The sequence below is a fragment of the Sciurus carolinensis genome, chromosome 1 (assembly GCF_902686445.1).
Source record: "Sciurus carolinensis chromosome 1, mSciCar1.2, whole genome shotgun sequence".
NCBI lineage: Eukaryota > Metazoa > Chordata > Mammalia > Rodentia > Sciuridae > Sciurus > Sciurus carolinensis.
The window spans coordinates 112,564,789-112,708,967 of record NC_062213.1 but is presented as its reverse complement, the minus strand read 5'-3'; the positions used below and the strand labels follow the sequence as shown (position 1 = coordinate 112,708,967).

The following is a 144,179-nucleotide window of genomic DNA, read 5'->3' as shown; positions in this document are numbered from 1 at the left end:
CATTGCTGATGGGGTTGCCAATTAGTGCAGCCACTCTGGAAAGCAGTATGGAGATTCCTCATAAAGCTTGGAATGGAACCACCATTTGACCCAGCTATCCCACTCCTTGGCCTATACCCAAAGGACTTAAAATCAGCATACTACAGAGATACAGCCACATCAATGTTCATTCCTGCTCAATTCACCATCACCAGATTGTGGAACCAACCTAGATGTCCTTCAATTGATGAATGGATAAAGAAACTGTGGCATATATATACAATGGAATATTACTCTGCAATGAAGAATGATAAAATTATGGCATTTGCAGGCAAATGGATGAAATTGGAGAATATCATGCTAAGTGAGATAAGCCAACCTCAAAAAACTAAAGGACGAATGATCTCACTGATAAGTGGATGAGGACATATAATGGGGGGTGGAGGGGTTAGCGTTAGGGTTAGGTTTAGGTTTAGGGATAAGGAGGGTGGTATGAATGGAGGAAAGAAAGACTGTATAGAGGGAAAAGAGGGGTGGGAGGGGTGGGAGAAGGGAAAAAAATAATGAATCAAACATCATTGCCCTATGTAAATTTATGATTACACAAATGGTATGCCTTGACTCCATGTACAAATAGAGAAACAACATGTATCCCATTTGTATACAATAAAAAAAAAAGATAGACCTATGACAAAGTTAGTGATAGAAGGCAAATGTTTTGAGGGCTTATTAGATACTGGGGCTGACAAAAGTATTATCAAAATTACAGAATGGGGGGGGCAAGATGGCGGACTAGAGGGCAGCTGCATTTCACATTGCTCCAGGACGCAAGATTCAAAAGAGGAGATAGTGAGAGACTTGGAACCAACTCAAAGCCGCCAGGTGAGTCTCTCCCATTGGGGAGGCGTCCCGGATGGGGCAGTAGCCCCGGAACGCAGGGAACTTTGTGAAGTGGAGTTGCTCGGCGAGACGCCCCTCCCCCCCGCTGGAGCGGTAAACACGGACAACTGGGATCATCATAGAGGAGGCGGCTCAGCACAGCACTTGGACTCGGAGCAACCACTGGGGCTCCAGGCAGCTGCGTGAGGAGGAGCAGCGTGGCGAGCTGTGTGGACGCAGAACAACCGCTTCTGAACACCGGGGGGTTGCCTGGAGGAAGAGGAGAAGCCCGGCGGGTCACTTGGTCTAGGAGTGACTGCATCAGAGCCACAGGCGGTTGCCAGAGGAGGAGCTGCGTGGCGAGCTGTTTGAACTCAGAGTGAGCGCTCCTGAACACCGGGGGACTGCCCGGAGGAAGAGGAGGAGTGCAGCGGGACGCTTGGTCTAGGAGTGACTGCATCAGAGCCACAGGCAGTTGCCAGAGGAGGAGCTGCGTGGCGAGCTATCTGAACTCAGAGCGAGCGCTCCTGAACACCGGTGGCCTGCCTGGAGGAGGAGAGCGGTGGGACACTTGGTCTAGGAGTGACTGCATCAGAGCCACAAGTGGTTGCCAGAGGAGGAGGCGAGTGGTGAGTTGATTGGACTAAAAGTGACCGCTCCTGAACACTGGTGGCCTGCCTGGAGGAGGAGCGCAGTGGGTCACTTGGTCTCGGAGCCACAGCTCCTGAACACCCGGGGGGCTACCCCAAGGAGGAGGAGGAGGAACAGGGCGGGTCACTTGGACTTGGAGTGACTGCCTAGGGCTACGGGTGGTTGGCGGGAGGAGGAGACCCGAAGTGAGTTGCTTGGACTCCTAGTGACTGTGTCGGAAACCGGGCGGCTGTCCAGAGGAGGAGGTGTGTGGTGGGTCTCTGGGTCTCGGAGCTATTGTACGGGGCTCCAGGTGGTGGCTCAGGGGAGGGGCTGCATAGCCAGGCGATTGGTGCAGAGCAGGGTCCCAGACTAGGTGGCTTCTTGCTGGAAGAGCCGCACAGAGACACGCCTAGGGGCGAAGCGAAGTTTCCAGGACTGCGGGCAGATTCTCTGGGAGAGGCAGCCTAAGGAGACTCACCTGCGAAGGGTGAGGCTCCCAGGCCCAGGACGTAGGTCCGGGCTCCTGGGATCGTTGCAGAGGAAGACAGCCCAGCCCAGGCGGTAGTTGTAGATTGAGGGGAACCTCTAGGAGGGCAACTGACCAGCGAGGCATTCCCACCAAGTGAGTCTTCCCGGCCGGGGGAGGTTTTCCCACAGGGACGGTAAAACCAGAGACACAGGCACAAACAGGCCTTGCCTCAGCCCGCAGTCTAGTTCCCCTTTGGATGACCATTGGTCAACAAGTGGAGGCACCTCTGCCCACTAGCAGGGAATATACGCCACCTGAGGGTCACCACCCCAAGAGAGGCAGCTTCTTCGTGGAGCTCTGCATTATCAACCTCCTCCAAGACTTCAGGCTACTGAAGGATAAGAGGGGATATACTAGCAATCTTCAGGGACATTATAAGTCGATAGAGGAAATCTGCAATATCTTAAGGACCCACTGATTCCTGAACAATATGAGAAAACAAGGGAAGAAAATGCCCCAAACAAATCTAGATGTTACATCAATAAAATCCAATGACAGCATGGCAGAAGAAATGACAGAAAGGGAGTTCAGAATGTACATAATTAAAATGATTAGGGAAGCAAACGATGAGATGAAAGAGCAAATGCAGGCATTGAACGATCGCACCAATCGACAGTTCACAGAGCAAATTCAGGAAGCAAAAGACCATTTCAATAGAGTTAGAGATATTGAAAAAAAACCAAACAGAAATCCTTGAAATGAAGGAAACAATAAACCAAATTAAGAACTCCATAGAAAGCAAAACCAATAGGATAGAACAGCTGGAAGACAGAACTTCAGATATTGAAGACAAAATATTTAACCTCGAAAACAAAGTTGAACAAACAGAGAAGATGGTGAGAAATCATGAACAGAATCTCCAAGAACTATGGGATATCATGAAAAGGCCAAATTTGACAATTATTGGGATTGAGGAAGGCTTAGAGAAACAAACCAAAGGAATGAACAATCTATTTGAAGAAATAATATCAGAAAATTTCCCAAATCTGAAGAATGAAATGGAAAATCAAGTCCAAGAGGCTTATAGGACTCCAAATACACAAAATTACAACAGACCCACACCAAGGCACATTATAATGAAAATACCTAACATACAAAATAAAGACAGAATTTTAAAGGCTGTGAGAGAAAAGAACCAAATTACATTCAGGGGGAAGCCAATATGGATATCAGCAGATTTTTCAATCCATACCCTAAAAGCTAGAAGGGCCTGGAACAACATTTTTCAAGGTCTGAAAGAAAATGGATGCCAACCAAGAATCTTATACCCAGCAAAACTTTCCTTCCAATTTGACGATGAAATAAAATCATTCCATGATAAACAAAAGCTAAAAGAATTTACAAAAAGAAAGCCAGCATTACAGAACATTCTCAGCAAAATATTTCATGAGGAAGAAATAAAAAACAAAGAAGCAAATCAGCAAAGGGAGGAATTATCCTAAAGGAACTGTCAAATAAAGGAGGAACCAAGATGTGTCAAAAATTTTAAATATGAACCAAATGACCGGGAATACAAATCATATCTCAATAATAACCCTGAATGTTAATGGCCTGAACTCATCAATCAAAATTCATAGACTGGCAGATTGGATTAAAAAGAAAGATCCAACAATATGCTGCCTGCAAGAGACTCACCTCATAGAAAGAGATACCCATAGACTAAAGGTGAAAGGATGGGGAAAAACATACCATGCACATGGACTCAGCACAAAAGCTGGAGTATCCATCCTCATTTCAGATAATGTGGACTTCAAGCCAATGTTAGTCAGAAGGGATAAAGAAGGACATTTCATACTGCTTAAGGGAAGTATAAATCAGCAAGATATAACAATCATAAACATCTATGCCCCAAAAAGTGGTTCATCCATGTATGTTAAACAAATCCTTCTCAATTTTAGAAACCAAATAGACCATAACACAATAATACTAGGTGATTTTAACACGCCTCTTTCACCACTAGACAGATCTTCCAAACAAAAATTGAACAAAGAAACCAGAGATCTCAATAACACAATCAATAATTTAGATGTAACAGACATTTATAGAATATACCATCCAACCAAGAGCAAATACACTTTCTTCTCAGCAGCACATGGATCCTTCTCTAAAATAGACCATATATTATGCCACAAAGCTAATGTCAGCAAATACAAGAAGATAGAGACACTACCTTGTATTCTATCAGATCATAATGGATTGAAGTTACAAATTAATGAAAGAGTAAAAAACAGAAACTACTCCAACACCTGGAGATTAAACAATATGCTACTATATGATGAATGGATAACAGAAGATATTAGGAAGGAAATTAAAAAATTCTTAGAGGTAAACGAGAACAAAGAAACATCATATCAAAATCTCTGGGACACTATGAAAGCAGTACTTAGAGGAAGATTTATTTCATGGAGCGCATTTAATAAAAGAAGTAAAACTCAAAAAATAAATGACCTAACACTACAGCTCAAAGCCCTAGAAAAAGAAGAACAGACCAACACCAAAGGTAGTAGAAGACAGGAAATTGTTAAACTGAGAGCTGAAATCAACGAAATTGAAATGAAAGAAACAATACAAAAAATTGACAAAATAAATAGTTGGTTCTTCGAAAAAATGAACAAAATGGATAAACCTTTAGCCACACTAACAAAGAGAAGATGAGAGAAAACCCAAATCACTAAAATTCGGAATGAACAAGGAAATATCACAACAGACACGACTGAAATACAAAACATAATTAGAAGCTATTTTGAAAATCTATACTCCAACAAAATAGAAAATTTCGAAGACATCAACAGGTTTCTAGAGACATATGAATTGCCTAAACTGAACGAGGAGGACATACACAATTTAAATAGACCAATTTCAAGTAATGAAATAGAAGTAGTCATCAAAAGCCTACCAACAAAGAAAAGTCCAGGACCAGATGGGTTCTCAGCTGAGTTCTACAAAACTTTTAAAGAAGAGCTCATTCCAATACTTCTCAAAGTATTCCAGAAAATAGAAGAGGAGGGAACTCTCCCAAACTCATTCTATGAAGCCAATATTACCCTGATTCCTAAACCAGACAGAGACACATCGAGGAAAGAAAATTTCAGACCAATATCCTTAATGAACATCGACGCAAAAATTTTCAACAAAATTTTAGCAAATCGCATACAAAAACATATTAAAAAGATAGTGCACCATGATCAAGTGGGTTTCATCCCAGGGATGCAAGGTTGGTTCAACATCAGGAAATCAATAAATGTCATTCACCATATCAATAGACTTAAAGTCAAGAATCACATGATTATTTCGATAGATGCAGAAAAAGCATTTGATAAAATACAGTACCCCTTCATGCTCAAAACACTAGAAAAAATAGGGATAGTGGGAACATTCCTTAACATTGTAAAGGCCATCTACGCTAAACCCATGACTAATATCATTCTAAATGGTGAAAAACTGAAAGCATTCCCTCTAAAAACTGGAACAAGGCAGGGATGCCCTCTTTCACCACTTCTATTCAATATCGTCCTTGAAACTCTAGCCAGAGCAATTAGACAGACCAAAGAAATTAAAGGGATATGAATAGGAAAAGAAGAACTCAAACTATCCCTATTTGCTGATGATATGATTGTATACTTAGAGGAACCAGGAAATTCCACCAGAAAACTTTTAGATCTCATAAGTGAATTCAGTAAAGTAGCGGGATATAAGATCAATGCACATAAATCTAAAGCCTTTTTATAATAAGCGATGAATCTTCAGAAAGAGAAATTAGGAATACTACCCCATTCACAATAGCTTCGAAAAAAATAAAATATTTGGGAATCAATCTCACAAAAGAGGTGAAAGACCTCTACAATGAGAACTACAGAACACTAAAGAAAGAAATTCAAGAAAACCTTAGAAGATGGAAAGATCTCCCATGTTCTTGGATAGGAAGAATTAATATTGTCAAAATGGCCATACTACCTAAAGTGCTATACAGATTCAATGCAATTCCAATTAAAATCCCAATGATGTACCTTACAGAAATAGAGCAAGCAATTATGAAATTCATCTGGAAGAATAAAAAACCCAGAATAGCTAGAGCAATCCTTGGCAGAAAGAGTGAAGCAGGGGGTATTGCAATACCAGATCTTCAACTCTACTACAAAGCAATAGTAACAAAAATGGCATGGTATTGGTACCAAAATAGAAAGGTGGATCAATGGTACAGAATAGAGGACACGGACACAAACCCAAATAAATACAATTTTCTCATACTAGATAAAGGGGCCAAAAATATGCAATGGAGAAAAGATAGCCTCTTCAACAAATGGTGCTGGGAGAATTGGAAATTCATATGCAACAGAATGAAACTAAACCCATATCTCTCACCATGCACGAAACTAAACTCAAAATGGATTAAGGATCTCGGAATCAGACCAGAGACCTTGCATCTTATAGAAGAAAAAGTAGGTCCAGAGCTTCAACATGTCAGATTAGGACCAGACTTCCTCAACAGGACTCCCATAGCACAAGAAATAAAAGCAAGAATTAATAACTGGGATAGAATCAAACTAAAAAGTTTTCTCTCAGCAAAGGAAACTATCAGCAATGCGAAGAAAGAGCCTACAGAGTGGGAGAAAATCTTTGTCAATCATACTTCAGATAGAGCACTAATCTCCAGAATCTATAAAGAACTCAGAGAACTCTACACCAAGAATGCAAATAATCCAATCGACAAATGGGCTAAGGAAACGAATAGACACTTCACAGAAGAAGATCTACAAGCAATCAACAAACATATGGAAAAATGTTCAACATCTCTAGTAATAAGAGAAATGCAAATCAAAACTGTCCTAAGATTCCATCTCACCCCAATTAGAATGGGGATTATCAAGAATACAAGCAACAACAGGTGTTGGTGAGGATGTGGGGAGAAAGGTACACTCATACATTGCTGGTGGGGCTGCAAATTAGTGCAGCCACTCTGGAAAGCAGTATGGAGACTCCTTAGAAAACTTGGAATGGAACCACCATTTGACCCAGCTTTCCCACTCCTTGGCCTATACCCAAAGGACTTAAAATCAGCATACTACAGAGATACAGCCGCATCAATGTTCATAGCTGCTCAGTTCACAATAGCCAGACTGTGGAACCAACCTAGATGTCCTTCAATTGATGAATGGATAAAGAAACTGTGGTATATATATATACAATGGAATATTACTCAGCCATAAAGAATGATAAAATTATGGCATTTGCAGGCAAATGGATGAAACTGGAGAATATCATGCTAAGTGAGATAAGCCAATCTCAAAAAGCCAAAGGAAGAATGATATTGCTAATAAGTGGATGATGACACATAATGGGGGGTGGGAGGGGTTAGTGTTGGGGTTGGAGTTGGGTTTAGGGAGGGGGGCAGGAATGGAGGAAGGAAGGACTGTATAGAGGGAGGGGAGGGTTAGGAAGGGTGGGAGGAAAGGAAAAAATGGCAGAATGAATCAAACAACATTGCCCTATGTAAATTTATGATTACACAAATGGTATGCCTTTACGCCATGTACAAACAGAGAAACAACATGTATCCCATTTGTTTACAATAAAAAAAAAAAAATTACAGAATGGCCCAAAGCCTGGCCACTTCAACAGGCAGATCAGACTTTAAGGGAATTGGGTATAGCTTCCAATCCTAACAAAAGCACAGCCATATTAAAATGGAAGAATGAAGAAGGTCATAGTGGTACCGTCCAACCTTACATCCTTGAACATCTCCCAGTAAACTTCTGGGGGAGAGATATCATGGAACAGATGGATTTACATCTCACGTCCAAGATCCCATACAGTAATCTAAAAGCTAATCAAATGATGTTAGCCCAAGGACACACATGGGGAAAGGTCTTGGGAAAAATAGTCAAGGACCTACTTCACCCATTTTAGTTACTCCAAAACAAGATAGAAAGGGATTGGATTTTCATTAGGGGCCACTGAAGCAATTAAAATAACATGGAAATCTGATAAACCTGTCTGGGTCCCTCAGTGGCCCCTCTCAAAAGACAAATTAGAAGCAGCCCAACAATTGGTTAAAGAGCAACTAGAGGCCGGACACATCAAACCATCCACCTCTCCTTTCAACACACCAATATTCATAACAAAAAAGAAATCAGGAAAATGGAGGTTATTACATGACCTAAGAGCAGTAATTCTATAATGGAGCCCATGGGACCTATTCAACTAGGATTACCTACTTTATCGACTATTCCAGTTAATTGGCCCTCCATTGTAATTGACATAAAAGATTGCTTCTTTTCCATTCCGTTACATCCCTCAGACACCAAAAGTTTCGCATTTACTGTGCCCTCACTTAACATCAGTTCTCCTAATGAAAGATATGAATGAATAGTTCTCCCACAAGGCATGGCCAATAGCCCTACTATGTGTCAAATATATGTAAACAAGGCCATTGAACCCATATGCCTAGCAAACCCTCAACTTTTAATCTATCATTATATGTATGATATTTTGTTATAAAGAAAAAACTGTCTTGGAAAATTGTTATAGTTCCTTAATAAAGTCATTAAAAAGGTAGGGCTTACATATTGCACAAATGACAGACGCCAAAAACTTCCTGGGATCTATCATAAATGCAACTATGGTTAAACCCACAAAAATTAGTATTCAAGTAGAACAACTTAAGACTTTGAATGACTTTCAAAAGCTATTAGGTGACATTAACTGGATTAGACCTTACCTTCTCTTACCCACCTCAACTTTGGGCCCCCTGTTTGACACTCTTAAAGATGATTCTGATCCCCTTTCTAAGCAGATGCTTACCCCTAAGGCTCGAACAGCTCTCAAGCTTGTTGAAACAGCTATGGAAAAGGTTCATCTTGATCGTATAGACCTGCTAAGCCTTTATCATTCATTGTCTTGGCCACGAACAAGTTACCCACAGGAGTGTTTTGGCAAAAGGGTCCTATTCTATGGGTTCACATGAATTATGCCCCTAACAAGGTCTTATCCTTGTTTACTGAATCTGTAGCAGAATTAATTCTTAGGGCATTAAAAGTATGCCTTTCCAGCTTTGGGTCACATCCCTCCACAATAACTACTCCTTATACTACTGATCAGATACAATATCTTATTAATAATTCAAATTCATGGGCTATAGTCTTTACTAGTACTTCTGCTGTGTTTGACAATCGTTTGCCATCTGATCCTCTTCTCCAATTTTGGAGTCAACATCCTATAATTTTCCCCAAACTCACCCGAGAAGAACCTATTATAGGAGCTACCCTTACATTTACTGATGGATCAAAAAATGGTACAGGTGCTATTACTGTAAATAATTTTACAGAAACATTGCTGTTTAATACTCTATCTGCAGAGCTGGGGAGATAGCTCAGTGGGTAAAGTGCTTGCCTTGCAAGCACAAGGCCGTGGGTTCGATTCCCAACACCACAAAAAAAAAAAAAAAATACTCTATCTGCACAACAAACAGAACTATTAGTAGCTATAGAAGTATTTAAAACCCATCATGAACCTTTTAACCTATTCTCTGATAGCAAATACGTTGTTAATGCTATTCAAAATTTAGAATTAACTGGTCTGCTCTCCCTCACTTCCACCATCACTAAGTATTTACAATCTTTACAAAAACTTATTTGGGAAAGAAAAAGCCCTTTTTTTATTGGGTATGTTTGGGCTCATACTGGCCTTCCAGGTCCTCTAAGTTTACACCATGATTTAACAGACATGGCCACCAGAGACCCACATATCTTTGATGCACTTGAAAATGCAAAAAAATTTCATTCCAAATTTCACATAAATGTTTCTACTCTATGTTTATGCTATCAGATTACTAAGGCAACAACTCGGGACATAGTCAAGTCTTGTGCTAAATGTGCTACACTTATTCCTAACCCCTCATTAGGAGTAAATCCAAAAGGGCTTCAGCCCAATCATATTTGGCAAATTGATGTAACTCATTATTCAGAATTTGGAAAACCACAATTCATCCATGTATCAATAGATACTTTTTCAGGATTTATTATGACCTCTGCTCTCGCTGGAGAAAAAGACAAAGATGTAATAACACACTGTTTACATTCTTTCTCCATCCTAGGGGTCCCCAAACAAATTAAAACAGATAATGGTCCTGGATATATGTCCCAGGCCTTTAAACAATTTTGTTCCACCTTTGGTATTCAACATGTCACAGGAATTCCCTATAATCCTACTGGACAAAGCATTGTTGAACGTGCCCATTTAACACTTAAAAACATGCTTTATAAGCAAAAAGGTGGAATAGGGGCATCATACAGATCCCCAAAAGACAAATTATCTGTTTCCTTGTTCATTTTAAATTTTTTAAATCTCAATTCTGAGGGCCAATCGGCTGCTGACCATCATTCAAAGCCTAATAAAAAACATCTACCTCAAGTGCTCTGGAAGGACATTCTATCCGGACAATGGAAAGGCCTGGATCCGGTATTAATCTGGACCCGAGGATCTGTTTGTGTTTTCCCACATGACACACAATCGCCAATTAGGGTGCCTGAAAGATTGGTCAAGGCTTCCTCAATAGAAAACCAAGAACAAGAAGAAGATGTGGAAGTTCCTCCAACTGCTGTTGTTGATGATCCCTCACCATGTTAATGGAGGAGCTGTGCGTTACCTATGGGGGATAGTAAAGGCGTGGCCTTGCCCTTTGCCCCTTACTAACTCTTCCAATCTATATCCTCCTATTCTTACCACTAATTCCGCATTAGGGTTACCCACTGTACCCTTTTCTCCTGACTTACCACCCTTCCCAAATGGCTCCTACAACTTAGCAGGTTATGTGGGAACCTCCCCCCAAGTTTGGCTATGCTAGACCGGTAGTCAGAGACGGGTAAGATTGGTGAAGAGCTCATACCAACCTAAGACAGGGAATGAAGATATAAGCTTCATTTTCCGATGATGGGTAAGGATGTTGCTCTGTCATGGACAACCTAAGACAGGCATGGTCTTTTTATAAACAAACAGGGGGAGATGTGGGCTGGCAGGGAGCCAAAGGGTATGCTTGGTATGCCTGGAGAAAAATAGGAAGCTGCTACAATTGGCTACATGTATGCTTGAACTCGTGATTGCTTGACCTTTAACAGGATTGGGTGGACATATCTGATCAAAATTGTTTATGCATGAGACTGCTTATATAGAGAGGGTGTTATCCGAATAAAAGAAAAGCTCCTTCATGACAATCTGAGGTGCACATGTTTTATGTCCCACTGGTCAGCAACAAGCCCAGTCATTTGAACAAAGCTGCTCACACGGAAAGAATGTCTGAGCCCCAGAGAAGAGCTGGGGAAGGACTGAGGGACCTCAAGCTGCATACCCCAGCCAGCGCAGCCCACCTCGCTGTCCTGGATCAGAGAGATTCCCATGACTTCCAGGCCTTTCCACAGTTCCACAATGTCCACCCTCTGGTACAAATAACAGTCCAGCTTCAGGAAGAGCTCTTCGAAAATGGAGTCGGTTTCATCGTAGTCATGCCTGGACACAGTGGGCAGCAGAAAGCCCCATACCCAGTGCAGTATGGTGACAGCGCACCAAAGAGCCTGAAAAAGTAGGAAAGCCCCAGGCGCAAAACTGGGTAGCTGGGGCCAGAGGGTCTCTGCAGCTCAGCACCAACCTGCAGAGCTTGCAGGGCAAGAGCCTGCGGCCCCCGTCCATCCCGCATCCTCCAGCGATCCAATCTGCTTCTGCAGGTCTCAGCTGGAGATCACTTTTTCCCCCTGGTTATGTTTAGCTGGAGAGTCCCAGACAATTTCCATTCGCCACTAAATTGGCTGAGGGTAATCCTGTGGTTGTGAGTATTTATGAGGTGGTTGTTTGTTTCAGTTGTGCTTAAAATCAAGGTTATTTGATCAGCTTCCAGGAGATCCTCACCAGCCAAGGAAGAAATACATATATGCACATGTATATCAAATGAAGTCCTAATGTTGTTTTCTCCCTTGGACATATATATGTTACATATTACATACATATGCATATATATGTATATAAAATAAAGTCCTAATGTGGTGTGTGTGTGTGTGTGTGTGTGTGTGTGTGTGTGTGTGTGAGAAAATTAATTTCCTGCTATTTAACATGAATTGGCAATTGTGGAGAATGGTGACAGAGGATAGGAGAGCAGTAACTGAGATTGGGGGTCTCTGATGACCTCATGGTTACTGTAAGGAAAAATGCAGCTCAGCTCGGGACCCGCGGCAGTTCCAGCCCTTCCTGCGGAACTGGAGCTCCGTATGCCCGTCTCAGTTGCAGCTCAACAATAGCTCCCAGAAATCCACGACAGACACAGGGCCTCACGCAAGAGACTTTATTACGTGGACAACTAGCGCTTCCGCTCCGGGGTTGAAAAGAAGGGAAAAGAGAAAGATGGCGTGGACGCTTCTCCCAGATATTGGAATCTCCCGGGCTGGAAGGAACCAATAGCGGAGGAGAATACTTGCAAGCTGTCTGATGAACCAATAGCTAGTTAGCATGTTCAGACTGACAAGCTAGGACATAACATGGGAAGCAGGAAATGGCTGTAGCATAGGCCGGAAATTCCTGTAATGTAAGAGGCGGGCGGAGCACAGATTGACAAGTGGTTGGGAGGCAGGGAAAATTGCTGCACCTGAAAGGGCGGGGTATCAGCTTTGTATTATAGCTGTGGCATGCCTGGTGCCTGGGAATGTTTCTGTGCAAGAACACAGGATGCTTAGCCGCTGTGGCAGTGCCCTGCATGAGGAGGCTCTGTGCAAGAATCCTGTTAGCTCTGACTTTGATCTCAGGCATATAAGCTTCTGGGAAGGAATTCTTATGCTAGACAACTACACTGTTTTACCAGTTCAGCTTCTGCAGTTCCTGCCCACTTTACACTAACTTTTAATAATAGACTTTCTTGAGAGCTACACAAAGCTCCTAACATTGCACTTTGCAACTGCGGAAAAGCTACATAGATGTTACTAGTTTCTGTAACTTTCCCGAATACAAAGAATAATGGTTGCATATCTTTAAACTGATAATGAGACATATATAAATAAAGATTGCTGGCATAACTCGTTAGCTCTGCATCACAATCAGAGAGCAAAGCTCCACCTGATCCCAGCTTAATCTTCAAAATCTGTGTTTGTGGATCTTTATTTTCAAATCCCCCTTTACCCCCTCGCCAGAACCAAGAGCTTGGCTGGCGATGGATGTGGCATTCAGATATTTTGATCACAATAATGAAAAGCTGACTAACACAGAGAGAAATTTAGAAATCTATAATCACAGCAACCACAGGGAGCCAACAAAAGCTCCGTGTGAGCCAAAGAACAACTCAGCTACACATCCACACAAAGTAGACCAGCACCAAATACCAGGAACCTGCTGGTCCAACCAGCATCCTCTAAGGATGTGCACAGGTCATTTGCCCCAATGCAACAGAAGTCACATCAGTTCTGGATGCTCTCTTAGGAACAGCATTAGCAAGCAATCATTTTCTAAGAGGAAGTAAATACTTCTCAAAGGGGCTAATTGGGTTGCTTAACTAAGTTTTCAAATTATTAATTTTCTTTTTTCTTTTCTTCCTTTTTGCCATTATTCAAAAGTTGGGACTTAGGAGAAAGGCCAGTTTATACAAAACAAGTACATTTTCTGTACATGTCAAAATTTTAGTTTCTGCTAAAATTTAGGAGCATTTGTCCTATGACTATTATTCTGGGCCCATGTTTTAAATCCTCTCCCTGTGAACTGATATTGCTGAATATTTCCTTGTGATCTTTAGGGATATTTGGTCAACAAGACTGAAGGTTGTAGCCAACCTTTTAATAGCAGAGCAGATGTATAAAAAAGAACCCCAGTTTGGAAGCTGGGTGCAGTGGCACACCTGTATACAATTTACTCAGGAGTCTGAGGCAGGAGGATCCCAAGTGAAGTCCAGTCTATGCCACCTAATGACACACTGTCTCAAAAAATAAAAAGGGCCCACCCAACCACCACACCGAGGTCGGTCACCATCGTGGAGCAAGCCAGCAGATGAACCAGCCTGTCTGCATCATGGAGCTAGCCAGAGGGTGAGCCAGCCCACCTGACCCCCACACCAAGGTAGGGCACCATTGCTGAGCCTACCTCCCTGCCCCCCCTACTGCTGAGGAACACTGCAATTGCCTCTGTGCTGACTCAGCGCACCTTGCTGGGGCTCCCCGGCTTCTTTATAGGCTGGTGCAGGCATTTTGAGTTATTCCTGAGGGCGTGGCCATCATCATTGGAAGGGCAGCTCCCTTCCTCAGACACCTACAGGAGACTAAAGGACCTTTGACAGGACCCAGGAGTCAAGAAGGGGAGGTATTCAGAGACTCAGAAACAACTCAGAGCCACCGGGTGAGTCTCTCCCACTGGGCAGGCTCCCCGGATGGGGCAGTAGTCCTGAAACGCAGGGAACTTCATAGAGTAGAGTGATCCAGTGAGACTCCCCCGCTGGAGCCATGAACCCAATCAACCGGGAGCATTGCAGAGGAGGGCCACACAGCGAGAGGCTTAAACACAGATTGAGGGTCCAAGGCCCAGGCGGTAGCTCCAGTCCCCAGGGAACATAGCAGAGGAGGGCCGTCAGCGAGGGAGTCCCTCGCAGGATCAGGCTCCCCAGCCCAGGTGGTAGGTCAGGACACCTGGGAATGTCACATAGGAGGGCTTCCCAGTCAGGTGGTAGTTCTGGACCGAAAGGAACTTCTCGGAGGAGAGCTGCCCAGCAAAACATCCCCTCCAGGTAAGTCTTCCCCACTGGGCAAGGCTTTCCCACCAGAGACACAGGCCCAGATCAGATGTGCCCCAGTCTGCAGTCTAGTACCCCTTTGGCTGACCATCAGTCAACAAGTGAAGGCACCTCTGCCCACTGACAGGGAATATACCCCACCTGAAGGTCACCACCCCTAGAGAGGCAACTTCCTTGTGGAGCACCACATTATCAAGTTCCTCCAAGACTTCGGGCTACTGGAAGGTTAAGAGGTGAGTTATTGGAAATCTACAGAGACAGTATTAGTCAATACAGGAAACCTGCAATATCTCAGAGTTTCACTACTAGAGAGGTAGATACCTGAGCAATATGAGAAAACAAGGGAAGAAAATGTCCCAAACAAACCTAGATGCTACATCAGTAAAATCCAATATCAGCATGAAAGAAGAAATGTCAGAAAGGGAATTCAGAATGTACATAATTAAAATGATCAGAGAAGCAAACAATAGGATGAAAGAACAAATGCAGGCTTTGAATGATTGCACCACTCAACAGTTAAAAGAGCAAATGCGGGAAGCAAAAGATCATTTCAATAAAGAGTTAGAGATACTGAAAAAAAAAACAGATAGTAATCCTTGAAATGGAGGAAACAATAAACCAAATTAAGAACTCCATAGAAAGCATAACCAATAGGATAGAACACCTGGAATACAGAACCTCAGATATTGAAGACAAAATATTTAACCTTGAAAACAAAGTTGAACAAACAGAGAAGATGGTAAGAAATCATGAACAGAATCTCCAAGAACTATGGGATATCATGAAAAGACCAAATTTAAAAATTATTGGGATTGAGGAAGACTTAGAGAAACAAACCAAAGGAATGAACAATCTATTCAATGAAATAATATCAGAAAATTTCCCAAATCTGAAGAATGAAATGGAAAATCAAGTTCAAGAGGCTTATAGGACTCCAAATACACAAAATTACAATAGACCCACACCAAGGCACAGTATAATGAAAATACCTAACATACAAAATAAAGACAGATTTTAAAGGCTGAGAGAGAAAAAAATCAAATTACATTCAGGGGGAAACCAATACAGATATCAGCAGATTTTTCAATCCAGACCCTAAAAGTTAGAAGGGCCTGGAACAACATTTTTCAAGTCCTGAAAGAAAACGGATGCCAACCAAGAATCTTAAACTCAGCAAACTTACCTTCAGATTTGATGACGAAATAAAATCCTTCCATGATAAACAAAAGCTAAAAGAATTTACAAAAAGAAAGCCGGCGCTACAGAATATTCTCAGCAAAATACTCCATGAGGAAGAGATGAAAAACAACGATGTAAATCAGAAAAGGGAGGAACTACTCTAAAGGGACAGCCAAATAAGGAGAAACCAAGTCATGTCAAAAAAAAAAAAAAAAAGTGAGCTAAATGACCAGGAATACAAATCACATCTCAATAATAACCCTGAATGTTAATAGCCTGAACTCATAATCAAAAGACATAGACTGGCAGATTGGATTAAAAAGAAAGATCCAACAATTTGCTGCCTGCAAGAGGCTCATCTCATAGAAAGAGATACCCAAAGACTAAAGGTGAAAGGATGGGAAAAAAACATACCATGAACATGGACACAGCAAAAAAGCCGGAGTATCTATCCTCATATCAGATAATGTGGACTTCAAGCCAAAGGTAGTCAGAAGGGATAAAGAAAGACATTTCATACTGCTTAAGGGAAGCATAAATCAGCAAGACATAACAATCATAAATATCTATGCCCCGAACATTGGCTCATTCATATATGTCAAACAAATCCTTCTCAATTTCAGAAATCAAATAGACCACAACACAATAAAAATAGGTGATTTTAACACACCTCTCTCACCACTGGACAGATCCTCCAAACAAAAACTGAACAAAGAAACCATAGATCTCAATAACACAATCAATAATTTAGACTTAACAGACATTTATAGAATAAACCAAGAGTGAATACACTTTCTTCTCATTAGTACATGGATCCTTCTCTAAAATAGACCATATTTGATGCCACAAAGCTAATGTTAGCAAATACAAGAAAATAGAAATATTGCTTTTTATCCTATCAGATCATGATGGATTGAAATTAGAAATAAATGACAGAGTCAAAAAAAGAAACTACTCCAACACCTGGAGATTAATAATAAGCTATTGTATGATGAATGAATAACAGAAGATATCAGGAGGGAAATTAAAAAATATTTAGAGGTAAATGAGAACAAAGATACATCATATCAAAATCTCTGGGACACTATGAAAGCAGTACTTAGAGGAAAATTTATTTCATGGAGTGCATTCAATAAAAGAAGAAAAAATCAACAAATAAACAACCTAACACTACAGCCCAAAGCCCTAGAAAAAGAAGAACAGAGCAACACCAAAAGTAGTAGAAGACAGGAAATAGTTAAAATCAGAGCTGAAATCAACAAAATTGAAACAGAAGAAACAATCAAAAATATTGACAAAATAAATAGTTGGTTCTTTGAAAAAATAAACAAAATTGATAAACCCTTAGCCACACCAACAAAGAGGAGAGAGAAAACTCAAATTACTAAAATTTGGAATGAACAAGGAAATATCACAACAGACACAAGTGAAATACAAAACATAATTAGAAGCTATTTTGAAAATCTATACTCCAACAAAATAGAAAATCTTACAGACATCAACAGGTTTCTAGAGACATATGAATTACCTAAACTGAACCAGGAGGACATACACAATTTAAATAGATCATCAAAAGCCTACCAACAAAGAAAAGTCCAGGACCAGATGGGTTCTCAGCTGAGTTCTACAAAACCTTTAAAGAAGAGCTCATTCCAATACTTCTCAAAGTATCTCATGAAACAGAAGAGGAGAGAACCCTCCCAAACTCATTCTATGAAGCCAATATCACCCTGATACCTAAACCAGACAGAGACACATCAAGGAAAGAAAATTTCAGACCAATACCCCTAATGAACATTGATGCAAAATTTTTCAACAAAATCTTAGCAAATCTCATACAAAAATATATTAAAAAGATAGTACACCACAATCAAGTGGGTTTTATCCCAAGGATGCAAGGTTGGTTCAACATCTGGAAATCAATAAATGTAATTTACCAAATCAACAGACTTAAAGTCAAGAATCACATGATTATTTCGATAGATGCAGAAAAAGTATTTGATAAAATATGGCATCCCTTCATGCTCAAAACACTAGAAAAAATAGGGATAGTGGGAATATTCCTTAACATTGTAAAGGCCATCTATGCTCAGCCCATGGCCAATATCATTCTAAATGGTGAAAAACTGAAAGCATTCCCCCTAAAAACTGGAACAAGGCAGGGATGCCCTCTTTCGCCACTTCTATTCAACATTGTCCTCAAAACTCTAGCCAGAGCATTTGACAGACCAAGGAAATTAAAGGGATATGAATAGGAAAAGAAGAACTCAAACTATCCCTATTTGCTGATGACATGATTATATATTTAGAGGAACTGGAAATTCCACCAGAAAACTTTTAGAACTCATAAGTAAATTCAGTAAAGTAGCAGGATATAAGATCAATGCTCATAAATCTAATGCATTTTTATACATAAGTGATGAATCCTCAGAAAGAGAAATTAGGAAAACTACCCCATTCACATTAGCTTCGAAAAAAATAAAATACTTGGGAATCAATCTCACAAAAGAGGTGAAAGACCTCTACAATGAGAACTACAGAACACTAAAGAAAGAAATTCAAGAAAACCTTAAAAGATGGAAAGATCTCCCATGTTCTTGGATAGGCAGAATTAATATTGTCAAAATGGCCATACTACCTAAAGTGCTATACAGATTCAATGCAATTCCAATTAAAATTCCAATGATGTACCCTACAGAAATAGAGCAAGCAATTATGAAATTCATCTGGAAGAATAAAAAATCCAGAATAACTAAAGCAATCCTCAGTAGAAAGAGCGAAGCAGGGGGTATTGCAATACCAGAACGTCAAGTCTACTACAAAGCAATAGTAACAAAAACGGCATGGTATTGGTACCAAAATAGACAGGTAGATCAATGGTACAGAATAGAGGACATGGACACAAACCCAAATAAATACAATTTTCTCATACTAGACAAAGGGGCCAAAAATATGCAATGGAGAAAAGATAGCCTCTTTAACAAATGGTGCTGGGAAAACTGGAAATCCATATACAACAGAATGAAACTAAACCCCATCTCACCCTGCACAAAACTCAACTCAAAATGGATCAAGGACCTTGAGATCAGACCAGAGACCCTGCATCTTATAGAAGAAAACGTAGGTCCAAGTCTTCAACATGTCAGCTTAGGATCAGACTTCCTTAACAGGACTCCCATAGCACAAGAAATAAAAGCAAGAATCAACAACTGGGATAGATTCAAACTAAAAAGCTTTCTCTAAGCAAAGGAAACTCAGTAATGTGAAGATAGAGCCTACAGAGTGGGAGAATATCTTTGCCACTCATACTTCAGATAGAGCGCTAATTTCCAGAATATATAAAGAACTCAAAAAACTCTACACTAAGAATACAAATCCTCCAGACCTGCTTCCTCCCCCCTGTGGCTGGGCGCCTGCCTGGGTTTCCCCGTTGCCTCTGCCTGTCTCCTCCGGACCCCCAAACCCAGCATCTGCCCGAGGCATCTGGGCCGCTGGCTCACCTCAGGGGTAACTGGCATTTAGGGTGTGGATGGCTTAATTGTTCTTCTGTTCCTTAGTCTTGGGCTGCCACTTAGAAGTGGCAGGCCTGGAGAGAGGATCCAAGATGGCGGACTAGAGAGAGGCTGCGTTCCTTGTCGCTCTGTAACTCCAGTTTCAAGCAGAGGATATCTGTTTCTTGGTGAGACAGTTTTTGCTGCTTATCGATTCCATGGTGTTTACCCCATTTGTCTGCTGTGATGACCTGCAGTCTGCCAGCATATCAATGCCTTTTTTGAGTGCAGATTGCTCACTGTCAGGCACCTATCATCCGCCATTTGCCTGCCTCTGGCCGGTCCATCACCTGCCTTACACCTTTCCATCACCCAACGCACGAGGTTCACCTCCCAATCGTCCAACAACAGTCAGCAAACTGATCGCTGACCGCCAGTGGAGCACCAGCTGCCTGCTGTTGCCTGGAAGTTCTCTGTCACAGTACCTGCAGGTTTGATTACACGTGGCTGCCGCCATTTTGAGATAACTGCCAGGCCCTGTAGGACCCCTGGCTGGACTGACTGAGCCCCATCTCCAGGATCCCTCAGCCCGACCTATCACTCCCTGCCTCTGGGCCCTCACATTGACTGACTGCTCCCTGCCACCAGGACCCCCAGACCAACTGACTGCACCGTATCACCGGGACCCCAGACCGACTGATTGCAACTGGCCTCCAGGATCCCCCAACTACACCAAACACACCCGACCTCCAGGACCCATGCCTGACCAACCGCATCCCGCCTCCAGGGCCTCCAGCTGACCACGTCCACACCCTGAGCTGCAGGTCCCCATTTGCCAACACATTTCGAAGCCAGAGCAGCCATCTTGGATAATCCTGGAAACCTAGCTCCAATCTTTAGGTGGGGCAAATCCCATCCTGAGACGCCTGCTGGAGGCTTGAAGCTCATTGTCAGGTACCTCTCATGCATCAGGCTACTGAAGACTGGGAGGTTTCATTACTATGTGACTGTTATACTGTAGTTTTTCTTTTTTTTCCTTATAGAAGAATACAAATAACCCAATCAACAAAAGGGCTAAGGAAATGAACAGACACTTCACAGAAGAAGATCTACAAGCAACCAACAGATATATGAAAAAATGTTCAACATCTCTAGTAATAAGAGAAATGCAAATCAAAACTACCCATCTCACCCCAATCAGAATGGTGATTATCAAGAATACAAGCAACAATAGGTGTTGGTGAGGATGTGGGGGAAAAGGTACACTCATATATTGCTGGTTGGGATGCAAATTAGTGCAGCCACTCTGGAAAGCAGTGTGGAGATTCCTTAGAAAACTTGGAATGGACCCACCATTTGACCCAGCTATCCCACTACTTGGCCTATACCCAAAGGACTTAAAATCAGCATACTACAGAGATATAGCCACATCAATGTTCATAGCTGCTCAATTCATAATAGCCAGATTGTGGAACCAACCTAGATGTCCTTCAATTGATGAATGGATAAAGAAACTGTGGTATATATATATATATATATATATACAATGGAATATTACTCAGCCATAAAAAAAATAAAATTATGCCATTTGCAGGCAAATGGATGAAATTGGAGAATATCATGCTAAGTGAGATAAGCCAATCTCAAAAAACCAAAGGGTGAATGATCTCGCTGAAAAGCGGATGATGACACATATTGGGGGGGTGGGAGGGGGCAAGAATGGGAGAAGGAGGGAATGTATAGAGAGAAAAGAGGGGTGGGGGTGGGGTGATGGAAAAAATAACAATTAATCAAAACTATTAACCTAGGTAAATGTATGATTACACAAATGGTATGCCCCTACTTGGTGTACAAACAGAGAAACCACATGTATCCCATTTGTTTACAATAAAAATAAATTTTAAAAGATAAAAAATAAAAAGGACTGGGGATGTAGTACACCAGTAAAGCACTTACCTAGCATGAATAAGACCTGGGTTCATTTCCAGCACCACAAAAGGAGAAAGAAGAGGAAGAAGAAACCCCAGTCCTTGATAGCATCACTGCGTCAGTAAACCAATTCTGAAATCAGCTTTCACTGGGCTTCTTCAGATAGGATATAAATTCAACCTCTGTTATTTAAACCACTTTTTATTGGGAAATCTGTCACTCACAGCTGGCAACATAGAGAAAAAGCATACCTCTTAGAATAATTATAAACTGAGTTGAGTGCAATTTCCCTTCAACGCACTCATCTCTCTTTGCAAGTATTCTATAAGAACCTAACAGAAAACCTAATATATAATGAGGAGTGAGGGAAAAACTTTTTGAAATAGCTGATATGTAAGCTAAGCCCAGAAAAATAAAGTATTGACTAGTGAAAAGTGGTTAAAATAGTATTCCTTGCACTTCTAACATTCCTGAGAAGAAAAAGAAATGTGGGAAGGTCAAAGACTAAAGGAAATCTTCATGACTGGAGAATAATGAATAGTAGGAAGAATGGCACAAGTTGAGGTTAGAAATGCAAGCAGGGACCAGATCATGCAGAGCATGTTAAAAATCCCAAGAGAATCATAGAGCTTTATCATCCAGATAAACTAGGTTTTGCTGTAATAACAACCCTAGAATGTCAGTGACTTACAAAGATGAATATCTCATTCATACATGTGTCCATCATAATTTAGCAGTGAGCTCTGCTCTTGGGATGTCACTGTCCTTATTCTGGGATAAATGCATCCACTATGTGGAACACTGTTACTAGCAACAGTAAAAGGAACAAGAAAATGGAGAAGCAAGTTCAGTTCTTAAAGCTTCTGTCTGCGGGTTGCATGTACAATTTCTGTGCACACTGTATTAGCTAAAGTAAGTGACAGGCCTAACTTCAAGTTCTCCTGTAGGAAAGGAAATTGTAGTGAACAATAGACAATATGCCATTTTTTCCAGCAACCATTTGAGAGTTTTTAGCAGCAAGCCAAGTGTGGTGGCACATACTGTAATCCCAGCTACACAAAAGGCTGAGGCAGGACATCTCAAGTTCAAGGCCAGCCTAGGCAACTTAGCAAGACCCTGTCTAAAAATTAAAAACTGAAAAAAATTAAAAATTGAGGACATAGTTCATTGGTAGAGTGATTTCCTAGCATGTGCCAGTCTCTGGGTTCAATCGCCAGTGCCTCAAAAAGAGAAAGACAGAGACAGAGACGGAGACAGAGAGAGAGAGAGACAGAGAATATGATTCAATCCACAGTGTAAAATATCCCACTAACTGCTGAATGGAAAATAGAAAAAATGCAAGAGCCAGAGAAGTGAGATTAGTTAGGAGAATTTAAGAGTGGTCAACTTGAACTAAGATAGTGGCAGATAGGAGAGGATAGGAGAGGGAGAACCAGACAGATCATGATATATTTTAAAGGTAGTATTAAAAATTACTGTGAGGGATTGAATGAAGGGAGAAAATGGTACCAAAAATAACTGTCAGGTTTCTGGCATGAGACACCATATAGGTGGAATTGCCAGTCTCTGAGATTGGGGATAATAAGATCAAGAGTCCAATTTTAGACATGTTGAGTTTGAGGTGCCTATGAGTCATACAAGTGGCAAAATGACATGCACACCTCAGGAAATAGGTCTGGGATGAAAATATAAATGTGCAAGTCATTGGTGAAATTTTTAAAGTTGTAAAAAAGAGGACCCTAGACCAAGCTATGACCAATCCAAAATGTAGGTATTAGATTGGAGCAATAGTACTAGCACTGTAAAGCAGTTAAGAATTCAACCTCAAATTCAATCTGAATGGACTTGAAACTGGGGCAAGTTACATAAATTCTCTTAGCCTTAGTCTCCTCATCAGAACCACTTCTGATGGAGCAATCTGTTGTGAGGATTAAGTTGAAAAAATGTTTAAACATAGAGCCCAGCACATAGAAAAGTGCTTCATAAATCATAGCTAGCGTAACTTCTATTAAAGGAGAAAGAGCCTTCAAAGAAGTGAGAGAAAATAAAGAAGTGTATTATTAATGAGACCATATGGAAGATTGTTTTTAGGATGAGAGAGATGCCAAAAATGCCAAATGCTACTGAAAGATCAAATAAAATGAAAATCTAGACTTTTGAATTTGCCAAAAAAATGTATCAGCATTTTTTAAGCATCTTTGATGAATTGATGGGGCAGAAATCAGTTAATGAGCATTAAGGACTGGATAGATATCTACTTCATACTGTACATAAAAATAAATTTCAGGTGAAGCCCTAAATGTAAAAGGTGAAACTTTAAAATCTAGGAGAATCTTAATCTCCTAGATTTAAATTAAACCTTTTTAACCTCAGTATAGAAAATGAGTTCCAAATTCAAACATAAAAAACATAAACCATAAAATATAAATTTGGTAAAGTTGAAAACATCCAGGCATCAAAATATATCATAAAAAGTGGGGGGAAAGCCCCAAATAGGATGAAAATACAAACCTTACAACCAATAAAAAAATGTTGCTTAGAACATATAAGGAATTCTATAAATCAATAAGACAAGTAAACTAGTAAATAGGTAAAGAATAAGGACCTCAGGACCTACAATTTATTGTTTCCATATTGTCACAGTTCTCACTTCATTATGTCCTCATTTCTCTCTCTCTTTTTTAAATACTTTTTAGTTGTTGATAGACCTTTATTTTATTTATTTATTTTTATGTGGTGCTGAGAATCAAACCCATTCTAGGCCAGTGTTCTACCACTGAGCTACAACACCAGCCCATCATTTCTCTTTACTCCCACTTAGATTTCACGATCCATCATCTTAATCAGTACCTTACACATCACTTTATTCCCTGCTCCATCTTCCATTTCTCTTACTCATTTGACAAAACCATATCCTTGAGAAAATCCAATTCATTGTATTCTCTGCAACTTCACACCTGTAACTGACTTTGGCTCTAGATACTCTTACTTCAATGCAAAAAAAACAGGTGCAAATTCTATTGAGAGTATATAGATATACGGTGGAAAAAAAGATAATGACCTTGGGGAGAAAGGGCCCATTCAGTAGCTTCATTTCTTAAATGAAAAATGAACAACTGTGGTGAAAATGAGGATGTAAGAATGTGAAGCAGAAAGCATCAGAAGGACAGGATGTGAGGACTAGAGGTTCGAGGAAATAAGAGGTTAAAGATCATTACTGTGAAGAATGAGAAGACTATGTTACCAAAAAAGCAAGATGTTTGGGCACTATGAGTACTAATTTGGGATTATGAATTTATAGGATATCAATTTCTGAAACTTACAGGGCATCGTGTAGCTCCAAATTAAGCACACCAGCTCTGGCACATGACTGTAATCCCAGCAGCTTGGGAGACTGAGGCAGGAGGATCACAAGTTCAAAGCCAGCCTCAGCAATTTAGCGAGGTCATAAAGCAACTTAGGGAGACCTGGTCTCTAAATAAAAAATAAAAAAAGGGATAGGGATGTTGCTCAGTGATTAAGTGCCCCTGGATTCAATCCCTTGTACCAAAAAAAAAAAAAAAAATAGAAAGAAGAGAAAGAATTGAACCCACCAATCTTACACAGTTGTAATGGATCATTACATCAGCACCTTCTGTCAGAATATCCATATGCCAACCTCCACTTTGTTGTGGCATATAGTCATCCTAATGCACTCTCACAGAGGTTCTGCACCTCCTGGTGCCACATAGTACACATGGCTGACGCATGATGGGGCTATAAGACACAGAGTCAGGATCCTGATGACTATAGAAGCTTTGGTATACATTGATTCATATGTGACAGAAATAAACTCAGACCTTAAGTCACCAGTATTTCAGGTTTTCTGCCTCCCACAGTTGATCTTAATTCTAACCAGCAAAAATATCCAATTAACTATTCAGAATAACAGATAACCACAAAAGTACCCATGTTAAACTACAGTCAAAATGTCTACAAATAAAGGGTTTGAAATGGTGAGTTAGATCAAAGTTAAAATAACTTTAGTATTTTTATGGAATCAATATATTTGAAATATGTTTTACTAATTTTATAAATACATATGGTAATGATATTTATAATGAGTTTTATAAATATGACAAATGAAGACATGTGTAATTGCACAGATTGCCTTAGCATTTCGTTTACCCAACATTCATTGAGTACTATACCATGCTAAGCAGTATGTTGGCTGCTCTGGATATGAAGATAAAACAAAGGGTCCCTAATCATTCAAGAGTTCACAGAGACATAAACAGATGATTTTATGTCTGCTAACTTCCAGTATTATTTATTTTATTTCTGAATATACATAGTAGATTAAGCAAATGGAAAAAATATTTTTAACCTGTAGGAAAGAAATCGACATTGGTGGGGAAAAGGGCTCACTGTAATGTCTCTCTCTGAGCAGTAGAGAGCGGTAGAACATCAGAATGACAGCTTGAGCCTGCTTCTGTGGACCATGTTGTAGGCCTTTTTCTATAAAAGTAATTTATTCAACCAAATGCTTTTCCCCAGGCTCAATGACATATTTAGCTATGAATATACAAATTGCATAAATTCAGTCTGAATAAAAATATATTCATGATTTTACAAGAAGTCGAATTTTTTAAAAATAACAATTTTAATTTATTCCTGTGGCATTTACCATTTTTTTATATTTTTTCTGCATGTTATAATATCATGAAAATTCATTAATCAAGCAAATACACTGCATCAGTTTTTTTTTTTTTTTCTCATAAGTATTGCAAATCACTTCTCTCTTATTGGTGTTTTCCCAAGTTAAGTTAAAAAAACCCAATGTGGGCACCAGCCGTGGGTTTTGACAGAAGAATAAAATACTTCTTCATGTTACTACATGCATCTCTTTGCAGCACAAAATTTGATAACCCTCATTTATGTCATCTCCTTTGGCTATAATTCATATAAAATATTCATATGATCAAAGCTTTTCAAATTGCACCAAAGCATTTTATATTAAACCACAATGTGTTTTCTACCAAAAAGAAAAAAAGAGGAGAAAATGGCTTTTCTTCATCATAATGTTTTGTTTAAAATTACTGTGGAAATGCTCCTCTAGGTTACTAGTGAATTAGTTACTCTCATTTGGAAAGTTATCAGTTGGCAGTTATTTGTGGAACTTCCACAAGATGCTCAATTTATATATATTCACAGAAGGAGATTTTTTTGAAATTTGAGTTAGGTAGTCTCCTAGAATTTCTGTAACAAATTACCAGAAACCCCATGGCTTAAAACAACAGAAAATTACTCTCTCCTAGTTCAGGAGGCAGATCAAAATTAAGGTGTTGGCAGAGTGACTTCCTCCTAGAGGCTGGGAGATTCTGTTCCTAGACCTTTTTCTAACTTCTGGTATTTGCCAGAAATCCTTGGTTCTCCTTGACTTGTAGCTGCATCACTTTAATCCTTGCCTTTATTGTAAGAGGTATTCACCTTATATGTGTCTCTGAGTCTTCACTTGACCTTTTTATGAGTCACCAATCATTGAATTTGGGGGCCCATCCTAATCAGTATAGCCTCATCTTAACTAATTACATTTGCAGAGACCTTATTTCTAAACAAGATCACGTTCTGAGGTTCCAGTGGACGTGAATTTTGCAGACTCTTTTTTCAATCCATTACAAACAGTAAGGCTATTTTGTATGCCTTCAAAGAAATCTTTAAAAAGAAGAAAAATATTTTCTCTTATATAAATGAGTACCAACCAAATATATTATATTTAATATAATCCCAAAGAATACTCAACTGAGTCTTTTTATTTATTTTTATATTCATGTTATTTATATGTTATCTTATACAGGGCTTTTGAAGTGTATTATAAAATAACACATTCAATATACAATATGTATAACAAAATATATGCTGCTCATTGTCAACAAATAGTGTGCACATTTTATTAACCCTGTAGAACTGATAAAAAGTAGAATCCAAAAAGTTCTATCATGTAGAAATCATGACCACATTATTGCAAGGTTGAAAAAAAAACTTCTCAATTAGCCTTCCACTTAATGCATATTTTAATTTATGTTTACATTTATAAGCTGTGTAAGAAATAGACCAATTATTATAAAATTGTACCATATATTAAATCAAGAAAACCCCAAATAATCACAAAGCACTCATTTCCTGACTCTTTACCCTGCACATGGTAATACCTTTAGCCAGTCCCAATTTGAGAATTGCAGCCAGTTGATATATGGAGCCAAATCCCAATCCATTTCTATCTGAATTCACATTATCTTTTTTTAAGTTGTAGATGGACACAATATCTTTATTTGATTTATTTATTTTTATGCGGTGCTGAGGATCAAACCTAGTACCTCACATGTACTAGGCAAGTGCTCTACCCCTGAGTTACAACCCCAGTCCTGAATTCACATTATCTTAGAGACACTTTCAGAATTCTAAGATAGAATAAAGTCAAGACTAAATAACATTAAAAAGATGATAAAGGGAAATACCATCACGTTGCTTACTGACAGGGATGTGCTCTGAGAAATGCATCCATAGACAATGTTGTTGCATGAACATCAGAGTGCACGTACACAAACCTAGGTGGCATAGCCCACTACACACTAGTCTGTATCTTACAACTACACATATGAGGTTTGTCTTGTTGACCAAAGCATCTGTATGCAGAACATGACTCTATAATTAATTGCACAATTCTCATTATCAGAAAAGAGGGAATGCATCCGGGTCTTGGAAAAAGTCAAGTTTTGCAGCATGAGTTATTTGAAAAATGTCTCTCTCAGAGACAAAGATAGCAGATAACGTCTCTTTAAAATTCCTAGAATAATTGCAATAACAGGCTTAATAAGGGTACAATGTTGTTTTGTTAAAATGAAGGCCATAATGCTTAACTACAACTCAGCCAAGGCAGTTATGGCTAAGGCTAAGCCAATGATTGTTCCAACTTATTTCAAGAATAGAAGTTAAAGAATTGAAAAGAGTATTCTTCAAACACATTTCAAATATCACCCTCCTACCTAGCCTTTTGGTAGGTACAGGATGACAGACTCTACCAGTCATGCACCCTGATGGAAAAAAAAAAAAAAAGTTGAGAGTCTGAGCTGCTAGTTCTGAGCATGCTTTAAAACAATTGGGCAGTCAGAGAAGTTACATTTTAAAAATAATGTAACCAAATCCAACACTGGGTGAATACATGAAAGCTTCCTGCAAGGAAACTTCTGGGGGCTTCAAGACCCAGCACAAGGCTTCTTCTTCCTTACCTTCTGAGGCCTAATGATAACATGGGAATAAATTCAGAACACTAAGAAAAGCAGGAGGAGAGTTACCAGTAGAGAATTTAAAGCAAGTTCATGGAAGATGACAACAGACCATAAGCCATCGTTTTAAGTCAGAGAGACCCAGCAGCACAAAATATGCAGGAAGTCATTTTAGTGTAGGAGAGAGTCAGTCTCCATGGCAGAAACCCATGGAAACTTCAGGCTCAGTTTGCAGGTACCTCAAAGGGCAGGGAGCAGAGAGGCTAAAATGGAAGGATTGATTGAAAGTGTGCCTAGCACATGATGGCACCAGATATCTGCTTACAATTCTTGCCTTCCTCTGCCACTTTTAAATACATGGAATACCAGCTAGCATTTGATCCCTGGCAAAAATAAAATAAGGTTTCTTCTTCCAAAAAAATAGAATAAACTGAGGAGAATTAGGAATGCTCAGGATGGATGTCAGTGTCCCAAGTGAAGCCCTCTCCCTTCTTTGGAGTTCCAAACCTCTCCCTGAAAAACTAAAAGACATCAACAGTCTAACCCCTAAATTAAGGCAATCTGTTTATTAAAGCTGTGGTTAGCTATGTACCAAGAACTTGGGTTTCTCATTCCTTAATCTGATGCTTTTACTGGGAAGTGACTACCAGACCAGGCACTTCATCTTCCAGCCTCCCTCATATCCAAATGTAGTCATCTAACTACATGGAATGTGAGTAGAAGTGGTGTGTGTCACTTGCAGACCAGGGCTTTTAAGAAGGCAACTGTAGGGCTGGGGGTATAGCGCAGTGGTAGAGCACATGCTAAACATTTGTGAGGCCCTGGGTATGAGAGAGAGAGGAAAGGAAGAGGGAAGGAATAAAGAAAGAAAAAGTGCCTTTTCACCTTTTCATTTACCCTCTGCCAGCCAGAAGCAGAAGGCATGAAGGTCAAAGAAGATACCTGTAGCATCAGTTGAAGGAGGCTGGGTCTCTGAATCACTACATGCAGGAAAGCCACCTGCCATCAGGAACATTTGAACTATGCTGCAATTGAGAAATAAGCATCTCTCATACAAAACCAATGAAGTTTTGAGGCTTATTTAGGTAACTAGCATTGCCATAATCAATTATCCTCCCCATGTACAATAGTAAAAAACTCCAATAGCTATCTAGAACAGTCCCATTCTTAAATATGTTGGACAACTAAAGATCACAAAAGAGAAAACAAGCAAAAAAACAAACAAATCCAAGATTTGTTTGAAAGAAGAACAGACATTATCTGCTTCTGGAATAGAAAAAAAAAAAACTAAAATTATTAAATTAGTATTCTTAGAGAAATTTGAAAAGGTATTGATTGCTTCCACAAAACTAGCACTGGATACTTCTACCCCTCACCCTGCCCCTGCACATACACCAAAACAAAGATACAAAAGAAGAGTCTTGTAAATTAAGCATATGATTGCTGAAATTTTTTAAATCAACTGAAAGAGCCAGGCTTTGTGGGACACACCTGTAATCCCAGGGACTCAGGAGGCTGAGACAGGAGGATCACAAGTTCCAGGCCATCTCCAGCATCTTAGCAAGACCATGTCTTAAAATAAAATCATAAAGAGGACTGGGTATGTTACTTAGTGGTAAAGCACCCCTGGGTTCTATCCCTAGTACCCATCCCCCAACTGAAGGGTTGAAAGACAAAGTCTAGGACTCCTTCTAGAAGGTAAATCAAAAGATTAGAAAAAGAGAGTTTCAGAGAAGGTGAAACAAAAAGAATAAATCTAGAAGTTCCAACATCTAACAAATACAATAGAGTAAAAAAAGTAAAAATAAGGAAGAATGGTAAAAATTATAGAGAGATCTCCTCCAAAGTTAAAGACATAACTATTCCTACTAAAGAGGATAAAAGTGTACCAAAAAAAAAAAAAAAAAAAAAAAAAAAAAAAAAAAAAAAAAAAGACCAGGCCACATCACCATGAAATTTTGGAACACCAAATGTAAAGAGAAGTTTTGTTTTGTTTTGTTTTGTTTTGTTTTGTTTTACTGTGGTAAGGACACGTAATTTGAGATCTACCTTCTTGACAACCTTTTAAGTTTATGGTACAGTGTGTTAACTGCAAGCACAATGTTGTACATCAGATCTCTAGAACTTTTTTTTTTTTTTCTAGAACTTATTTATCCTGGTTAACTGAAACTTTCTAGTCACTGAGCAGCAACTGCCCATTTCCTCCTCCCCCAGTCCCTGGCAGCCACCATTATATTTCTGCTTTTACAAACTTGACTATGTTAGTGGAATAATGCAGAATATGTCCTTCTGTCATGAACTTATTTCACTTAGCATAATGCCCTACAGGCTCATCTCTGCTGTCACAAGTGGCAGGATTTCCTTCCTTTTATGGTTGAATAAAATCCCCATTATGTACAAACCACACTTTCTTTATCCATTCACCTCTTGATGGACATTTAGGTTGATTCCAATCTAGGCTATTGTGCATAGTGCTGCAATAAACATAGGAAAAGTAGATTTTTTTTAAAGTCTCTATAGAAGAAGAGAAAAACATCACTTACCAAGAAACAATAATAAACTGGCATCAAACTTCTTATTAGTAATACTCTGTGCTAAAAGAGAACAGAACAATGTCTTCACAGTTCTGAGGAGGGGAAAACGTTTGAATACAGAATTTTGTGCTCTGCCAAATTATAAACAAGGCATACAAAAGACATTTTCAGATTTGCAAGTACTCAGAGATTTCATCTCCCTTCTATTTGTTTGTTTGCTTCTGTTGAAAATAACTTTGGATATATTCCAGAGAAGTGAGGTACAAACCACAAAGAAGAAGATGTAGAATATGAGGGAGTAGAACTAGGAGTGAATTTTAATCAAAAACAATTCCAGGGTGATAGTTGTGCATGGAGTTTGCTAAACAATCTAAATCAGAATAGGAAGTCAGTTGATCCCAAATACAATGTCTTCAAGAACAAAAATGGAATGTGGTCTACATTAAAGATAGAATAACTATGGAAACACGTGATATCCATGATATAGTGAAAAATCATGTGTTTCTTCTCTCAGTAAGAATAAAAGAAAGACAAAGGGAAATTCCAGGAAAGACAAACAACAAAAATTGTGTAACATAAGTTATGATACAAATACAAAGCCAGTTAAAATACAGCATCATTTTAAGCTATTTCTCAAATTATAAAAGTGAATTTATTTAATTTGAACACTAGAACATTCTTCTCCAAGGAGTCTAGAGATCATGACCTTACACCTATAAAAAGAAATGTAATTTTTGCACATTATTCAACTATGCAGTAAATGATAAACAGACACAATAATATAAATTGGGGAAAGCATTAATTTTTAATCTTCAGGATCAACCTATAAGCAACATGTGAAAAATGGGTTACAGTAAAGAATGAATTTGGCTTTAACCTTGAAATGCAAAAAATAAAAATACAGCTGACACAATATGGAAGTTAAGATATAAGTATGTGAAAGATGAAAGAAAGGAAAGGTCCAACTACCTCATCAAAGTATATCCAGAATGTATATCCAGCTACTTTTCACTAACTCCAAGAGTGCTGCCTGCTCAGAAGAAATGTCATCTGTCTGAGATACTTAAGAGCCTCTTGGTCGGTCCCCTGCCTCCACCAATGTCTTCCTGCTGTTCGCAATGGGGAAGTCATACGCATGGTTCTAAACACAGGTCAGACCATGTCACTTCTCTGCTCAAAACCTTGCAGTGGTTTCCCATTGAACCTAGAGTAAAAGCAAAAATTTCCTGTATTGAACCTTAGGGCCCTCCACCATCTCACCCCCTTGGAGCTCTCTGGCCTCATCTTTCACCTCTCTGCCCTTCCCTCACTCCATTCTAGCCACAGGAGCCTCCCTGTCATCTATCAGTCCTGCCTTGAGGCTTTTGCTGCTGCCCATGTCTGGAACTTTCTTTCCAAAGAGATTCACATGGAATATGGAGAGTGAATAGATAGTATATTTTATGGTTTTGTTTTGTGATGCTAGGGATAGAACCAGGGCCTCATGCAAGCTAGGGTAAGTGCTTTACCACTGAGCTATACCTCTAGCCCTTATTTCTTTTTATTTTATTTTGAGACAGGGTCTCCCTACCTTGCTCAGTCTGTGCACAAACTTGCAATCCTGGTATGTTGGGGGATAGCCTTGATGTCAGCCATCTTTCAATTGTGTTTGTAGCAGCCACCACGCAGTCACTTTCTAACGCCAGCACTGCCTCTAGCTGGCCAAGCTGCAGCCAAAGGAGAAGGTGGGTAAGTAAGGAGGTCTTTCTACCATGGCTCCTGCAAAGCAGACTGCCCACAAATCGACATGGGGTAAAGAACCCAGGAAACAACTGGCTACAAAATCCACTTGGAGGAGTGCGCTCTCTACTGGAGGGGTGAAGAAACCTCATCATTTCTGGCTGGGACTGCGGCACTCCGTGAAATCAGACGTTATCTGAAGTCCACTGCACTTCTGGTTCTCAAACTCACCTTCCAGTGTTGGGTGCAAGAAATTGCTCAGGACTTCAAAACAGATCTGCACTTCTAGAGCAGCTGTTGGTGCTTTGCAGGAGGCAAGTGAGGCCTACCTGGTCAGCCTTATCGAAGACACCAACCTGTGTGCTATCCATGACAAATGTGTAACAATTATGCCAAAAGACATCCAACTAGCATGTGGCATATGTGGAGAATGTGCTTAAGAATTCAGTATGATGGGAAACATTTCATTCTCAAAACAAATTTTTTTCTTTCCTTCCTGTTATTGATAGTTCTGAACATTTTTGTCCAGATGGGCAAAAGGTACCTAAGTATATGATTGTGAGTGGAAAAATGGGGGACAAAAATCAGGTACTAGACGTTCTTCCATTTTGATTTGTGTGTGAATTTTTAATATAAATACAGGTATGTAAAGCTCTGATGCAAGTCAAAATGTTTCAGTGAACAAGTTTCAGCAGTTCAACTTTATAACAATTATAAATAAAACTGTTAAATTTTTCTGGGAAAAAAAGAAAACATGAAACCTCCTGACTCAACCTCCTGAATAGCTGGGATTACAGGCATGAACCACAGTCCTCAGAAGACAGTAATTTTTAAACTGAGAAATAAAGAAATATGAGCAAAAACATATAATTGAATGTCTGGAGGTCATTACTAGAATGCTAAAGAGGAAAAATAATTATTTTTGCAGTGCTAGGGATTGAAAAGTGACTGCTGTTTATACATATATACAGTCATGTACTGTGGTCCATATACACAATGATTGTCCTATAAGATTATATCTAGGGCTGGGGATATAGTTCAGTTAGGAGAGTGCTTGCCTGCACAAGGTCCTGAGTTCAATCCCCAGTGCTACCAAAGAAAAAAGATTAAATCTAGTGGTTAGTGACATGGTAGTGGTCTCAGTTCATGTAAATACATACTATGGTGCTCATACAATGACAAATTGCCTAAAGACAGATTTCTCAGAACATAGCCCAACCACAGGCAATATATGAACATATGTATATTTGTTATGAGCAGAGAAACAAATTCTCATAGGATATACACCAGATTACTTGAAGATGTAACTTTTCAGGGATCAATTTAGAGCAATACAGGGGTAAAAATCAGTATTAAAATTTTTGACCCTTTTACCCCACTGAAAAGGGAGAAAAGATTTGCTCTGGCAAGTGAGACTAGGAAGAAGGCAGAAAACTTGTTTTTCTGTAGAAACGCTTCAGTAGCATTTTATTTTTTAACCATATAAATGTATTACTTTGTTGGAAATTGAAGAAAATAAATTTTAAAAAGGAAAAATAATAAACAGTTCTAGGTTCCGTCTAGCATACACAAAGATGTATACTAGATTCCCCAAAGTACCATCACAATTGAGATGATACTGGCTTCGGAAATTTTCAAAGTTTACCAACTGATCACTAATAAAATAAGATAACATTAAACATTTGTTTTTAAGCATTTTAACTTCTAGATACCAACCTATAAGGATTTCAAAATGTTCCTCTATTAACCAACATAACCACTGTATGAACTCCAGGGCCTCTTTTCTTATCCACCTGTCAGCTGGTCCAAAATTGGTCCAGTATTTTAGCATTTGATCTTATTTTCTCCTTCTGGATCATGTGGCTGGCTTCTCCTCTTTATGAGAGTGCCAAAAGCAAGTGTAACATGCCAAGCCAAACATCTGTCACTAGGCAGCAGGAAATTTATCGGTCTTACCTAAAAGAGTGTTTTCTACGCCAGGAACACTGTAGTCATTAAGCCAAGATGAGAACCCAGCCCTGGTGGATGGTGTGGCCAGCCCTCAAGGTCTCAGGAAGAACCCAGTTTCACCCCATGCTCCCAGAGACCTGGAGGGCCCAGCCTCTCCTTGTGGAGTGATGTCAAGAAAGAGAACAGGGAGGAAATTCTGATGATGAAGCGATATGCAGGTCTACAAAGAGTTCTTTGAGTCACTTTTATAGTTTCTATAAAACTCAAGGACTAAGACTAAAAATGGCCTTCTGTTGCTTATTCATGGGTCAGCCTTGGCATCTGATGCAAACGCTCTTCCATACCCTAGCCAGCCCAGAGGAATAATAAAGACAGCTTTTGTCCAGACTACAGGCAAAAGAGAAATTCTGATTCTCTACCCTGATTTTATCCCAGGCAAGAAGGGAAGAAAACAACAAAAGTTTCCTGTATTTCCACAGCAGCTCTTTAGCATGGGAATGAGTGTGTTGCCCTAGTTACGAAGATTGATTTACTACAACACAGGTAAGTAACAAACCAAACTGGCCTGTGGTGCCACATGCCTGTAATCCCAGTGACTAGAGAGGCTGAGGCAGGAGGATAGCAAGTTGGAGACCAGCCTCAGCAACTAAGTGAGACCCTGTCTCAAAAGAGAAAATGAAAAGGGCTGAGAAGGATATAGCTCAGTGGTAGAGCACTTACCTAGCATGTGTGAGGCTCTGTGTTCAATTTCCAGCACCAGAAAAGAAGAGATAAGGAGCGGGGTAGGGGGATGACAAGCCATTTGAGGTGTTTAAGAAAAGGACCAAAAACTTTGTGCATTTATGTGTGAACTTTTTGGGGGAAAATGGCCTGAGAGCTATATTGCAGTCCCCACTAGGTAAATTTATTATGTAGTTTATTAAGTTTATAAGACATCTAACAATTACATTTTGGAAGAGGATGTTCGGAGTGTAGCATGTTGTTAGAGTGCATGATTAGCATGTAAAAGTCACTAGGTTTAGTCTCCAGTGCCAAAAGATAAAATAAAATAAATTAAAATAAAATAAAATTGGGAGAAGTTATCAAATATGACATTCATTTTAGAATTATTAATATTATGTATTTTTTTCTGACAACATTATTACCCAAGGATTATTTGTCCCTTAAGGTCATTCTTGGTTCTTGAAAGAAAACCCCTATTATCACATAATTACCTACTGCTCCCACCAATTCTCTAAAATAGTGAGGAAATAGGTTAGAAAGGGGACTTTGTTTTAGAGTATTTTTAAAAAGTATCTTTCCCCCCAGTACTGGGGACTGAACTAGGAGCTCTACCACTGAACTACACCCCCCAATTATTTTATTTTGAAATAGTGTCTTACTAAGTTGCTGAAGCTGGCCTTGAACTTGCTGTCCCCCTGCTTCAGCCTCCCTAGTCACTGATTACAGGCATATGCCACTGTGCCCAGCTGTTTCAAAGCACTTTAAATTTCAGGAAAACTATTCCTGTGGTGCTTAAATCTGTCTGTGCTATTTCAAAGACTAGAAACCAGGAGTATATGAAGCTTATACATGATTCCTGTCCTCCTCAATCTCAGTTCCATCTAGATGTCCAAGCCATTCTTTCCCTCTCCTCTCCTTTACTCTCCACATCCACTCATCCTCTACAAAGTCTTGCATACTATAATTCTAAAATACATCGTGAACTTTTTCCCATTCTCTGGTTAAAGAGAATGGGCTGCTACAATAGTAATTTTAAAAAAAATAAAGTAGCATTTTTTAAAAATAATAAAGTAGCAAATGCCTTGTAATGCTTAGTGTGGTTCAGGCACTCTTCAAAGTGCTCTGCATAGATTCACGCATTTACTCCTATGAACAACTCTATAAGGCATTCTAGTACATTGCCACTTGAAAAAACTGATGCACAGAGAAGTTAAGTGACTCCCCAAACCACACAGCTAGGAAGGGGAGGAGTCAGAAATCAGGTCCTAACTGATCCATTCATGCCTACCATGTTCTAATACAATTTCCACATGAGTCAGTTAAAACAAGTAACTTATACAGAACCGGAAACTCCCTTAAGGTGAAAACAGAAAATACCTTAATTCTTTGCAACAGCCCCTTTGAGCCAGCTCCACAAATCAGGTTCTTTCCTAACGCCTAGGGCAAGTCCCTTGCCTTTTGTTGGTACTCTTAGTTATAAAATTTCTTTTTATCATGGAGTAGTCTCATTTCAATAATAAAAATGTGTAACCCCACATTGGTTAAAACCCTGAACTTCACTACAGTTAATGTTTCCTCCCCAGCTCCCACCCAGATCTGCCTGGGCTGCGGCCTTTGTGATGAGGGTCAACCCCTCTCCTCTGGCCCTCCTCCACTTCATTCTCTCAGCTGACCTTTGGCCAGCCAAGGGTGGAGGGGCCAGTAAAGGAAGGGAGATAAGGAACAAGAATGTTCTTGTGTGACAGGCATAGATGTAATGTAGTATTGATACACCCTGGCCCTGATAGGTGTTAAAGTTCACTCTGGCTCTCAGGGCCATTTTGTAAGCACCTTGGACACTCCTCGGTGGGTTTTCCTGACCATAACTCTACTGAAGCAGGCAAACCCTCAAATTTAACTGGACACTTACATACCCATTCCACTCTACCTTCCTTCAGCTGCTCAGTCTTAGCACATGTTTTGCTAAGGTTGCCTGGGGTAGGCAGAAGGTCTCTTCCATGATCCCTGTTCAAATGATCTCAGGTATATTTTCTACCAATGATTCCATACTTCAGAGCTGCCAGTGAAGGATGACAGTTATTTCCAAATAGTTCCTTACCATGGTGCCAGCAAACTGTTTACCTGGTATGTCTGTGACGGATGTAATTCAAAGGATGAAAGTCAAACTCTCCATGTATTCTCAATGAAGCCTCCCTCACTGAGCCTGAGGTGCAGCAACCCCACCCCTCACCCTGGTCCCCCCCGCCAGGGCCAAAGGGAAGGCTCGCAATGTGGTGAATGGTCTTTCCATGAATCTTCGCAGTCTCAACTAACTCCTTACCTCTTCAATTTTAGATCTATAGTACACAGCCTTAAGATGGGCAGGGGAGTAAGGACCCACAGAAATGGTCCTTGTGTTTGTTTAGTTTTTGGTGCTGGGGCTCTAACACAGGGCTTTGCATGCTGGGTACATGCTCCACCACTGGTTCCCAGCACCACAGAACTGGTTTTAAGCACCTCTTTTGTAATTCTGCCATTACCGATCTGACTTGAACACTTCACTGTGGAGTGTGGGGGTAATTGAGCCATCTGTTGAAAGTGAGCCGGAAAGAGTCCCAATATAACAACCTCTTGGAAACATTGATCATATTGTCTTCCCATTGCTGTTAGGATTAAATGTTAACCTTTTAATATGTTCTGAAGAGCACTGTGTCATGTGGCATTTACCTACCATCCAGCCTTGTCTCATATTCCACAGAGGAATATCCAAGGTTCTTTCCTGGGCCCAGCCACACTGGTCTTTTTGCAGGCCCCTGGGTTCCCTCAGCTCTTTCCTACCTCAGGACCTTTCTCTCACTGCTTTTTTTTGGGGGGGAAAGGGGGGACCCAGGAATTGAACTCAGGGGCAATTGACCACTGAGCCACATCCCCAGCCCTATTTTGTATTTTATTTCGAAACAGGGTCTCACTGAGTTGCTTAGCACCTCGCTTCTGCTAAGGCTGGCTTTGAACTTCCTATTCTCCTGCCTCAGCCTCTCCAGCCCTTGGGATTACAGGTGGGTGTCACCGGGCCCAGCTCTTGCACTGCTTTTTTGCTTTCTCATTTTTCAGACCTCTTAAGCATGATCCCAGGTATGCAGTACTACCAATAGTTTTTGTTTACGGCATAAACAAGGGCTTTCCTGAAATATCTCCCTTCCCCCACCCTATTATTCTCATCCAAATGTATTATTTTACTTTACAGCATCTATCGCAGGTTACAGATAGTCATATGTTATAAATATTTGCCAAAGTGTTTCCATTTTTCTCATACAATTGAACTTCATTTCCCAGTCTCACTTGCAGTTGGGTGCAGCCAGGTGACTATTCTAACCAATGGAATACAGGCAGGAAAAGACTGCTTCTAGGTCCAGCCTACAGAGTTCTGCCACATGTGATTCTCCATTCTCTTTTTCCATTCTACAACTTCATAGATAAGATTCCAGACACGCAGAGGAGTATAGAAATGCAAAGGAGTAGTGGGTTAATGCTAACTGAGTGTGGCCAGGATTGTGAGGACATCAGCAACAGCTTCACCAAAAGCAAACTTTTACTGGGTTAATCCATTGAGTCCCCATCCCCCAAATCTCTCTTTCTCTCTCTCAACTGGACATTGAACTCAGGGCACTTTACTAACTAAGCCACATCCCCAGCCTTTTTTATTTTTTTATTTTGAGACAGAATCTCCCTAAGGATCTCACTAAATTGCTGACGGTCTTGCTAGATTGCCGAAACTGGCCTTGAACTTTCATGCCTCCTGCCTCAACCTCCCAAGTCCCTGAAATTAAAGGTATGTACCATGGCACCCACATGAGTGCTCTCCTTATAGAAGATTCCAGTTAATAAATTGAAGAAAGAATGATAGAGTTAGGATACTGCCATTTTAAACACTAATGAATTAATGAATCTAGACAATGATCAACAATGACTGTTAACTTGGAAAGAGGGATCTTTGAGAATAGTCACATAATACCAAGAAGACTTCATTGAGTCCTAGGGCTCTCTTTTCTATTTACATTCACTGCTAGATAATCATAATCAATCCCAGGCTTTTAGTATATCTCTACATTGATAACCTCTGCCAATCCAGTGAAGTTCTAGATTTCTATTTCGATTTGCCTTCTCAGAGTCTCTACTTGGCTGTTTAAAAGGAATCTAAAGCATAACATGTGTACAACAGAACCCTTTATTTTTTTCAAAGTCTCTAGTCTTCCTCTTCTGAGTAAATGGGCCTAGGTTACCCAGTGACAACCTCTTAATGGTTCCCACGTAAGAAGTTCTTCACATAACATCCAAGGTCAGTTACCCTTTTAAAAACAAATCAGATAATGCCACACTCTTCTTCAGAATCCTTGTATAGTCTCCTTTCACACTCAATAACATTCAAACATTTTTTCATGGCCTCCTGCTTCCTGTATATCTCTCTGACTTCATTTTCTACCTCTCTCCTGATTCTTTTCTCTACTCTCCTTCTTGTTCCTTGAAGACAATAGCTCCTTCCTGCCTCGGGACCTTTGCCTCTGCTATTCTTCTGCCTGGCACACTGTTCTACCACATCTGCTCATGGCTTCGTCACTCACTTCATTCAGACATCCTAGAGAAGAATGAATTGTCCTTTCTGGACAATCTATCAAAAAATAGCACTGTAGCAGGATGAAGTGGTGCACTCCTGTAACCCCAGCCAGTTTGGGAGGCTGAGGCAGGACAATCACAAGTTCGAAATCAGCCTCAGGAACTTAGTGAGACCCTGTCTATAATAAAAATCAAAACACAAAAGGGGCTAGGAATGTAACTCAGTGGTTAAGAACCCCTGGGTTCAATCCCTGCACCCCCCCCCAAGAAAATAGCACCTTCCCTCTTCCCACGGCCCCCACCCACTTTGACCATCTCCTTTCCATTTTACTCTTCTTCCTTGTACCTATTACTACTTGATATTACATATTTGCTTGCATGTTATGTGTATGTTTAAGCCTGTGGAAGTTCACGGGTGCAGGAATTTTGTTTGCCTTGTCCACTGCTGTTTCTTCAGTGCATAGAAGTGCTATCAATGAGTAGGAATGCAATATATATATTGTGTTTTTTGGGATGGGTACTGGGGATTGAACTCAGGGGCACTCGACCACTGAGCCACATCCCCAGCCCTATTTTATATTTTATTTAAAGACAGGGTCTCACTGAGTTGCATAGTGCCTTGCTGTTTCTGAAGCTGGCTTTGAATTCGCAATCCTCCTGCTTCATCCTCCCAAGCTGCACCACCACACCCAGCACAATATATATGTTTGAACAAACAAATTAATTAATGGATTCTAAACAAGTGTGCATGTTTGACTCAATTAGAGTTGTGAATCTCATTTAGCAAACCCTATATATTGCTTACTGATTGGGTAACCTTAGGAGAGTTGTTTAATCTCCCTGTGCCTCGGTTTATTCATCTGTAAAACTGGAAGAAAAATATCACCTATTTCATTGAATATGAGGTTTAAACAAAAGAATAAATGAATACATGAAGAGCTTATTCTGAAATAATACCTAATACATAATGAGTTGCTTGCTGATATCATTATTGTTACAGAAATCTAGACTTTCAAGGTTTAAATTGAGGAGGTAGAAGAAAGGGCCATTTTTCACATTATAAAGGACATTTGAAAATCATAACAAATTTGGAGGATTTACAAAGCAAAGGTTAAAAAAATAGCAGAGAAACTTGAAATAAAAGTCTTAGAAACCTCTGCCAGTTAAAAATCAATCAGAAATAAAGACAAAAGTCTGAAAATGTAATGTAGCCATTCAAATTTAATTAACAACCAAAAAAATCAGTTTATATACAACTTTTCAGGATGACAATTGCAGTATGAATCAAAGTACATCTGTATCTTTAAAACAAAATGCTACAGTATCAGCAAAGGCTATGGAGTCCTTTCTTACTGTCCTTGCACCTTCTACACCACAAAACCTCCATGTCCCTCTTTTACTAACAGCTTCTGTCTGGAGGCAGCAACATCGTTTCTGCAGTAGCCCAGGCTCATCACATTAGTGCAAAGCCAATAAACTTGACTCACAAAAGGGGTTCTACAAATGAAGGTGCTTGACTAGCTAAGTGTTAACACATCAATTTTGTGCTAAAAATAAGCCAAAAATTGAAGCCCAAAAAAGGAGGGGGATACTTTTGATAAAATTTGCTTTGAAGCCAGTTGCTTATGCATTTATCTCTGCTTTTCTCCCTACATGTCATTTTTTTTATCATCTGCATTATTCTGATGTTTTTGCTTTGTATTAAAACCATCAGGATTCTGCTGTAATATCCTTTGGTCAAACTGACTTGATAAGCATGTAGCAGTCTTCCTGTTCCCACAAAGCAACCTCCCATCTTTTCTTAGTATTTCAAAGCATGCAAAAAAAAAAAAAAAAAAAGGAAATTGTGCTGGGTGTCTCAACATACCTTGAGCCTCAGCCTTCCTGTCCCTCCAACAGTCAGACAAAAGAAGAGCTTCTTATAAAGACAGCTCTTAAGATTTAGAGGAGAATTAAAAATCAGTGAAGTTAACTATGGCACTATAAATATACTCGTTGGGCCTACTGCATATTACTACTGTGATTTCTGATTGGAAATGCAAAACCACAGACACGGAATAAAGTACTGCTTAGGACATTTTGTGTTATAAAATGACTCAGTTGTAACAACAGATCTTTCCTACTTACTTTGTACCTTGTAAAACAATTGTTAAGCACTCAAAATATTTTTTATCTTAACCAAGTTGGAAATCTGAATACTCCTTCTTAGAAAGATTTCCAACTGAATAATTGTATTTCATTTCATGACAGCAATTGTCTATGGGCTATTTATGTTAAATTTGTTAAGCATATCAGAATTTAATCTAGAAAGTCCTTCAGGTTTAGTATTCAAAGAACATGTGAGCTGAAAGCTTAAATCAAGTCCTTCCAAGGATGGACACTTTTTGTTGTTGTTAACAATAAAGATCTTTTGTGCTATTTTAAGAATCTCCTTGGCTAAAGATTTTGAATGCAGTAAGAAAATCTATAGACCTCAGACACTTGGCTAATCAGGAAGGTCAGGTTAAGGTTACAAGAGGCATTTCTCCTGTCAGTCTGAGAGCATAAATACACTTAAGTAACAAAGGAAACAGTATTAATACAAGTAAACTGGACACTCGTCATCTCAGTGCAAAAATTCAAGACATCCCCGTGCCCTTGTCATTTTCATCCTTGGCATCAGTTAAAGTGAAAAATATATAAAGATGAATAGATATATATAGATAGATGTCTAAAAATTATGTATATGCTTTTTTCCAGAATGTAGTTTAAATATGTTTCTTCCTTAAAGGACATACTTTTCTAATGTCAACCTAAATCTGTTTTTCCTCTTGCATACCTTAAATTTTCTTAAAGTACCCCCATCCTCTCTATCAGGGAGACTTTTAATATTGGAGTCATTTTTTGTAATTCTTCCCCTTATTCCATCACCATGTGCAATCAGTTGCCAGGTCCTATTGATTCTAGTTTTGCAATAACCTCTCAAGTCCCCTCCTCTCCAATCCCCCTAACTCAGAGAGATTATCTGTCCTGCTGTGATAACTACTCCTATAATTTGTCCCTACATTTAGCCTCTCCCTAACTTAAGGCAAATACTTCTGTCAGATCAATCTTCTCAAAGAACAGCTATGATTTTTCATTCCCTTCTCAAATGCCTACCAGACTACAAAACAAAATCTAGATGCCCCAGTCTAGCATTTAAAACCAGAATATGACCACAATCTACATTCCCAATCTGGTTTTCCTCTATTTTTTCACAACTAATTTTTTCCTTTGTTTTTAACTCTGATTCTTCTCCCCTTTAACTTCATGTTTTCCTGCCTCAGAAATGGCCTTTCCTTCCTTCTCTGCCTTTATAGATCTTAAACTTCCTTCAAGGTTCAATGTCTAGTTCAATGCCACATCCTCCACAAAGCCTTCTTTTACTTTCTGGAAGCAATTGCTCCCACTTCCGATGCACTCTGAAGGTAGTTGTGTAAATGCCTTTTTCTCAACTTTCTTCTCATTTTCCTACTCCCAATTCCTTGAGAAGATCCAACTCTCATTTGTTTCTTTATCCTCTAGTTGGATTGCATAGTAATACCTGCATACTGAACTAAATAAAGAATAGTTGAAGATATAAACATGTGTATATCTAACAAATAAGAAGCAACATCACAGCAGATAAAAGAAGACATAATCTAATACAGAAAAATTCTGGACTTAATACTAAAGCTAGACACCAGTGAAAAAGAAAAAAAGCACATTGAAAGGGAATAAATATTTATGTCCAGGTAATAATGTGAAAGAATCTTTTCTAAGAAATATTTCCTCAAAGTATTTATTCTAACTAATATATTCTACTACAAAACTTGTGCATAGTTTTTAATGGACATCTCATGGGAAAGCAGGGAGCTGATATGCCAAACCTCAGTTCTTATGTTCCCATGAAAGAAAATTTAAAGTCAGACACCAAAAGCCATGCAAAAGAACTTTATTATAAGTAAAAGTAAAGAGAAAGTGAGGTGAAAGTAAAGTAAAAGTAAAGTGAGGCTTAAGCAGAGAGCAGTCTCAAGAGAGAGGGGGCCATCTCTGAGCAGAGAAGGACAAAGGAGACAATGCTGTCTCCAAGTTTATTGCTGTTTGATGTTCACCAGGAGAATGGGAACCAGCTTCTGCTCTTTGCCAGTCAGTTGTTCAACTCCTCCTTCACATCGGGCAGTGAAGTTTTTGACCTTAGTTGGTCTTCCCCAGAACTGTCATGATGACCATCCTATTTAGGAGGGCTTCATCTACAAGTCAATCCCATGTTAATATAGGCACTGGGGTCAATAGCGGGTCAGAAATTACCTTACACCTGCACTACTAAAGGAATCTTCCTAGACAGATGGAGACACATATAGCCATATTTCCTAGTTTCACCCAATCTTAATGGACCCTGTCAAAAGTTGGTCCCATTAATCCTTTCCTCTTGATGTGTTTTCCCATTAGCTCCTTTGCTTATGTTCATTTTCTACAAATTAACTAACCCTTTGGTTTCTCATCTACTTTGGAAGTAGTTTAAAGAAGACCCTAAAGTAGTTTAAACACTTGTGACCTTGCTATGCATTTCACTGCTCGTTAGCTACTACCTAACAGACAGATCTGCCTAATTATTTCTACTTTCTTTATTATTAGTATTAAGCAATATTCCTGATTTGGCCCTAGCTAGTTCAAATAACATTCGAAACACCATCAATTCTAACTATGTCCCAAGTGAATACAGCACCTGGTAACATTTCCTGAAAAATAAAGTCTGTGTTTCCCTATGAACTTTTCAGATCATCCTTAAGACATCATTTGTTACCGTGTTTTGTTTAATTTAGTTTTGTTTTTCCCTCATTTGTGCCTAGCAAAGTCTTGGTACCAAAAACAAAACAGAACAAAACAAAATCTCACTAAATAATGAATGAATCAATCTATCAATCAATCAGCCACACAATCAATCAACAAAATGAGAATGCCTTAGTACTTGTTTCTTACTATTTTCAGGCAATAATGCTATATTCAGAAATAGAACCAATAAAGAGCTGGACAGAGAGCAGGTGCTTAGTAAATACTTGCTGAGTTTAATTCATGTAATTTTAGAGCCAAAGAGGATCTTAGAGATGATTCCAGTTATCGCTCTCCCTTCTATGAGTACATAATGGTTTTGAATATGTATTAGCAAAAACATTTAGTTTTTCTCCCTCCTTGAGGGCAAAGACATTTAACAACCACCTTTCCTGCCTTCACCTCATCTGTTGCTTGGGGGATTATAGGCATTTAAAAGTTTACTGAGTGGTGGAGTAAGAGTGTGTAGCCCTCTGTTGTCCAATAAGCAGCCATTAGTTATGTGAGGCTATTTAATTAATTAGAATTAAATAAAATTTCATATTCAGATGGGAAGGATGGTAGAATGAGACAGACATTATTACCTTTACACACATGTATGATTACACTACTGGTGTGACTCAGCACCATGTACAGCCTGCGGAATGAGAAGTTATGTTCCATTTGTGTACAAAGTGTCAAAATGCATTTTACTGTCATATATAACCAATTAGAACAAATAAAAAATTTAAAAAGTCAAAAATTTTAAATTCAGTTCCTTTGTCACACCAGCCACATTTCAAGGGTATAATCATCACATGTGGCTAGTGACTACTGTGTTGGACAGAGCAGAGAACAATTCCATCATTGTAGAAAGTTCTATTACACAGTGCTGGTCTAGACTATTTCCCTCACTTTGCAGAACTGAATGAGCTCAGGGAAGTTGTCACTTGTTCAAAAACAAGCCATTAGAAGCAGAACTGGGAGTAAAACTAGGAACTCCTAAATCAAATCCATCATTGTTAAGTTACAGCTGATTCATTTCAGAATTCTGATTATGTGTAACCTTAATTTAGAGCTCCAGTGATATTATAGGAAACATGGTCTTTGTCTTATGATTGTTATAGAAGTTATTTGCATTTTAGTTGATCAATTTGCATGTTTTATAAAAATATATAGCAGGTACAAAATGTGTCTAGGAGTTCTTGTACTTCTGGTATATGAGGAGAAAATGATGCTAACTTTCAAAATGCTTTCAATGTGTTTAGCAAAACAAAATATAATATTCTGGTTTTTGGGCCAATTTAATTAGAAAATTCGTTCATAGAATGGTTTCTGGTTTTAAAGAATGTTTTTTGTTTTGGTTTCTTTTAATGTATTCCTAAGTTTACTAATTTGTAAAACTTGGCTGTATCTTAAACAACAAATGAATACAGTTTGTTATGACTTGAAATTCAAAGTTGGTTTGATTTTGGAAAGATTTTCTCGGCTTCTATGGAGAGCACCAGTTATTTTTTTAAACGCTTTTAGAGAAAGAGTCTCATTTTCTACAACTTCCATGATGTGTTTGTTTATGAAATTACTATTTAGTGTTCTCTGGAAAGAGAAATCCAGTTCAGTCTGACAGGACAGGAAAAAATTATAAAGAAATGACAAAGCAACTGTTCCTGATCATTCTTGCAGCTTCTCTAACATTAGACTATCAAGAAGGTTAGGAAAGGAAGGACCAAATAGGAGTTGGGGGTCCCCCACATGCTATCCACTTAGAACACACTTGTTGAGCTAAAGATCACTCTTGATCCACTCTAGTTATGTTCTAACTAGAAAGAAGTTCTTCAATAAACATTCTAGTTTCTTTTTCTTTGTTTTTTTTTTTTTTTTTAATTAGAGCTTAAAGGTTGTACATAGTAGTTGGGTTCATCCTGAAAAATTCACATGATTTTGTTTTGCCTTTTATTCTAGGAATTGAACCCAGAGGCACTTTACCACTGAGCTACATCCCCAGTCCTTTTTATTTTTTATTTTACTCTCCCTAAGTTGCTTAGGGCCTTGCTAAATTTTCCAGGCTGACCTCAAATTTGTGATCCTCCTGCTTCAGCCTCCCGACTTGCTGGGATTACAGGTGTGCACCACCATAACTGACTAAACATTGTAGTTTCTAATAGAAAATTATAGAATCTAATATTTGTTTTTAAAAACTACAAAGGCAATTTTCCATCTTTCCATAGAAATTTGAACATAGGTTAAACAAAAAGAACTAATGATGCAAGAGATCAAGTATTAGCATTAAAAGATAACTCAGAAAGGTTCTTCACTTGAAAGCCTTTATTCTTCGATCAGTTAGACTGCTATTCAAGACAATGGGTCAGTACTTAGGGATCAATAACATCTATTCAGTCACAAGACTGAAGAAAGATGTGTGTTTACCACCATATTTCTTAGGAAGTGAAATTTTTAAAAAAGCTTTTTCTTGTCTAGGAATGTAATTATTTCAAGCTCCTATGTGTTTTTTAAATCACACACAAAAAATTAAATGTTGTAGACTTCCAGTAGGCAACTAGGCTGATAGAGGCTTTTCCATCTACAACACTGGCTTCAAAGGTCATTCTTGACATATAGCCATCAGATGGGAAGAAGAATGACAGGATCACACCCAGGAGCTTTTCATGGGCCAGACTTGGAAGTTGCACACATTCTGTTGACTGGAACTGTCTTGCAGCTACATCTAATTGCAGGGGAGACTGGGAGAGATAGTTAAACTGTCTACTCCACAAGAAGAGAAAACAGGTTTGATGATAACCTATAACTCTATGCTATAGTCCCTCCATTTGGTCACCAAATAGCTACTTCATCCTTTTTTTTTTTTTTTTTCAAACAATTAATACACTCATTCCCTCACCAAGTAAGAGAAACTAAAATCCCACCTGGCCACTGCATTAAATTCAAAATACAGGATTCCCAGGTAATGCACAGGATTCTCCATCTGGTCCGGATATCACTCCATATTATCCGGTGGCCCAATAATTCTCAACTGGGGGTTGTAAAGTCCCCCAGGAGATATTAAACTGTTACGGAGTGCACGAGAATTACAAACCACCTCGCATATTGAGCCAGGTCGAAAGGGGGTGGAAAAAAGGTCCTTTAATGAGCATGCCAGGCAAGCAGCTGGGAGCAGGCTAATGCCTCAGAGAACTCCTAGCACCTGAATTTTGGAAGTACAGAGTTTATAAAGGCAAAAACCACAAGAACAGTTGAGGCACATGTAAGTCAGGAAGATCCTGTTGAGACAAATATTTTGATTACATGAGAGAATTGTTTTGATTATCCATTAAAGAGTCATTTTATTATACATCAGGGCCATAGTCAGGGATGAGGGAAGGTCCTACTGTACTGTCAACATAGATACAGCTGTCAGGAGGCTGAAAAGAAAACATTTTAAGCAAACATGCAATAGTGTCAGGTCAGAACAAACTGCATTACTTTGGCTCTATTTCATTTCAAAACAATGTCTGAAAACGTTTTTGACTGACACAACTAGGGGAGTGAGGTGGATACTACTGGCAACTAGTATGCAGAGGCCAGTAAGGCTGCTGAACATTGTACAATACACAGGATAGCCCCCACAACAAAGAACTGTCCAGTCCAACATATCAGTAGTACTGAGGGTGAAAAACTCTACTGCAACATGAACTAATATCTTTCCCATCCTGCGCCCAGTATGTAACAATGGAGTAATTTACTGCAGTAAATACATCCAGGTAGGAAGGCAGGGAAAGGAAGACATTGGACTACACAAAGATGAGATTCTGCTAGGAGGCACTGTGATGGCCCTGAACTTGCAGCATGGAAGTTCCTCCACTAGACCCTGATTCCACTCGCAGTGGGGGGCACCGTAGTCCCTGGTCCTCTGTGGTCACTGGCTCTGCCCTCTGGAAGTTCTTTCTCTAAGCCTGCATTTGAAGTGGGTATAGAAGCACGAGTTCTCTGAGGAGACTACAGCTTTTAAAATGAGCTCTTAAATGATTTTCTTAGCAGTACGATTTCTCAAACACTAAAAAGACTTCCGATCAATTTGCTTCTCAGTCGGTTTCATATGCCAGTAACATGAAAGTTTCTTAGAGATATTCTTGATCCTCTTTCTTTGCTTCTTCACTCTTATGCCTCTCTTCCTCTCAATTTGAGGGGGCTACTTAAAGACCATCAGACTTTAATGTAAGGCCATGCCAAAAGCTAATCTTTGCTGCATGACTGACTCTTAATGGGCCTTTGTTGCTCAAAACCTTTTTCAGATTTATTTCCTATTCTTTGAAGTATAGAACAGTCAGTTTTTCCAACCCCTCAAGGCTCCAAAGTTCTGAACTCTCTATATTCTTTTTTCATTCACATTTGGAAACCTGTTAATTATTGTATGAGCTCATCTTATTTTTCTAATACCTGTTAAATGCAGTCAGTAAATATATCCTACCAACATTTCACTTTCCAAACTCTTCTAGAGCTATGGTATTTGTAGGCATCTTATTTGCCTTCCAAGTTATTGCAGGCAATTCTTACCAAGTGTCTTGTACTATGATTTCAACATCCAAAATTTGTACTGAAATTGAGTCCATTATGAGATAGTAAAAGGTGGGAACTTTAAGAGGTGATTAGAGCTCTGCCCCCATGAATGGATTACTTCATTTATGTGATTGTGATCAATTAACGGATTAATAGGATAATGGGTTGAGAGTGGATTTGCTACAAAAGCCAGTTCTCGGGCTGGGTAGATAGCTCAGTTGGTAGAGTGCTTGCCTTGTAAGCCCAAAACCCTGGGTTCGATCCCCAGCACCACAAAAAAAAAAAAAAAAAAAAAAAAAAAAAAAGCCAGTTCTCATGTTCCCTGTCTCTTGACATGTGATGCCGAGCAACACTTTGGGACTCTGCCAGCAAGAAGGTCATCACTAAATGCAACCCTCTGATCCTGAAGCAGAACTATAAACCAAAATACACCTCTTTTCTTTGTAACTTATCCCAATTGTGGTATTATGTTTTTAGTAGGAGAAAAGAGACCAAGACATTTTGCCATGGATTTCCATTTTCCAGCCTTCGGTAAGTTTCTTTATTGTCTACTGCCTGACTAGTTTGAGACTTTTACAATAGCACCCTGCTTCTGTAACAGTTTTTGTATAAAGGCAGTGCTAGTTGTTGTGGCAAATAAACCTCAAAGGGTCACAATACATTTTTGTTTCTTGCTTACTTAATGGTTCAGTATAAGTGTTCCTGGCTAAGGGGGGAGGTGGGAGGGGAGAACTCTTGGCTTCATAATCACCTAGGGAATCCAGGCTAATGGAGGCCCTGCCATCTTCAGTATGTGATTTCCAGTTTCCCTTGATGTCAAATCTGACCAGCAGATGCCATAAATGAAGAGGATCATGTAAGGGCAATCTGTATGGACCAGGTCTCAATTGGTACCATCATATTGCACTGACCAATGAGATTTAAATAAAAGAAGAGTGTGCATCATCTAGGAAGTATTCTTAAAGGGAGGGAGCATGTTTTTGTTCCTACCATCTTCTTGCTGACTGAAATTGAGAAATGGTGGCTGAATCACAAGCAGCTATCTTCGACCATCTGGTGAAAATCACACATTAAAGATGATAGTACAACAGTGCATGAGTCCTGAGGGTCATGGAGCTCCCATGCCATCTCCAGGCTGTTAACCCCTTGTCGTCAAGGAAGAAATGAACTGTCATATTTAACCCACTGCTGTTGTGAGTTTTATTTGCAGTTTAATCTAATTTAACTTACAATAGCATTCTCTCATTGTTTGGTATGGCTACTGTTTTTGGCCCACCTCCACACCTTTGTTTTGGTAACTTCTGCCATTTCCTTCTCACAGTAGAGAGCACTTTAAGAACTCTCAAATCTTCAGCAGTGAGTAGTTTTAGCACTTGTTTTGCATCTCTATTATTTCACCCAACAGATAAAAAACTTAGGATTGGTCCATAAATACAGATCATTTCAAGAAATAATTTTTGACACCCACTAATGTCAGATCCCAGACTGGATACAAAACATACAAAGATGATTAGCAAACCACCCCTACTGTCGAAGAACACGCATTACAGGTATCGGGATAGGTAATGACTCCTTCCAACTTCCATCCCACCATCCCACTTGAAGAAGTTGAAAAGTTAGAAATTTCATGTCTTATACTCCCTTTCCACTTGAGTTTTAGGTACAAATAAGGCCTGCCAAACAAATATACTTAGAAAAAAAATGCAAGTAAATGGAGGTTACCTTTCTGCATTTGTAGGTCATTTGTAAGCAAGGTGTGATGACATGTATGTGACATTCACATTCCCCTTATGGTCTTCATGGTGTGAGAGCCAGTAGTGCTGAGAGCAGCAATAGCAGTGTCTTATTGTTACCTTCCCATCCAAGGCACATTCTAGTCAGAATAAGCCTGCCTTATGCCAAAGTAACAAACAATTCCCAAAATCTTAGTGACCTAGTGCCATAAAAGTTTCTTTCTCACACCAAAATGTTTATTGCAGATGTGGACAATTGCTGTCCATGTTCTTAGAATCTGGGGTGTTTCAACTTTGTGACTACTATATTTTAACCCAGGGTCTCCACCATGACTCTTGTGGCAGGGAAGAGATGGTCTAGAGACTGCTCACAAGCTTGTGGTGGTGTCATCCTGGAAGTGACACATTGCTTCTTCTCACATATTATTGGCTAGAATTAGTCACATTCCACTATCTACATGTGAACTGGGAAATGTAAGCTTCCATATTTGGAAGTAAAGGAGTCACAGCAAAGGAAGCAATCAAGAATGTGAAGAAAGAGCCTACAGAATGAGGGAAAATCTTTGCCACCTGCACCTAAATAGAGCATTAATCTCCAGGCTATATAAAGAACTCAAAAAACTTAATGCCAAAAAAACCCAAATAATTTGATCAATAAATGGGCAAAGGAATGAAATACAAACTTCACAGAAGAAGAAATACCATCAGTCAACAAATATGTGAAAAAAATGTTCAGCATCTCTAGCAATTAGAGAAATGCAAATTAAAACCACATTGAGATTTCATCTCACACCAGTCAGAATATCAATTATCAAGAATACAAGTAACAATAAATGTTGGTGAGGATGTGGGAATAAGGGTACACTCATATGTTTCTGTTGGCACTGCAAATTGGTGCAACCACTATGGAAAGCAGTATGGAGATTCCTCAGAAAACTTGGAATGGAACCATCATTTGACCCAGTTATCTCACTTCTTGGCATATTCCCAAAGGATTTAAAATCAGCATACTACTGTGACACAGCCACATCAAGGTTGATACCAGTTCAATTCAAAATCACTAAACTATGGAACCAACCTAGATGCCTTTCAACAGATGAATGGATAAAGAAAATGTGGTACATATACACAATGGAATATTACTCAGACATAAAGAAGAATGAAATCATGGCATTTGCAAGTAAATGAATGGAACTGGAGATTATCATGCTAAGTGAAATAAGCCAATCCCAAAAAAACCAAAGGCCAAATGTTCTCTCTAATATGCAAATGCTGACTCACAATAGTGGGGGAGAAGGAGGGAAGATTCATAATTGGACGGGGTGGGGGAGAAGATGAGAATGGGAAAAAGAGTAGAATGAATCGAACATAACTTTCCTATGTTCATATATGAGTACACAACCAGTGTAACTACATCATGAACAACCACAAGAATGGGCAGTTATACTCCATGTATGTATCATATGTCAAAATACATTCTACTTTCATATATAACTAAAGAGAACAAATAAAGAAATTTAAAAAGGAAGTAAAGGAGAACCAGACTAGTAATGTTTATCATAAGTTATGTGACTTTGAATTCACTATTCTGGGGATTTCCACTCCTCCATCCCTTCCAAGGACTTCAGAAGCCCTGAAATGCTGGATGAAATTGCTTTGTGTTTTGAAATATCTAGAGTGGTTGTGGATTCCTACAGTAAATGCTGGCTGAATGGGGTGTGTGCTGGTAGCTTGCTATCCTTGTACCACCACCTATCCTTACCATCTGTGCCTCCTAAGATTGTCCTTTATGAGCTGCACATTCAAGGCTCCTTTGTCCTCTGGCTTTGGTTGGTGGGGATCATGGGAGACTATAGCAGGAGACAAGAAAATAAGGTAGCTTGCTATCCTTGTACCACCATCTATCCTTACCATCTGTGCCTCCTAAGATTGTCCTTTATGAGCTGCACATTCAAGGCTCCTTTGTCCTCTGGCTTTGGTTGGTGGGGATCATGGGAGACTATAGCAGGAGACAAGAAAATAAGAGTTGAGACAGATCAGGATATTTATCCCTGCCTCCTTTCAACTCCCCACCAGTTCCTGATTCTTCTCCCAACTCTGTCTTTTCATTAAATTTCCCTCATCTAAACACTGAGTATGATGTCTGTTTAGACCCTAACTCATAGCAGGTGTTTAATAAGCAAAATTTTTTAGACTGTGAATCTAAAAAAAGTAGCAGACCATCTCCATCTTCCAGTATTACTACAGCTGGAGGTCTTTATAAAATGCCAATCTGAACATATCATTCTGCTTTAAAACTTCAATGGCTCACAAGTATACCCCTGTCACCACACCCCTCACTGTAAACTGCAGCCAGACAGAAGTAATTTCAGTTCCCTCTGCAACGTGTTCACTTCCTCTGAGTCTCTGCACATGCAAAGTAGACCAAATCTGCTCCTCACTATCATCAAAAAGTCACTTACTCCCCAAAGCTTCCCATAAACCTATTTAACCTGGTTAGATGATATTATACTCTCCCTCTGCAGTTCTCATGTACCATTATATAGAAAGAGCATTCATTGTTACGTTGAACTACAACTGCCTACTTATCTGTGTCCTCCAACAGACTGTAAGATCTAGGATGGGGAATGAGTCTTTCCCTGTCTCTTTGTGTCTGTCACTCTTTCTCTGTCTCTCGTTCATCTGTTTGCTTTTTGGTTTTCTTCCATTCATTTGTAAGACTCTGTGTGTCTTATTCATTTGCATCTAGATCCCAGCATAATGGCATGGCACCCAGTAGGTCTTAGTAACTACAAATGTTGAGTGGTTAAAACTCTCTTGGTTTCCAGGTCATCTCTCTTTCTTGATTTTTCTTTCTCTGGCTCTTTGTTCTTGGAAGCCTTTACAATTGACTCTTCCTTCATCTATCCATTAAATATTCTTCAGAGCAATATCCGCCTTTGGACTTCAGCCATTAGCAAATACCACAGTCCCCATAAGCATATTTTTGATCTTAACCTTTCAAATGAGCTAAGGCTTCCCCTCTCTCCCTACAAGCAGTTCAGATAAAGACTCATTATTTCTCCATTCCCAATCTGTCCTCCTTCTGCTTCCTGAACTCAGTCCATCCAGTTGTCCAAGTGACAAACTTCAAAATCCCCCAACTCTTTACACTGTTTTCTCCCCTCTGTCCTGGCCAACAAGTTTCATCCATTTTCACATTTCTACATTCTATCTCTGGATCTTTCTTTTTCCTATTTCTTTCACCAAGAATATTTTCCCCCACTTTAGCGCAAATCCTATCCATACTTTGAAATTCAGAAAACTAGTCAAAATCAATTCATTTCTTCTTCCTCAGAGTCCTACATAAGTGGATTCTATGTTTGTCTGCTTGTGGGTTTTTTGTATGCTTTTGTGGTTCTGGGATTCCAACCCAGGACCTTGCAAGTGCTTGTTGAGCACTCTACCACTGAGCTATATCCCTCACACTTTTTAAAATCTTATTTTGAGACAGGGTCTAAGTCACGCAGGTTGGCCTCCCACTTGTGATCCTTCTGCCTGAGCCTCAGAAGCAGCTGGGCTTGATGGGTAGCTGAGTAGGAGCCAGTGGACCTGGCTTGATGCCATAACGATGGATCTAAACAGGTCTCCATCAGTAAAATTCTTAGGTTTTTTTTTTTTTTTTTTTTAATCATTAGGTCTAGCCTGTGACTGACATTTTATGCAATTAAAATATTTTATATGAATAAATGAATTGATGAATGAACTGGGAAAGAGAATCTTTTCAATTACACCCTTTCAGAGGTTACTGCAAGAGAACCTTTGAGATTAAAGAATAAAAATCTCAGTTTAAAAACCTGAACATTATGTAACCAAGTCAACATACACTTTAACAAGATACTCTATGCGCTTATACACGAGAGGTAATTGCTATGCACTAGAGAGGTTTTTTTGTTTTGTTTTGTTTTTAAGCCTATCCTGCAGAATTTGATTTTAAGCATTTTCAGTTCCGGGTATGGACAAACTTTAAAAGGGAAGGTATGATTTTACCTCTTTCTAATGCTCTTTTACGCTCTGGGTGACAGGCATTAGATAAGGCAATAAATGAGGGGTGGGGGAGGCCTATATCAGTACAGGACGGGGCACTTGGTAGGCCCTCAACACATTTTAATCCTTTTCCTAACTCTTCTTTTACATTTTTGAAGGTTCGCGAATTTAGAGTATCTAAAGAACGTTTTAGTTTTTGGATTTCAATTTGACTAAAACAACGTCGAATTCTGATTGTTCCTGTTAACTCTAAAACCCAAGGGAAAAAAATCACTGGAAGGGGAGGGGAAGAAAAGAGGCGGTGCAAAACCTGAAAGGAAAGGCGCAGAGGAAGCTGTAGAAGGAAGCTTTTTTGGCTGGGTTTGTCTTTTTTTAACCCCAGAGAGGCGTGACGCGCTAACTGTCGTCGCGGATTAGTTTCCCCCGCCAGGCGCCCGCCCGCCCCGAATTTCCCCGCCCTCCCCGTGCCTCCCGCTTCCGCCCGGCACTGCGCTGCAGATCGCGGCCGCTGGAGGCGCCCCGGGCCCCGAGGCGCTGAGGCGGCGGCGGCGGCGACTGTTCTCCGAGCTTCGCCCCTCGCAGCTCTCAGACGGGCGGCGACAGCGGCGAGGTGCACACAGAAAGGGTGCCCACTCCCTGGGCGAGCTGCAGCACAACCGCTCCCCGAGGGCGGCCGGGGTCCGCGCCGCAGCCGCCGCCGCGCTCCGGCCCGGGCTGCCGCGAGAGGCGGCGGCGGCGGTCCCGGCCCCGGCCGGCCCGCGGCGCCCCCCGGCCGCGCCCCCACGCGCAGCTCGCGGCCCGGGCCATGGGTCTGGGCGGATCCGGGGCTCAGCCGAGCTGAGGCGGCGGCGCCCGCTCGCGCAGCCCGCTCGCCGGCGCCTGGCTCTCACAATGATGAAGAAGAAGAAGTTTAAGTTCAAGGTGGACTTCGAGCTCGAGGAGCTCTCCTCGGTGCCCTTCGTCAATGGGGTCCTCTTCTGCAAGATGCGGCTGCTGGACGGCGGCAGCTTCACCGCGGAGTCCTCCAGGTAAGGCGCCTTCCGCGCCTAGCGCCCCTCGCGAGCCGCCGCGCCCCGCCTGCGCAGCATTGGCTTGTTGATGGACAGCATCCCTTCCCTTGGCCCCTTCGTCGAGCCAGGCGGCCAGCCTGGTGAGCTCGCTGTCCTCCAGGGACCGGTCTGAAATCAGTCAGGAATGTATTGATCAGCACAAAGTGCTTCGCAAATGGGGTTATCTGGTTTGGCCTTGGCAGCTGCGCTCCTGGCTCCAGATGGTTCCTGGTGTCAGCTCTTTGCTCCCAATTCTCTAGGAATGGGAGCGATGGCCAAAGGGAGAGGATGCTTCTTGTTTCCCTTAAGACATTTCCATATTTGTAAAATGCAAAGTGGGACTTGAGGTGTTGTTAAAAACAAAAATGACCCGAACCGTTCGAGTTCTAAGAGCGCCCGCGCTGTACAACCTGTGCTTGATGTGCCTCTTCTCTCTGGTGGGCTAGGCGGGGATTTGCGCTCCCAGGGTGAGGCTAGGGTAGGCCTGATTGGCCTTAGTTTGAGGCAAGTGTTCCTAACAGGTGAGGCTCTGTAGACTGCTTCTCCAGCTACGTGCTAATGCTCATTGAATTACCTGTCTTGAAGTAACCTCTGTGGGTCTCAATGTGGGGGACTTAAAACCAGGAGGGGAGTCCAAACTCTGCCCTCATTTTGAAATGAGCCCCATCCTTGTGCGCCCTGTGCACTCTGTGGGAGACATTTAGCAGGTTACAGAATGCAACCAGGTGTGGCAGTGTTCCTTGAGTAATTTCAGGGCCATTCACAGATTGACAGTTTTGTCCTAGGGTGTTTTTTCTCTTCAAGAAAACAGAAAACAAAGAAGTTTATAACTGAATTTTTGAGTTCTTGAGGTCAAGGAGAAGTGTTCATAGTATTTGTTTAGCCTACAGATAGTGGTCATAGACTTTCTTTTTACACTAAAAATATTCTACTTTTTTATGTCATTCCATTAATAATGTAAAGGAAATAATGTCAATGGGTTGTGGAATTAGGGCCAGAAAATTGTCCACTGTGGCAGTATTGAAGCCTATGGGAGCCAGATAATGTCTGGTTGGCTAAACCAAAGGATGTATAAAGCACTATTGATTCTCAAAATTAATAAATAGTCCACTGAGGATAATTTCTTAAATTAAATTGTGATAACAAATCTGCACATATTCAGCTAATTAATTATAATACAATCAATTTTAGCACACCTGTAAGAAAACAATGAATGATGCAAAGAATATATATAAAAAAAATACCAGCTCCCAAGGTACTGAAAAGCCTAAATCAGGGTGAAAGTGACAATCTATCCTAAGGCCTATATTGTTTTGCAGCAGGGTTCCACCCACCTACCTGGAGCAGTTAGGTAAGTGCTCCTGGCCCAATGGTGACACCTGGTGGTCAGGACACTTGCCAACTACCTCCTTAAGTCAGTTATTTAGTCATTGGAGGCAAACATGTTCACTAGGCCTTTTAAATATACTCTTATTTGATTCTCACAACAAGCCTAAGGATCCACATTTTGTGGATAAATGATTCAAGGCCCAGAAAGTATAACTGACTGGTCCCAATGTCCCCACAGATGATATGTATAACACCAAGATTCTGATACACGTGTAACTTCCAACAGGGTGATGCCAGGTAAAGGGGAAAAGTGTGTTCTTGTGCTGAAGAATTTCTGAATAGGCAGCTTCCTAATGGTTTTACAGTGCAGTGTATAATTTAATTTGTTCCTGAAGACTTGGAAATGAACAACTATCCTGTGATACACTTAACTCTTTCTCTTCCAACTAAAATCTGGCTTTAATCAAGGTGAATACAGTTAAGAATAATGCTTGCAAAATTTTCTTACCTTTTAGACTGAGCAGGGGATGAGAAACTGATTCTTGGTTTCTCACCCTCCACTTCATCCTCAATTTTATTTATTTATTTATTTATTTATTTATTTATTTTTATGTGGTGCTAAGGATGGAACCCAGTGCCTCACAAATGCTAGGCAAGTGCTGTGCCACTGAGCTACAGCCCCAGCCCTCCTCAGTTTTTATCACTATGAATTTGTATTTATGGGGAAAAAAATAGTGTGTGGTACAGCCAAACAAACAAACAAACAAAATACATAGTTTGAGGGAAATGATTCAAAATAAGGACTATGTGCCTTTAAAGTTAGGTAGAGAGAGTTGGTATAAAGCTAAGAATAAGAGTTTGGAATGAGGAAGGTTTAACCCTAAACCACAGTTCTACCATGGTAGACCTGGTGGTTATTTAGGCTCTCAAAATTAAATATCTGTAAAATTGAAACAACCACTGACACTTGAGGTGATTTTGAGGATTTAGTAAGATGATATGCCTAAGATACCTAACAGTGCTTTGGCATCCAGTTGGCATTTAAAGAGGAGATGAGGAACTTTTTCTAGAAGGTCTGTTTGCTTTAGATGTTATACTTAATTCCTTTTTCCTGACAAATACAAAAAATGTTATTTGAGAAACAGATCTCATTTTGCAAGAGAAAAAAGCAAAAACCCTGAAATACCAAAGTTAAATAATTATTTCAAAATTGCATAACTCCTAATAGTGGGTGCCAGTCTAGGAAGTGCAACTCTTATTAAATGATAGATTTTAATTTTAAAAAATCAGTTTGGGGGACCCTTATAAATCAAAAACAGTTAACACTGTAACATTTCTCCTATAAAAATGTGAAATCAATAATATGTAAACACTCAAGACTGCTGTCTTTAGAAAGGCCTGGTTACCACATTGCCCTTGACAAGCCTCTGGGAACCTGAGTGGTAAGTAGTACTACACATGACATAAAACTTCATCTAAAAGATACAAGCAAAATGATACTGTGCCTACACTGCACAAAATGTGATTCGTGATAAACATTTTCTGAGTCAGGAATTTGGGTCTGCATTAGGCAGAGGGTGCTTAAGTAACAACCTAATAAAAATCTTAGGCACTGAGTCTCTAATGAGTTTTCCTAGTAGACAACACATGTCACAATTTGATGCTACAGAAATTGTGGCTGAGTCTGCTTTGTATCCTTTTGCTGTAATAAATCATAGCCATAATACAACTATACGCTGAGTCCTGTGAGTTCTCCTAAGGAATCACCAAACCCAGGGATGGTCTTGGGAACCCTCATACATGAATCAATGATGAATCAATGTAAAATAACATTTGTTTTGTTAGATAAAAGTCTTGGAAATATATAGAAAATTCACACTCTCTCTCTCTCTCTCTCTCTCTCTCTCTCTCTCTCTCTCTCTCTCTCTCACAGACACACACAGCTTTGTACAAAAACTAAACATACATTGTTCACCAAATATTAATTGTACATTTACCAGGTTTCTAGCTGTCAGGAACTGTGAGAAGTATAACAAATATAAGGGTCCACAGATAACTATCTCAACTTAAGAAATTAATTATAATTATTTAACAGTTGGAGATAGTATGACTTGCTGCCCAGTTGATGGGTCAGACAACATGTGAAGGTTGTTGAAATTCTTAAGGAAAAGAGTTCATTTATTACAGCTGTAATGGTTACTGAAAATTGAATATTATTTCAGTTTAGCATGCTGGGAGGATGAATTTGCATTGACAAGAAAGTGAGGTGGGAGGACAGCTTGAGCAAGACATTAGTAGAGTTGGTGCTAGATCATCCTGATTGCAGAGAGTTCGCATTGAACAGAAGCAGAACATAAGATTAGAAAAAGTCTTTGAATGCCATTATAAAGAGTTTGCTTTCCACTGCTCATAGGATAAAATTCAAGCTAGGATTCTTGAACTGAGTTGTAATGTGATTAAAGTGGTATTTAAACTTGCTGGCAGGCTGATTATTCTTGGATTCAAGTGATAATAGATGAGAGATGAGACAAATTAGGAGGCTATTAAAATAATCCAGGAAGAAACTAATGAGATCCTGAACTCAAGTTTCTCATATAAGTGACTGATAAATGAAAATGCTGTGACAGATTCCTTGATGCCAGAAGAGAAATAAGGGAGTCCAGACAGTTCTTTGTTTTGGTTAAGGGGAATTTTGTATATGGTGGTATAAGATATGAAGAATTAAGTCATATATTTCACATGATACATTTAAAGTGACTATCTTGATAAGCAGTTGAAGTCATATTTATTGTGATATATGTGTTTCTTAGATTCTAGTCCATGGGAGCCATACAAGCCTGCTTATTTCTCATTTAGGTTTTCCTTATACTGTTTTGCCCTTTTAGTAATTATTTGTGAAAGTTAATTATAGAAGGATCCAGTTTCTCCCAGGAAGGTTTGTTCAGTGAAGAGGTTAAAAAGAAATATAAAGACTAAAAGGTAGTTATTTGTAATGAATGTTGTTATTGTTATTATTATTTTGGTATTGGGAATTGAATCAGGGGCACTTAATCACTGAGCCACATCCCCAACCATTTTTATATTTATTTTGAGACAGGGTCTTACTAAGTTGCTTAGGGCCTCACTGAATGCTGAAGCTGGCTTTGAACTTGTGATCCTCCTGCCTCACCACCACCACTTCCAGTCACTGGGATTACAGGCGTGAGCCACCATACCTAGCTATAAATATTATTAAAATGGTCAGGGTGAATGGTTAGATTTTCTACAACCACAGTTATTAAAACATTTGGAAAATACCTTGTAGTGGTCTGTTCAACTGAAGCCAAATTCTTGCCTAATAAATATTTTCAAAGATCTTTTACAAAGACAAATAATTGTATTATTTGAATCTTTTTGGAGCACTTCCTTTGCAAACATTTAAATCACTTTTGATGCTTTATTAATACTGTCAGGATAGGTTTAATTCTGTTCTGCTTAAATAAAGGAAGAAATTTTCCCTACATATTTTAGGTCAGTTTCCCCTATTTCTTCATTTTTGTGTGTTGGGGTGTGCTGTTAGCAAGTAATTTTCCAAGTTTCACATGAACTTGTGGCAAAAACACATGTGAATTCAGGGAGTGTCCGGGAAGCTAATGAACACATCTGTGTATTGGATCTTTTACTTTGTAAACAAGCTAAAAAGGTTTCTCTCTCTCTTTTTTTTTTTGCCAGAGAACATCTTTATGTTTTCAAGATTTTAATTCACTGCATTGTTTACTTATTTTTACTAATTTTCCTGACTGCAAAAGTAATATAGATTAATGAGGAAAACTTAGAAAAGCAAAAGGGAAATAACAAAAATTGCTCATAAATGAACCACCAAGAGATAAACATTATTACTAATATTTTAGTATATGACTTAGGAGCCTCTATTGATCCCCACATATACGTATATATACATACATAATACCCTCTTACCTTCTATAACCATTGACTTTTAGAAATAAAATGAGATCATAATGTACTTAATACATTTTTTTACTTACTGAACTTTCACTTACTGAACTTTCTATATCATTAAATATTCAATTTTAAAGTGCTTTAAATCAACATACTGTAGTAATATGTGCATATCAATGTTTTTACCAGTGCAGTGCACAATAGCTAAGTAATAGAACCAGTTTAGGTGTCTATCAACAGATGAATAAAGAAAATGTGGTATATCTACACAACAGGTTTTTTCTCAGCCACAAAGAAGACTGATATTATGGCATTTGTGAAATAAACCAGACATAAAGTCACAGGCAGATGTTTTCTCTCATATTCTGAAGCTAGAGCAAAATAAGGGGGAAGGGGAGGCATGCAAATAGAAGGGAGATCAGTATAGAAGAGGAGGATTGAAGGGAAAGGAGGAAGGACTGTAAAAGGGAGGACTGCAGAATGAAATTGACCAAATTATGATGTGTACATATATGATTATACCACAATGAATTCCACCTTTATGTATACCTATAAAGCACCAATTTAAAAAACAATAAATAAATAGAAGGAAGATAAGTAAAGTAGAGGAAGGGGAATAGAGGGAGGGAAGAGGGGAGGGAAATAGGAAGTATCTGGTACTGAAATGGAGCAGATTGTATTCCAGTCATGTACAAATATGTGAGAATGAACTTCACTATTATGTATAATTATGTGCTAGTAAAAACATAGAAAACCAGAGTGCTTTAAATAGATTCATATCATTCTTTTGTATTGATTTCCATGATTGATTAAACCAATCCTTTTGTAGCAGTCAGGTTTGTTGTTGTTTTGGGATGCTAGGAATTGGACCTCTACCCCTGAGCTACATCCCCCATTCTTGTTTTCTTTTTAATTAAGATTTTTATAAATAAACCAACTTAAGCATCCATGTAGCCAAATTTGGTGCATGCCTATGATTATTTAGGATTAACAGAAATGGAAATATGGAGTCACACATACATGTTTTTAAAAACTTTGACATATACTACCAGTTTACCCTTTTGCATTAATTGCATTTTTATGATGACAAAAATCACTGAGTATCAAATATCAAAAGTAACCAATATTAGAAAATGCTGTTTGACCATATGGCACATAATTGTTTATACCCTGGTTCCAGCAATTGCACTTCTGGGTGTATATCCAAAGGAAATTAAATCAGTATGCCAAAGAGAATTCTGCACTCCCACATTCATTGCAACATTACTCACAATAGCCAAGACACTGAAACAACCTAAGTGTCTGTAAACAATTGAATGGATTTTTAAAAATGGTATATTATCCAATGGAATAATATTCAGTCTTTAAAAAGAAAGAAATCCTAAAGTGGGTGTGGTGGCACTCGCATGTAATCCCAGCAGCTTGGGAGGCTGAGGCAGAAGTATCATGAGTTCAAAACCAACCTCAGCAAAAGCAAGGCATTAAGCAACTGGGTGAGACCCTGTCTCTACATAAAATACAAAATAGAGCTTGGGATGTGGCTCAGTGGTTGAATGTCCCTGAGTTCAATCCTTGGTACCCACCTCCAAAAAAAAAAAAAAAAAAAAAGGGAGGAAAAAGAAAGAAATTCTGTCATTTGTGACAAGGTAGATGAACCTGGAGGACATTATGCTACATGAGGTAAACCAGGCATAGACAGTGCGTATGTGGAACATGAAAAAGGCCAACTCACATAAAAGTAAATAAATAAAACAAAGGTATTGTGTCCATCTACAACTAAGAAAAAGTTTTTTTTAAAAAAAGAAATCATAACCTTTAAAAGGAAAAAAAAAAAAAAAAAAGGCCAACTCATGGAAGCAGCGAATAGAATGGTGGTGGCCAGAGCATAGCGGTGGAAGGTATGGGAAATTTCTAATTTCTTTTAGAATGAAAATGTTCCAGAGATACATTGTTTACCATAATTATTATAGTTAATGTACATTTAGAAATTGCTGAGAGTGGATTGTAAATTTTCTGACAACAAAAAATAAGTGAATTGATGAATGTTATTAACTTGATTGAACCATTTTAGAATGTACACGTCAAAACATCATGGTATACCATGTGATGATACATTATGGAATATATAATTAAGTGCATAATTTTTGTGTGTCAACTACCTATTAATATAAATAAAGATTTAAATAGAATTCTTTATATCCTGGCTGGAAATGGAGTCATCTATTCACATTAGAATAGCTATGAGCTACTAGTAGCTAACATTTATTTGAGCACTTTCCTAATATATTTTTAAGTCTTTATATTAATCCTCAAAATAATCCTATGAGAAAGTGCTATTATTTTGTCAATACTGTTACTATTATTACCGTTATTATTGTTGTTATTACTCTCATTTTATACCTGAGGAAATAGAAACACAAAGAAATGTTGAAAGTAAGTAAGCACAGAGCCAGGAGTCATACAGGCTCCAGAGCCTACTTTTAATCACTAGATTTTAATTTAATGCTGTTTATATCTTGGGTTATATGCTTTCTCAGTTTTATGTTTTAGAAAAACGATACATAAATTTATGTAGTATGACTTTTCCTGAATGTTGCTCATAGGAAGCTGGTTCCAGTGTGTGAACCACTAAATGGGTTAGTAGACCTGGACATTTGCCTCAAGATAATTGTACATAAAAGATAAGAAACATAATACACATGCATATACTCTTTTTTTTTTTTTTCGAGCTGTGACTTTCTACTTCTAAGTCTGCAAAATTCAGTCTCTTTACTAGGTATTCAAACCTTGTAAAAATGTTGCTAATATCATTTTATGCCAGTCAGTTAATGTTCACCATTATATCCATAAGCCATGCACACTAGGCATTTTATAAATTTATTGAAAAATATAAAGATATTTAGTGAAAGATACTTTGGGAAAAATATACAGATATGTTATAAATTTACTAAAACATGACAAATACACAGAGATCTCCAGATTGTATGTACGGGAAGTCATATGAGGATTTATGCTGTCCTATGTACATAGTTTATAAAGAATTATGTTCATTTGGAGGTGTTGGCCTTCTATTATCAAATAGAGATCCAGTGATGGAACTGGATTCTGAGGAATCTTGAAGTATATTAATAACAACACTGGGATTAGTCTTTTTCAAAGATAATGGTCTTCTGGGTATGGTGGCACATGCCTGTAATCCCAGCTACTCAGGAGAATCTCAAGTTCAAAGCCAAGATGGGTAACTTAGCAAGACCCCATCCCAAAATTTTAAAAAGGCTAAGATGTGGCTCAGTGGTAGCATACTCCTGGGTTCCAGCTCCCCAGTACAAAAGAGAGAGTGAGAGATGAAGGTGTTCAAATGCTAAAAATTGAATATACATAGCATGTATATATGCATATACATATATGCATGTATATTTTACATTCCTAATTTTACTTAATTCTTACAAAACTCCTTTAATAGAAGTGAAGAAACCATTGCTACTCTTCTTGAATTAGAAGATATGTCATAACACAATTTTTTTGAATGTTAAGGAAATTTATTACCAGAATAGGGGTTTAGAAAAACAAAAGTATTGAGAAAAGACCACATGCCCTGTGACACGAAAAATAATTGAAGGGCTGGAGTGTTTCAGATAATTGAGGAGGTGTCTCGTAGAAAATAAGTAGATCCAGCCTTACTCTCACAAGAGTACGAAATGAGGACCAATAGGTGGGAACTCAGCCTAAGGGAGCATTTCCCAGTGCTTGGTACTGACTAGACATAGAGTGGGTTTCTTTCAGAGGATGGTGGAGTCTTAAGCACTGACTGAATGACTGTTATGGGAAATATTGAAGAAAGGATCTTTGGAAGTTTGCTCAATATTCTGTTCCCTTTTGCAGTAGATTAAACATCTCTGGAACTTAGGAATGATCATATGGCTTTCTCTGATCAATGAGATGTGAGCAGAAGTGATATTTGCCATTTAGGGGTAAAAGGTTTAAGAGATATGATGCAGTTTGCTGTGTCTCTTTTTCCTTTACCACAAACAGCTATGTGGTCCACCTGGTCACCAAATGAATGTAGTATGGTCCTGAACCTCAACTGACCTGTACTAGACATTAGCATGAGCAAAAACAAACCCTTGACATTTTTCGAATCATTAGGATTTAGGGGTTGCATATTACTGCAGCACGACAGACCCTATCCTGACTGAAACAGACTCTTCTTGATTTAGGTGACCTCCAAAACCACTTCTATACCTTGAAGTTTTCAGATGAGATGCCATCTGTAATATTTTTTAGTTGTTTACTTCTTTTATTTCTTCCTTGTAGTTGAGTTGTAATTGTAAACGAATTGTTGGATTGTAACTCAGGGGTAGAATGCTTGCCTAGTATGCATGAAACCCTGGGTTTGATCCCCAATACACACACACACACACACACACACACATGAGACACATGAATCATAAATTGTCAAAAGTTACCATTGAAAATAATGAAAAACACCCACAAAAACAAAACAGTAATGCAGTAGTGTACACATATCTCTAAGTATTATATATACATTTATAATGAAGTACTTGGATTATGTTTTTAAGGATCCTGTTGCATAACAATACATATCTTTAAATTCTAGAATTATACCTGTGTAGCAAGTGCACATGTTTTGATAGTTACCAGGTAACTGAGGCCAAAGCTGACTAAAGAAATTGAAATTGGTGTCTCCCATTTCATACTGATTGGGGGCTTGTACTGAGAAGGGTGGTGGTGGAGGCCTGGTACTTTAACTAGTCTCTTTTTTTCCCCACTATGACCCTGGGTGTTAAGTTCAACTGTCATGCCATAGTGCAGTTGTGCTGTATGCTTCTTTCTTATAGTGTGAGTATTAAACAGGAAGCTGAGGTCCTAAACCAAAATTTCAGGTGACCACAGATTTGGGGAGACCAGTAAATTTGAACAGTATCCTTTGTGTCATAACACATTTATTTTTAAAAAGTAACAAGTAGCTTAAACAAAATAGAAGTTTATTTCTTTCTTATATGAAGTCCAAGCTGGTATGGTAGTTCTGCCCTGTTGTCAAGTTGTCAGAGTCCTGGACTCTTTTTTTATTTTTTTATAATTTTTTAATTTGTTCTAGTTTATTGCACATTATACTAGAATGCATTTATACATTTGGATAGATCATACATAAATGGAGGGTAATCTCATTTTTCTGATTATACATATTGTAAGATCACATCAGTCATGCAGTCATACATGTACATGATGTAATAATGTCTGTTTCACTCTACTGTCAGGGGCCTGGACTCTTTTTTATCTTGTTGTTTTCAGGGTATTGTTCTTATCCACAGGAATTAACTTGACTCACCCTACATCCGAATTCCAGCCATTGGGAATGAGGAAAGGGGAACAGGCGGTCCCTTTTGCTCACAAGCTATTGACCAGAACTTAAGCACAATGTCACATTCAGTCGTCAGGAAGGATAAGAAATGTAGTCTTTGCTGGGTTCCATATACCTAGAAAAAAATCCAATTATAATAAATGGAGGGTCAGCAGATATCAGGAGACAGCCTCTGCTATACCTCTGTTTTAGAGATGAGAAAGTTGATCCTCAATAATTTGTACAAGGCCACACATAACTTAAGATATTTGAATAACTGTCCCATAAAGAGGGCATAGAGTTATGCTGGGTACATCAGAGGACAGAACCAGGACTAGTATGGGGATGTTAAAGGAGATATGTTTCTATTTAGTTAACATTAGAACAAATAAGTTTTAACATTTAGAAGAGTACAATAACAAATAGGCTACCTCAGTACTACTACCAAGTTGAATGGCCTTGTCCATTTGTCAGGGATGTCATTCTTAGCCAGGCACAGGGACTGTAATCCCAGCACCTTGTCTGAGGCAGGATTGCAAGTTTGAGGCCAGTCTCAGCAATTTAGCAAGACCCTATCTTAAAATTAAGAAAGAGAGAGAAATACATTCTTCATTAGGAAGCTGGGTCACTTAAGTGATTCTTAAGGTCCTTTCTAATTTCAAGATTCTGTGACTGAGATTTCAGTTTTGTCTCCTAATACCAGTCTTCCTAAACCTTCCTTTTAAATCCAGGAATTGCCAGCTTATATTAGCCAAATATGTTTATGTTTCTGTTTCCTTGGTAACCTATCCTTTCCTCACCTCTCCTGCATGCTTCTTTTAAGTTGATCCACATTCCAACCATTCTTCAAGATCTAGAAATAATGTAATGTCTCATCAGTATGATTCCCACATCTGTCCCAACCTATAGTGCACCCACTTGTTTATCTCCAACCCTTACTGTACATACTATGTTGTTAATATGTTAGCTATTTGCTCATTGAATGGAGAACTTTCCTCATCATCCTGCTTTGACTTTCTCACTCAGTTCTTACCATTCTTGTTTCTACCAGTCACTTCACACCTAATACATTTTTAATTACCTTTATGAAAAATTACCATGCAATGTAAAAATTACAGTAATGAAAACAAATACCAAAAAAATATAACAAAAGTGGAGAGTAGGAAGTGTTCAACTGTTTTTGTTTGTTTGTTTGTTTTTGGTTTTTGTGGAGGGGAGTCAGGAGATAAGTCATGGGAGAGAATTCTTTAGCAAAGTGAGTTTTTTTTTGTTGTTGTTTTTTAAGTCTAAACTGGAGGAGGAAATAGAGTGGCAGAAGGAACAGTGTACGCAGCAGCACGAGAAGAGTGGTCTGTTGAGGGCACAGTGAGGATAGTGGTATTTTACTGCTGCTGAAGAAAGAGAGGGAGAGGAAGTAGTTATTTCAAGGAGTCTAGACTTGTGTGCATTCTGTATCTAGGGAGCCAAAAACAGAAGAGTGACTTATGCAAAGTGGAAGGTTGGCTTTGGGCTGAAATTGAAGGAAATCCTCATTTGACAGACCACCTTAGCTTTCTCAGCAATCAAGAAATAAGAATAAAGAATAAATAAGAATAAAATATGATAAAATATCAGAAAAGCTTCTACAAGTGATGGAAGAGGAGGCAAACCAAAGGCAAGTCCAAAAGGCCCAACTGAAATTTTAAAATATGAATTTAGTACCACTAATATGCACATCTTTCAGTTTTTTCCAGCAATGCTCATAAGTTAGGTGTAGGAGAAAATGGATGGTAGGATTGATTCAGGTTTAGAAGTTTATAGTTGGATGGAAAGATCAAAGGCAAGGGATTAAGAGTGTTGGTAATAAAGAAATTTAAGAAATCACTTATGGGGTTCAGATTTCATAAGGAAGGAAACCAGGCCAGCAAGATAAATCTGGAAAGTATTGGAGGATGAAGGCCTCAGTGTTGTAAAAGCGGGGTCTATATTTAAGCAGTAATGCTGTGGTGCTGGAGAAGGGGTAGGTGTTGGGGTTCAAGAGTAGGATATTAAAGCCTGAGATTACTTCAGTAAAGCAGTATAGAGTTGGCAAGGTCAAGGGTGTGGGTGTTACTGAAATGACATGAAGACTGGGGTAGGGCAAAGAACCCTGATCCTAGGGTGTTAGTTTATTTGCCTAGTGTTAAGATAGCCAGTATGGTTGCAGGTGTTGGGGTGAAGAGAGAAAGATTGCAAAACAGATACTTCAACTGTGGTATCAGCTAGGAGAAGAGCATGACATAACCAGACATCTTGTGCCTTGAGCTTTTATTTCGTAAGCTTAAAAATAGAGGGATGTCAGCCTGCAAGAGACAAGGTGCTGCAGAGTGCTGGTGCTGCCTCTGGATCTGTGGGAGATAGAGGTGGAGAATAAACCTACCAGCGGGTGTAATTCCGGTGTCATCCTATTGAAATAGCCAGATTTCAGTTAAGCAGTGAGTGGCAAGTTAGTGAAGGCACTGAGAATGTGAGAGTTTGTTGAACCCTAGAAGAAGGGTTTCAGGTGGTGTGACAGAATGAGGGGAAGAAGATTCACAACAGGAGAATGAATCAAAGTGAGGAAAGAGCAGACTGGGAACTGAGGGAAAAAGGACTTCCATTTTCATCTTTTCCTGTGGATTATGGAGATGAAAGGCATAGATAGAACTGACAGACCGAAGATTTCCAGTATGGATATGAAATAGTTTATATCTAAGGCCACGGAGATACAAGGCAGTTTCTCAGCTGCTCCCTCTTAGGAGTACAAGAATGAGATCACATTAGGTCTTGTTATCCACTTCCTAGGAGGTCTTGCCTCCTTTCACTGTTTTGCTCTCTTACCCCTCTACCTACAAACTTAATCTTCATCACCACCTGCCTCTAAGCTCTCATTTCAGAAAAACAGTCTTTCTTCTGTTCCTTGCCTTCCCTATATCTTTGACTCAATCCATAATACACATTTCCTATCTCTTAAGCATTCCTTTTCTCCCCTTTAACCCTTACTCTGAATCCTGTCCTACTGTTTGACTGAATTGTCTGCTGATATCATCAGTCATCTCCAGTTGACATAACTAGTCAGTATTTTCTCATTTGTACCTTTGTGCTCTGCTCAGAACTCAATAATTACCTATTTCTTGAAACTGACTATTTTGGTTTCCATGAACCATATTTTTCACTTTTATCTACCACTTCTTTATTTCCTTCACTGACTCCTCTGAGGGTGTAACTTCTCCCCATTTTTTAAAAATCAATTTTATTTTTAGAACAAGTACAGGACGCCCATATACCTCCTGTGCCCTCACTCACAGAACCTCCCCTACTGCCATCGTCCTACATTTGTCATAGCGGTATACTTGTTACAGTCAACAGTCTATACTGACACTTCATTCTCCCCCAAAGTGCATAGTTTCCATTAAGGATCACTCTTAGTGTTAGGTAGTGTATGAGTTTTGACAAATGTATAATGACATGTATCTACCATTATAGTATAATAGAGAATAATTTCACTGCCATAAAAATCCTCTGTAGGTTTTCTATTTTCTTTCTTTCTCCAACCACTAATCTTTTTACTGTCTCCATAATTTTGCTTTTTTCAGAATATTATGGAGTTGGAATGGAACAGCATGGAGCCCTTTCAGATTGGTGTCTTTTGCTTAGTAATATGCATCTAAGTTTCCTCCATATCTTTTCTTCCTAACTCCTTTCCTTTTAGTGCTTAATAATATTCTATTATCTGAAATTCATTTGTTTTTATCAGAACACCTTAATTGCTTCATGTTTGGGCAGTTATGAATAAAGCTGCTATAAACATGTACATGTAGGATTTCATGTGGATATGTTTTCAATTCACTAGATTAAATACCCAGGAGCATAATTGCTGGACCACACGGTGAAAGTATTGTCCACCCTTTTTAAAGGCCAGTGGTTCACAGGATTTGTGAGGCAAAGAGGACAACTATTAGTATTCTGCTTTGTAAATATGTAACTTAAAAAAGTTAAATGCCTTACCCAAGGATTACACTAGTAATAAATGAAGGTCTAAAATTTGAGATTTCTCCCTACTGTTCCAAGACTTTTTATTGTCATTTGTGGCTTCCTCATTACATAACAGAAAAATAGTTTAGATTTCTCACCCAGGGGTTTAAACCTAAAATTATCACATAGTTCTTCAAAAAAGACTGCAGTAATGTTCCTAGAACTGGGTGAAGAAAAGGTATAAACTCGAAAAGTATAATATTTATTAAGGCCTTCAAGAGTGATGAGGATATTAAAGTTTCCAATAAACCCAAGAGTTTTATTTATATTTAAAATATGTTGGGTCAAGAGTGAAATGGCAACCTATAGGAGGGAAGAAAATCTTTGCAAATAATATCTCATAAGGGTTTAATATCCAGAGTAAATAAAGAACAACTCAGCAACAATAAAACTTGATTAAAAAATGGGCAAAGGACTTCTCCAAAGAAGTCACACAAATGGCCAATAAGCACAAGATACACAGCATCACTTATCATTAGGGAAATGAAAATCAGAAGTACAATTGGGAACCACTTACACCCATTAGGATGGCTACTATTAAAAAAATACAGAAAATAAGAAGTGTTGACAAGGGTATGGAAAAATCGGAACCCTCTTGTGTTGGTGGTAGAGAAATGTAAAATGGTGTGGCCCTATGGAAAACAGTATGGAGGTTGCTGAAAAAACTTAATATCATATGATCCAGCAATTCCACTTTTGGGTCACCCAAAAGAATTGATAGCAGGAATCAAACAAGTATTTTGGCATACCCATGCTTATAGCATTATTTGCAGTAGCCAAATGTGTAAGCAATCTAAGTGTCCATCAGAGGTTGAATAGATAAACAAAATGTGGCATGCATATATATAGAATAGTATTCATCCTTAAAAAGGAAGGGAATTCTGATATATACTACATCATTTATGAAATTTGAGGATATTAGGCTATGTGAACTAAGGGCAAATACTGTATAATTCTACTTAACGTTAATTAATCTGACCCAGTGTAGTCAGATTCATAGAGACAGAAAGTTAAATTGGTGGTTGCCAGGGAATGGAAAGTTGCTTAATAGAATTGGAGTTTTGGTTTTGCAAGATAAAGAGTTCTGCAGATTGGGCACACAACAGTGTGACTGTACTTAACTTACTGAAATGAACTAATGCATAGGTGAGGCACTAGGTTCATTCCTCAGCACCACATAAAAATAAATAAAATAAAGGTGTGTCCATCTACAACTAAAAATATTTTAAATGGTTGTGATGGTGAGCGAGTATGTGTGTTTTACCATAATTTTTAAAAATGAATAAATATTTGGACCAAGCCCAAAATTTTATAAGACTAAGCTAATTATTTATATGTTAATATATTCAAGTAAAATACACTAGTGTTAAAAAGAATTTTTTGCAATACTCAACTCAATTTTTGAAGAGTGTTGTCACTCATTCTGCCAATGTGATTTAGTAAAATATGAACATATAGGCTTATACACTAATTAATTTGGTGGGGGAGCTTCTGGGATTGAACTCAGGGTTACTGAACCACTGAGCCACAGCCAGCCGTATTTTGTATTTTTAGAGACAGGGTCTCATTGTGTTGCTCAGCACCTCGCTTTTGTTGAGGCTGACTTTGAACTCTCTGTCCTCCTGCCTCAGCCTCCTGAACCACTGGGATTACAGGCATGACCAATAATTTTTACTTGACAGTTTTTGGAAAGTCCCTCTATCATAGTATAACTGTTTAGCCTCTGAGGTATTGCCAGATTGCTTTTCAAAGTGGCTGTACTAGGAAATGCATGCAAGCAACCGTGTTTCAGGTTGGCTGGGTCCTGAGGGTACAGGGTTCTACAAAATGAAGGTCAATGCCAGGACTGTGATGGCACAGGAAGGTGCCTATAAGACCCTCAACAGAATTCTCACCATGGATGAAGTGACAGCAGTGCTATGAGAAACCTTGCAGCAGGGAAACAGTGAAACCTGCTGATGGATCTGTTATGTGGAAATGGCTCTAAAAATCAACTTCTTTTTTATCCCCCACCCCCACCCCACTCCAGTACAAGGAGTGGAACCCAGGAGCATTCTTCCTCTGAGCTACATCCCCAGTCCTTTTTAAACTTTTATTTTAAGACAGGGTCTTGCTAAGCTGTCCAGGCTGGCCTCAGACTTGCAAACCTCATGCCTCAGCTTCCTGAGTAGCTGGGATTACAGGAAGGTCAATTTCTTCACATGAAATAATCAGGCAGATCTATGGTAGGGCTCCTTACGCCTGTGAATAGAAGGCCCAGAGGTTCAGTTTGTGTCTCTGTCTCTTTTCTTTCTCCAACTGTGTTTTCTGTTACTTGTCCTTAAAATAAACTCAATCATGTATGTAGAGCAAGGCCTGCATATGTAGAAGCAATCCCATTAGTCAGTGGTGGACCTTTCTTACTAAGTACAAGAGAAACTTAGTCTACAAGTAGTCTAGGAGTAGAATGGAGGTTGCCAGGGACTGGAGTTATTGTTTAATGGGTAAAAGGTTTCACTATAATGTACTAATAAAACATTTAAAAGTAGGCAGATGCGGTGGCATGTGCCTGTGACTCGGGAGACTGAGGCAGGAGGATTACGATTTCAAAGCCAGCCTCAGTAATTTAGCGAGGCCCTAAGCAACTCATTTAGACCTGTCTCAAAATATAAAAAAGGGCTGAGGATGTGGCTCAGTGGTTAAGCACACCTGAGTTCAATCCCTGGTACCAAAATAAATAAATAATAACATTAAAAAGTAAAAATATGCTGTTTTGATTAAAATGTAGTACTGATATACCACTCTTTAAAATGCTTTTTAGCAACAAACAAAAGTCAAAATGATATACTAGGAGTTCGAGTTGTGGCTCATTGATAATGTGCCTTCTTAGCATGTGTGAGGCACTGGGTTCGATCCTCAACACCACATAAAGATAAATAAAGGCATTGTGTCCATTTACAACTAAAAAATTTTTTTAAAAAATGTTATATGAGTCAAAATGTCTGACATTCTCATTTTCCCTTTACTGGTTAAATCCTATATCACTCCTATTTCAAAACTTAGCTCATATACCACTTTTTCTAAGGAGTCTTCCCTAATTTCTTAGCGAGACTTAGCTCCATTCCTTCTTTGAACTTATAAAGATTAGTAGAACTTAACCAGTAAGGGGAAAGAGCATATGACTCAATAAGTCCCGTAGGTGTATATGCAAGAGGAATAAAGATAAAATGTCCACACAGAAGCTTGCACATGAATTTTCATACAGCATTATTCATAAGAGCCAAAAATATCTAAACAACCCCAATGTGTGTCAGCTGATGAATGAATTAATAAAATGTGGTGTGTCCATAAAATGGAATACATTTGGCAATAAAAAGAAATGAAGTACTGATTCGTGCTACACTGTAGATGAAACTTGAAAACATCATGTTAAGGAGCCAGTCACAAAAAGACCACATATGGTATGATTCAATTTATATGCAATATCTGGAAACAGCAAAATATTAGAACCAAATGGTAGATTAATGATTGTTGGTTGAGTCTGAGGAATGGGAGGGAGGTATAGAATGACTACTAATGGGTTTAAGCTTTCTTTGGAAGGTAATAAAAATGTTCTAAAATTGATTATTGAGATTTCACATAATAAATATACTCAAAACCACTGAATTGAACACTTTTTAAATAGCTAAATTGAATAATATGTGAATTATATCAAGAAAGCCATTTTCTAAGTATTTTTCTGACTGATTCCCATCAGGCCCCCTCTAATTCCTTAGACAAGTACATTCTTTTATTTAACAAATACCTGTTGAGTGTCTACTAGATACTGTTGCAGGCAGTTGAACTACTTGCTATTTTTTTGCTCTATTTTTTTAATATTATGAAATTATTTTTCTTGGTGTTTATTCTGTCTGTACAATGTATAAAGATTTTATTCTAATTTATATCAATCTCCATAATTATATAGTGGCTATTATTTTTATTAAGTTTAACTTTTTAGGATCAGAATATATATCTAAATTCTATTAAGATTTTTAACTTTTGTGGCAGTTTATGGTCAAGGGCAAATATTATCACTTGTCAAGTTAGCCAGTGAGTTTTATGTTTATTATTGCTACCAATAATATTTATTGTGGGTTGAATAAAAGACATAGAATTTCTTTTTTCTTAGGTCATTTCGAGCATTGCCCTCCAGCTCTGTATTAGGGTTTAGGGAATGGAGTTCTTCAGGCTTGACATTTCCTGCTTTTGACAGACTTGATAAGAAGACATGGATAGAACCATGAAGGAATGCATTATTGTAAACTGTCCACGAAGGGAGCAGAGAATGTTTTGGGATGTAGTGAAGGGTAAGCCTGGAAATGTATTGAGGATTAGATTTTGCATGAATGCCAATGTAAAATTTGGGCTTACTTCTGTAGGTAATGTGTTCTTGAACTCACTTTTTTTCTGGTTCTAAAATTATAACAAGATCAGTATAGAAAATTTGGAAAATGCGTAAGATTACTAAGAAGGAAAAATATTACCCATCAGCAGTTATCACTATTAACATTTTGGAGTATAGCTTTCCAGTTTCTTCCCATTCATTTCTTTACAGAGTTGAAACCAAATTGCATACACTTATTTTAACTTGTTTTGTTTAAAACTGTAAGCATTTTCCATGTTGTTAAGAACATGTATCATTTTAATAGTGCTATACATAATAATCTTGCATAAATATTAAGTAACAGTTCTTTGTTTTGGATATTTCTGTTGTTTCCCATTTATTCCCTTTATTCTTTATACATATTTCTTTTGAACCTCTGAATGTAGGGTGCAAGCAAGATATATGACAGTGTGTAGGTGGTTGAGGGATAGCAAATAGAAAAAAACCCAAGGGCCAGAGGATGGAACTTTGGTAGAAAAAGACCTATTTCAGGAAAATAAGGGGTATGCTGTATCACAGCAGTGACTCTGGCACTGTGTGTATACATGGGGTGGTGTTAGAGCTGCTCTCTTTATTTGACAAGTCATTAGCGAGCTCTGAGAGAGACCTTCATTGAGTCCTAGGAGCAAAAACCAAGTTTCCAAGGTTGGAGGATTGAGCAGGTGGTGAAACTCGGAAGCATGGAGTGTAACTATTCTTTTGGGAGGTTTGTTAATGAAGAGGAGAAAAATGGAATTAGGTTAAAAGAGGGAAACAAGAACAAATAGCAATTTTTTATTTATTTATTTATTATTTATTTATTTTTAAATGTATTTTTTAGTTGTAGTTAGACAATATTTTATTTTTATGTGGTGCTGAGGATTGAACACAGGGCCTCACGTGTGCTAGGCGAGCACACTACCACTGAACTACAAACCCAACCCCTGTATTTACTTTTTAAGATAGAGACTGGAACCTTGTTATAGGTTAACACAAAGGTATAGTGTAAGAGAAAATAGGGATACAGGGATTAAAAACCAACTGAGGATTGAAAGTCCATCTGCTATTTTACATTTTTTTTCTTTTCTGTCTTAAACCCTAGTAACTAGTTTCAGAAGAAATTTTCAGACTTTTCCTAATCAATTGTTACTTCCATGCATTGTGGCTTAAATCTGACTTATACTCAAAGACCTATTTAGCCTGATGAAATGAGGAACTACACAGTGTTGATTTTAGACTTTGCATGTTTGCTTTTGTTTCATGTGAGTCATCAGTAGCATAGCATTAGAATAAACTCATTTAGTAACATCTTCTCTCTAGTTAAAATTGTATATATTTCCATGTCCACGGACTGCAACCACATTTCAATAGCAATTTCTGGGAATTTCTAGTACCAATGTCTAAACATAAATTCTTAACATTTTATCATTTATTGTTAATCTTTTGTGACCTGTTCAGGTTCCCATTAAGTTTTGTATTTTTAAAATACCACCTCTGTGTCCCATCCTGCGCATTTTGGTCATTCCTTTTTGTTCATAATGACTTCTGGCAAGCTCACATTATTATCTTGCTTGGACTGTTCTGTGAACATTGCGATTTTTATGTACAAGATATGAACAGTTTCAGACATAACAGTCCCAGCAAAGTCATTACAAGATTGTTCATAGCACTTGCAAAAGAAGGTAATTGGTTCTAAAGTTTTGCTTTAGGCTAAAGTATTAAAGAATCTTTTATAAGCAACTATAAATTACACTTATAATTTCTACTAATGGAAAGATAATCATCAAGCTAGTTACACAGATAATATGTATTTGCAATTAAATAAGTTGAGAATTATAAATCCCTTACACTAATAAAGTGTCAGGCTTCCTCCAGCAATCAGGAACTCAGTAATAAGTGCAATATTAGCACTTAGCATTTCCTCATTTGAGAAACTAAATTAGTACCAACTGGTAATAAGTCAAAATGAATTTGAAAACTGTTTTTTTGTTTTTGTTTTTGTTTTTGTTTTGCTGTGTTGGGGATTGAACCCAGGGCCTTGTGCTTGTGTGACCAGCACTCTATCCCCAGCCCTTGAAAACTGTTTTTGCTACTCTAACTCATCTAAAACCTAGCTGCCATATAATTCTCTGCTGTATTTTATTGCTTTCAAGGAAATGTCTGTTCAGCATTCAGAGTAATTAAGATGTTTTATTTATTTATTTATTTATTTGCAGTTTCTCTAACTCACCTGCTTTGCTCCCTCTGAGATTTCCTAGATGTGAGAAGTAATGTCGGACAGGTCAAGTAATGCAGTGCGGATGCTTAAATATGAAGCTTATTTGTACTGATTGTGATCAATGTCAGCAGGAGATTCCACAGCAGAACTGTTCCACTATTACACCAGGAACAGTGCAGCTCCTAGAAGAAAATATAGGGTCAACACTTCAGCATACAGGCATAGGCAATGACTTTGTCAATAGAACCCTTAAAGCTCAGGAAATAATGCTAGAGTTAGTAAATGTGATGGCATCAAATTAAAAAGCTTCTTCACAGCAAAGGCAATAATTAGAATTGTAAAGAGAGAACCTACAGAATGTGAGAAAATCTTTCCTACCTACTGTTTTGACAGAGGACTAATATCTAGAAATAAATAAGGAATTCAGAAAACTTTACGCCAAAAAAATCAAATAACCCAATTATTAAATATAAACATGCAAATTAATTAAACAGACACTTAAAAGAAGAAATACAAATGGCCAACAAATATATGAAAAAAATCGTTCAACATTATTAGCAGTTAGGAAAATGCAAATCAAAACTGTACTGAGATTTCATCTCATACCCATCAGAATGGCAGCCATCAAGAATACAAATAATAATAAATGTTGGAGAGGATGTGAAAAGAAAGGAACACTTTTACACTGTTGATGGGACTGTAGATTAGTACAACTATGGAAATTAGTATGGAGGTTCCTTAAAAAACTAGACATGGAACCACCATATGGCCCAGCTATACCACTCCTCAGTATTTATCCTAAAGAATTAAAGTCATCATACTATGGTGATACATGTATGCCCATCTTTACAGCAGCACAATTCACGATGACTAATCTATAGAACCAGCCTTAGTGTTCATCAACAGATGAATGGATTAAGAAAATGTGGTGTATATACACAATGGATATTTTTTTTTTCCTAGCACCCTTTCCCTAAATAATACAAAACTTGATCCTTGGCAAACTTCTGAAGTATGGATGTCTTTTGTGCGATTATTCAGGTGCACATTTTATTCCCCCTACTGTTTTACAAGGTGCTTGAAGACAAAAATTAATGTCTTCTATATAATTTTATGTTTCATAAACCCAGGAGTGTCTAGCACTTACTGAGTTGTATATTGAATGTAGCCCTGATAAACTAAACTGTTAAACTTCTTGTGGTCCAAAAACGTAGTACCTTGGGCAGGAGGTGGAGCCATGTGTGTCAGCAAAAGGAACAGCTGAGACTTGTCTATGAAGGGAACTATAAGGGAGAGGTGCTTCTCTTTGGTGTGCTCTGAAGAGCACACCAATGCAATGCCCTGTTGAAATGAAGTATTTTTCCCTTTGGGACTATGCACCTGCCAAGTGGCATACATAATTGTAAGAAAGAGATGACTGTTTTTAAACCATCCTGTTCTGAAGATTTCTATTTTCTCTACAGAAGGGCATGGTGAGAGTCAAAGAGAAATAAAAGGAAATGAAAGAGGTAGAATGACTTTGGGGTCTGCCCTGTATCTGCCAATCAATTGTTCTTATTGGGGAAACAATTTGTTGGCCAGGATTTATTTACATAAACTTGCCGTAAAATTCTAATTGTACTTAATAAGTAAGCAGGTGCATACATTAATATTAAAATCAGGATATTTTCAAAGAACTTTGTGTCACTACATCTGTCAATTTGGGTGCAAATGCTCCCTGCGATTTCCAGCCTCGGTTGGTGTCCTCTGAGGGTAGCAGGCTGCCACAGTGAGAAAATTACCCTAGCCTTTCCATGGTGATCCTCTGGGAACCATTTCAGATGGCTTCCCTTAAGGGCAAAAACTTAAATCCACCTTTACATCCTCACTCATATCGAATCCCTCTTCATTTTGACCTCTCCCTTGCCCTCCTTTGCTGTGTTTTACATATTTTCCATTTCCACTTCCATTCTTTTTATACACTCTAAAGTACACTCTGTTTTTTTTTTTTTTTTTTTTTTTACTGTTTTTCCATTCCCACCCCCTCCTACCCCTTTTTCCTTGACACCATCCAAAGTTCCTTCATTCTTCTCTTCCTCCCACCAGTCCCCATTGTTATGTATTGTAATGCACTTATCAGAGAAAACATTCGGCCTTTGGGCTTTTTTGGGCTTGGCCTATTTCACTTAGTATGATATTTTCCAGCTTCATCCATTTACCACCAAATGCCATAATTTTATATTCTTTATGACTGAGTAATGCTCCATTGTGTATATATACCACAGTTTCTTTATCCATTCGTCAATTGAAGGGCATCTAAGTTGGTTCCACAAACTGTCTATTTTGAATTGAGCTGCTATGAACATTGATGTGGCTGCATCACTGTAGTATGCTGACTTTAAGTCCTTTGGGTATAAACTGAGGAGTGGGATAGCTGGGTCAAATGGTGGGTCCATTCCAGGCTTTCTGAGGAATCTCCACACTGCTTTCCAGAGTGACTGCACCAGTTTGCAACTCCACCAGCAATGTATGAGTGTGCCTTTTCCCCCACATCCACGCCAACATAAATAAAAATAAAATTATGTCATTTGCAGGAAAATGAATGGAACTAGAGACTATTATGTTAAGCAAAGTAAGCCAAACTCAGAAGATCAAGGGTTGTTATGTTCTCTCTCATATGTGGAAGCTAGAGGGGGAAAAGAAAAACAAAAGTGGGGGTGGATCTCCTAAAAGTCAGTGGGAGATCAGTAGAGGAAAGGGACCAGGGGGTGAGAGGAGGGGAGAAAGGTGAAAGTGCTAAGGAGTGATATTGGTCAAATTATATTGTTGTAATCTGTGCTTGTACAAATATGTAACAAAAAATCACATCAATATGTACAACTATGATGCACCAATAAAAATATGGAAAGTAAAAAGTCACAGAAAAGAAAAAAACTGTGCCACGAAAGAAATACCCCAGCATGTGTGCTCAGTACAGGCCTTTCATATACAGCTTCCTTGGAATCTATCCTTTCAAAGATGTGTAGATCCCTTCCAGGCTTCTCCCCAGACCTGCCTTCAAAGTAGAGTTACCTAGGTAGTTTCTTCTTCTTTGATTGTAATTTACTTCAACTGCCAGATATCATTATTATAATGATATCATATGTGATATCATTATCATAACAATAACCCAGACAGCCAGAGTGGACCTTCGCACTTAAGTTTTGCGGTATTATTTATGCTATGTTGTCCTATTCCAACTGTGTCATTAGCTCTTTCACTCTTGATCTCTTGAATGTAAATATTTTGCATTCTTCTCCTTATCTGTATCTCCAAGTATGCCTTGGTGGCCTATACACGCTTTTCTGAATTCACTACTTAATATCCCTGTTCGAGAAAACCCTGATACATTTTACTCCTTCAGTATTATATATTTCTGTTTTGATAATAACTTTTGTGGTAATACTAGCAGAATACTTTCATAATACATATCAAGATTTCATTAAACTCTTATCTCCCTTGCTCTTCTATCTTTTTCTTTACAAGGCAAACTACTGCAGACCTACATGTAGAAGACTCCAGGAATTCACCAGAACAAGAGAATTATTTTAAGCAGGGACATAAGAAAAACTTTGGAGTGAAGTCTTAAATCATAACATTTTGTGGTTCATGTAGTGCTTATGTATATCAATAAAAACCTGTAAATACTCCTTCTTAAAGCTTTGTTTTTAATTAATAAACTAATCATATATATTTATGTAATGTTTCAGGTAAATTAGCATATTCATCACCTCAATATTTGTCATTTCTTTGTGATGAGAGCATTTAAAATTCTCTCCTAGCTATTTTGAAATACACATTATTGTTAATTATAGTCACTGTGCTTTGCAATAGAGTACCAGAACTTATTCCTCCTCCTATTTAACTTTAACCTTGTACCTATTTACCAGGTCTCCCCTTTTCCCAGCTGGCCTCCCCGCCACACACATAAGACTTGGTAACCATCATTCTACTCTCCACTTTTATGAGTTTGACTCTTAGATTCCACATATAAATGAGATCATAGGCTTTTGTCTCCATCTCCCTGGCTTATTTCACTTAACATAATGTTCTCACTAACACACTGTCATGTTGTTGTAAATGACAGAATTTCCTGGTTTCGTAGGCCGAATAGTATTTCATTGTGGATATATACCACCATACCACCTTTTTAAAAATCTGTTCATCTGTTGAAGGACACTTAGGTTATTTCTGTGTCTTGGCCATTGTGAGCAATGCCTCTGCATATTCCAGTGGTGCCTACTCTAAGGGGCCACAGGTTTCTTGATCTGGAAACTGGCCATAAAATATGTGATTATAGAAATTGTTGACAGTTATTATTTTCTACTGAGTTTTGAGAATATTCACAAAGGGCAAAAAGTCTTTTTGTTCACATATATGGTATTTTTTAAATAATAGATAACCTACTCAGTTTCTTTTTCTTAATTTTTAAGACCTAAATTTTTATTTATTTTTCATGTTATTGTACATTTCTTTGTCTATTCAGAAAGGTTACCGGGTTTTTTGCATCTTTGATAAATATCTTTTCCTCCTACTGCAAGGTATAGTTTGACTAGTTATAGACTCCACAGTTCACATCAGCTTCTGAGTTCTATAAAGTTATTCTCTTGTTCTTTTTTTTTTTTTTGAAATTGCAGTGCTGTGATTGAACCCAGAGCTTCATTCACAGAGCTACATTCCCAACCCTTTTTATAAGATGTATCCATCATACAGACCACATAGAATGTATCCATCATACAGTACAACTACTAGTACCACGTAGAATCGTAGTAGAATCGTAGAATCGTAGAATCTTTCCATTGCCCTAAAAATCCTGTGTACTACCTCTTCATCCTTTCTCCAACCCCTGATCCTTTCACTTTCTTTTTAGTTTTACCTTTTTCAGAATGTCATAGTAATAAACTGATTTTAATTTTCTATATCCTCCCAGGATTTTTAGCTTATTGAAATTAGGGTGTTTTCTAGACTGTAGAGTGTGTTCTCAAAATTTCATTATGAGATCCTTCCTTGAATTAATCTAGGAATTTTTTTGTTTAATTTTTTTTCAGGTCTTCTGCACCTGTATTCTTTCTAGAAAATGTAGAAGTGATGAATTTGTATAGCTATAGCCAAATAAATTGATTTTATTGAATGAGTTTGACTTTTAGACTCCATACATAAGTCAGATCAAGCAGTATTTGTCTGTGTCTGGGTTATTTCACTTGGCTTAATATCCTCCAGTTTATCTGCATTGTTGGAATGACAAAATTCCCTCTTTTTTAAGACTGAATACTACCCATTGTGTACATATACCAAATTTTCTTTCTTCATTCATGCTTTAACAGTTTCCCTATTTGGGCTATTGCAAATAATGCTGAGATGAACATGGAGGTGCAGCTGTCTCTTCAAAATGTTAATTTCATTTCCTTTGGATGAATACCCAGGGGTAGGATTGCTAGATAATATTATGGTTCTATTTTAATTTTTTTTAGTGGTACTGGGAATTGAACCCAGGGGCACTTTACCACTGAGCTTTAACCCAAATCTGTTAGTTTTTATTTTGAGGCAGAGTCTCACTAAATTGCTCAAAGTGACCTCATCTTGTGATCCTCCTGTGTGAGCCTCCTAGCTAGAATTACAGTTGTGCACCACTGTGCCCAGCATTTTTTTTTTTTTTTTAAGGCACCTCCGTACTGTTTTCTTTAATGGCTGCACCAGTTTACATTCCCACCAGTACTGTATAAGTGTTATCTTTCCTCCTCATCCTTGCCAGAACTTATTATCTTTTGTTTATTTATAATTGCTGCTTTAACTGTTGTGGAGTATTATTCCATTGTAGTTTTTATTTACATTTCACTGATTAATGATGTTAAGTACCTCTGCATATTCCAGTTGGTTATGTGTACGTTTTCTTTGAAAAATGTTTATTCAGATTTTTAACCCACTTTCTAATTGAGTTTTCGTCTTTTTTTTTTTGCTGTTGAGTTGTGTGAATTCCTTATATATTTTGAATATTAATCCCTCATTAGATATTAATCCCTTCTCCCACTCCATACAAAGCATGCTATTTTAAAAATTTATATTTCTCATTAGGATTTCTATCACTGAATAGAAGTCTTATATGAAGCTACAAAGATTTTTGTAATATTGTAAACAAGTATTACACAAACATTTGAGGACCTGCTACATGCCAAGTAGTGCTATGCTGTTTCTATGAAATTTTTCATTAGAACAATTCGGAGCAATGAAAATTGATGATAAATTTGCCTGTATCACATCTCATTCTTTTCTTTTCTTTCTTCCTTGAAAAGAGGATACCTTCTTCCCGCACCAGATCTCCAAACTATCATCTGAGTCCCTTTCTTCTGAGATTCTCAGGGCTGGATCTCCTCCATTATTCAACTTCAGCTTTTTCCCATGCTGGTTCTTTCCCATTCATACTAAAGCACACTTAAGTCTCTTGGATGTTAAAATGAAGTCCTCCCTTTATGTCACATCCCCATCTGACTGCCACCCTGAATTCTCTCCCCTTTATCACGAAAAGACTTCAAATCAGAGTCGTCTGTGTTCCCTGTCTCCATTTCCCATGGTACCCTGGCTTCCATCTTTTCACCAAAACTACACTCACCAGTGTTGTCATTGACTTCCTTGGTGCTAAATCCAGTGTGCCCTCTTTAGTTCTTATCTTGCCTGATCTCTCTGCCACATTTGATATTGTTGAGCAGTTCTTTCTTAAAAATCTTTTCCTTTGGTTCTGGTGATAGCCTAATCTTTGCTTCAGAACTCTGTTGACATCTTAGTTGCCTCTGCCTGCCCACCTTCTCCAATACCCTAAGTTTTGGTGTTCCTTAGAGTTCTAGGCTTTCTCTTCCATTTCTCCTCTGCCCACTGCCCTGAATGGCCTCATCCATTCCCATGTCATCAGTGACTATTTACATGATGAGGGCCTTCACATTTGTATTTTCAGTCCTGATCTCTCCTTTGAGTTCTACTTCTATATGTCTATGTGCCTACTAAACATTTCCAAGTGGGGGACTCCAAAATCAGATTTTTTTCTCTTATTCCCTAATCCCACTAGTAAAATACATCAGTGAATAAATAAATAAAACAAAATATTCTCGTGTTCAATTTTTCCCAATAAATGAAACTACTTGCTACCCACTCAAGCCAAATAAATACACCTCTGGGATTGACAGATTAATTTATCCTTAATGTTACAATTAAAAGCCACAATTTTGTTTTTGTCTCATTCCCAAAGGTTCCTACTGTTTTTTCTTTCTCAAGAAGCTACATCTCTTTAAACATAGAGATCTTCATTAATGTTGAGGAAGACAATCTCTTCTTATAAATTTTTAAAACATTTTTTACCATTTACGTATTTATTTATTTATTTATTTTTATGTGGTGCTAAGAATTGAACCCAGTGCCTCATACATGCTAGGAGAGCACTCTACCACTGAGCCACAGCCCCAGCCCTCTTCTTACAAATTTGATCATAGTTTTACTTTGATGGACAAATTTAAGTGGATTTAGAACTACATATATTCTTGATAATAGCAACTTCTAGACATTAATTGTTGAGATACACTATAAGCCAGATACTGTTATGAATACTGTGTAATAATTCATTTGGTTTCCCCAGATGCCTTCTTTATTTCTCAGAGGAGAAAACTGAAATATGGGGCGGTTAGAGAATGTGTCCAGTGTGACAAACATCCTGCATTCCTCATAGCAGTTTTTTTTAATCACTCTTTTAAAAAGTTTAGTACACTTTGAATTACCCAAACATCGTATAATTTAAAATATGTGCCTAGAGTACAAAAACCTTTCTAGATTTTCTTTGTTTTAAAGCATAAACAATGACCATAGCAACATTATCTTCTGAATCCTTTGCTTATTTTACATCACATTCAGCAGCTTTATCATTTTATCTTAGAAGTAATTGGCTTTCTGAGCTGCCTGTACCAGAAGTTTCTGGGAAACCACTTGAAGCATTGTTTCTGCATCTGCCATGGACAGCAAAGCTGCTGTGGTTTCCAAGCCAAGGGGATACCCATGAAGAAAATAGGGCATTGCCCTTAGGTTTGCATCCTGCCTTGATTGTATTTTCTTGAAGTATTGTAAATCAAGATGTCCGCAGTCAGTGGAAGAAGATTCAGCACTTATTCCAACTCCAGATGAAGAGGAAAAAATTCTGATGGTGAAGAGGGATCAAGTATTACCTGGAATTGTCTCCCTGACTCAAAGGTGTTTGTTTGTTTTTGGTATCAGGGATTGAACTCAAGGGCACTTGTCCACTGAGTCACATCCCCAGTCCTATTTTGTATTTTTAATTTAGAGACAGGGTCTCACTAAGTTGCTTAGGGACCCACTCAGTTGCTGAGGCTGGCTTTGAACTTGTGATCCTCCTGCCTCACCCTCCCGAGCTGCTGGAATTACAGGTGTGCGCCACCGTGCCCAGCAGACCCAAAGATGGATTCGGGCAGTATGGATACCAGCATTCACCTGGTTCCCACGAGGCAGTGACCCAACTCTGAGAATTTTGCCAAGTGTGACTTAGGCCAGATAACGCACACAAAGGAAAAAATCTTAGGGCTGGTAATGCTGGAGCAGTTTTTGCCATCCTCCTAAGGAGCTACAGACTTGGATTCAAGAGTATCATCCAGAGAACAGAGAGGAGGCATTGACAGTGGTGGAGGAAATATTTGGAAGGTGAACTGAGTGACCACAGAGAGCTGGCTTCTCTTCATTGATGGGGAGTGCTAGTAGAGGAAGTAGTATCTCAAAGAGAAGCTCAAGGAGTATTGAGTTCTGAGCTTGATACTGTGGAGGACCAGCTCACATGGGCATCCTGGGTACTCTGTTCCCTTACGTACTGTGATGATGACACTAGGCCTAAAAAGGGAGCACGATCCCATGAAGTTCCTGGCACTTGCAATACAGGTGTTTGTCCAATTTTTAAATATTGGAACCTGTTTCCCAAAGGACAGGTTTGAAAGAAAAGGAGATCCCTCTGGAAAGAAAGTGTTACGTGTGGTGAATGTGGAAAACCTTCAGCAGGGCTCAGTCTCTGTTCTTCATCAAAGAACCCACAGTGGAGAGAAACCTTCTGGATGTGCTGATTGTGGGAAGGCATTCAGCAGAAGTTCCACCCTTGCACAACACCAGAGAAGAACATTACAAACATCTTGAATGTGGGAAAGCCTTTCTCCAGAATTTTGGGCTTATTAATCACCAGAGAACCCATACTTGGGAGAAACCTTATAAATGTGTGTTCAGTGTGGGAAATCTTAGAGTCAATACTCAAACTTTTTTAGACATCAGAGAGGATACAATGCAGAAAAACCTCTGAATGTTGTGAAATTTAAGCCATCCAAAAAAAGAGGAATTTTCCTTCAGAAATGAAGATAAAATTAAAAACATGAAGTGATTAGAATAGCTTTTCCCTGTTTACTATCAGAAAATCCACATTGGAATATATTTTTTAAAAAGTCTTCACCCACCATTATCATTTTATCTTCAAAGAAGTGTGCCTAAAAGCTGAAATTTTAAAATTAGTTGAGGTATTAATGCCTACATTTTCCATGTGATGTTTATATTCTCTATTTTTTCCAAATAATGAATTACCTGGTTCTTCATCCCTTTCTTAAAAGTTTCCTTTTTAGACAAATACCTTATTTCTGTGTTGATCATTGAAATGTTCTTTGTAAGGATACATTCCCTTCTTTAAAGGCAACACAGGAATTATAAAGTCTGACAACTATCTTAGGTCATTTTAAAACAATCTTTTAAAAAATTTACCTAATTTGAATATACATTTGGGGAAATAGAAGATAAAGGAGTAGTGAAAGCCTCAGAATAAAATGAGCCTTAAAATCCTTTGTAAGGTTCTTGTTTCAGCAGCACATATACTAAAATTGAACTAATGCAGAGATGAGCATGGCCCCTGTGCAAGGACAACACACAGATTCATGAAGCATTCCTTTTTTCCCCTGAAATAAAATTTTCTGCTGTTACTAGAGAAAAAAGATCTCAGATAAGAAGTAATGATTTTTAAAAAAATGAATGGGACATCTAGATTGGAGAAAATATACATGTACTTTGATCCAAGCATTGAGGTGTATCAGTTTTATCTAAATGCAGTCCATCCTCCTATAGGGAAATTCAGAAGCTACTCACTCTATCTAATTGGGGTCATCTTACTAATGGAAATGAATGTTTCCCCATATATCATTTAAAAATAGCCTAAACAATAAAAGTTGTAAAAGTATGGAAGTAGAAATTATAATAGTATGAATTTTTGATGAATGACAGTGTTGAAAGGCAAATATAAGCATAAGAAAATACTCTATCTTGCCTTTTAGGAAAAAAGACTCCAAAATCAAATTCATCTTTATTTTACCTTCATTTTTGTTAAGAACAATATCCCCTGGCAGGTGAGCAGCAAGTATCAGGTTTGCTGTTTTTATCCCTTTGGTACAAAAGTGTTAAACACAAGGCTAAAGTAGCCATGCACTTATGATTTAACACTTTCTAGCCAGGCATGGTGGCAAACACCTGTAGTCCCAGCAACTTGAACTTGGAAGGCTGAGGCAGGAGAATCACAAGTCCAGGGTCAGACTTAGCAACTTAGGGAGACCTTGTCTCAACAACAACAACAAAAACCTACCAATACACTTTGCAAGGTACTAAAATCATATGGGGTTTGATACAAAGCTGTTTTATGTAGTTAGCCTCTTTCCCCTGCCAGCATTCCCAAAGGTGGTCACCTCTGAGAGCCATAGTTCTCCTAGGATAGTGTTGTATTTGAAGGGCAGAAGAAGACAGCTTAAAGAGCTAGCCAGATCTCCAGCTTTCTTCCGAGGTGAGTCCAACATACATTATCATCAAGTTGGGAAGTTTATGAATCTTTTTTTAAAAATTAATAAGTCTCACTAGCCTCAGCAACTTAGCAAAACCCTGTCTCAAAATAAATGAAAAAGCTGTGGGTGTAACTCAGTGGTAGAGTACTCCTGGGTTCAATCCTCAGTACAATCAACCCCCCAAAAAAACCCAAAAATAAACAACAAAAAAACCTAATCAATATATAGTAGCATTGGGCTTTTACCTACACATTAGGTTGAATTATTCTACTTTAAAAATAAATAAGTAGACTATTAATGACTACTGTATTAACTGTCAGAATTGACTGAACTATTTTTAAAATTTTCAATCTTAACACATTTTTTAAAAAATATATGAAAGTAATACATTGTAGTAGTAGAATTATTTATTCCTTGACTGAGAATCCCAAGCACTGTGGTTCTACTTTCCAGTAAAAAACTCTGGAAGTCAAAATATTGAATACAGAAAAGGCATTTTTGCATGGAAAATGATCCATGCAAATACAAATTTTTCCTTGTTCCAGAGATTTGGGTTATATCTGGTGCTTGGATCAGATTTTAAAATGGAAAATGGGATTTGCATGAGCTTGTTTAAAAGCATAGCAATAAATGCCAGGTTTGCTGGTAAAGAAGTAAGGCAGAGGGGAACCTGTTTGTAGATTTTCCCATCACTATGATAAGAAATGTGCTTTATAGACTAAGATTTACTGAAGTATAAATATATAGTGAGTATATAATGTATTTAAATTACTCAAGAAAATGTAGGGACTTCCATTTGGGTCTTTTTGTGACTGAGAAGAAACAAGTCAGTATCCAATAAAGCTATAAATTCCTCTGTTCTAAGATAACAAAAAAAAAAAGAGTTGGCTTTCCACTGTATCAACACTAATCATACTCTGTTGCTTTGTTTCTTGAAAGTGGTTAAGCAACCGTATAAAACTCATAGGAAATTAATGACTCACATAACGGAAAGCATTTACTAATGTGACTTTTGTTTCAGTTGCCAAGTAGTCTGCGTGTGTTTCCATGGTAACCCATCAGTATAACAAACTCACAAACTAGATATGCCACTTTTTTTTTCTTTTTTTTCTTTCTTTTTTTTTATTATTGTAAATAAATGGGATACATGTTGTTTCTCTGTTTGTACATGGCGTAAAGGCATACCATTTGTGTAATCATAAATTTACATAGGGTAATGTTGTTTGATTCATTCTGTTATTTTTTTCCCTTCCCCCCACCCCTCCCACCCCTCTTTTCCCTCTATACAGTCCTTCTTTCCTCCATTCTTGCCCCCCTCCCTAACCCTAACTCTAACCCTAACACTAACCCCTCCCACCCCCCATTATGTGTCATCATCCACTTATTAGCGATATCTTCGTCCTTTGGTTTTTTGAGATTGATATGCCACTTTTTTGGTTTATTTAGTTTGGACAGCTCTCTCTCACAGCTGTGTGTGTGTGTGTGTGTGTGTGTGTGTGTATACATTAAAGGTTACACACAAAAAATTCTGAGTAGTTGCCTTAGGCACACAAACAAAATCTTTATTTCTAGATCTTGTTTGATAATCCAGAGCTGCTATTTTGATGTTATAAAACTAAAAAAAAATTATTTAATTTCAAATATATATTTATATATTTGAAGATGGTCAAAATAGGAATCTCAGGTTCCAAGGAAAAGGGCAGTATCCAGTAACCTGGGCATTCTTTTTTGTTTGTTTATTTTGTTTTGTTGTATTTGTTCCTTTTAGTTATACATGACAGTATACTTTGACATATTTTTACATGGAGTATATCTTATTCTAATTAGGATCCCATTCTTGTGGTTGTACATGATGTGGAGATTCACTGTAGCATTTTTAAATATGTACATAGGAGAGTTAAGTCAGATTCATTCCACTGTCTTTCCAATTCTTGTTCCCCCTCCCTTCCCTTCATTCCCCTTTGTCTAATCTACTGAACTCCTTCCCCCCAACATATCTTTTCAATTTGAATTTCTATTAAGAAAGGACTTATCAGTTATTTTTTTAAGTTTATACATTTAAAAATTAATTTGTAATATCTGTTCATTTGGAATGTGTGTAACAGGAGAGTCTGCCAGAAACAAGTCAGGGAAGAAGGAAACGAGGACCCTGTCCTGGGAGTCGAGGACTGAATGGAATGGTGGGGAAGCCAACTCAGCCAGCTCTTCCAGGCCTTCCCCCAGTGACCCTGCTCCAAGATAAGGGGAAGGGAGGATGCTGGGGAATTAAGAGAACCAAAGAAGACTAGGTCACAAAGAACAGCAGTTTTTCACCTGAAGGTTGAGTTAGGGAAAGATTTCTAGAGGCGGTAACGACTAAACTAAATGATTTAAAAGTTGAAAGAGAGAGTAGATGGCATGCAAGGGGAAGAAGATATCACAACAGAGGCACACAACTGAGAAACAGTACCAAGTAAATAGGAACAATAAGCAGTATGAGGATAAACAGCATCAAGAGATAAGACTAAAGATAGCCAGAGCCTTATTCACAGAGATGCCCTTTTAAGGAGATTGGACTTCATCGTGTAAAATATGAGGAAGGAGTGAAGAATTTTTAAACAGAGGAATGACATCATCACGTTTGTATTTTAAAAAGAGCTCTCCGGTTGCAGCGAGGAAGGTAGATTTGAGCAGGAACCATTAAGAAGGTTCTTGCCTTATTTCATGGAAGATAGAATGTCTAAATTATGACAGTGACAATAGACACAGAAAAGGACTTTTTCTGAAAGTTAGGAAGTAGCATAGATAAGAATTGATAACAAGGGAAGAATTTGTTCATTCAATTAGCAGGTGTTTATTGAATGTTTACTGTAGTTAGCAACTGTTTTCTGCCTTGATCATTGTTGGGTTTCATCTTCAGTAAGAATTCTTCATTTTACACGCTGTGAAGTAATTAACAGGCAGGTATACTCTGCAGATCTAGGTCATCCCAGCTTGATCTCTTGGCTTATTGGACCTTCTTACTCACAATAGAAACTATTCCAGAGTCCTAGCCAGTATGTCAGTCTGCTACTTTGGAGGCAGTAGTCATGTGTCTGAATGGTGTATTCACCCACACAGGAGGTGGACCTGGGCTAATTTGTGGCTTATTTAGGTGGGTCTTTGCAGGTCATGAAAAATTATATAATAGATTTCAAAGCACTTCATCCATACAGTAACCTTAATTGAGGGAAGCAGGACTCTGAGATTCCTGGAGCACCTACCTCAAAGTGAATAACAGTTGAGCTCTCAGATTTCTTCATTCAGGAATGAATAGACCTACACTATATCAGCATTCAGTTCAGTTGCATATAACAAACCCAAAATAAACATTTTAAAAATTAACATTTATGAAGTTTGGATGGAGACAGTCCAGGGCTATGTTTATCAGGAATCCACCTTCCTTCTTTCTTGCACCACCATCTTGTAGCTTTTCCTGAAGGTAACCTCGTGGTGCAAGATAACTTTTGATACTAATAACCATTATTGTGACAGTTTTCCAGGCAGAGGAAGGAAGAAAGGGTAAAAGGTAAAAGGATGCATCTCCACTATCCCTCTTTTACTCTGCCTTTCCAGAAGTCACATTCAGTTGCCTCCATTTGTTTCTCATCGTTAATACTCAATTCCGTGCCTACCCCTAGCTTCTTGGGAGACTTATAAAATGTAGTCTTTTAAGTAGACACATAGCCAGTCTGGATAAAATCAGGATTCTGTTAAGGAAAAGGAGAGACTGGATAGTGGATAAGCAACTGGCAATCTGCCACATGTGCTCCTAGGCAAACCATTTGACTATTTTAACTACATTGTCAAACTTTTGAGTAACTAGTCTGCTGGTGATCACCATGATGGACAGATAGATGTCATGGGCCTAAAGGGTTACCTAGAGGCCAGGAGTACCAGGTTAAATCACACATTAACAGGTAAATATACAAAAAAACCCTTAGGTTTATAAGTTCTCTGAATATGAATAATAGTTAAGGCCATGAGAGTAAAAGCCAAGGATAGAAATTTGGTGAACATCAGCATTTTAAGGAACAAGAAACTGAGAAGAAATAGTCACAGAAATAGAAAGGGAGAAGAATATTTCAAGAGTATATGAAAGGGCCAAGTATGATTATTTAAAAAGAGCAAAAAACAGAAACTTCTCCAATGCCTGGAGATTAAATAATATGCTATTATATGATGAATGGATAACAGAAGACATCGGGAGGGAAATTAAAAAATTCTTAGAAGTAAACAAGAAGACACATCATATCAAAATATCTGGGACACTATGAAAGCAGTACTTAGAGGAAGATTTATTTCATGGAGTGCATTCAACAAAAGAAGTAAAAATCAACAAATAAACGACTTAACACTACAGCTCAAAGCCCTAGAAAAAGAAGAGCAGACCAACACCAAAAGTAGTAGAAACAGGAAATAGTTAAAATCAGAGCCAAAATCAACGAAATTGAAACAAAAGAAACAATCGGAAAAATTAACAAAATAAATAGTTGGTTCTTTGAAAAAATAAACAAAATTGATAAGCCCTTAGCCACACTAACAAAGAGAAAGAGAAAACTCAAATTACTAAAATTCGGAATGAACAAGGAAATATCACAACAGACACAAGTGAAATACAAAACATAATTAGAAGCTACTTTGAAAATCTATACTCCAACAAAACAGAAAACCTCAAAGACATCAACAAGTTTCTAGAGACATATGAATTACCTAAACTGAACGAGGAGGACATACACAACTTAAATAAATCAATTTCAAGCAATGAAATAGAAGAGGTCATCAAAAGCCTACCAACAAAGAAAAGTCCTGGACCAGATGGGTTCTCAGCCAAGTTCTACAAAACCTTTAAAGGAGAGCTCATTCCAATACTCCTCAAAGTATTTCATGAAATAGAAGAGGAGGGAACCCTCCCAAACTCATTCTATGAAGCCAATATCACCTTGATACCTAAACCAGACAGAGACACATCGAGGAAAGAAAATTTCAGACCAGTATCCTTAATGAACATCGACGCAAAAATTCTCAACAAAAATTTAGCAAATCGCATTCAAAAATATATTAAAAAGATAGTGCACCACGATCAAGTGGGTTTTATCCCAGGGATGCAAGGTTGGTTCAACATCTGGAAATCAATAAATGTCATTCACCATATCAACAGACTTAAAGTTAAGAATCCCATGATTATTTCGATAGATGCACAAAAAGCATTTGATAAAATACAGCATCCCTTCATGCTCAAAACACTAGGAAAAATAGGGATGGTGGGAATATTCCTTAATATTGTAAAGGCCATCTACGCTAAGCCCATGGCCAATATCATTCTAAATGGTGAAAAACTGAAAGCATTCCCCCTAAAAACTGGAACAAGGCAGGGATGCCCTCTTTCGCCACTTCTATTCAACATCGTCCTTGAAACTCTAGCCAGAGCAATTAGACAGACCAAAGAAATTAAAGGGATACGAATAGGAAAAGAAGAACTCAAACTATCCCTGTTCGCTGATGACATGATTATATATTTAGAGGAACCTGGAAATTCCACCAGAAAACTTTTAGAACTCATAAGTGAATTCAGTAAAGTAGCAGGTTACAAGATCAATGCTCATAAATCCAATGCATTTTTATACATAAGTGATGAATCTTCAGAAAGAGAAATTAGGAAAACTACCCCATTCACAATAGCATCGAAAAAAATAAAATACTTGGGAATCAATCTCACAAAAGAGGTGAAAGACCTCTACAATGAGAACTACAGAACACTAAAGAAAGAAATTAAAGAAAATCGTAGAAGATGGAAAGATCTCCCATGTTCTTGGATAGGTAGAACTAATATTGTCAAAATGGTCATACTACCAAAAGTGCTATACAGATTCAATGCAATTCCAATTAAAATCCCAATGACGTACCTTGCAGAAATAGAGCAAGCAATTGTGAAATTCATCTGGAAGAATAAGAAACCCAGAATAGCTAAAGCAATCCTTAGCAGAAAGAGCGAAGCAGTGGGTATTGCAATACCAGATCTTCAACTCTACTACAAAGCAATAGTAACAAAAATGGCATGGTATTGGTACCAAAATAGACAAGTAGATCAGTGGTACAGAATAGAGAACATGGACACAAACCCAAATAAATACAATTTTCTCATATTAGACAAAGGGGCCAAAAATATGCAATGGAGAAAAGATAGCCTCTTCAACAAATGATGCTGGGAAAACTGGAAATCCATATGCAATAGAATGAAATTAAACCCCTATCTCTCACCCTGCACGAAAATCAACTCAAAATGCATCAAGGACCTCTGAATCAGACCAGAGACCCTTCATCTTATAGAAGAAAAAGTAGGTCCAAATCTTCAACATGTCAGCTTAGGATCAGACTTCCTTAACAGGACTCCCATAGCACAAGAAATAAAAGCAAGAATCAACAACTGGGATAGATTCAAACTAAAAAGCTTTCTCTCAGCAAAGGAAACTATCAGTAATGTGAAGAGAGAGCCTACAGGGCTGGGGAGGTAGCTCAGTTGGTAGAGTGCTTGCCTTGCAAGCACAAGGCCCTGGGTTCAATCCCCAGCACCACAAAAAAAAAAAAAAAAAAAAAAGAGAGCCTACAGAGTGGGAGAATATCTTTGCCACTCATACTATAAAGAACTCGAAAAACTCTACACCAAGAATACAATTAACCCAATCAACAAATGGGCTAAGGAAACGAACAGACACTTCACAAGAAGAAGATATACAAGCAATCAACAGATATATGAAAAAATGTTCAACATCTCTAGTAATAAGAGAAATGCAAATCAAAACCACACTAAGATTCCATCTCACCCCAATTAGAATGGCGATTATCAAGAACACAAGCAACAATAGGTGTTGGCGAGGATGTGGGGGAAAAGGTACACTCATACATTGCTGGTGGGGCTGCAAATTAGTGCAGCCACTCTGGAAAGCAGTATGGAGATTCCTCAGAAAGCTTGAAATGGAACCACCATTTGACCCAGATATCCCACTCCTTGGCCTATACCCAAAGGACTTAAAATCAGCATACTACAGAGATACAGCCACATCAATGTTCATTCCTGCTCAATTCACAATAGCCACATTGTGGAACCAACCTAGATGTCCTTCAATTGATGGATGGATAAAGAAACTGTGATGTGTATATATATATATATATATATATATATATATATATATATATATATATATACACACACACACACACACACACACACACACACAATGGAATATTACTCAGCCATAAAGCATGATAAAACTATGGCATTTGCAGGCAAATGGATGAAATTAGAGAATATCATGCTAAGTGAGATAAGCCAATCTCAAAAAACCAAAGGAGGAATGACCTCAGTGATAAGCGGATGATGACACATAATGGGGGGTGGGAGGGGTGAGTGTTAGGGTTAGGGTTAGGGTTAGGGTTAGGGAAGGTGGCAAGAATGGAGGAAGGAAGGACTGTATAGAGGGAAAAGAGGGGTGGGAGGTGTGGGGGGAAGGGAAAAAATAACAAAATAAATCGAACAATATTACCCTATGTAAATTTATGATTACACAAATGGTATGCCTTTACTCCATGTACAAACAGAGAAACAACATGTATCCCATTTGTTTACAATAAAAAAAATTAACTAAAAATTAGGCCTCAGTGAGATAACAAATTTCTAAACTTCTTAGAATAAAATAAGAACTGTGCCCTTAGATTAAGCAATGGTTTCTTAGTTTATGCAGCTGAATGAAATTTAATCAAAATTAATATTTTTTTGTTTCAAAAAACACTAAGAATCCAAAAATGCAGCCCAAATAATAATAGAATGTATTTGTATTTGTAATTTCTGAAAATATCTAATTAGACTCTACTATACAGTTGAAGCATACTTACAACTTAATGATTTAATAAATCAACAGTTTAATTTCTAAATATATAACTAAAAGAATGCAAAACATGTTTATATAAAAACCAGTACATATATTTTCATAGCATTTTTACTCATAATAACAATAGATTAATTAAAAATGTAAACAACCCAAATGCCAATCAATGGATGAATGGGCAAATTAAATGTGTTATATAGAGAGAATGGAGTGCTTCTTCCACCATAAAAATAAATAAAATATTTCTACACAGAAAAAAAATTAAATAAGTAAATAAAAATAAAAAGAGCCCATCGGATTTGGCTATTAGTTCCTCATTGGTAAGCAGTTTCAATGGAGTGGTGGTAGTAGAATCCTAATTAGGGAAATTGAAAAGTAACTGGGAGATGAGGAAATGGAAAATGTTTACACTGTAGGCATTTCTTCATATTCTAATTCTAAAGCTGCCTACCTGAGTGACCCTGAACACGCCACTTAATTTCTCTGTATCTTAGTTTTCCTTTATTTATAAAATGGAACCAACAGCATCTCCTCATTCAGTTTTGAGAATTGTGTTAATAGATGTAACATACTTATAGCAGTGTGTGGTGTGTAAAAAGCACTCACTCGGTAAATGCTGTCACCATTGTCATTAGTATCATCTTTAAGAAGCTTGAACCTAAAAAAAAAAAAAAAAAGAAAAGAAAAAAGAATCTTGAACCTAAAGGCAAGAGAGTGATAGTAAGTAGACAGTATTTAAGTACACAGGGACATAGGTTATGGTAGCATATTTTTTCCCCTTAAGATTTAACGTCATGTTCCTTGTTAAAACTTATTACCTCCCTTCTACACTATAATTTCAATTATTTGTCCATATTTCTAAAGCTGTGCTATAGTTTTTTAATCTCTTGTTTCTTCCCAGGCATACCAGGCTTAATGTTGGCTTCCTCTGCTCTCTAGCTAAGTATTTCTGTGAATACTTCTTTCCTGCTTATTTATTTATAAAAAGAAATATCCACATACAGTTCACTTAATTTCTTTAATTTTTGTTAAGTCAAAACTGCCCTCCATTTGGAATGTACTACCTTTTAAGGATGTTTAAACTGGATAAAAACCTAAAATATATTTATATAATTAGTATGGTTGAAGAATTACTGATATTTCACCAATAAGTGAAAAGCGATAGAGCTTAAGGCAAGGTTTTAGGACTTTGCCATATTAATGGCTTCTTTTTTGTATATGAGTTAATTCCTAGAATAATTGATAACATTTTAAGATGTTGCTGTGGTTTGTGTCTTAAATTTGGGTCCAAAGGTCTATGTGATAAAGGCATGGTTCCCACTATGTTACTGTTGGGAGCGGGTGGACTTTTAAGAGGTGGAGCCTAATGAGAGGTCTTTTGGTCATTTGGGGCATCCCCTTGAAGGGGATAGTGGGACCCCAGACCTTTCCTCTTCCTCTCTTTCACTTCTTGGCCATGAAGTAGATGGTTTTGCTCCACCATGTTGTGATGGTTTGGATGTGAGGTATCCCCCAAAATCTCATGTGTGAGACAATGCAAGAAGTTCAGAGGAGAAATGATTGGGTTGTGAGAGTCTTAATCCAGTCAGTGGTTTAATCCCCTGATAGGGATTAACTGATGCTAACCAAATCCATAGGGTATGACTGGAGGAGGTGGGAATTGGGGCGTGGCTTTGGGTATATATTTGTATCTGTTGAGTGGAGACTACTTCTGATGATGTGAGCAGCTTCCCTCTGCCACACTCTTCTACCATGATGTTCTCAAGCCCCAAGGAATGGAACCCTCAAATAAACGTTTCCTCCTCTATTATTGTGCTGGTCAGATCTTTTAGTCACAGCAGTGAAAAGGCTAACTAAAACACATGTACTTCAGCCGTATGTGCTGCCTTGCTACAGACCCAAAGCAATGCAACTAATTGACATGGACTGAAACCTCCAAAACTGTGAGATAAAAGAAATCTTTTTTTATAAGTTAATTTTTCAGGCATTTGTTATAGTAATAGAAAACTGACTAATACAGGTAGCATCTGATTTCTACATAGTAAACAATAAAGAAGGTTCTTGGTGGTTTTTATAAGCAGTTTAAAAATAGCTTGCGTGTTATGTGCTTTTGTTCTCCTTTTCAGATTATTCAGTATTTAACAGTTTTTATTTTAACAAAGTTATAGATATGCATAAAGTCTAGGCACATTGTAGAAAACTGTAACCCAAACCATATATCCGTTTCCCACATGGCCTAACAGGGAAGGATCCGGAGTTTAATTGTATGGGCTTCCCTCTCCTCCTGCCCTCCCTCCTTCTGGTGTTATCCTTTTAGCACATTCATAGGTTGATGTAGCTCAAATACCAGTCAGCTGAGCTATGAAGAAAGGTAGAGTGGATCTAGAATGACAAACAATATCAAGCCCAGTGGTTTTGATTTCCATGAGCACTTTCTAGTTCCCTGTGGATTTGTTGTTGTTGTTGTTGTTATTGTCTTTTCTTATAGCATCCTATACTCGTAGATGAAATCAATTTCTTTTTTTTTTTTAAATCTCTCTGAGAATTTTTCTTCTTCTTCCAGCATAGGCTCTGTTATTCAAATTGCTTTTTTTCTATTCATTTTGGTCTCTACCTTTTTAATTAAGAGAATTTCCTCATATGTCTGCTCATGTTTAACTGAGACCCTGTAAGTTGATTTCTGCACATGAAGTGTTTGTCATCTCAGGCTTTTACTGTAAGTTGAGCTGAATGGGCCATTTCATTAAGAGCCCTCAACATCCATCTCATTAGATCTTCTCTTAAATATTACCTGGATTCCTTAGGACATTTTCTTCCCACATCTTCTTGGTGAATGTATGCTTGGTTCCAGCATCGCAAGGAGCCAAGTTAGGGGAAGAAGCCTAGAGGTGTCAGCCCTGAGTAAGTCCTTTCATTCCTGCTGATATGGTGCATTTCTAACACCTGCACACAAGTCAGGCAGAGCAGGGATGCCTGTCTCACCTTGTCAGGAGAGTCAGTCTTAGTCTTCTGTAGGAGTCAGAGTCTAATGTTTCTATTAACAGTTTTCAATCAATCCTTCTGCCATTTGCCCCTCTTTCATTCTATTTCAAGAACAATTTAAGCTGGGCGTGGTGGCACATCTGTAATCCCAACAGCTAAGGAGGCTGAGGCAGGAGGATGGAGAGTTCAAAACCAGCCTCAGCAAAAGCGAGATGCTAAGCAACTCAGTGAGACCCTGTCTCTAAATAAAATACAAAATAGGGCTGAGGATGTGGCTCAGTGGTCAGGTGCCCCTGAGTTCAATCCCTGGTACCCGCCCCCCCCAAAAAAAGATAGAAAAGAACAATTTAAGATTCTTTTCTTGACTTTGAACATTAACAGCGTAAGGTTCAAATTTCTTTGATGTGCTAAATTAGTTATCACTGGCCACTTATTTTTGTCTCCTCTCTGGCTCTATCCTTGTGAAATAATGCCTTGGTGTTTTGTTTTGTTTTGTTTTTAATCTAGTAGTTTGATGGGGGGCAGGTTGGAGGCTGATGCATGCTCTCAACCTGCTACCTTTAACTGAAAGTTTGTGTACAATTTTATAAGAAAAGTTAAATAGCAGGTTTTTAAAATGTTGTTTCTTGGGGCTGGAGCTGTAGCTCAGTGGCAGAGCACTTGCCTAGCATGTGTGAGGCCCTGGGTTCAATCCTCAGCACCACATAAAAATAAACATACAAAATATAGGCGTGCTGTCTATCTGTAACTACAAAAAATTTTTTTAAATGTTGTTTATTGATACTTGATTATATATCACTGGTCTTTGTGACAGGAATAATTACACGCTCAGCAGATTCCAGACAGGCCCAGGACAGCAATATATCTGCATACTTTTCGGTGGGGTCAGATGCAGGGGACTCAAGAGACCATGACTGATGCCTTCAGAAAGTCTTAAGACAAGGAGTTTTTAGGAGGGAAGCAACAGTTTTTAAAAATATATTTTTTTGAAAAAAAATTCTTATTTATTTTTTTCTTGTTATTTTTATTATTTGTTGATTTTTTTTTTTTAAATTACCCACAAAACCAAACTGGTCCTGATACAAATTGATTTTATTCTCAGAGGCAGTTATGTGTTGACTCCCTATAACATTCACCACCAGGGTTTGTCCAACTGTCCTCAAACGTTCATCTAAATTTTCAACTCACCTACCAGTCCCTCTCACTCCAGAGAAGTGACCATATTTACTATTTTAGTAAGAAAATCAAAACCATTCCAACTTGTACTCTTGCCTGTGTTAATGGAATTGACAAGAAAATCAAGAGAAAGTCCTTTTGCTTTCTCCAGTTTTTTCCTTTATATTCATCATCCATCATCTCTCTTTTCTTCCTATATTAATAAATCAATTATCCTTGCTCTCTGAGGCTTAGCACCCTGAACCTGCACAGGATAGTAGAAAGAATGACATGTATAAAAACCAGGAAACTTGAAAGAGTGAATTGTTGGAAAAAAATATAGATTTTCATTTGTGGGCAAGGGAACCGTAGAGTTAAATGAGCCTAGTTTGCCAGTTCTGCTTTTGCTACCTAAATGACCTTGAGTTAACTTCCCTGCCGAGTTTCAGTTTTCCTGTCTATAAAGTGAGCGAAACAAAGCTACTTCCTAGGGTTTGGGTGAGATTAAGTAGCGAGTGGTAAGCTCTCCATAAATGGTAACTCCCGTTACTGAAATAGTACTGTCATTCTCCATCTTACAGTAAATATTTTTATACTTCTAGTATTTGTGTTTATTTCTATCTCTTGCACTCACCATAAACATAAGCCATACACGTTAGGAACTCTGTCCTTCTCATCTTTGTTTTTTAAACATCCAACTCTTACCAACACATGTAAAATGAACATGCACTGTGTGTTGAATGAATGAATAATGAAGCCTCAATTTATACTGACTGACTTGATAAGAAATTCACCTTTTTTCAGTTTCTTGTAAATAAATTAAAACTTTACAGATATTTTCAATCATTGTTAGGAATGTGTTTTCTTCTTGCTCTTGTATTTACAAATGATGGCTTTTAATGTATCACTTTTTATTTCAGCCTTGAGTGAAAGTGTGGGTGTGCTTTTAACATGTTATCAATAATAAGTTATTGCCCCCCTTTTTTTTTCAGGGAGGTGGTGCAAGCAAACTGCGTTCACTGGAGAAAGAAGTTCTCATTTATGTGCAAAATGAGTGCCAGTGCTACCACAGGAATCCTTGACCCATGTATCTACAGAGTATCTGTGAGGAAGGTATAAAAACAACCTACTACTTCTCCCATTTCAGAAGCCATAATTCCATAAGTACTGACTCACTTTATTTAGCTCTGCTTTTTGGTTAGAACTGTGGTAATACATATGTGGTTTTACTTCATACTTGTAGCAATAATTTAAATTCCTATAACAAATATGATGAAGAATCATAAGTTATAAATTGAAATATTCCTTACCCCTCATCTATCACGGTACATGAGTATTGACTTTATTTGCATTAGTTTGGGGACTATGTATGTCTATGCCATTATTAAGTTCTTATTCTTTGATAGGCATTGTTCTAGGAACTTTATAAATATCATATCTAAGAACAACCCTGAAATTAGGGGTTATTTTCTTCATTTTTTAGGAAAACAGGTTCAAAGAAGTTACTTGCCCAAATTTACATTGTTAATAAATGGGGAAGGAAAGACTCTAACACAGATCTTTCTGATTACAAATCTGTTTTGTTTTTATGTATTTCTTTTCTACATATTAGAGGTTGAAGGATATTACCAATAATCTACAAATGTGATAATGTCACTTTGTGTGCCTGTACATATGTGTGATGCTGCCTTTCAAGGTAAAAAGGAGAAAACCATTAGTCACCAATAATACTGAATTAATTAATAAGCTCTGGCTTTAAAATGTAAACTTTGGCCAGCACAGTGGCACATGCCTTTAATCACAGCAACTTGGGAGGCTGAGGCAGAAGAACCACAAGTTCAAAGCCGACCTTAGCAACTTAGCAAGACCCTGTCTCAAAAAAAAAAAAAAAAAAAAAGGATTGGGGGATGACTGGAAATGTGGCTCAGTAGTTAAGTACTCCTGGATTCAATCTCTGGTACCAAAAAAAAAAAAAAAGTAAACTTTGCATTTCATATTACACATTTGAATTACCGAAGTAATGCACATACATGGACAAAAATTAAATAAAGATTTAGAATGAAAAGCATGAGTCCCTTGTCTTACTTTTTGCCACTGTAGTCCTATAGCCTAGAAAAACAAAGCTATATGGTTTTTTTTTTAATTTTTATTGTAAATAGACACGATACCTTTATTTTATTTATTTATTTGTGTGCAGTGCTGAGGATCGAACCCAGTGCTTCACACATGTTAGGCAAGCACTCAACTGCTGAGCTACAACCCCAGCCCTTCTAATTGGAGTTTTGATCTTGATTTTTGAAAGATGACATGTTGGTCTTTGAATTTTAAGAAAAATAAAACATGACCACTTTAGAGTAAAGCATAACTTGAAAGAGAGATACTCAAAGTCTGTTTTTGAAAAATAATAAGCAAGCTGGGTATGGTGGCATGGAGCCATAATCCCAGTGCTTCAGAGACCTAGGCAGGAGGATCACAAGTTCAAAGCCAGCCTCAGCAGTAGTGAGGCACTAACCAATTTAATGAGACTCTGTCTCCAAATAAAATACAAAATAGAGCTGGGGATGTGGCTCAGTGGTCGAGTGCCCCTGAGTTCAATCCCCAGTACCCACCCCACCAAAAAATAAAAATAAAAAAACAAGAACTAATAATGCTATTTATGATAGGAATTACTCATCCAGGGGTTCCTGGAATGTTTGGCAAAATAAACCATTTTTGCAGATTATGAGGGTTTGTCATATTAGTTAGGACAATATAAGTAGCTTAAACAGACCCAAATAGGCAGTGGTGTAAACAAGGTAGACGTTATGTATCCAGAGGGTAAGGATCCAGGACTGGTAGAGCAGCTCTGCCATTATCATTTTCACCACATGATCTCTTCTTTAGATATAAGGAAGCTGCTTTAATCTAGTTATCTCCCAACCAGTGGCATAAGAACAAATGCATCCTTTTTTTAGGACATGACTCAAAAGTGATATGTGTGTATTTTGTACATATTTTATCAGTTAGAACTTAGTCGTGTTACCACACCAAACTGAAAGAAAAACTGTGGAATATCCTCTGTAGCTGGCGGCCAGCAGGTTCTAACATTATAGAAGGGGAGAATGGATGTTGGTGAACCATTAACCTTCTGTGCTATGCTTTCGTGCATTGCAAAACAATACCATAAGTAAAATCATAAATTAGAGGAAAATATTAGCAAATCATGTCAAAGACCTAATTTCTTAATACAGAAAGAGCACCTCCAAATAATAAGAAAAAATCTATAGCCCTTTAAAAATAGAGGCAAGGACAGAATATACATTTCACAGAGAGTGTAAGTAGCTTTTAAATATACAAAAATGTATCCACCCTCACACAAATTAAAACTACAAATAAGATACCATATTTTAATATATTTTTAATATATAAAGTTGATAAAGATCAAAAAGTTTGGTCGTATACTTTGTTGTCTAGACACAGGGATGCAGTCAGTCACTAATCAACAAATATGTAAATACCTACAATGTGCCAGGTATTGTTCTAGGCACTGAAGGGACAGGTAAACTGGAATGAGTTCCTACCTTCAAAGACTTCATTTTCTGGTTGGAACTGGTGAGGAGTGATAGGAAAGAGAGAAAGTAAGCACATAACAAAATAAGTGGTAAGTGTTATGCATAAAGTATCATGAAGCAATAGAGAATAACTTGGGGGAAACAGATTGGTTTAGAAAATTGGGAGAGGAGTCCATGAAGACTTCTCTAAAAGCTAACATTTGAAGGGAAACAGCCTTATAAAGATGTATGGAAGAGGTGGGGAGGTAGCTCAGTGGTAGAGCACTTGCCTGGCATTCACAAGACCCTGGGTTCAGTTCCTAGCACTGTAAATAGATACATGAATGGATAGGAAGGAAGGAGGGACCTACCTAACATTTGGCATTACTTTTATCCTTAAAGTGTTTGCTAATTTGCAAGCAGTAACTACTAAACCGAATTGAGACTGCAGCAGTCTTACAGGTCTAAATGGACAGAAATAGAGTCTGAAGCCCATCAAGGAAGAGATGCCTCTTAGGCTTAGTGAACATCTCAGACTTTGGGTTGGAATTCACTAAGAGTTTCAGCCTAGGCTCTAGAGAGCCTACAGAGTGGGGGAAAATCTTTTCCACATGCACTTCAGATAGAACACTTATCTCCAAAATTTATAAAGAACTTACAAAACTTTACACCAAAAATACAAAGAACCCAAATCAATAAATGGGTCAGACACTTTACAGAAGAAGACATACAGGTAATTAATCAAGAACACAGATGATAACAGATGTTGGTGTGGATGTGGGGAAAAAGGCACACTTTTACATTGCTGGTAGAGTTAAAAATTGGTGCAGCCACTCTGGAAAGCAGTGTGGAGATTCCTCAGAAAACTTGGAATGAACCCACCTTTTGACCCAGTTATCCCACTCCTCGTTTTATACCCAAAGGATTTAAAATCAGCATACTACGGTAACACAGCCACATCAGTGTTTATAGCAGCTCAATTCACAATTGAGCTAGATTGTGGAACCAACCTAGATGCCCTTCAACAGATGAATGGATAAAGAAACTGTGTTCTATATATACAATGGAATATTATTCAACCATAAAGAAGAATAATATTATGGCATTTGCAAATAAATGGATGGAACTGGAGAATATCATGCTAAGTGAAATAAGCTAATCCCAAAAAACCAAAGACTGAATGTTTTCCCTGATAAATGGAGAATGATATATAATGGGGATGGGGGGGTGGGGAGTGAGAGAAGAATGGGGGAACTTTAGATTATGTAGAAGGAAATGAGAAGGGGGAGGGTATGAAAAATGGTGGAATGAGACAGACATCATTACCCCTATATACACGTATGATTACATGAATGCTATGAATCTACATTGTGTAAAACCATAGAAATGAAATGATGTACCCCATTTGTGTACAATGAATCAAAATGCAGTCTGTAAAAAATTTTTTAAAAAAATAATTTTTTTAAAGAAAGAGTTTCAACCTAAAAGGAGGAGTGTAGTGCATATGAATCAGCCCTTACCAAACTGAAATCCCACTTCCAATCAGTTCAAAGGCTTGGTTGAAGGAGATTTGCCCTTAACTTACTACTTGCCAGAAGCAAATTTATTTCTTCTCTGAAAGGGCACTTTTAAGGAATATGACAGTGACTTAAAACAGAAGAATATTTTGATAATTCATGATGGGGTAGATCTAGCAACAGGGAAGGAGAGGAACCACACACATTTATAAATAATAAGAGTTTCATTTAGGTTACCTCTCAGTTTTTTAAAAATTTACTATATTAAAGAAAGAAATTAGTTGGTGAGATGGCACATACCTGTAATCCCAGATACTCAGGAGGCCGAGGCAGGAGGATCACAAGTTTGGGGATATAGGTCAGTATATAAGGCCCTGGGTTCAGTCCCCAATACTACACACACAAAAAATAAAGTTAGAAATTACAGATAATGTGTTTATGAAAAAAATAAGAGACAACTCCATTCAACAAACACTTTTTTAAAGGTGGAAGAAGAAGAATGTTTCAGTTAGCTTTTGGAAAGTGACTAAAGACCTGACAAGGACTTAAAGAAGGAAAAGTTTATTTTGGCTCATGATTTTAGAGGTTCAGTCCTTGACGGACTGACTCATAGCTCTGGGCCCAAGGTGAGGCAGAAGAGCATGGTGGAAGGGCATAACAGAGGAAGGTGGCCAAGGACATGATAGCCAGGAGGTAGCGCTCTGCTTACCAAGGACAAAATACAGACCTCAAAGGCACCCCCTAATCATTCCCCTCTTCTACCCACACCCTGCCTGCCTACAGTTACTGTCCAGTTAATCCCTATTACTGGATCAATCCACTGGGTTACACCTCTCGTAATCTAAATCATTTCATCTCTGAAAATTTTTGCATTGTCTTAACATATGAGCTTTGAGGGGATACCACATATCTAAATCATAACAGAGAATTTGGTTCTGATCATAAAGGCAAACACAAAAACAGAATATACTTGTCTGCTAGAAATTGTTTGCAGCTGTGGTGTCCTAAATATAAACATTTGGCAGATTACCACACATATATAAGTTAAAGTATTAAGACATCTATATATTATTATTTTTGCACTTTGTCAGTCTTGTTTACCTTAGGTAAGAGGGTTTATACTATACTGTCTATATGCTTTTATATGCACAGTATCTTTGGAATACTTTATAAGAATTGATAGCAATGGTTGTCTCGGTGATGAGGTTTCAACTTCAGTTGTTGAAATCTTTCTACAGTGTATGAGTGTGCTTAACTGAGTAAGTGATTTAACTTTTTTAAGGCTTTTGCAGTGGGCCTAGGGCATTTTTTGGCAATTCCTTCTTCAGCATATAAATAAAATACTGGCTTATTGCCTCACCATTTGTCTTGTTCTTATTAAAGTTTTGTGCTAGAGCCATATATGGTGGCTTGTGCCTGTAGTCCCAGCTACTCAGGCTTGCTTGAACTTAGGAGTTCAAAGCTAGCCAGGGCAACATAGTGAGATCCCATCTACATCATAATAATAGTGATATTAAAAAATAATAAAAATTGGGCTGGGGAGATAGTTCAGTCGGTAGAGTGCTTGGCTTACAAGCACAAAGCCCTGGGTTCGATCCCCAGCACCGCAAGAAAATAAATAAATAAAATAAAATTATATGTTAAGTAAACATTTCTGATCATTGGGGGAATTTTGAGGAGTCCACATAGTTGGATTTAAGATTATCAGATTTTTGGATTGGGGTTGTGGCTCAGTGGTAGAGCACTTGCCTAGCACATGTGAGGCACTGGGTTTGATCCTCAGCACTGCATATAAATAAATAAAATAAAGGTCTATCCACAACTAAAAAAAAACTTTTTTAAAAAAGATTATCAAACTTTTACTGTTTTGCTAGCATATAAATATCTACTTTGGCATTGTTTGACATTAATTTTAAACCCTTAATTATATGATGTCCTTACAGTGTTTTCTATGTTTGGCAGGAATTAAAAGGTGGAAAAGCTTATGCAAAGGTAAGTGGATGTTCTTTAACTCTTTTGGTCTGTGTAATATCATTCATCACTATCTATAGACTTAAAAATTCTAATTGTTCAAGTTTCACTTATTTTGAGTAAAGCAATGTAGAGATTGAACAGTTGGATCCAACCATCAGTTATAGGCATATTCTTTCTAAATGCTTATTATGGGATGTTATTTTTTAGCTGTAGCTTCCCTCTTAGAGAATTACCTCTGGTTTTCTTGAAGCTGTAGCTTACTGATAATTCGAACTGTCTTACCTGGGTGGTATTCCCAGGCCCACCTCTCACTAGGGAAATAGGATCCTCCTCTGTGCTGTCTTAGCACTCTGTACATATTCATCTGTTGGTGTTCACTGAGGATTGTTTCCAAGTCCCTCCTCTCCCCCAGGATACAAAAAGTTAAGCCTGTTCAAATCCCTTATATAAAATGACATAGAATTTACTCAGGAGGCTTAGACAGGAGGATTGCAAGTTCAAGGACAACCTCAGCAACTGAGCAACTTACTGAGACTCTGTCTCAAAATATAAATTAAAAATAAATAAATAAATAGGACCCAGGGTTGTTGCTCAGTGGTAGCAATGTGAGGACTGGATTCGATTCTCACCACCATATAAAAATAAATAAATAAAGATTTTGCATCCATCTACAACTGAAAAATAAACAGGATTTGCATATAAATTACATGTATCCTCTCATATACTTTAAATCATGCCTAGATTCCCTTTAATGCCTAATACAATGTAAATGCTGTATATAAGGTTGTTTTACTATATTGTTTAGGAAATAATGACCAGGAAAAAGTCTATTTGTTTAGTGTAGGCACAATTTTAAAAAATATTTTCTATCTGAAATTGAATCTACAGATATAGAACTACCGCTGCAGAGGGCTAATTTATATACATCACTACTGCCTGTTGATGATTTTACTAGCTATGTGAAATTACTAATGAATGTGCTCATTTTTTTGCTGATTGAAGGAATGAATAAAGCAACATACATGTTCCTTTTATTTCAAGTCTCTGGTATTTTCATAATTCCAGACATATTAGCCAAGAACCTGGACACAAATTTTTTTTCCAGTACTGGGTATTGAATCCAGTGGTACTCGACCACTGAACTACATTTCAGCTCTTTTTTATTTTTTATTTTGAAAATGGGTCTCACTTAGTTGCTATGACAGGCCTCACATTTGCCATCCTCCTGCTTCAGTTTCCTGAGTAGCTGGGATTACAGATATGCATCATTGCACCTAGTTATAACCACTAAATCTGTCTGACTCCCTAAATTTAGTTATTCACAATGTCAGCTAAGATGTTCTTTGCTACAAGTAACAGAAAAACCTCCTCAACTAGATATTTTTTTAATCTCATAAAACAAACATGTGAGACAGAGCTATTCCAAGACTGGTTAATCTACTGACTGAAGATCATCAAGACCCCAAATTTTTCTGTTTCCATTATCGTATTGTCTCTGTGATGGCTTTGCTCTTGTCTAGCTCCTCTCCTAAACACTAGGTGTGCCTGCTCAAATTTTAGTCAGCACATTCACTTGAGACAAAATCCAGGTGCTTCTCCATCTATTGCTTCTTTTTAGGGAGAAAACTTTCCCTACATGGCCCTTAGAGGATTTCCCATACTTTTAACTGACCAGAACAGGGTCACATGCTCACCACTATGCCCTCAGTGGCCATAGGAATGGATTGCTGTGGTTATCTTAGACTAACCACAGTTTAGTAATGAGCTAGGGCTGGGTTACCTTTGTGCACATGAATGATCTCAGGAGAGTGAACACCTGAATAAAATCAAGACTTTTCTAGCAAGGAATAGTAGGGCACTGATTGTTGGACAGGCAGACGAGTTCTGTTATGGCTAATAAATCCTCTTTATTTTTTCCTTCTGAAAAGCTTTAAACTAGACCTATCTACTCCCTAGACCTCTGCTTTGGGTTATGCCTTCATTATGTCTTATTTGCAGCCTGTGTTGGCCTATCTGGTTTCTCTACTTCAAGTTATCTCCCTGCATCCCCCATACTACTGCCAAAGTGGTCTTTCTAAAATTAAAATATAATCATATCATTCTCCCACTTTCAGTCCTTCAGCAAGTTATTCTTCGCCTCTAAAGGAAATTTAGAATTCTGTAACCTAGCATGTAAGACCCATTTTGGTTTGCAAATTATTTCTGCTACTTTGCTTCCTCCCCTACCACCCATCCTCATGAGACATTCTGCCGTCATTAACTTCCTGGAGGGTCTTATGCTATTTTAGCTTCTTTGCCTTGTGACTTGATGTTTTCCCTGCTGTGCATGTATTTCTTCCTCCTCTTATCCTGTCAACTCATGTATCATTATAAACTCGGCTTAGTCATGCCTCGCCACTGAGAATTTTTCTTTCTTACTGCTGTCTACCTCTATCACAGCACTTGTCAGACTTTATTATAGGAATTTATTCTCTTTTTCTGTTTTCCCACATTAATTTATGAGAACGAGAATGATTTTACAAAGGCTGAGAGTGTAGCTGAGAGGTACAGCATGCATGACGCCCTGGGTTTGATCCTAGCACCAACTGGGGGAGAAAAAAAATTCTGTATTCCCAATAACTAACATTACCTGGAATTTAAATGCTAAAAACTATTTTCTGAATAAATTAATATCTCCCACAGATACAGCTTGTGCATATGTGTGTGTATGTGTGTGTATTATTCTCATGAGACAGTTATCTCAGCGAAACCAAAGAAAAAGTCATAAGAAAATATGGACTCTCGTCCCTTGCTAGAAAGCAGAGTATCTGTGTTATTCTCCACTTTTTTCCCGTGTCTAGAACAGGGCTAGGACATAAAAGGTGCTCAATGAATGTTGACCTATTCATTGGTAACCTCCCTAAAATATCACCTTAACATATTCCATCCTTCAACTTTTTTTAATAGGGAGTAGAATCTTAGTTTGGGATGCTATAACATATTATCATACATTGGGTGACTTAAACAATAGACATTCATTTCTCATGTTTCTGGAGATTGGGAAGTTCAAGATCAAGATCCTTACAGAGCCAGGGGCAATATCCCTTGCCTATTATCCCAGCAACTCAGGAGACTGAGGCAGGAGGATCACAAGTTGGAGGCCAGCTCAGCAATTTAGTGAAATCCCATATCACAAAAAAAAAAAAAAGGACTGGGAATGTAGCTCAGAGGTAGAATGGTGCTCTACCACACACAGGAAAAGACAAGAAATACTGACGGATCTCGTGTCTTATAAGAGCCCACCTCCTAGTTTGCATATGGCTGGCTTCTCCTTAGATCCTATCATGGCAGAGTGCAAAGAGAGAGGAAGCAAACTCTTTCTTGTCTTTTTTTTTTTTTTTTTTTTTTGGTACTAGTTATTGATCCCAGAGGCCCTTTACCACTGAGCCATATCCCTAGCCCTTTTTACTTTTTGAGATTTTTGAGATAGGGTCTCACTAAGTTGCTTAGGGCCTTGCTAAATTAATCCTCCTGTCCCAGCCTCCTGAGTCACTGGGATTATAGGTGTGTGCCATGGTGCCCAGCTTTCCTGTCTTTTTTAAAAGGACATTAATTCAGGACTAGGGGTGTAGCTCAGTGGTAAAACACATGCTTAGCATGTGTAAGGTCCTAGGTTTGATCCCCAGCACCAAACGGGAAGGCAGGTAGTAGTCAATTGGAGGGGGCTTCACCTACACAACCTAATTACTTCCCAGAGGCCCCACCACTTCATACCATCGTATTAAGGTTTCAATATATGAATTTCAGGGAAATAAAAACATGTAGTTCAAACTGATCAAATTTTTTTAAACTTAGTGACTATGTAGTACTAGTATTACTGTGGATGGTAAGCCAGTGAGCTTTCATTCAGTAAATATGTTGTGTTGTTAAGTGCTAGACATTTTTTCTGACACTAGTCTAAGTACTAGAGATAGAGCCATTAGCAAAACACACAAAAATCCCTGTCCTTAATGGAACTTATATCCTAATGGGAGGTGATGGAGATGGGGGAGAACAGACAACAAATATGAAATGTGTGTGGATATGATATAACAACTAAGGAGGAAACCAACAGATAAGGGGTCGAGGGTGATGACTTCAGAAGGGAGAAAAGAGGGGCATATTTTAGGATGGCCAGGGAAGGCTCCTTGGAAAGCTGACATTTGAACACTGAGTGCAGTGAAAGAGAAAGCTTCAAGACCATGTGACAGTGTCCCAGGCAAGAAAAAAAAAAAAAAAAATTTAAAGACCTTGAGGTGATCTTGGTGTTTTCAGAGAACAGGACATTGTGACTAGCAGAGCGAATGACAAGGAGAGAGGGAAGAAGTAAAGTCCGCAGGCACAGGAATCAGAGAATAATGTAGACAACTTTTCAGGGAGTTTCATAGTTGGTTGTTTTGGAGGAAGTAGAGACAGAAAAATCATCCAGTATTCTGGAAACAGAGATTTTGGTTTGTTTTGTTCATTAAGGTAGAAGAAAAACCAACTAAGTATGGTGGCACACACCTGTAATCCCAGAGACTCGGAAGGCTGAAACCGGAGGGTTACAAGTTTGAGATCAGCCTTAGCAAGATCCTGTCTCAAAAAATAAAAAGGACTGGGGATGTAGCTCAGTGGTAGAGGGACCCTGGGTTCATTCCCTAGTACCACCCCGACACAAAGAAAAGCTAGGAGAAAATCCAACGTAATTGTGTGCTGATGGGAATGACCTAGTAGAGAAAGGAGATTTTAGAATGCCAAAGAGCATAAAGAACTGCTGAGATGATAAACTCGAGTAGGCAGGAGGAGAGTAGTTGACCTCAGGAACACAGCCAGTTCATCTCAGCACTGTAAGTGGGTAGGCCGATACAGAGCACAGGTGCAGGTAGATGAGTGGATGTGGCTGGCAGTAAGAGCTTATGGAAGGTAAGTGCTCTTCTGCTTGATTTTATTTTCTGAGTGAAATAGGAAGCAAGGCCATCTGCAGAGAGAAGACAGGGAAGAAGTATTAGAGGTTTAAAGAGAAAGGGTAATATGTGAAATAGGGTATGTTGCTAATGCATGATCAAGTAAGTCACATGCATCTGCACATGCTCAGTTCAATAATGTTTTGTCCTGGATAAATCCAGACTTTTTCTATTGATCTGTCAGCCCCAAAAAGGCAGTAGGAACAGAGTACTTGTGTGTTACCTGTAACTTAATTGTGTGCCTAACTTACTTACTTACTTAACTTATTCGGGCCATCAGCTGTACTCTAGGTTATTACTGTTTGGGTTTTGTTTTGTTTATTCAAGTTAAAAGCTACTGAAATAATGCTGTAGTCTTCAGTTAATATCTTCATTTCAGCCAGATGCAGTGGCACATGCCTGTAATGCTGATGAGGCTAAGGCAGGAGGATTGCAAGTTTGAGGCCAGCCTCAGTAATTTTGTGAGATCCCATCTCAAAATAAAAAATAAAAATAGGGCTGGGGATGTAGCTCAGTAGTAGAGCAGTCCTAGGTTCAATGCCCAATACCACTAAATTAATGAATGAATTAATTAATTAATTTTCATCTTGAATGCCATTCATATGTGCCACTGTTTTAAAACCTTAAAGCAAACAATCTCAACAGTGTTTGAAATACATAGCATACTTTATTATATGTTCACAGAGATGTACTTAATTAATTATAAGTTCAATTCATGTTTTTGTTAATAAGACTAAGCCAGGCATGGTGGCTCACATCTGTAATCCCAGCAACTTGGGAGGTTGAGGCAGGAGGATTGCATGTTCAAAGCCAGCCTCAATAACTTAGCAAGACTCTGTTTCAAAATAAAACATAGAAAGGGCTGGGGATGTGGGTTAGTGGTAAAGCACCCCTGGATTCAATCCCCAGTATAAGAATAATAATAATAATAATAATAATAATAGACTCTAAATACACACACACACACATGGTCATATAGGGCAAGACAGTGTATTCAAAAAATAATGACAGGGGCTAGAGCTGTGGCTCCATGGTAGAGTACTTGTCTGGCATGTGTGTAGGCCCTGGATTCAATACTCAGCACCACATATAAATAAAATTTTTTAAAAAATCATAATAACAATGGGATTTATTTGTTTTACCTCTCAGAAATGGGATGGGGTTGAGCAACATCAGAGGAAGGACTATAGAGCAACCTTTGGTAACTGTGAAAGAAATAGGCACCAAACCTTGTGTGTTAGTCAGCTTTTCCTCACTATGACCAAAATATCTGAGAAGAATAAGAGGAGGTAAAGTTCACTTTGGCTCATGATTTCAGAGGTTCATTACATCACTGACGAACTCCACTGACCTAGGTGAGACAGGATATCATGGCAGAAGGACACGGTAGCTAGTTGCATTGACGTATATAATCCCAGTGGCTCCAGGGACTGAGGCAGGAGGATCACAAGTTCAAAACCAGCCTTAGCAATTTAGTGAGTCCTTAAGGAACTTAGCAAGACCTTGTCTCAAAATAAAAAATAAAAAGGACTGGGTGGTTAAGTGTCACTGAGTTCTATCCCCAGTAGGAAAAAAGAAAAGAAGAAGAAGAGCATGGCAGAGGAAAGATGCCCAGCTCATGACAGGCAGAAAACAGAGAAAGAGAACAGGGAGTGAGTGACAAGACATAATCCCCCTTTCCTCCAGCCACACCCCACCTGTCTACAGTTACCACTCAGTAGTCCACTAGATCACTAATCCTTCAAATGAATTAATTCACTGATGAGGTTACACTTCCATAATTCAGTCATTTCATCTCTGCGCAACACATGAACCCTTTGGAGGACACCTCATATCCAAACCATAACATCTGTGTAGTAATAAAAAAGAGCAACAGGTTTGAACTGAACTTCTGGGTGAGTATGGGGCAAAACTTAAAGAAAGGGAGGGAAAAGTTTCCATAAAGAGATTCTGCTTGGGCTGGGGCTGTAGCTCAGTGGCAGAGCACTTGCCTAGCATGTGCAAGGAGGCACTGGGTTCGATCCTTAGCACTGCACAAAAATAAATAAAATAAAGGCATGCTGCCATTTACAACTACAAAAAAATGTTTTTTTAAAAAAGATTCAGCTTGAGGACAGTCAATAAGGCAAATGTTGTGAAAGGTTGGAGAATAAAAGAGATTTGTACCAAAGAAAGTATGTGGCTCATTTAAATCATCCTACTTGTTGCATGGAGAGTGAGAACTTAATAATCTGCAACAATCTGCAGTTACCAGTGGTTAACTCTTACATAGAGCAAGAATCAGAATAGACAGAGGGGGTTCTCATCATTTTTCTATATGTATATGCAAATGATCATCGTTGCTGTGTTAGTATTTCCCAGTGTGGTGTGAGCGTCACTGCTACTTGCCATGTTTTTTCCTTGCTTGATGTGTACTAGTTTTACTACAACAGTAATGTGTTTAGTCTAATCCAAACAGAAAAAAATATTTAGCACATCAAATCTGTGATATTGGAATTCCTGTTGCTTAAGGCAAGAATAGGTAATACATTTTGTTTAAAAAGCCAACCAATTTAAGGGTAGGTATAAAGCAAATAATAGAATAGGTGTTAAAATGACAAAAATTGTAGTAGACCAAATTTTAAGAAAACTTGTGTAGAGCATGGACTGAATGTTTATTTTAAAGAGATTATGATAGAATGTGATGGAAGCCTACTAGATATTCTATTAATATAATTCTCTTTCTTTTCATAGCTGGGCTTTGCAGATCTAAACCTGGCGGAGTTTGCTGGATCAGGAAATACCACTCGTCGCTGTTTACTGGAAGGCTATGATACCAAAAATACAAGGCAGGATAATTCCATTCTTAAAGTAAGCACAACTTTTGAGTTTGACATGCCAACAAATGAGAGTCTCTGCCTTTAAATAAGTAAAGGTATATACTGTCAAAGACAAGAGTGAAATCAGTACTGAAATCATAAACGACCACACCACCGAAATACTCACCATGAAGGGGAAAAGCTATCCAAATCACAGAAGCAGTGAAAAGTAACAAATGTTTCGCCTTTGTGATCCTAAGGTGTTGCTTGTCAGTGCTGCAAACATTCAGAGAACATGCACAGACCACTACAACATTAAGTGCTCACTGGGAGGAAGTAGCTGATGAATGAATAGATACCTTAAAATGTTTACAGCTCCCAAAAGGTGTTTTCCAAAGCAGCTGTGATGGATTTGCAAACATCATAGGGTTTCCTTGTAACTAGGAGAGTGACAGGAAAAACCCACTTCTGAGCATCTGCCCAATTTTTTCCAAGTACTATCAGGAGCCACTGAGAGAATATACACTTCACAGGGCTGAACAAAGTATCAAACAAGATCAGTTGAAAAGATATTTGGAAAGTATCTTGTGCCTAATAAAAGACACTGGATAAACCTTTTGCTATATTTTAATTTGTTGCTTCATGATGTGGTAAATTACCTAATGAGAAGAAAAGGAAATACTTTTGAATAGAAGCTGGATGCTTTTTATTCAGAAGTTAGAGCAAAGAATGACCTTATACCTACAGTTTTCTGACTTTGTTTTCAGTAAATGTTTGGCTCTAAAAATATAGAAATTCATGAAATGGTTGTGATAGCCAGTTCATCCCTCACATGAACTTAGCAGCTTTGAAGAAAGATGGGATGTAGTTATTGTGGGGAGGAAATGGTAAAAGATAAGAAGAAATTAGAAAAGTGTCATGCTATAAGCTTTATGTTGGTTCTATAGTTTTATGGTTAAGTCTGAAATATCTCTCTGGGATAAACAGGACTGGGTAGACCTGGAAGATGTCCCTTTTTATAGATGAAGACACTGAGACTCAGATTAAGCATCTCGCAGAATTAGTCGGTGGCAGAGGCCCATATGCATGGCTTCTGATCCCTGCTCAGTGATCTTTTCCTGTTACCTGCCATCTAAGGACTATACTCAAAAGTAACAGACTGCACTGTTCATCCTTATACTCATCCCCAACTGCCACTAAATTCATTTTATTCATATACTTCTTGTATCAGGTGTGAAATCTGTCTCTGAATTACTCTGTTTTCATTGGAGAGTGATAACTTTATAATTTCAGACCTTCACATTCTTCAGTGCCAGCTCATAGAGTGGTTTCCTTCTGGCTCTCCAGTGATTTCTCTACACCATTTCTCCTGCTGTGTCTTAGAAAAACACCCTTTGTAAGGTTATAACAGTCATCTATAACTCTTCCTCCCTTGCTCATCTCTGTGGTCTACTGATCACCTCGTTGCCTTCTCTCCTATTCATTGGTGACATAGCTTCAGGCTCACAGGTTTTCTCTAACCCGCTCCTGTCATCATTTTTGGGTGACTTTACAATCTATGCAGGTGAGCTGTCTTTGTGGACTGTCTTCTATATGTATTCTCTCCTGATAACTGATCTTAAATGTGCCTAAAACTCTACTTTCCTTAAACTGCCTATTTCCAGCAACATTTTCTTCCTCCTCCCAAATTCCTACTCCCATGATCACTTTCTGGCCTTCCCCCCCCCCCACGGGGGACATAGGGAATTGAACCCATGGGTGCTTTATCACTGAACTATAACCCCAGCCCTTTTTAAATTTTATTTTAAGATAGGGTCTCACTAAATTGCCTTGAACTTGGGATCCTTCTGCCTCGCCTCCTCAGTAGCTGGAATTAGAGGTATGTGCCTGGCTCTTGGCTTTCTTATCACTTTACCACTTCCAAAATTTCATTTTGAAATTTTCCGCTCTCCTACCACTGTCTCCTATGGTTTACTCACTTAGCTATCTTCTGCATTACCACTTTCTCACTATTATCAGTTCCCATTTGCTTCCACTTCCCTCTTTAACCATTTTAGATTCCATAGTCCATACTCTTCATATTCCTGGTACCTAAGTCTATCATGCTCCCTTAAGTAATCTTCAGCCATAACTGAATTCAGCTGTCTTCCCCCACTTGCTGGAGAAGATCACACAACCAGGCTAGCAGCCATTGCTGAAGTCATGCTCACTGCCAACCAACAGTTGTATTCTACTTCCTTTCCCAATTTTTTTAAATGTATAATAAACTTGCTTTATTGAAATGTGGTTATCAGCAAGGAAAAAGTAAACTGAATCATCACAATTATCAGTTATTAATAAGCACTATATTTCAAAATCAGTACAGTGTTCTCTAAAAATAACAATCTCAGTACTAATGGAAAGAACTCAATAATTTCTTTTGTACCCAGACTTGGTTTGTTTTGGTATATCATGTCTGTCTTTAAAGGATTTTTAGATCCTTTTCAGTAAGTATGACAATTGGGAGTTCATGCTGTTGTATGACATGTGCCTCCCTCTAACCCTTGTTGTGACATCAGCACATTACCAGTCTGATGTTTAAAAAAAAAAAAGATTTTATGATATAGTTATCTTATTGAAAAATTAGCTATCTTTAAAAACAAAGCCAGCCAGGCACAGTGGCATACGCCTATAATGCCAGCCACTCAGGAGGCTGAGTCAGGAGAATTTCAAGTTCAAAACTATCCTCAGCAACGTAGACTCTGTCTTAAAATAAAAAATAAAAAGGACTGGGGATGTGGCTCAGTGATTAAGCAACCCTAGATTCAATCTCTGGTACCAGAAAAATAAAAAAGCACCAATTCTTATACATCCACATTAATCTCTTGTAATAGCAAGAGCACCCACCTTTGATGCCTGAAATTTATGGAGAGGAGAAATGAATGACTGAATTTGATCCCAACTCTAGTATTTGCTCCTACTTCCAATAAGTCCTGGAGCAGCAGTAATCTAATTTGGGATTTGAAGGTAAATATACTGAAGCCATCTGAAGTGAGCTCTTAAGTATCCTCATCATTAACTCCAAAATCACTGAGCTAACTCCTTTCCTTCCTCCTTTCCTCTAGTCAATCAATCCCTCTTCTTTTCAAAAATATTCTATAGTTCTGTGTTCTTGATTTTGTGTGGTCTACATTCTGTTTATGGATTGCCTCCACCACTTCTTTCCTCTTTATTTAGCAGCATTGTCTTAGAATTATGATTTCTTTTTTTCCTTTTTTATTTATTAGTTCATTATAGATATACATAATATTAGGGTTCATTTTGATATAAATATACCAATGTGTAATATATATTGCTCAAATTCAACTCCTGAGTACTTCCCCTTCCCCTCCTCCCTCTTCTTCCTCTTTCTGTACTCTACTTATCTTTCTTCTATTTATTTATAGCTTTCTTAAAATTAGTGCACTATGGATATACATAAAAGTGAAATTCACTGTGGTATATTCATATATATACGTAGGAAACATTGATCAATTTATTCCATCATTCCTCCCTTTTCCCATCTTTCCTCCCTTCCCCTCAATCTCCTTCCTCTACTTCACTGATATCTCATCTATTTTCATACCTTTCCCAACTTTATATATTCTATTTCATACCTTCTTTCTCTTCATATCTTTACACACCAATCTTCCCTCAGCTAATGCCCTTGTCTTATCCTTTATTGAGAAAATAGAAGTCATTACATTCAAATGCCCTCATTTTTCCATCACCAAATTTATAATTCTTTATCTCTCCAACCTTCTATCCTTTTTGCTTCCAGATGTCAGAAGCACATCCCTCCTCTGGGACTCCAGAATCCAAATCTTACCTAATCAAGGGTTTTTCTCCTTGGATTACCCCCTCTCTTAATCATCTCTTCTAAAGACCCATTCTTCTCAACATATAAAGAAATAATTCTGCTATCTCCTTGTGTGTGTGTGTGTGTGGTGCTGGGGATTGAACCCAGGGACTTGTGCTTGCTAGGCAAGTGCTCAACCACTGAGCTACATCCCCAGTCCTCCCATATTTTAAAAAGCAAACCAAAACCAGCTTCTCATCTCTTCTAGCTACTGTCCACTCTGTCCTCCTACACTATGCAGTTTCTTAAAAGACGTGTGTGTCATCTCCATCTTCTTCCTGAGACATTCAGGATATTCAGGAGTGCTGTGTTGATGGAGTTATAAGAAAGAAGAGGTGATGAGGAAGGTTATGTTTGGCATTTAAGGAAAAGAGGAATAGTAATGGAGGCACTGGGGGAAAAGTTTTGAATGAAATAAGGTTATAAAAGATACATATTAGCCATTAACTGGAAAACATGCAGTAATGTATACATATTCTGTTATTCATTAAGACCTTGAATTTTGGTTATGCATTCCTTAGTTAAGATATCAGCTCTTCCCTTTGCTAGCTCTCTGATCTTGAAAATATAATATCTTTGAGCTTAAAATGAGAGGATCACTTTCTCATGGAAGTATTGAAAATTAAATGAAATGATACATGTAAAACATTTAGCCTATGCCTGGCCCATAATAAATTCTCAAATCATGACCTTTTTTTAAATTTGTTCTAATTAGTTATACATGACAATGAATTTTGACATGTCATATATAAATGGAGTATAACTTCTCATTCTTCTGGTTGTACATGATGTAGAATCACACCAGTCATGTAATCATGTATGTATATAGGATAATAATGTCCGATTCATTCTACTGTCCTTACCCCCTACCCTCCTTTCACTCCCCTCTGCCTAATCCAAAGTACCTCTATTTTTCTGTACCCACCCCCCGCTTATTGTGAATTAGCATTTGCATATCAGAGAAAACATTCAGCCTTTGGTTTTTTGGGATCGGCTTATTTTTCGTAGCATAATATTCTCCAGCTCCATCCATTTACCTACAAATACTCATAACCATTTTTAACATCATTTTATCACCATTATTATTCCTGTAAGAATGTAAAATAATCCTATGGGTGATTCTTAAAAAGTAGTCAGGAACCAAAGAAAAGCATTTCAAGAAAGAAGAAAAGCTTTAAATCCTGACCTAAAACTGAAGCAGAGGCCAGAAGCTTTCTGAGAAGCCACAGTAAGCATCTGCTGGAGAAAACTTCAGCGGACTCAAGCAGCACAGGAGTCTGGGAGTAAAGGCATGAACTAGATCAGCACAGTCATACACTTACAAGAAGGATTATTTCTAGAGAACCACTTACTTTTTGTTGTCATCTCTTACATTTTGATTTTTGCAAATATGATTTTGAGTGTTTAAAATTATTTTAATTTTATATCTATATAAAGCAGTAATTTAATATGGGATGTAACCCAATTTGACTATCATTTTATCTAATGATAAATAGAAAATAGTGGGCTTCATGCTGTGGGGGAAGAATAGATTTATTATACATAGCTTCTGCTCTTGAGGAATTTTTTCTAATCATGACATTTCTTGGTCTTATGTTTAGGTTTTGATCAGCATGCAGCTGATGTCTGGTGACCCATGTTTTAAAACGTAAGTTGATGTCCAATAAATGAATTATTTATCTGACAGTATAATAGAGATTTGTTTAAATGTTTCCATTAATACTTTGTAGTTTTTACAGATAAAGTTCCTTTGTTGGGAGGCTGACCTGACCCTCATGGAAGTTATTATTACCTATCACCCAATGACCTCTCCATACTTTAAATTTCTTAAATATAGGTCTTTTGCCATCTTTCACTTTGGGGTGAAAATATACAAACTGAAATTTTTAATTTGGCTTCCATGAACCTGTTCATTTTTTTCAATTGATACCTATCATGCCTTATTATATGTAAGACCCTGTCTTATCCTCTACAGAAGCAGCATTGAACAAAATAGACTAAATCACTGCCATTTTGTTTTTTTGTTGTTGTTGTTTTTGGTACCAGGGATAGAACCCAAGGTTGCTTAAACACTGAGCCACATCCCCAGCCCTTTCGATTTTTTATTTTGAGACAGGATCTTAGTAAATTGTTTGGAGCCTCACTGACTTGTTGAGGCTGCCCTCCAACTTGTGATCCTCCTGCCTCAGCCTCCCAAGTCACTAGTATTATAGGCATGCACCACCACACCTGTCAGTCACTGCCATTTTGGAACTCATATTTTAAGAGGAAAACAAATAATAAAACTTACAAGTAAATATATAATATGTACATGATGACAGCTGCTTTGGTGAAAAATAAAGCCAGGTAGCAGGGCCATAGTGGAGGGAGATGCTGATATTTTACACTGAGTAGTCAGGAACAGACTTTCTAGTCAGGATGATATTTGAGTAGAGACCTGAAGGAGATGGGAGGCAAGCCATGCAGATATTTTAAGGAAAGAGCATTTGAGGTAGAGGGAACAAGGAGAAAAACCATGAGAGAGAAGTGTTCTTGGCCTGTTTAAGTAACTGCTAGGAGACTAGTACATCTAGATCAGAGTGAATGAAGAGGAGGGTAATAGGAGATACGGACAGATGATAGAATCTTGCAGACCATTATATTAAGGACTCCACTTATATTCTGAGTGAGATAAAAAGCTAATGGAAGCTGGTGCACACCTATAATCCTGGTGACTCAGGAGACTGAGGCAGGAGGATCACAAGTTTAAGGCCAGCCTCAGCAACTTAGTGAGGTCTCTTTATTTAATGAGACCTGTCTCAAAAAATAAAAAGGGCTGAGGATGTAGTAGCTCAGTGGTAAAGCACCCCTGGGTTCAATCTCCAGTACAAAAAAAAAAAAAAACTAATGGAAGTTAGATATGGTGGCAATGGTGGCATGTACCTGTAATCCCAGCTACATGGGAGGCTGAGGCAAGAAGATTGCAAATTCAAGGTCAGTTTGGGCAATTCAGCAAGACCTTTTCTCATAATTAAAAATAAAAAGACTAGGGATATAGCTCAGTGATAGAGCTGTTGCCTAGCACACATAGGCTCTGGGTTTGATCCGCAGTACTAGGAAAAAGTACTAGGTTTCAAGCAAGGAGTACTGACTTACGACTTAATCTGACTTACGACTGCTAGGTGGAGAACAATTTGAGGGAGCAATGAAGGGTACAAGAACAGAAACAGGTGGATTATGAGACTGATCCAATAATCCAAGATTTGGAGACTGAATAACAGAAAGAATGTTTTCATTTACTGAAAAGCCGCAAGAGAAACAACTGGGAGCTTGGGTGTTTGACATGTTCAGTTTGAGAACCCTGTTTAACACCCAGCAGGACAAGTTAAACAGGCAGTTGGATATATCAGCTACAGGCTGCAGGTATAAATTGGAAATCACTATATCATCAACATACAGATAGTAACTAAAGCGATGAAGCTTGATAAAATGATCTAAAAGGACTGAGTATAAATACAGAAAAGGAAAGGGCCACAGACTGAGGTGTAAGACCCTCACTGAAGCATGTAGAGGTTGAGGAGATGGAAAGAACCAGTAAAGGAACAACCTGTGAGCCAAGAGGAAGAAAGCAAGGGAGAGCACTGTCCTGAAAACCCAGTGAAGAAAGTGGTCAGAGGGGAGGAGGAGCCAGCTGGGTCATAGACTGCAGCTGTGGGGCTCAAAATCTGAGGACTTAATTTTGCATATAGGGACAGTGGGTAACTTTGACAGGCACTCTGGAAGAATGATCTCAGACTAAAACCTTTTCAGAATGGGTTAAAGAGAGTTTGTCAGAAAATTGGAGAGTGAGTATAAACAATACTTTGGGGAATTTTGCTGTTAAAAAAAAAAGGAATGAAAAGATGGGGTCATAATTAAAGAGAGGGTATGAGGTGGGGCATGTTTTGTTTATTTTCAAAAATGGGAGCTAGTACAGCATATTCATAAACCACTGGGATTGACACAATAAAGCAGGAGAAACCAGTGATGGGAAAGAGAAAAGAGACAGTTGCTGGAACATATCCTTGGATTGTCAAGACTACTGAGGGCAGAGAACATGGCTGTTGACGCAGATACATGAAAGCTTATGGAAGTTCCTTTCTATCTGCTCCTGGTTTCTTAGTAAAAGAGGAAACAGAATGATCAGTACAGCAAGGACAGGGTAGGGGATTGCAGAAAAAGGAAAATGAGTGTTAAGTGAACTGGGGGAACGCACTAGGATTGCCTGTCAGCATGCTTGAAGTCACTCATTAATTAAAGATGAACGTTCACTAGGTATTATTTAAACATCTAAGAAAAATATACTTAGAAAAGTAAACACTTACTTCCCTACATATCAACTTTGTTTTTTAATGGCTCTTACTATAACTTAGAAAGTAACAACCATATAGTTCTCTAGTTTCACAGTTTGGTAAAGATGAAAATATGTATTTTAATACAAATTTATTCCTTTTTATTATTTTTTGTTACATTATACACAAATGGGGTACAACTTTCATTTCTCTGGTTTGTGTAGTCATACATGTACATAGAGTAATGATGTTTGTCTTATTCCATTATCTTTGCTTCCCTGTCCCCTCCCCACCCCTCATTTCCCTCTACACAAACCATCCTTCCTCCATTCTTCCCTTGCCCCCTCTCCCCCACCCCCTATTATGTATCATCATCCACTTATCAGAGAAAACATTCAGCCTTTGGTTTTTTGGAATTGGCTTATTTCACTTAGCATGATAGTCTCCAGTTCCATCTATTTACCTGCAAGTGCCATAATTTTATTCTTCTTTATGACTGAATAATATTCCATTGTGTATATATACCACAATTTCTTTATCCATTCATCTGTTGAAGGGCATCTAGGTTGTTTCCACAATCTAGCTATTGTGAATTGAGCTGCTATAAACATTGATGTGGCTGTGTTACTGTAGTATGCTGATTTTAAGTCATTTGGGTATAAACTGAGGAGTGGGATAGCTGGGTCAAATAGTGATTCCATTCCAAGTTTTCGAAGGAATTTCTGTACTGTTTTCCAGAGCAGCTGCACCAATTTGCAACTCCACCAGCCCCACATCCTCACCAATGCCTATTATTGCTTGTATTCAATACAAATCTGTTCTTGATTATATATTTTGAGCCAGGTGCAGTGGCACACTCCTGTAAACCCAGCTACTTGGAGACTGAGGCAGGAGAATCACAAGTGCAAGGCCAGCTTCAGCGACTTAGCAAAACCCTGTCTCAAAATTTAAAAAGGACTGGGGAGATAGGTCAGTGGTAAAGTATGCTTGGGTTCAATTCCCAGTACCCAGAAAACAAAAAGTATACATTTTGCTATAACTTCTGTTCTATTTTCTCACAAGCCATAATTTCCTGGCTCTATATTTGCTGTTCTCTTAGAATTAAACAGTTTTTGCTATACTATTTTTAATATGAGCACAGGAGGAGGTTAGAGACATTTCAGGAAGAGAAAGCAGTTTGCTTATAACATCATTATTGCACCTGGAATATTTATGGAATGTCTTGTGGATAGTATTGTCATTATAGGAGGTCATCCCCTACATACTATCTCCTTTCCATATTCTTTATTTGGGTCAGAGGGAGGTACTAGGGACAGAACCCAGGGCCTTGCATATGCTAAGCAAACACTACCACTGGGCCATATTTATGGCCCCACATATTATTTTTTTATTTTCATCTTTGTAACTGGGAATTGGACCTAGGGGTGTTTTATCAATGAACTATAAACCTAGCACTTTTTATTTTTTGTTTTGAGACAGTATCTTGCTAAGTAACTGAGACTGGCCTCAAACTTGCAATCCTCCTGCCTCAGCCTCCCAAGTCACTAGGATTACAGGCATGCCCTACCACACTCAGCAAGATTTTAGATTCCTAATTTGCTGTACTATCAATCTCCAGGGTCAGTGAATCTTCTCCATAATGCTTAATTGTCAGAGCAGTTAGTACAGATGACTGACATTGTCAAGAGTTAGGGTTCCTCAGGTTTTCTGAGGCAGCAGGACAAGGAGTGCCAAATTGAGGTATTGATCAAAGTGCTGTGGCTGTGGAATTGAGCTGAACAGGGGAGAGTGAAGCCAGAGGAAACTGAGAGAGGTGGAAGAAGTCAAATATTGGGACTTCTGAAGGGTTGGAAACAGGTCCAAGAGGTAGAGGGATGGAGACACCATAAACAGGCCGCCTATGAAAGGAAAAATGAAGGAACTGGCATTAAAAAGATAAGAATTTCTACTGTCATGTATAACTAAAAAGAACAATAAGAAAAAAGATAAGAATTTGGTCATGCAGGCATGAGTCAGCCATCAATGATTAATGACTGTGACTAGAGTCCATTCTTTGTATGCATCTTTTACATATTAGTTTTTCTCATGGAAAATTGAGTATAGAGTGTAGTTATTTTTTTCACCAAGCTCTTGTACATAATTAAAAAAAATAACTATTGTTAATTGAAGAGGTAGGTCTGGGTCCAACTGAAAAGGGACTTGTATGCCATTCTAAGGAGCTTGACCTTTATCCCTAAGGAGCCATAGAGAGGTTTAAAATCAGAGAGTAACATGTTCAAAGGCCCATTTCAGAAAGCATGGAGTAGAGTTCTGAAGTAGTTAGAAGACTCTCAGAGTCACCCAGGAAAAAGGCACAAAGGTGGAGATGAGATGATAACTGATAACTAGGAAAAATATTAAAATTTGGGGTTTAGAGATTGTTTGATATAGAAATATGAGTAGGAAGGAGACAGAGGCAATATCTAGGACTCTAGTTTTGGTGACTTTGTGGATTCTGATGGCATTCACAGAAATAGAGAACATAAGAAGAAAACAGGTTTGGGGAAAGAAGAGTTTAGTTGGGCATATATTGAGTTTGATGTATTCCTTGAGCCAATCCTGGAAAACATCCCAATAGAGCATGTAAGTCTGTGATTTAGGAAATCCTCAGCTGGAAATAATCTATAAGTTAAATAGATTTGATGGCAATCACCCTGGTGTGATGGCACATGCCTGTAATTCCAGTGGCTCCAGAGTCTGAGGCAGGAGGAAAGGTTGAGACCAGCCTTAGCAACTTAGGGAGATCCTGTCTCAAAATAAAAGATAAAAAGGGCTGGGGATATGGCTTAGTGATTGAGCACCCTTGCGTTCAATCCCCAGCACTAAAAAACAAAACAAACCAAAAAAAACCTCATATGTGTTAATCATACAAATTAACAAGGTTCTGTATGATGTATCAATATATGCATAAGCATACACTGATCAAATCCAGCCTCCCTTTATGATGGCAATCTTAAATCCATCCCCTGAATAACCTGAGAATTCCATTAAGATAATATAATAAGAATTTAAACATTACCATAAAGTGGGCCAGCTTCACAGTCCCTTCCATCACCTTCCAGTTTTATCTCAGGATACCATGGGATAATTTCTAGGAAGTTGTGGTTTTCCTCTGGAATATCAGCTTCAAAAGATTAGAGATGTTATTCTCCAATTTCATCCATTTGCCTGCAAATGCCATAATTTTATATTTTTTATGACTGAGTAATATTCCATTGTATGTATTCCATTTGTTTATAATAAAAATAAATTTAAAAGATTAGGGATGTTATATAATAAAAATCCCTATTTAAAAGAAAATTGTTAGAACTCAAACCTGTCCCTCCTTGTTTCACCACTTCTACGTAGAATAGGAGGAGACTTGAATTAGCTGAGGAAAATAGATTCATCACCTTCTACCAGAAACTCCAGTCCAAAAAGCAAAATAAACTACCGGGTCTCTCTACGAACTTTCCTTGATCAGTGAATTGTTTACAGAGAGGAAGGTAGAAGAAAAAAAAAGCAAGGACACTGTTTAGGAAGTTAGTGGGCAGGAAGCATGATGTAATCTCGCAGCCTCAGGTCAGAGGGGCTTGGTGCCTTTTTCACCAGCTCATAGGTGCTTCCCGCCTGCATTGTCAGTGCCGGGTGCACACTGTGGGAATCCTTCCTTTGCAGGACTTTTTGCAGCCAGTGCCCTTTTTGCTCTTACTATTTTGTTGTGTAAAATACCCTTTTCCCCCATGAGTTTTATTCAAGTTTGTAATATGATGCTTATATATTTGTTGATTTTTATTACTTCCACCCTCAAAAAAGTAACATTCCTAGTCAGCTTCCCAGGTCTGTGTACTGGCTATGCAGCCATTCTTTAACCATTTTCAGACTTTCAGGCTCACCCATGATTCAAGCTCTGATCTTTAGAAATGTTTATTTACAGACCTCCCTCTACATCTATGTCTATACCAATTGCTGGTGAATCTGAGTCTCTGGAAGAAGATAGGAAAGGTGGAGAAACTCTCAAAGTTCATCTTGGAATAGCAGGTATGTATGCCTAGCTTGCTGATTTTTTCATTTGTGAGAAATAGTATTACTTGATCTCCTAAAAATTCCCAAAATTCTTCCAGATTTAAATTTTTACTTTTAAGTATCAGTGGAGTTCTAATTATGCAATTCTTGGTAATCAGCACTTTATTTTGTCTAAAGTGAGATGCCCTGACAAATTGAAAGCTAAATATTGAGTTGACATCCACCACACCCCCATTGTATACCTTTCCTCCCCACAAATGCAACAGGAGACTACAGATTTTTCCCCCTCCACATGCCCAGCAGCTTCTGCCAGTTACCTCTCAAGATGGTGTTTCTCTTCCAGAAACCACTTTCCCTTATCAGTGGTTCCCAGCCCTTAGTGTATGTCAGAATCACCTAGAAGACTGTTTAACACAGATTGCTGGCACCAGCAGCTATGGTGCCAGCAATATAAATCTGGGTTGGTCCCTGAAATTTTGCATTACAAGCAAATTCCCAGGTAATGCCTGTGCTGCTGATCCCTGGTCCACACTTTGAGATCTTCTTTTACGGGCAAACTTCCAGCAAGTGAAAATCTGCTCTGTGAGTTAAAAACAGGGTGGGCAAGAAGTAAAGTAGGCTGGAGGAGGACTTAGGAATTTCTATCATCCAAGTTATATGAGCAGGATCTATTTATTGTTTGAAAGAATAGAGGACTGGAAATGTAGGTCATTTGATAGAGCACCTGGCATGCTCAAGGGTTCCATCCCCAGTACTGCAAAAAAAGGAGAAAAAAAAAAAATACACATACACAGAGACAGAGAAGAAAGAAAGAATGGAAAGAAAAGTGAAGTGGTGATATTAACATTTTCACTACCTTTTCAAATATGCAATGGATTTGGTTTCTTACAAATAATGTTGACTGAAATTCCCTGATTGGCAGGTCTTTTGACTACTTTTAAACCTTTTAATAAGCTCTTTCTCTTTAGCATTTAAATATTCTTAATTCTTTCTTACATTGAGAAAATAAACTTTTAAAAAACTCATTAGTCCTACATCCTTCTCTGTCTAGTCCTGTGCTCTAAACTCCAGCAGGCTTGTGCTCACCTTCTTAGAGATAGATATCTGTGTGTATTTGGAGAAAAATAGAAATCATCAAGATATATAGGACTGGGATTGTGCCTCAGTGGTACAACACTTGTCTAGCATGCATGAGGGCACTGGGTTTGATTCTCAGCACCACATATAAATAAAATAAAGTCCATTGACAACTAAAAAAAATTTTTTTAAAGATTTATATGGAGAGATATATATCATAAATATACATTATATATATATCACTCTTTTTTTTTTTTTTTTTTTTTTTTTTTTTTTTTTGCGGTGCTGGGGATCGAACCCAGGGCCTTGTGCTTGCGAGGCGAGCACTCTACCAACTGAGCTATCTCCCCAGCCCTATATATCACTCTTGATAGCCAAACTTCTAGGATTCCAGAAAGAATATACCTCTCATTAATTTCTTTTCTTTTTTTTTTTTTCCTTTGCAATACTGGGAATTAAACCAAGGGGTGTGCTTTACCACTGAGTGACATCCTCAGCCCTTTTTATTTTTTATTTTGAGACAGGGTCTCGACAAGTTGCCCAGACTGACCTCAAGATTGGCATCTGCCTGCCTCAGCTTCCCAAGTAGCTGGGATTACTGATGTGTGCCCCATATGCCCATTTATTCTTAAACATACTTGCAATCTGACTATTATCTTCCCTGTCTTGTTGATGTCTCCAGTTATATGATTGTCAAATCCTATGGGCATTTTTTCTGTTCTCATCTGACTTGGACATTTATTCTTTCTTGAAATTTCCTCTTCCTTTGGCTCCTACCTCTCTGACCTTTCCTTTTATAACTTCTAAAGTCTTCTTTAACCTGTCTGTCTTCCTTTTAAATATTGGTGCTCTGTTGGGTTTGGTCTCCCCTACTTAACTTTCCTGTGCAGTGTCATCTACAGCCTTGGATTTAGTTATCACATAAATATAAATATGATCATGTAAATGTGAGTTAAATATTTTTGATTCACAAACTTGTGTTGCTTCTGAACTTTCCCCCCAAACTCCCTCCTGAACTTTCCAAATGAGTTTTAGAAAAGTTTACTTCATGCTACCTGTTACATTGAAATCCATCTGTTTATATTTTTCACCCTATCCAGACTTTAGGTTTTTTATGATCAGATCTTGTCTTTGTATCCCAGCATAAGGCCAGGGACACTGTCAGTCAAAATTTCATGACTTTGAGCTCACAGTCTTCATGCCTCAGCTTTCTGGGTACCAGGGAGTAGAGGTGTGTACCATTGTGTCTAGCCCTGAGCATTCTCAGGGGTCTTGAGTTTCACGTCCAACACAATCTTCACTCTTCCTCCTACATTTTCTATTGAAGTTATCTTGACACAAATTTCTGCTTAGTAATTGAGTCCTAGTCATTTGTGCCTGCTAAAAATTCATATTCTCTCTCTCTCAAATGGGTTAGTGTGAAAACCTTCACTTCTTTTTTAAAAATTTTTTTTGCTTATTCTTTTTAGTTATACATCACAGTGGATTATATTTTGACATATCATACATACATGGAGTATAACTTCCCATTCTTGTGCTTGTACATGATGTGGAGTTTCACTGGTCATGTATTCATATATGAACAAAGGAAAGTTATGTCCGCTTCATTCTACTGTCTCTCCCATTCCCATCCTCCCTGCCTTTCCCCTACAGCCCCTGTCCAATTGAGAACTTCCCTTCCTTCCTCTCCCCTGCCTATTGTGAGTCAGCATCTGTATATCAGAGAGAACATTTGGTCTTTGGTTTTTGGGGATTGACTTCTTTCACTTAGTCTGATAGTCTCCAGTTACATCCATTTACCTGCAGATGTCATAATTTCACTCTTCTTTATGACTAATATTCTGTTGTGTATATATTTTTTCTTATCCATTCATCTATTGAAGGGCACCTAGGTTAGATCCATAGTTTAGCTATTGTGAGTTGAGCTGCTATAAACATTGATGTGGCTGCCTCACTATAGTATGCTGATTTTAAGTCCTTTGGGTATAAACTGAGGAGTGGGGTATCTGGGTCAAATGGTGGTTCCATTCCCAGGAAAGCCTTTACTTTTAATCCCCTGCTCATTCTGTCACCAAAGCAATCTTCCCAGAATGTAGGTTGGTCATGTCACGTCTTTGCTTGCCTCTTTCCCCTTCAGTCCTCAACCCCTCTATGCTTTTCCAGCTTTACCAAGCCATTTGGTTCTCTACAAGCAAGGTATGCACTTGCTATGCCTTTACCTCCTTTCAGCTACCTGAGGAATTTTGAGACATTGTTAAAGTCCTTGGTTAGCCTCCTCTGTGAGGTCTTTCCACCATAACCAGGTGGTATTATATGCACTGTCATTTGGAGCTCTTAATAGCTTCTTTGCTGTTTTTGTGCTTTGCAGCATTGTTTTCTGTTTGCTTATTCCTCTAAACTCTGAGCATGTATTTTGTCTTATTTATTTTATACCCTCCCCTATACCTTTGTACTTTCTATACCTTGGTATAGAAATATAGTTTGGTTCTGACTTGGTAAGAACAAATATTTATTGAACAAATAAATTTTTTAAACCAGGAGATTAATGGATAAGTTAAGATCTGAGTAATTTGGGCTCTATATAAATTCTCACTATGAACCAACGTTTTGAATGTGTTTTGTTGGAAGTAACCTTCAGAATTAGGACTGGTGTAGATAGATGCTCTTATAGTTGCGGTCTGTCCAGAAATGAGTAACCTTCACAGATGGCCAGGTCACGCCAGTAGCTTACTTATTTGGCAACATTTGTTGGTCCAACTGTGTACAATATCATTTATAGAACTGCTGCTATAATTACTATATTACTCAATTGCTTTCCTTCTGCTTCTAATTTAAAAACAGTTCTAGTTTCCAAATATTTCATCCTAATGAAAATGATCACAGTTCTGCATTCTGGGGGAGAAGCCTGTTTCTGGAAGTACCTAATTGGCATCTGGAATATGCACATGATCAGGGAACTACTAGAAATAGTTTTGGCACTGCTTTTTTGTACATTTACTTTGAAACTGAGTACTATAATCAATTTTGTAAGAACTTTTATCCTTATTGCTACATTCCATGCTGCATTAAGCCATAGATGTGATGCAAATTATAACCTAGCACTAGCAACACTAACATTAAAGTAATAAAGTGGTCTGTACTTTAATGCCATGATGCATTTTTAAAGAAGCAAGATTTCCTCAAAAATACTCTTAAATATGGCAATTTGTGCGAATTTAAAGGAATAAACAACTCATTTTTATTAGAAAAGTGCTAAACACAAAAGCTATAATATTTCTAAGATAGCATGCTGTTAAATATTGTGAAAAATACTATAAGATTTTTTTCCTAAGATTTTAAAAAATTTCTTGCATTGTGACATACAATTTAAAGGAATCTCTGTCACTTTCTAACTTTTTTTCTTGATAATGAATTTGACAGCTTAGAAAATCTAAAGGTTGGAATACAGATTTACCATTAATTTGTTGACAGTAATCAATCATAACATCATGTTATGACATATTGCAGATCTTTCAGCAAAAAGTGCCTCTGTTCCAGATGAACTTGGTGCCTGTGGACATTCCAGAACATCAAGCTATGCAAGCCAGCAGTCAAAAGTATCAGGTAGAGGCTAGCAGTGAAGTTGAATCCCTTATTCCTTATTTCCAAAAAGACTTAAAACTGCTATTGTATGGGAGAAGGGTATTAGGTTATGGTATGTCTGATAGTAGTATTATATCCAAAGTGATTTTTCTCTGACAGGGTATAGCACTTGTCATTCCCGGTCATCTAGTTTTTCTGAGCTCTGCCACAGGAGAAATACCTCAGTGGGAAGTACATCAACAGGAATTGAAAGTATTCTAGAGCCATGTGATGAAATTGAGCAAAAAATAGCTGAACCAAATCTTGATGCAGCTGATAAAGAAGATGTAACCTCTGAAAAACTCAACAGGTATCCTTTTAGTTTAAAGATAAATTTAAATTAAATAACAAACTTTGAGGCTGGGGATGTAGCTCAGTGGTAGAGCACTTGCCTAGCATGTGTGAGGCCCTGGGTTCATTCCCTAATACCTCAAAAAGAAAAAAAATTTTGTTTTCATAAAATAACTGATAAAAAGGAAGAAGGAAAAAAAAAAAACCAAAAGCCTGTGATTCTTTTCAAAGATGCCCAGTGAACCAGGATTCTGTAGAATCTCAGATGAAGCGAGTTGATGACACCAGAGTGGATGCAGATGATATTGTGGAAAAAATATTACAAAGTCAAGACTTCAGCCTAGATTCCAGTGCAGAAGGTGTGTAGAGTATAGAGTTCTATAATCCGGGTTTGGTAATCCATGTGGTCAGCAGGAGTGGCAGTACATCATGCCACAGCTACACATTTGTAAAAGAAATTTGATGACCATAAAATCTCAAGGTAACTTTGTAGCTCATTTATTTCTGAGGATGAATATTGAATTTGGGAAAGAAGCAAACTTCTGTTAAAAGAGATCAGTGTTAGGGCTGGGGCTGTAGCTCAGTGGTAGAGCACTTGCCTTGAACATGTGAGGCATTGGGTTCAATCCTCAGCACCACTTAAAAAAATAAATTAAGATATTGTGTCCATCTACAACTGAAACAATATTTAAAAAAAATAAAAAGATCGATTTTAGAGGGACCATAGTTCGTTGGTAGAGCAATTACTTAACCTGTGTGAGGTTCCAGGTTCAATCTTCAGCACCCAAAATAACAAACAAAAAGAAATCAATTTTAAAGAACGTTTAAATTATCTTTTAAAATCATGCTTCAGTGTCTGCCATGTTCGTATACCTTACAATAGAGATCTACATCTGTGTCTGTCATAGTACTTCAAGTCACAGGATTTGGAGAGTTGGGACAGTGGTCTTGAAACAATAGAGAATAACGAGTTCTTCAAACCCTCCTTAGCATTTTCCCTAAACTGAAAATTTATTTGCCATGAATTTTAAAGGTCCAATTACTCATGCTGGTGTGTACAGAGCACTCTTAACAATGGACTTAGTTCCATTGTGTGACTGGTTATAAAAAGAAATAATTAAACCTGGTGAAAATTTGTAGGAAGGACTGTCTTCTTTACTCAGTTATAAGAAAAAGAGCTATAGGGAAGTTGATGAGAAATAACTGTTAGGATAACTTTTAAATTGCCATGTACATAATTTTGATTTTTGAGTTTTTGTTTCTTTTAATAAACAAATGTAAATTTTGAATTACTGCAATATGAGTATTATTTGACAGTAACCTAATAAGTATACATTAACAAAATTTTAAATGTGTCTTGCAGAAGAAGGACTGAGGTTATTTGTGGGTCCTGGAGGAAGTACAACCTTTGGCAGTCATCATCTTCCAAATAGGTATGTAGTCCAAATAGTACCTTATTAAAATACAGACCTAACTTTTAAAAAAATTCTTGAGTGGAGGACAAAGGTTACAAAATTTTTATTAGACTGAGGGTATACAATGCCAATATTAGTGATTGCACGAGAAGAGTTAACAGTTCTTGGTGTAGCTCTCACTTTTCCCTATTCAGGACATGTTTGACTTTATATTTTATAAGTTTGGTAATTTCTTTAGATGTATTTTTAGAGTATATTAGTAAAGGGCTAATAGGACACTAGGACAAGTTGTAATATAAAAAATTGTTTAGAAAAGAATCTTAGTCTAATATTTTATTTTTGTTTTGATTTGGTTTTCCTGTACTGGAGATTGGGTGGGTGCTTTACCACTGAACTACATCCTGAGTCCTTTCTCTTTCTCTCTTTCTGTCTCTCTCTCTCTGAGCATTTCTGGGGATCAAATCCAGAGCCTAGCACATGCTAGGTAAGCCCCGTACCACTTAGCTATACCCAAAGCCTGCAATCCTTTTTATTTTTTATCTTGAGACAGAGTCTCACTAAGTGACCTAGAATTCGGCAATTCTCATGCCTGAGCCTCCTGGGTTTATAGGTGTTTGCCACTGTGTACAGAGCTCTTGGTCGAGTATTTTAGACAGAGCAAAGTAAAACCGTATTTCCAGTCAGTGACCTATCTTTTGTTTTATTTGTTCTTTTTAGTTATATGTGATAGTAAAATGTATTTTGACATATTATACATACATGGAGTATAACTTCCCATTCTTGTGGTTATACATGATGTGGAGTTTCACTGGTCATGTATTCATATATGAACATAGGAAAGTTATGTCTGCTTCATTATACTGTCTTTCCCATTCCCATCCTCCCTCCCTTCCCCCCACAGCCCCTGTCCAATCATGAACCTCCCCTCCTCCTTCCCCCCCTGCCTATTGTGAGTCAGCATCTGTATATCAGAGAGAACATTTGGCCTTTATTTTTGGGGATTCATTTACTTCACTTAGCATGATAGTTTCTAGTTCCATCCATTTACCTGCAAATGTCATAATTTTATTCTTCTTTATGGCCAAATAATATTCCCTTGTGTATATAAATCACAGTTTCTTTATCCATTATCTGTTCAAGGGCATCTTGGTTAGTTCCATAGTTTAGCTAGTGTGAATTGAGCTGCTATAAACATATATGTGACTGGGTCACTATAGTATGCTGATTTTAAGTCCTTTGGGAATATGCGGAGGAGTGGGATAGCTGGGTCAAATGGTGCTTCTATACCAAGTTTTCTGAGGAATCTCCATACTGCTTTCCATAGTGATTGCACCAATTTGCGGTCCCACCAGCAATGTACGAGTGCACCCTTTTCCCCGTATCTTCACCAACATTTATTGTTACATGTGTCTTGATAATTGACATTCTGACAAGAGTGAGATGAAATCTGTGTAGTTTTAATTTGCATTTCTCTAATTGCTAGAGATGATGAACATTTTTTCATATATTTGTTGACCAATTATATTTTTTCTTCTGTGAAGTTCGTGTTCAATTCCTTTGCCCATTTATTGATCAAGTTTTTGGGGTTTTTTGGCTTTAAGTTTTTTGAGTTCTTTATATAGCCTCGAGATTAATGCTCCATCTAGGTGCAGATGGCAAAGATTTTCCCTCATTCTGTAGGCTCTCTCTTCACATTCTTGATTGCTTCCTTCGCTGTGACTCCTTTACTTCCAAATATGGAAGCTTACATTTCCCAGTTCACATGTAGATGAGGAATGTGACTAATGTTTATAGCAGCACAACTGGAACCATATGTGGTTACACATATACTGTCTGTGACTTGATACTGTAACAGCAGAATTGCACAGTAGAGCAGAGACCATGTGGCCCACAAAACCTAAATTATTTACTATCTCACCCTTTATATCAGGTGAGATAAACAAACCAAAAATAGTAGAAGGAACTCTGAGAGAACAGCAAAGGGACTCAGATGGAGAAACTCCCTGGAAGAACTGACACTTGAAGAGGACCTTTGGGAGAATAAATATAAGTGGGGGTTTAATCAGGCAAATTTAGGGAAGACAGATATTCCTGGTAACAAGAGCAAATTAAAGTAAATTTATAGGTTTTATAATTATGTAATAATTATTATAGGTGAAATTGAGCATTTATTAGTTATGTGCCAGGCAGAAGCACATATATGTATCATATTCATTTCTCACAGTATCTCTTTCAGCTCACAACACACTCTAATTAGTTTTTTAAAACATGGAAATAGATGCAAAACTGCAATCACAGCTGCTTGGGAGGCTGAGGCAGGAAGATGGCAAATTTAAGGTCAGACTGGACAACTTAGTGAGACCCTATCTCAAAATAAAATTGAACAAACAAGGGAACTAAGGATGTAGCTCATTGCTTGCCCAGCTTGGGTTCAATCACCAGCACCACCACAAAAAAAAAGGACCAAAGTTCAAGACCAGCCTCAACAACTTAGCAAGACCCTAACTCAAAATTTAAAGAAGGGCTGCAGGGGCTCAGTGGTAGAGTGTTACTAGGTTCAATCCCCCTACAAAAAAATAGAATAAAATAAGGAGACAAAGATACGAGGAAGTAGAGATCATTTGCCTAAGGCCATAAACTGGTTAAGTGGTGAAACCAAGACTCAAGACTCATGTCTCTTTGAACCCAAAGCTCATCACACTTAACCACTTTGACCTTACCAGCTTCTAAATAATATGACCTAGTTGGAGAATTGCCAATAAACAGGTTCTTCCCAGAATGGGGCATGTGAAAGGAAGTTTTGGGACATAAGGTTGACAAGTATCTTTGAGCCCAGTTATAACAGGCCTCAATTGACATAATGAGCTTATCCTTCCTCACATCTACAGTGGGGAGTCATTGGTGATTCTTGCATGGAAATGATCTCTCAGAATGTCATTTTAGAAAAGTGATCATAATTTTGTCAGAGCAAAGAAAGTTACGTAGAATACTTTCAATATGTGCTATTAGTATTGTTGTTATTCAGAGAAAAGGAAGATTAATTTTTGTTGAGAGATCATCTAGAACCTAGGGTATAAAAACACTTATTAAGTAAAGAAGCTAATTCTGGTTCCCAGCTCCTTTTCAAATGAATGCTAGAATAATCACATGGGGTCAAGGGTTGTAGCTCAGTAGTAGACTACTTACCTAGCATGTACAAAACCCTGGGTTTGATCCCCAGCACTGCTAATAATGAAACTATGAAAAAAAATAGAATAATCATCCAATACTTGAAAGCCTGGACTGTTGTTTAGAGGTCAAAGTAAATGATTCATATGACATACCACAGAAAAGCCAAAGAACATCAGAGACAATGTGTCTTGGTGAAAAGAGAATGGGCCACAGAAGCAGATAGACATGAGTTTCATTCCTGGTTTAGCCAATATGACCCAGCTTAGCTATGATCTTGGCTAATCACATCTCTCACTTGCTAACAGAAAGAGCATTGCATCAGTAGGGTTAACAATACAGTCTCAGGAGTTGAGATGCATAGTTCAGTACCGAGCTTCATCACTTACTAGCTGTATCTTTGATAAGTCATTTCTTTTTACCTCATTTTCCTCACCATAAAATGCTGTCAATGGAGACTATCTCATAATAATGTTTAAATTAAATGAGGTAAGATATGTACACGCTTATAACAATATCTGGCATGCAATAAGCATTCAAGCACTTTATATACACTACTTGACTATCTGTTGCAGAGTTAATTCTGGAGATTAAGCTATTTGAAGTGCCCAGCATGCTACTTATACACATAGGCTTTCAATAGATAGTGAGTATTTATCAGAGAAGTTAATGTGTCAGCATCAGATCTGTTCTGTGAGATAACTATGGTAGCACAGATGAAACCAGAATCATTTACCTAGGGACAGAAATGAATGGAGAGAACCCAGCAAAAAGCCCTCGAAATTTGGTGAGGCCTATCAGCAATAACCTATCTGCAATCTAGTGGATACTGCTTGCCTAAACAGGGTTTCTTATAGGGTCCTGTGGGTACCTGCTTTCTCATCTTTAGTAATATTTAATTTTTTTTTTCTTTTTGGCAATGCTGAGGATTGAACCCAGGGCCTTGTGCTTGTGAGGCAAGCACCCTAACAACTGAGCTACATCCCCAGCCCAGTGATGTTTAATATTTTCTAAAAATAAGTCTGCTCTCATTTCATCTTTATTCCTCTGTATGTTGTCTTTTATCTCTGCTTTTAAGATTTCTTCTTTTTATCACTGGTCTTAACAGTTTGATTTTGATGTGCCTTAGTGTCTTTCTTTCTGTATCTATTTTGCCTGAGATTCATTGAGCGTCTTGGATCTCTGGGTTTATAGTTTTCATTAAATCTGAAAATTCTCCCCCGCTTCCTTCTGGTATTTTGACCTTCAAATTCTAACCCCCAGCTCTTCTGAGCCCTGTTTCTCCACTCAGACCACCAAGTTGTCAGGTCCTCCCTCCCTGCAGGTTGGGGAGTGAAGCACACTGCTCAGGGAGCAAGCTGAGGCCATCGTAGGACTTTCTTCATTGATTTCCCTTTTCCTGGGACAACAGTCTTGCACTGCCTATTATCCAGTGTGTGTAAACTGTTATTTTATATGTTCTATTGAGTTTATAATTATTTAAGACAGGAAAGAAAATTTGGTTCCTATTATTTCATTATGACCAGAGCAGAGCATACTTAAAAGGACATCTCAAAGCCACTGAGGTTCCTTCAAATTATGATTATCTGTAGCCTGTGAGAGTTTTTGTTTGCTCTTTAAGCAATGCTGGGAATTGAACCAGGACCTCACACATACTAAGCAAGCACTTTCCCACTGAGCTAGATCCCCAGCCCACAAATTCTGATTATCTGGGGCTGTGAATTGGTGTTTACTGGTACTGTTGAGGATGGTCCCATTTCTTCTGTGTAGTCAATCTGTTTTACTTCTTTTTTGGGGGAGTGATATTACTGGGATTGAACTTCAGGGACACTCGACCACTGAGTCACATCCCCAGCCCTATTTTGTATTTCATTTAGAGACAGTGTCACTGAGTTGCTTAGCACCTCGCTTTTGCTGAGGCTAGGTGTGAACTTGTGATCCTCCTGCCTCAGCCTCTGGAGCTGCTGGGATTACAGCATGCACCACCACACCTGACTGTGCAGTGAATCTGTAAGAACACTCAGCAATCAGCTTAGAAGTCCAACTCAGTTCATGGTGTACTAATAACCACTAACTTATTGCCATCTTTTAGACTTTCCTCTTAAAATGCTGTTAAGGATCCAGTGCCATGAACCACACCTAAAATCCCAGCTCTTTGCCAGACTGAGGCAGGAGACGAGTTCAAGGCCAATTTAGCAACTTAACAAGATTCTGTATCAAAACTAAAAATTTTAAATGGCTAGGGCTCATGTAGCTCATTGGTACAGTACTTGAGCAAAAATGAGACCCTGAGTTCATTCCCCAGACCTTCAAAAAAAAAAAATTTATGAATTAACTAAAAGAATTCTCTAGCTGGGGCTGGGTCATTCATCTGTACTTCCAGCTACTCAGGAGGCTGAAGCAGGAGGACTGCTTGAACCCAGAAGTTCAATGACATATTGAGACTTGGGCTCAATAAGATACCACACTACTATAACAACTAAAAACTGTCATCATTAGAGTGCAAGAATGCAAGGCTTGATGCACTGCTGAGGTCACATATACTCCTAGGTGAGCCTGACTTTTAGCATTTGTATATAAACATGTTTGAAGAGAATATTCCTTGCAGCAGTTTGTTGATAGGTCAAGAATTGTAAAGTGTTACTAGGTTATTGTGGAAATAAGTAGGAGGATCAAGGCCTAGACTAACCCAATGTATTAATTATAAACATTTAATATTTCAAGTGTTTTCTATTTGTAATACCTTTAAACCTGATAGAAATTAAATCTAGTAGAAAACTGTTTTATGCATTCTCTGTCGATTTCAACCACTTCAGCTCAACATTTTGAAGGTTTTATTCCCCCTGCTGTTTTAGGGTGGGGTCTGGAGCTTATGAACAAGTTGTGATCAAACGCTAGCAGTCAAGCTGGAGATCTGAAGCTTCCCTGTGGATTTAAAGTGCGGGCAGATGATGTATGGAGGCATTTTAGACGAGCACTTGAGAAAAAGGAAGCTCTGAACCTCACTGTCGAGAAGAAAGCCAATGTTGATTTCATCTCCATAAGCGCCCACCTTCCCCACCCAGTGGGAGGGAACATCTGAATGGTGCTCTCAAGGCAGTGTGCCGTGTGCCTTGGAGATGCACTGCCTCTGTGGCCACTGCACCTGACAGTGAAAACTGCTCCTTCTTTCAAAACACCCCAGTGGGAAAATAGCACTAGACACGCCTGAGTATAATTTTAGTATTTGAGAGTAAAATCTGTGATATAGGTGCTCAATAGATTGGGCTGTATGTTTTTATTTTAATTTTACCTTTAAGATATAAGTGAATATAATTTAAATTAAGCCCTATAAATTCTGTCAAGATAGTTATTAGGTCCTCTGAAGGAAATCTTCCATATTATACTACCAAAGGTATTATACTGTTTATTAACTCCTTTTGATGCAGTTATTGATAAAAAGTGTGGGTGTTCATGCTTCGGGGAAATGTTTTACTACAATAACATATGAAATGCTTAAAAATTATTATAAATATATTGGTCATAAATCAGATGACAATGTTTAAGTGTGAGGTAGGTAAATGAATGTGATGCTGTTATTATGTGGTATGTATTGTTATTTGTCATTAACATTAGATGAGCTGCAGATTCCCCACTAGCACTATATATGAAGATTCAAAATAAGCTTAATATTCAATGTGTTAGGCCACCATAAGGCACCCTAGCAGAAGAACTGTTTTAATTCACTGAATAAAGACCTGCTGGTTTCAACAGTCAAAATTTAGAACATGAGGAAAATTGTGATACGATCTGAAACAGCATCCTTTTCTATATAAATTCAGGTTTGTCTGAAGCTGAAACTTACTCTGATATGGTAGTGGATAGAAAACAGGGAACAGCTACTTTATATTACTGAGCTGAAGGACTGATGGTTTCCATTGTAGCTCCCTATGATCAGATACTATGTATTCTTCTTTACTCTATCAGAAATTAATTGTTTAGAGGCAACAGTAGACTAATATATATCAAATATGGTTTTTAAAATATGGGTTCAGTTTCACAACACAGCAGATAAACCTTAGAGGTTTTCTGGTCTTACATGACAGTCTCCTTATGGAAAGATCAAAACTTTCTTGGAATCAAATAAAAACTCGGTTACTGAAGAGAAATAGATTCTATAGAACCATTGATGCCCCAGACCTTACTTTCAAAATCATGTTCAAGAAAGAAAATGTCAGAATAGAAGTGGTCTAGGTGTTTCATGTTGGCAAAATATCCAAATTTAAGGTTTGGAAAAAATTGGAAATGTTCATGTTAGAACTTTTTTTTTTCTTTTTTCTTTTTTTTCTTTTTTTTTTTTTTTTTTTTTTATATTTCAAGGATTGGGTATCCCACATTAATATTTTTACAAATAGATTCTGAAATTTTTGAAAATATTTTGACTTCTAAAACTTTTTAGAATATTTTGAATGTTGAGAAGGTTTTCTGAGTCAGATATGCTTTTTATTTTTTAAGATATACTTTGAAGGCCAGGTGTGGTGGCTTGTCTCCCAGCAATTTGGGAGACAAGCAGGAAGATCCCAAGTTCAAGGCCAGCCTCAGCAATTTAGCAAGACCCTAAGCAACTTAGAGAACCTGTCTCAAAAAATAAAAAAGGCTGGGGATGTAGCTCAGTGGTTAAGCACACCTGGGTTCAATCCCCAGTACCAAAAAAATAGAACCACCTATATTTTGAAGAAAAAACATTGGCCTGAACATTTTAGTAAAATTATGCTTGGTTAGTTCTCTTAGTTCAAATAAGGAAAATGTTTTATTATGAAGTAAAGACTCCACTATTGGGCTAGGACTATAGCTCCGTGGTAGAGCTCTTGCCTCACACATGCGAGGCACTGGGTTCAATGCTCAGCACCATATAAAAATAACAAATATGTCATATCCATCTACAACCAAAATATATTTTTAAAAAAGACTCCACTGTTGTAAACTACAATGCACTGGTTTTTTTAAATGTGAGAAGAAAAAAGAAAAATCCAAAGCAACAGTGACTGTGAAACTAAGCAAAAAAAAAAAAAAAAAAAAGGCTACAACGATGACTTGTAATCTAACATCTTCAAGTCAATTGATTCATTCATTACATATTATTGAAAGAAGCAAAGTTTTAGAGATAGGCCAATTAGAAGACCCTCTTCCTGTGACTTGAGCTGGTGACTGAGACAGTCAGGATATGAAGGAAGGGTGGTAGCACAGGGCAGAGAAGGCCCTGGGCCATCAGTGTACACTTTTTAATGGTTGACTCCCCTTTGTAGTGGTTTTGAAGGCGTCCATATATAAACAACTAGTGTGGATTAGTATTTATGATCTGAAAAAGTCTTGATCAATAGATAGAAGGTATTGTTTAAAGAGATATTTATTATGACATTTTTAAAACATATTTTTCTATTTTCAAAATATTGTTTCTAGGCTATATTTTTATTGACATTTCTGCAGATGATTTTACAGTATTAAAAATGATAAAATGATAAAACTAGATTGTAAGTATGGTTCAGTGAGGATGCTCATCAGACATGTTAAAGGTGCTTTAGTCAGGGCAGGGCCCCTGTCTTACTTATCCCTGGCTGCCCCTGGCCCTATGTCTTTATTCAAGATTAGTTCTTGATACTTAAAATGGTACAGAATGCTTTTATGAAAACAAAATGTGAAGAGATTTTAAAAGCATGAAAATCATTCATTTATAATTTTAGCAGCCACCAGACCCATCTTGATTTATATAATAGTAAACAAAAAAATAATAAGCAGAAACATTAGTTAAGAAGGAAAAAAAATACTTAATGGCCATGATGTCTGCAGTCAGTGAAAGTCTGAATTCATTTTATTTTCATATTCCATTGGAATACTTTGCATTCAAATTTCACTACAGTCCTATAAGAATATTTATAAAGGGTTGTTAAGAGTTAAGTGCCTTCCTTACTACAATAGTTTTCTTTCCCTAAAACATGTATTGTTAATATCTTAATCATGTAGCTATTGAAAAAAAGCTGCTTATTAAATACAAAGTCCTGGGTTGGGGATGTAACTCAGTGGTTCAGTGGTAGAGTATTTGCAAGATCCTGGGCTCAATCCCCAGTACTGGAGGGGGTGGGGGGTCTATATATATATATAGACAGAGAGAGATTTATATAGTTCAGTTTTTAAGTTTAGATAATTGGACTTTGAAATTTGGGGTTCTATTTTAAGAAAATGAATTTTGAAAAGTAGATTCTTAATAAATTAATTTTTAAATATTAAAATCAAATTTGAAATAGCCCAATGTTAGAGAATTTGCAAATATGTAACACTTTTTTCTAATTCTGTCCTAGAGAAAAAGACTAATGGCATTTTAAAGGTACACTTTGCCGTGAAATAACAGTCTTAAATACCTTGTTGGGAAGTATGCACAGGCCAATTAGAAGACCCTCTTCCTGTGACTTGAGCTGGTGACTGAGACAGTCAGGATATGAAGGAAGGGTGGTAGCACAGGGCAGAGAAGGCCCTGGGCCATCAGTGTACACTTTTTAATGGTTGACTCCCCTTTGTAGTGGTTTTGAAGGCGTCCATGTATAAACAACTAGTGTGGATTAGTATTTATGATCTGAAAAAGTCTTGATCAATAGTCCTAAACTACTCCTCCCCATTCCAGCATAAAATATCAGAATAACATCCAAATTAGATTCTTCTTTCTGAATATACTTTTGTGAACAAAACTGTGAGCCACAAAGGTTGACCACTTAGCTCTTTTGTTGCCACAAGGAAAACATAATCTTCAACTTGCCTCCATTCAAAATATATTCAAATTCAGGTAGCAATGAGTTTTAAAAACTTTAAGATCCCAGAGTGATTTTAGACTTTCAGGTTTCCATGCTAACTAAACTGCTTTGCAAGCTATACAGTGGTTGAATGATCTGAAGTGCTCTGAAGTATTAGGCTTACCGTATCTATAACAAATCTCTGAGAGACAGACTGGGCTCATATGATGGGGTTGCATTCTGTTTTCTTAACAAGGCTTTAATTTGGGCAGTTCTGAAATTATGCTTGGTCAGTTCTCTTAGATGGTACGTCATGTGAATATAATCAAGTACAGTAGTTGAAATGATA

General features: G+C 38.1%; 1 protein-coding gene, 2 non-coding genes and 1 pseudogene across 5 annotated transcripts; all 4 read left to right on the top strand.

Moving 5' to 3' along the window:
- The first annotated feature begins 32,917 nt into the window (after positions 1–32,917).
- Positions 32,918–33,325, top strand: LOC124988304 (histone H3.3C-like; annotated as a pseudogene).
- A 22,825-nt stretch (positions 33,326–56,150) lies between these two features.
- Eeig2 (EEIG family member 2) lies at positions 56,151–141,320 on the top strand. Of its 3 annotated transcripts, XR_007105615.1 has the most exons (12): positions 56,151–56,298; positions 101,476–101,596; positions 107,493–107,522; positions 115,202–115,318; positions 120,745–120,791; positions 127,409–127,512; positions 132,082–132,177; positions 132,316–132,505; positions 132,718–132,845; positions 133,850–133,919; positions 139,453–139,619; positions 139,925–141,320. XR_007105615.1 is itself a non-coding variant. In XM_047530136.1 (11 exons), exons 1-11 carry the CDS (start codon positions 56,162–56,164, stop codon positions 139,965–139,967), a joined length of 1,083 nt encoding a protein of 360 aa, XP_047386092.1. In that variant the 5' UTR covers positions 56,151–56,161; the 3' UTR covers positions 139,968–141,320. The 3 variants fall into 3 exon arrangements, 2 of the variants coding, with proteins under 2 accessions (XP_047386092.1, XP_047386021.1); XM_047530136.1 differs by lacking the exon at positions 139,453–139,619; XM_047530065.1 differs by lacking the exon at positions 139,453–139,619 and having other exon boundaries at positions 139,901–141,320.
- LOC124968437 (U6 spliceosomal RNA) lies at positions 87,468–87,571 on the top strand. The gene has a single exon (XR_007105721.1). It is a non-coding gene; the product is annotated as a U6 spliceosomal RNA (small nuclear RNA).
- On the top strand, positions 117,743–117,842 carry LOC124968814 (small nucleolar RNA U13). The gene has a single exon (XR_007105852.1). It is a non-coding gene; the product is annotated as a small nucleolar RNA U13 (small nucleolar RNA).
- Positions 141,321–144,179: the final 2,859 nt, after the last annotated feature.

What these genes read in the sequence shown, in the direction of transcription:
- Eeig2 (XM_047530065.1), top strand. Translation starts at nt 56,162, where the DNA reads ATGATGAAGAAGAAGAAGTTTAAGTTCAAGGTGGACTTCGAGCTCGAG. An exon ending in ACCTCTGAAAAACTCAACAG is followed by an intron (nt 132,506 to 132,717) that starts GTATCCTTTTAG and finishes TTCTTTTCAAAG; the next exon opens with ATGCCCAGTGAACCAGGATT. An exon ending in AGTCATCATCTTCCAAATAG is followed by an intron (nt 133,920 to 139,900) that starts GTATGTAGTCCA and finishes AACATTTTGAAG; the next exon opens with GTTTTATTCCCCCTGCTGTT.